This window comes from Vigna umbellata, chromosome 1 (assembly GCF_029865625.1).
Source record: "Vigna umbellata cultivar VRB3 chromosome 1, Vumbellata_1.0, whole genome shotgun sequence".
NCBI classification, from domain to species: Eukaryota; Viridiplantae; Streptophyta; class Magnoliopsida; order Fabales; family Fabaceae; genus Vigna; species Vigna umbellata.
Window position 1 is genome coordinate 58,328,192 of NC_142165.1, and position 144,179 is coordinate 58,472,370.

The 144,179-nt window shown below is 32.5% G+C and overlaps 10 protein-coding genes and 2 pseudogenes across 15 annotated transcripts in view; 3 read left to right on the plus strand and 9 right to left on the minus strand.

Moving 5' to 3' along the window:
- LOC124824925 (tubulin beta-1 chain) overlaps nt 1-1,591 on the minus strand; it is a 2,132-nt gene extending 541 nt beyond the window's left edge. The window contains exons 1-3 of the mRNA XM_047297444.2: nt 909-1,591; nt 475-744; nt 1-349 (exon numbers count right to left, since the gene is read on the minus strand). The exon at nt 1-349 is cut by the window's left edge and continues 541 nt beyond it. Coding sequence (XP_047153400.1) covers nt 1-349; nt 475-744; nt 909-1,302 — 1,013 coding nt within the window. The 5' untranslated portion in view covers nt 1,303-1,591. The remainder of the gene's footprint in view (nt 350-474; nt 745-908) is intronic.
- A 2,650-nt stretch (nt 1,592-4,241) lies between these two features.
- LOC148205881 (uncharacterized) lies at nt 4,242-5,935 on the minus strand (annotated as a pseudogene).
- Nucleotides 5,936-6,901: 966 nt separating this feature from the next.
- Nucleotides 6,902-14,307, minus strand: LOC148205882 (uncharacterized; annotated as a pseudogene).
- A 3,996-nt stretch (nt 14,308-18,303) lies between these two features.
- On the minus strand, nt 18,304-23,070 carry LOC124840388 (uncharacterized). 3 transcript variants are annotated; one of them, XM_047316436.2, is made up of 11 exons: nt 22,870-23,070; nt 22,276-22,490; nt 22,142-22,202; nt 21,925-21,995; nt 20,620-20,684; nt 20,471-20,515; nt 20,292-20,372; nt 20,125-20,192; nt 19,240-19,288; nt 18,971-19,131; nt 18,304-18,747 (listed from the first exon to the last, which is right to left on the minus strand). In XM_047316436.2, the coding sequence occupies exons 2-11, from the start codon at nt 22,388-22,390 to the stop codon at nt 18,681-18,683; spliced, it is 783 nt and encodes a 260-aa protein (XP_047172392.1). In that variant the 5' UTR covers nt 22,391-22,490; nt 22,870-23,070; the 3' UTR covers nt 18,304-18,680. The 3 variants fall into 3 exon arrangements, with proteins under 3 accessions (XP_047172392.1, XP_047172393.1, XP_047172394.1); XM_047316437.2 differs by lacking the exon at nt 22,870-23,070 and having other exon boundaries at nt 22,142-22,198; nt 22,276-22,485; XM_047316438.2 differs by lacking the exon at nt 22,276-22,490 and having other exon boundaries at nt 21,925-22,202.
- Nucleotides 23,071-28,361: 5,291 nt separating this feature from the next.
- On the plus strand, nt 28,362-38,294 carry LOC124840391 (putative protein phosphatase 2C 39). 2 transcript variants are annotated; one of them, XM_088103915.1, is made up of 7 exons: nt 28,362-29,004; nt 29,989-30,054; nt 30,313-30,360; nt 30,808-31,056; nt 31,141-31,414; nt 32,507-32,661; nt 38,028-38,294. In XM_088103915.1, exons 1-7 carry the CDS (start codon nt 28,798-28,800, stop codon nt 38,160-38,162), a joined length of 1,134 nt encoding a protein of 377 aa, XP_087960041.1. In that variant the 5' UTR covers nt 28,362-28,797; the 3' UTR covers nt 38,163-38,294. The 2 variants fall into 2 exon arrangements, with proteins under 2 accessions (XP_087960041.1, XP_087960040.1); XM_088103914.1 differs by lacking the exon at nt 30,313-30,360 and having other exon boundaries at nt 28,364-29,004.
- LOC124840390 (histidinol dehydrogenase, chloroplastic-like) lies at nt 28,818-46,583 on the minus strand. 2 transcript variants are annotated; one of them, XM_088103913.1, is made up of 14 exons: nt 46,348-46,583; nt 46,219-46,271; nt 46,048-46,120; nt 45,853-45,954; nt 44,530-44,631; nt 44,329-44,400; nt 44,196-44,258; nt 44,010-44,051; nt 42,819-42,878; nt 42,607-42,717; nt 39,655-39,825; nt 39,193-39,283; nt 38,645-38,936; nt 28,818-28,957 (listed from the first exon to the last, which is right to left on the minus strand). In XM_088103913.1, the coding sequence occupies exons 1-13, from the start codon at nt 46,438-46,440 to the stop codon at nt 38,659-38,661; spliced, it is 1,311 nt and encodes a 436-aa protein (XP_087960039.1). In that variant the 5' UTR covers nt 46,441-46,583; the 3' UTR covers nt 28,818-28,957; nt 38,645-38,658. The 2 variants fall into 2 exon arrangements, with proteins under 2 accessions (XP_087960039.1, XP_047172398.1); XM_047316442.2 differs by lacking the exon at nt 28,818-28,957 and adding an exon at nt 38,072-38,522 and having other exon boundaries at nt 46,348-46,581.
- A 468-nt stretch (nt 46,584-47,051) lies between these two features.
- On the minus strand, nt 47,052-55,100 carry LOC124840387 (small RNA 2'-O-methyltransferase). 2 transcript variants are annotated; one of them, XM_047316433.2, is made up of 10 exons: nt 54,929-55,100; nt 53,966-54,265; nt 52,811-52,900; nt 51,903-52,357; nt 51,580-51,825; nt 49,992-50,926; nt 49,750-49,901; nt 49,559-49,675; nt 48,504-48,641; nt 47,052-47,751 (listed from the first exon to the last, which is right to left on the minus strand). In XM_047316433.2, the coding sequence occupies exons 2-10, from the start codon at nt 54,236-54,238 to the stop codon at nt 47,317-47,319; spliced, it is 2,841 nt and encodes a 946-aa protein (XP_047172389.2). In that variant the 5' UTR covers nt 54,239-54,265; nt 54,929-55,100; the 3' UTR covers nt 47,052-47,316. The 2 variants fall into 2 exon arrangements, with proteins under 2 accessions (XP_047172389.2, XP_047172390.2); XM_047316434.2 differs by lacking the exon at nt 54,929-55,100 and adding an exon at nt 54,790-54,918.
- Nucleotides 55,101-78,983: 23,883 nt separating this feature from the next.
- On the minus strand, nt 78,984-81,139 carry LOC124840389 (stress up-regulated Nod 19 protein). The gene is made up of 4 exons (XM_047316440.2): nt 81,026-81,139; nt 79,885-80,730; nt 79,647-79,799; nt 78,984-79,554 (listed from the first exon to the last, which is right to left on the minus strand). Exons 2-4 carry the CDS (start codon nt 80,728-80,730, stop codon nt 79,267-79,269), a joined length of 1,287 nt encoding a protein of 428 aa, XP_047172396.1. The 5' UTR covers nt 81,026-81,139; the 3' UTR covers nt 78,984-79,266.
- A 13,629-nt stretch (nt 81,140-94,768) lies between these two features.
- LOC124840386 (S-adenosyl-L-methionine-dependent methyltransferases superfamily protein) lies at nt 94,769-97,693 on the minus strand. The gene is made up of 2 exons (XM_047316432.2): nt 96,154-97,693; nt 94,769-95,047 (listed from the first exon to the last, which is right to left on the minus strand). Exon 1 carries the CDS (start codon nt 97,301-97,303, stop codon nt 96,176-96,178), a length of 1,128 nt encoding a protein of 375 aa, XP_047172388.1. The 5' UTR covers nt 97,304-97,693; the 3' UTR covers nt 94,769-95,047; nt 96,154-96,175.
- Nucleotides 97,694-101,889: 4,196 nt separating this feature from the next.
- RPN12A (regulatory particle non-ATPase 12A) lies at nt 101,890-105,856 on the minus strand. The gene is made up of 6 exons (XM_047316431.2): nt 105,652-105,856; nt 104,956-105,034; nt 104,090-104,192; nt 103,589-103,852; nt 103,124-103,235; nt 101,890-102,367 (listed from the first exon to the last, which is right to left on the minus strand). The coding sequence occupies exons 1-6, from the start codon at nt 105,754-105,756 to the stop codon at nt 102,227-102,229; spliced, it is 804 nt and encodes a 267-aa protein (XP_047172387.1). The 5' UTR covers nt 105,757-105,856; the 3' UTR covers nt 101,890-102,226.
- Nucleotides 105,857-113,926: 8,070 nt separating this feature from the next.
- LOC124840396 (double-stranded DNA-binding family protein) lies at nt 113,927-116,595 on the plus strand. The gene is made up of 7 exons (XM_047316448.2): nt 113,927-114,080; nt 114,269-114,334; nt 114,428-114,477; nt 114,624-114,688; nt 115,383-115,474; nt 116,164-116,235; nt 116,317-116,595. The coding sequence occupies exons 1-7, from the start codon at nt 114,078-114,080 to the stop codon at nt 116,353-116,355; spliced, it is 387 nt and encodes a 128-aa protein (XP_047172404.1). The 5' UTR covers nt 113,927-114,077; the 3' UTR covers nt 116,356-116,595.
- Nucleotides 116,596-138,717: 22,122 nt separating this feature from the next.
- Nucleotides 138,718-139,720, plus strand: LOC124840384 (uncharacterized). Its single transcript, XM_047316430.2, has 2 exons — nt 138,718-139,269; nt 139,361-139,720. The coding sequence occupies exons 1-2, from the start codon at nt 138,718-138,720 to the stop codon at nt 139,718-139,720; spliced, it is 912 nt and encodes a 303-aa protein (XP_047172386.2).
- The last annotated feature ends 4,459 nt before the right edge of the window (nt 139,721-144,179 follow it).

Genomic DNA, 144,179 nt, shown 5'->3' on the forward strand with positions numbered 1-144,179 from the left:
GAGTTCTTGTTCTGAACATTTATCATCTGCTCATCCACCTCCTTCGTGCTCATCTTCCCACGGAACATTGCTGATGCGGTCAAATAACGACCGTGGCGTGGATCTGCAGCACACATCATGTTCTTAGCATCCCACATCTGCTGAGTGAGTTCTGGCACAGTCAAGTTCCGGTACTGCTGGGATCCTCTTGATGTCAAGGGTGCAAATCCAACCATGAAGAAATGTAGACGAGGGAATGGAATCAGATTCACCGCAAGCTTCCTAAGATCGGAGTTAAGCTGTCCAGGGAAACGTAGACAACAAGTAACTCCACTCATTGTAGCAGAGATGAGATGGTTAAGGTCCCCAACTGCAACAAACGAGAAAAACAAAACGAAGCATTGAATCACAACTAAAATGAGCATACCATGTTAAAAAGGGCACCAAAAACAAAATTCAGCGCACAAGTTTCACCAAAAGAAATCTGAAACTCACAAGTTGGATTAGCAAGCTTCAAGGTACGGAAAGAGATATCGTAGAGAGCCTCGTTGTCCAAAACCATGCACTCATCGGCATTTTCAACAAGCTGGTGAACAGAAAGGGTGGCATTGTACGGCTCCACAACTGTGTCTGATACCTTGGGGGAAGGAAAAACGGAAAACGTCATCATCATACGATCAGGATACTCTTCTCTGATCTTAGATATCAGAAGCGTTCCCATGCCGGAGCCAGTTCCACCCCCCAAAGAGTGGCACACTTGAAACCCTATAATTACAAACAAAAACTTGAATTCCCAAAACACAAACGAGGAATTGTGCATTCCAGATGGGTAATTACTATGGTAAAAATAGTGTATTGAAGTAAATTTTGATATTGAGAGAGTTGAAAGTGAAATTTGAAGTAAAATAAAAATAGAAATTTGTGGAGACCTTGCAAGCAATCGCAGTTCTCGGCCTCCTTCCTCACAACATCCAAGACGGAATCGATGAGTTCGGCACCCTCGGTGTAGTGACCCTTGGCCCAGTTGTTTCCGGCGCCGGACTGCCCAAAGACGAAGTTATCGGGCCGGAATATCTGACCGAAGGGGCCGGACCTGACTGAATCCATTGTGCCGGGTTCCAGATCCATGAGGACGGCACGTGGAACGTACCTTCCGCCACTGGCCTCGTTGTAGTAGACATTGATGCGCTCGAGTTGGAGTTCGGAGTCACCGCTGTAGTTTCCGGTGTAGTCGATGCCGTGCTCGCCGCAGATGACTTCCCAGAACTTGGCTCCGATCTGGTTGCCGCACTGGCCGCCTTGGATGTGGAGGATTTCTCTCATTTTGTGTGGGAAAGTGAGGGAGAAGGGAGGGGAGATTGAACAACGCTCTTTGCCTTTTATCTTTTCTTTTCTTCTTCCCTTTTTTTGTTGGTGATTGGTGGAGAGAATTTTAAGGCCTGGTTTTTCGTGGAAGTTGGGTGTGCGTGCATTCGTGGCAGTTACGTTTCTTCTTTCTATCTTCTATTTTTCGACCAATACCAAGTTGTTCCTGTCTGGGAGTCATGTACAACAACCTCGTCTCATTCAATCTTAGCATTTTTCTCTCTCTTTCACCCCCTTCTCTCCCTCTTTCTTGCGTTTCTTCTGAAAACTAGTTTCTATCAAGGGATTTTAATAAAAGAAAAATGTTTTTTTCTAAATATATTATAAAGATATATTATATTTTTCAATGAAAAATAAGGTGAAATTTATAAAGAATAAGATGTTATTTTCTATATATTCTTCAATCTAACCATATAGCTAAAATTGTAATTTATATAATTTACAAGTTAATGTGAGAAATAATCGTCACATAGGTAAATTGTTATATTATATGAGAACATTATATAAAGCAGCAACAATCTTTTAGTTCAAATACGTTTATACTTATGATGTTAATACATAATATAGCTTGAAGACAATTTGCATAAGTAAATTATAAATTTTAAGTATATTTTTAGTATCATTATTTTCTTACAAGCAAATTCTTCATGTTTTTATATTTTAAAACATAAGTAATTTTATTAAATTAACCAATATTAATAATATAGATAGTAATTTTAGAATAACAGAATTTATTTAAAATAAGTTATACTAAATCAAAAATATATATATTCAAACTTTTCCTATGATTTAATTGAGTACTAATATTTATTTAAAAAAACAATTAAATATGTTAAATATGGAAAACTAATACCTATATGCATAAGTGAAATTAGACTAAATATACATTTTTTGATGATGTTTATTAATTAAGAAAATTGGATTATCGATAGTATTCACTGTCAAAACGAGTAACCCGGTTCAACCCGGTCCGGCCTACCACGGGTTGGTCACTTAGTGAGCCAATCAAATCTGGTTCCCGGCCCGACCCACCACGGGTTGGTGAGTTAAACGGTTCACTGACTTATTTAATTATAAGTTTTTTTAAAATAAAAATAATTACAATTTTTTAATTCAAATCTAAATAAATTTCACATTAAAATGATGTTAAATTCCAAAAACAATTCAAAATAAATAAATAAAGTATCATACAATCCAAGCGTAATCCAAAAACATGTACAAAAGGCGAACAAATAGTTTTTAATATTGATAATTTTTGTATCACTTGTCCATTTATAATATTAGAGTCTTGAAAAGATAAATCTATAATAGTTTTCTCACTTGAAACATCTTATTTATCACCATCTAACACAAAATAATAAAGAATTAAATTAAATAGGTGAATTGCTGAGCCAACCCGGCCCACCACGGGTTCAATCTGGTGAGCCGGTTTCTAAATGAGCCGGATTGAAAACTAACCCGCATAAAAAAAATTACATTTTTTTCAAACTCGTAGTGAACTGGGTTGGCCTATAGACTACAACCCATTTTAATAGCACTATAGCTGATAATATAAATAGGTAAAATTGAAATTTCAACCATTCATATCTTAAATGATAATTTTTCTACATTTCAAAAAATGTTTTATTTTATAAATAGGCAATATTTTTTCATATATTCAAAGTTATTAATAAACATGAGAAATCAGAAATCAATCATCATGTTTACAGTTAAAAATAATTTTAATAATTATTAAAATATATTTTAAATATATATATTAAAAATAATATTTTATAATTAATTTTTCAATTTTTTCGCTATTTTGTCAAATATATTAAAATTTTCAATTATATATTGTATCAAGTGTAAGTAGGTAAAATTAAAATTTTAACAATTCATAAATATTAAATGACAATTTTTTTACATTTCAAAATATATGTTTTTTTATTCAAATAATAATTTTTTCGTATATTAAAAATTATTAATGTTCATGTTTACAGTTAAAAACTAATTTTAATAATTATTAACATATATATATATATATATATATATATTATGATTAACTTCTTATATTTTTTACTTAAATTTTTTTATAGACCATTTTGTCAAATGTATAATTAAAACTAAAAAATATGGAATGAAAATTATTTATTTTACTAACAAATGAACATAAATTTCTTAAAAAACAAAATCATCCATCCACAAATTAAATGTACTTCTTTTTTTTTATAAAACACTTTCCTTCATATGTTTAAAATATCTTTTACAAGTACATAAATTAAACGTACACATTTTACATATTTTCATTACAATTAATAACTCAAGTTTTTTATATTAATTAAAGTATTAATGTGATTTGAAGAGTAAGAAACACTAGAAAGTGTTGAATAATACTTCTATTAATCTTTTTTGAGCTTACCAAGATAGATGGATATTCCTCGTGATCAACTTGGTTAAAATAACATTAACCAAAATTTATATTGAATTGATCCAGTTTCCACACTTTTTTTTCACTTATATGAACTTAGCATAATGACATGATAGGTTAGAAGTCAACGTAATCCCATGGTAGAAGTAGTTTCAAAGAAAAAAAATGTTACTCAATTCATAATAAACAAGGTATAGTTTTATCCTAAAACAATATCGTAAACTCCCTAAATGTTACTTCCACCAGATGATTGTCTTGTACTCAAAGGAAACTCTGACTCATTTGCATCACCACTTTGCTAAAATAATATAAACAAAAATTAATAAAATAAACAATGATATATTATCATAACCATGAAAATTCAAAATTTCCTAAACTCAATTATATGTGCTCATAGTAATTACAGTATATCAAGCATAGTACTTATACTTATTTAGTAACTTAATTGTGGTTGAGGATCAAAGAAGGTAGCCAATTCATTATGAATCTTTCATTCCTTCATTATCATGTATGCTTTCAACGCACCCAAGTTGGTTTGAACCTGGGATTCTAAATTCATATACTTCTGTTCCCACTGATTAGAAGATGTTGATGATGTGGCAATACCAGATGAACTGATGCTTAAATCTGAAAGTCGCATTCTTGTATTTCTGAATGAGTTAGTAGGAGCTGCTCCCAACCCCATGCATCGTAGTCTCCTAGAAGGCTTTGGGCCTAACACTCTACCAACAACATCATGAGGGGAAACCTGTGATTCATCAGTAGTGCTTTGACTCAAACTCATTTCACTTTGTTCATATAGGCATATAACAAGTTGTAGTTAAAGATCTAAATATTGAAGCATAATGTTTGAAAATATCATATTATAGTAAAACTAATTGTTATAGCCTTTGCCGCCTCATTTACAAATGAGTCATCCTTTCTTTTATGAGTTTCAATATATAACTTTCAACGACTAGGCAGTTGTCCACTTTCCAAATGCTAAATAAAAGGATAAGTTACAATAAATAGTAAATTTTGAAAAATAGTAAAAATTGTCATGTGTACTAATATCACTACCATCTCACGTCTTCTTCTTGAGATAGGTTTAGAGCCATCAGTATGAGGAATTACTTGCTTCTTGCGATTTTCTGTATTTTTTTTACAAATCTCCTATGAAAAAAACAATTGTAAGTTGACAAAACAATCAAAATAATAATATACACAAACAATTCATTGCCTGAAAAATAATGAAACTTGTACCATTGTCTCTGGTTTTAGACGATAAGTAACAAAATGAGCCCATTGAGTTTTGTCTATACTAGTAGGCACATTACATATGATTTGATCTTTTGTTTTCGTTGGATCATAGAACTCATTCCACAAACTTTGTCTATGTACAACCCACTTCTTACCCAGAGTTAATTTGCAATATCGTTGGGTAGTAGCTTCAATAGTCTTAAAACAAAATCGAAACTTTTGAAAAAAAAGAAAACATAATTAGTGAGTAAAAAGTAAGTGTGCGGCATTTGAATACATGAATGATATATATACATGTAACATTTTCTTAAAGCATTCTAAAAAGTAGTTGTTAGGCATGCCTGTTTTCCTAGACCACCTTTCAAAATTAATTGGAAAAAAATTGTCATCCGTTGTCAATATCCCACAATATCGTGCAAGCACTCCTTGTCCTTCGCCTATAGGCATGCCTACGTCATCAAACTCCACAACGATGTGTTGCCTATTAGGTAAGTTAGTTACTTCTCTGACATTCACCTTTATTTTCTTGATAACTCCTTCTAGGTCTTTAACGATAAAACAACTTACTCAACCATAAGTAAAATTTAAAAAATTATGCATGTAGAAAAAACTATTGACACATATACCTATTGCATCGACATTCCAATATGATGAAGATTCACGTCCAACATGTTTTTTGGATGTTGTAGGTTGCTCTATGTTTTCCGTGGGCATCGATGGTGTTGAGTTCAATGAATCATGTGATGAGGTCTCATTTGTTGGTTTAGGACTTATTACAACATGTGGTTGTACTTCAATCGATTCAGACATTGTAGGATTTGTTGATGTTGATTGGTCTTCAATCAATGGAGAAGTCACTGCAACATTTGTTGATGGTAAAGTACCTAAAGACTCAGGTTGAGGTGATGATTTTTGTAGACTTCGGAATCGCTTGACCTTTGGCATGGCTACATATTTATGACAAATATTAAAAGAAAGAAATGCATTAGGTAAAATTTCCAAACTTTTAAGTACAACAATAAATCAATTGCATGTCATTATATGATATGGTCAGTGTGTTCATGATTAACATTGGTTAGCTTTGTCATTACCATAATGAAAACACATAGTTAAGGCAACAAAATTCACATATTAACATATTAAAGCATCAAATACCCAACAACACAACTTGGGTAAAGTAAATGTAATGGAAGATGAGTAAATTGCTTACATAGGAAAAGATAACCATTTGGTAGATTTTAAATTGCTTAGTGCATAGATTCATAGCACTAAACATGTTAATTTTTCAATTATTTTCTACATTATTCACATTGAGAAATGTGGTGTTTACATATTGTTTTGAAGTTGGGTTACATATTGTTTTGTAGGTAAAAGAAAAAATTGAAATAAATATTTACTAAAAATAAAATATAACTTAGCTCTGCCAATTGAATCCTATTTAGGACTGGTTCTCAGGTAAATGTTAGATGGGTGCAAGTGTTATGCATAGATTCATAGCAACATTTCTATCACCTATGAAAAAATCTTTCCCACCTGCCTTCATTCATCCATTGCCATTTCAATTCATTTTCTTTTGCAAAAATTAACATATTTCTCAATAGATCACACATATGAAGAAGTCCAAAAGCAAAAGAATCTATACCATCCAGCCAAATATATCACACATATAAATGAGTTAGGATCTTATTACCTTTTCGAATGAGAGAACGAGCTAATAAAGAGTCACAATTCAAAAAAGGTAACTTCTCCTTCTTAACCTAAAATCGAGAAATCAAACATGTGGTACATATCATCACCTTTAAGAAATCAAAAATGAGTGAATTATACATGCATTAAAAATAACTTAATATAACATATCATTACCTTTAAGAATAAATGACTATTAATTATATTTTCAACTCATACATTTGACTAATTGATATCATCGTCTAAATGGTTTTTAGCTAATTGAACATATTCATTGTCATAACTATAAAATTTGTCCAACTCTTGATCTTGGTATGGTTCATTTTCATATAACTCTTCTTGTACCTCTTCTCCCATTTCACACAAATCTCTTGGCTTTAAATGCACAACAACACTCCATCCTTCATTAACCACATCATCAACATAATATACCTTTTGTGCTTGAGATGCCTCAATATAAGGTTCATGTTCTTCACGGTTTCCAATATGAACAAGTCTATCAAAGTTAACACAATTAAAATTCCATTGATCCTTTCTATATCCTCTCTCTCGTGTAGTATCTACCCACTTGTGAAACCTTCTGGTTGTGCATTGTTTCGTACAAAGGTCTTTAAATGACCTAATTCCCTATAATAATGATAAATAATTACATTAAACAAAACTTGGATACATATAATATCATACCTTGAACTAAAAGTAGTTAGCAATTACCTCTCTATAAGATACATATACCGGTAATGAACTGGACCTCCAAGCTTTGCTTCCTCTACCAAATGGATAATTAAATGAACCATAACTATGAAGAATAATGGTGGGAATAATATCTCTAAGTGGCAAAGTGTAACCACAATACGATCTTGAAGCATTTCAAGGTCTTCACGATTTAAGCTTTTACTACAAAGGGCCTTAAAGAATGAGCAAAACTCCACCAAGGTTGCAGTGACATGGTTTGGTAACAAATTTATGTATTGCCAACGAAAGTAATTGCTCCATAATAATATGGCAATCGTGACTTTTTAGTCCTGATATTTTATGTTGAACATCATCAACACATCTAGAAATGTTACTTGAGTAACCATTAGGTACTACAACATTTTTCAAAGTTTTGAGAAACAACTTTTTGGTATCACGAGTTAGTGAAAACAAAGCAAGGTGATATCTTCCATTATCATCCAGCCAAAGATCCTATCTTATGCCCATTTCCTTTAAATCTTTCCTTGCATTAAGATTGTCTTTGGATTTAGGCTTTTCATTCAACAAAGTATAGATTAAATTGTCAAATACATTCTTTTCAATGTGCATGAAGTTTAAATTGTGACGTAACAAATTAGACTCCCAATATGGAAGTTCAAAGAAAGTGCTTCTTTTATTCCACTGTTTAACTTCTTGTATACATCTTTTTCCTCTACCATCCAAATGAATTCCTCTCCCAAATGTAACATTAGTATTTTCCATTTGCCTAAAAAGGTCAGATCCTGATAATTTTAGTGGTGGATTTCGTTCTTCAGTGCTTCCATCAAAGCGAACACGATTCAATCTAAATCTATGGTTTCTACTTAAGAAGCGATGATATCCCATAAAACACCACTTCCCACTATGAGGAAGACGACAAGGTTCTACATCAAAGTTACAAGTAGGGCAAGCTAAACCTGTGTGTGTTCCAACCAGATAAAATACCAAGGCCAAGAAAGTAACTAATTGTCCACATAAGAGCTGCTCGCATTCTAAAAGTTTCATTCAATGAAGAATCAAAGGTCTCCACCCCCCACTCCATAGCTCACATAACTCATCCACAAGGGGTTGTAAGTACACATCAATACTATTTCTAGGCATTTTCTTACCTAGAATGATCATGGATAGGATCAATGAAGTGTGCTTCATACAAATCCAAGGTGGAAGATTGTATGGTATTAAAAACACTGGCCAAATACTATAAGTAGAACTCGTAGTGACAAAAGGATTAAAACCATCATTGGCAAGGCCTAAGCGAACATTTCGAGGATCTAAAGCAAATTCAGGATACATTAAACTAAATGTCTTCCATGCCTCTGTTAGAATCGCTGCAGCGGAATTATTAGCGTGGTAACAAACCAAGAGGGGGGGGTGAATTGGTTATATTCTCTTATTATGCCTTTTTAATATTTTTCTCTCAATTCTTTCTTACTAAGCAGATAATTGAATGTAAATAACAGAGTAAGGGAAAGAGAAAAATTGCACAGGTGATTTTATCCTGGTTCAGATCACTAGGATCCTACGTCCAGTCGCTTATCTCAAACAAGATAAACCTTTTTCACTATCACAAAACAGTTACAAATATTAGTCACACAGAAAAACAATTTGTAACAGTTTAGAAATTACCACCTCTCTTGAAACCACAAGAGATGAACTTACACCTCCTTTGAATCTTCACAAAGGATGACCACCTCCTTCGAATGCTTCACGAAGGATGATCCTCTTCCAAACACTTCCTCAGACACACCAAGGATGAACAAGCTATTCCTCTGTCACCACAGTACCACTTCAGGACTTGCAGACAAGAGTTTCCTTAGCTTCAACAATCTCACAGAGTTCTCAAAGAGTTCAGAGATCTTTTGCACAAGGGAAGAGTTGTTTTTGAGATAAACAGAGAGCCAATTTATAGACTCAGCCAAATACTCTTCCATTCTTCAAAAACGGGCCATCTAACGCATTTAATCGATTAACACAAGTATTAATCGATTAAAATGAGTACAACGGCTAGTTTTTCAAATCTGAAATCCCCAACGGTCAGCTTTAATCGATTAAAATGTATTTTAATCGATTAGCTAATAGATTAAAACAAGTTTTAATCTATTAAAACAGAAAAGGTTGAGTTTTCAGCTTTTACTCGTTTTAATCGATTAATACTTGTTTTAATCGATTAAAACAGTGCGATTTTGACTCAGGACATTAATTATATAATATAAAATTACATGGAATCAAAACTACTAAAAAACTAAGTCCTAGACACTAAACTACAATTATTACAAAAGCTTTCCATAGCAATACAAGTCTTCATGACATCTTGAATCTTGATTTCTCTTGACTTGATTTGGACATCATCAAAACTTCATCTTCATCATTTTGCTAACATTCTCCCCCTTTTTGATGATGATCAAAAACTCCTTTGATTTAAAGCTTTTAGTAATAATCTGGATAAAACACAACTTACGGAAGAAAAAGTGCATTAGTGAATAAGCACAAATAGCACAAATAGGCAAATAAGCTTTAAACATTTTCTCCCCCTTTTTGATCATAATTAAAAAGTTGTGTTTGATGTTCTCCTCCTAAGATAATACTCCCCCTTAATAAAAGCAAGTATGCATATGAGCTAAAAATATTTTAAATTTAAAGATTCATTCAAACATGCACAAAAGGATATATAAAGCAAATATTTTTAGGATAAAGAACTTATAAAACATTGTTTAATCATATATTGAACTATATAAGATAGGAATTTTAAAAAAAAATGCAATCCTAAGATATTTCTAAAAAATTCCTAGATCTCTTCTAATGTTTACCCCTGTAGATATGCCTCCAACTTCGTAATGATAATCCTCTAGGTTGTTTCCATATTTTGTTTAGATCTTCATCTTGAGGATTGTCATCATTCTTCGCTTCATTTGTTGTCTTCTACAAATCTTCATCATTGCCTGCATCTAATTCAACTGACTCAAGAGGTTTTGCCTCAAGGTCTACAATTTCATCAAAGACAACATGCACACATTCTTCTATTTCAAATGTTTTCCGATTGAAAACTATATATGCTTTGTATATTAGAAGATATCCAAAAAAATAGTTTCATCGGCCTTGGAATAAAATTTTCTTAAATTTTGTTTTAAAGAAATTCTAAATATTAAACAATAGGTACCCAACTACTTGTATGGGTCCTTTGGGTTAGATTTAGAAAAAAGAATCATTTTACAACCCAAACATATCTACCACTTGGAACACCATAATGCTTAATTTTACATTTATTTGAAGTATGACCCTTTTTCATACAATAAAAGCATGATACAAAGTTTGTGTTCCTATAAGTTGTTCCTTTTTCTATCCATGTTCTACGGGTTCTATTATTATGTTTATTTTTAATTTTAGGAACATACTTATTTTTAACAACCTTATTTTCGTTATTTTTACTACATTCTCCTAAGGTTGTGTGTTCTAGTAGTTTCTTAAAATTTTCACAAGAAGCACATTCATCACTACTAGTAAATTTACCCTTTTCAAAAAATAAAACTTTATTTTTCAAATCTTTATTTTGTTCAAAAATATTTTCAAAATTTAATTTTAAATTTTTATTTTCTTCAAGAATATTTTCAAAGTCTGATTTCAAATTTTTATTTTCTTCAGAAATATTTTCAAAATTTAATTTTAAATTTTTGAAATCCTTTTTCAATTTCTTATGAGCTTTATCTAATTTTTCAGATTCTACTATTAAAGCAGCATAAGTTTCATGCAATTCATCTTCACTAATTTGACTATAATTATCAGAATCGCTAGATGTACTTACTTGGCTTCCAGCGTCGTCGTTCACCACTAAACAAATGTTTGCTTCTTCATCAGATTCGCTCAAATCGGAAATTGTTTCGTTGTCATCTTCCCATGCAATGTAGGCCTTCTTTTTCTTGAAGAATCTTTTCTCCTTTTTGTCTTCACTCTTCTTTTGATTTGGGCAGTCTGCCTTTAGGTGCCCCCTTTCTCCGCAACCATAACATTTATAGTGTGAGGAAGATCCTTGATTTTCTTTCTTTTCGAATTTTAATCTTCCTTTGTCTTTTGATTTCATGAACCTGTTGAGCCTTTTTATCATGAGTCTCAAATTTTCTTCTTCGTCTGAGTCTTCATCTTCCGATTTACCTTTGCTTCTTTCAACCTCCGACTTTAATGCCAAACTCTTCTTGTTGTTTTTGGCTTTTGCTTCTTCTTCATCAAGTCTTCCAAGATCTAGTTCATGTTCCCTCAACTTTCCAAAAAGTGCCGCCATAGTCATGGTGTTGAGGTTCTGTGACTCTGAGATTGCAGTCACCTTTGGTTGCCACGACCTGTCTAAAGACTTCAAGATTTTAATGTTTAATTCATCAGTATCAAATGACTTACCTAGTCCAATGAGATGATTGACAATGTTGGTGAAGCGTTTTTGAACGTCGGAAATTGTTTCTCCTTGCTTCATCCGGAACATTTCATACTCTTGAATTAGGGAGTTCTTTCTTGCCCTCTTTACATCATCTGTTCCTTCATGTGTCACTCTGAGCACGTCCCACATTTCTTGAGCAGTTTTGCAGACAGAAACCCTGTAAAACTCATCAACAGTCAATGCTGATGCAATAATATTCCGAGCTTTTACATCATTCTGAAATCTTTTCTTTTCTTCAATGGTCCATTGACCACGGGGCTTTGGTTCCTGTGTATTGTTAGTAGGAACAGAAGAGCCAGACGCAATAACATCCCAAATTTCACAATCAATAGATTCAATAAATATTTGCATTCTTACCTTCCAGAATGCATAGTTCTCACTTGTGAATAGTGGGGGTCTATTGATTGATGCACCCTCTGCAAAGGTTTGATGTGATCCTGCCATTTGAATGACTATCAAAGCAAGCTCTGATACCAATTGTTAGAATCGCTGCAGCGGAATTATTAGCGTGGTAACAAACCAAGAGGGGGGGTGAATTGGTTATATTCTCTTATTATGCCTTTTTAATATTTTTCTCTCAATTCTTTCTTACTAAGCAGATAATTGAATGTAAATAACAGAGTAAGGGAAAGAGAAAAATTGCACAGGTGATTTTATCCTGGTTCAGATCACTAGGATCCTACGTCCAGTCGCTTATCTCAAACAAGATAAACCTTTTTCACTATCACAAAACAGTTACAAATATTAGTCACACAGAAAAACAATTTGTAACAGTTTAGAAATTACCACCTCTCTTGAAACCACAAGAGATGAACTTACACCTCCTTTGAATCTTCACAAAGGATGACCACCTCCTTCGAATGCTTCACGAAGGATGATCCTCTTCCAAACACTTCCTCAGACACACCAAGGATGAACAAGCTATTCCTCTGTCACCACAGTACCACTTCAGGACTTGCAGACAAGAGTTTCCTTAGCTTCAACAATCTCACAGAGTTCTCAAAGAGTTCAGAGATCTTTTGCACAAGGGAAGAGTTGTTTTTGAGATAAACAGAGAGCCAATTTATAGACTCAGCCAAATACTCTTCCATTCTTCAAAAACGGGCCATCTAACGCATTTAATCGATTAACACAAGTATTAATCGATTAAAATGAGTACAACGGCTAGTTTTTCAAATCTGAAATCCCCAACGGTCAGCTTTAATCGATTAAAATGTATTTTAATCGATTAGCTAATAGATTAAAACAAGTTTTAATCTATTAAAACAGAAAAGGTTGAGTTTTCAGCTTTTACTCGTTTTAATCGATTAATACTTGTTTTAATCGATTAAAACAGTGCGATTTTGACTCAGGACATTAATTATATAATATAAAATTACATGGAATCAAAACTACTAAAAAACTAAGTCCTAGACACTAAACTACAATTATTACAAAAGCTTTCCATAGCAATACAAGTCTTCATAACATCTTGAATCTTGATTTCTCTTGACTTGATTTGGACATCATCAAAACTTCATCTTCATCATTTTGCTAACAGCCTCACCATCCCTTGGATGCCTTATAAATCCATCCTTGTTCTCTAAAGAATACCATCTCATATGCTCTATAGTCTTAGAGCACATAAACAATCTTTGCAATCTTGGTTTCAAAGGAAAGTAACGTAAAACTTTTGCAGGTTGCTTTTTTTTTTCTTTGGGTTCCATCTATATGTACCACAATGTTTGCATGTTTGCAAATCTTTTTCATCGTCTCTTAAATATAACATACAATGATTCGGACATGCATCTATTTTGGTCTAGTTAAGACCAAGTTTGTTGATGATTTTCTTAGCCTCATAAAAAGAAAGAGGCAACTTTGCTTCACTAAATGCATCTCTTAGCAATCTAGGATCATAGTCATTGTCTTGTCACTTAATCCACACATAACCTTGATACGATATAATTTGATTACAAACTCTAATTTTGTGTACTTGCTCCCGTCACACAATATTTGATTTCCATCATTGAGAAACTCATTAAATTCATTATGATTCTCCCTTGGCCTTTCATTACTAACATCATCTTCACCCAATGGTTGTGATTTGCCTATATTAGTACAATCTTGCCTATAATGTCCAAATGCTTCATTTATCATTGTTTCCATTGGATTTTCAAAATGAAATGCCTCTTGTGACTCATCTTCATTTTTAGAAATATCTTGTCTTTGCCTTTCACCATGAAGATTCCAAATAACATAATATATGGGAAATTGTTTTAAAATCAAGTGCTCCTCAACTATGCGTCTAGTTTCCCATTTCACAAACCCACATTTGGGGCATGGACATCGAATTGTGTCTCCAGAAGCTCCATTCTCAAAAGCAAAATCTAAGAATTTTTCTAGAAGCTTCATCCTCAAGAGCAAAATCTAAGAATTTTTCTAAACAAATTGAGTATTCAAGTGTATTTCGAGACTTAGTTATCCAAGACTTATCCATTCAAAAATATTCCTAAACAAAATTAAATACACTAACACATGAAAAAGAATACAATATTCATGAAAAATACAAACAAAAAATATATTAAAAAAATTAAACACTTGTTTCTACTAACCTTGACAACAATGAGATTACAATACTTAAAAGAGAAACCTTCAACATCAATTAAGTAGTGTTTTGTTATGGCAATTTCATTCCGAAATATAACAAAAAAATATACAATCATATAAATAAAATACAAAGGTAAAAGTTGTTAGTACCGGTCCTGTGATCCTCCTTATCATAATATAGAAAATGCTTTCTCCATCTGAGTTAAAATCATATACACAAAACAAAACGTAGTTGTGAATTGTGAAAAGTATAAGGACTATATACACTAGCGTAAATATATTCATTTATTTTATATATTTCATTTATTCATTTTAATTAACAACTTTGTAATTAAATCAGTACTGCACTAATTAAATAATTCATCTAATTTAATAACACGTTTTTTTGGTGGCTTGATGTGACTGTTTAGACTATTATACCTCTTGTTATCCACGAGTCATCAATAGTAAATTTTAATATTAATACATGTTCTTTCAATTCAATAAATTATATTTTAATATATAAATATATAGTAACATTATAATTGCAAAAAGATTATAAATTATTGTTATATAATAGTAAAACAGTATTCGAAAGTGAAATTAAAACAGTTTTAGATAAATACGTTACAGTTATCAATCAGTATACTAAGTTAAAACATTGTTGACATTTTGATTTACAGGTTAAACTTAGGGATGGCAACGGGTCGGGTCGGGTACGGATAGTACCTACCCGCAACCCGACCTGCCGGATAAAATCGTACCCGTAATCCGATCCGCTACCCGCCGGGTATCCGTTTAAAAAATATCTGCGGGTTTTAAAATACCCGTGAGTACCCGCGGATACCCGCAAAAAATTAAAAAAATATATTTAATACATTTTAAAAATAAAATTTAAATAAAAATACAAATATATATGTATATATATATATATAATATAAATTAAATTAAATGTAAATTAAAATTTAATTTTAATTAAATTTAAACTAATAAAATATAATTTTATTTTATTTTTAATAAAATTTAATTAAAAAATATATAAATTATTTATTTTTTAATTTTTTGCAGGTAACGGATACCCGCGGAGCGGGTAGTATACTACCCGTACCCGACCCGTTTAGAAGCGGGTATTAAAATACCCACTACCCGTTACCCGCGGGTAATAAATATCCGCGGATAGTTACTACCCGCCACAGATTTTACCCGCGGATACCTGTGCCCGCAGGTAAAATTGCCATCCCTGGTTAAACTTCTTATGAGATTCCATATGTGCCCCTCTTTTCTAATCAGTACTTCCTACATTTTCATCAAACGTATATCCCTCAAAGAGTTGTACTTAGTTTCGCATGCAGGAGAAATTTCCTCTCCAAGTAAATTTAAAGATTCCAACAAATTCAGAGATTCTTCTCCTGGTGGCACTCTCTGTTGTCCAACAAATTCAGAGATTGATATCAAAATCTAATTAATTTAATTAAAAGAAACCAAATTCAATCCATTTTATTATATCTAGATTAAATCTAGACTGAATTTTGAAACATTCAATTGATAACCAGGAGAAAAATATATCGTATCTGAGAAAGGAGTGGGCCGAAAACAGGGTCTATCCAATAAAATTCACGCAATTTCTTGTGAAGAACAAATATCCTAAAAATTTAATAATTTCTTACAAAGTTCCTGATTCAATTTCCATCAGAAGAGCAGGTAAACTTCTGAGTTTAAGAATACCATACTCTTTTCTATAATCCCATCGTAAACATTCAATTCGCAAAGATTCTATTCCTGAATTTTAAAATTACCGAAAATATTTACCAAGAAACAAATTGTTTGTTCATACCACCCCTTTACTCAGAAAAAGAATATATATAACAAGTACCAAAAATATATTGAATACAACCCTACCAAGAAATAGAGATCTTTATATATATACAGACTCTGATATCAATGGAATATCAGTATAGGGTAATTTTTTTATAACGATGGAAGAAGAAAATATCAAAAGAAAACATAGATATGACTACTTCGAGGGAATGATTTCTTCCAACCGAAAGATCATAATTTCCTACACAATCACTGGATACCTCTCCTTTATCCAGGCTACCATAATTCTCAAATGTTCCCACACTTCTTGCCATGTAAGCAAGGTTGTTACAGCCTAATCCTTCATCTGCTCCTTGTTTATCTTCCCCTACTATCCCCCCTTTTTATCTCTCTAAACTTCACAGTGTTGCCTAAAAATATTTAGAGAAATTATTGTTTAGATAGATTGACGGTAAGTTTATCAAAATAAAAAAGAAAAATAAGGCAGACAGAATAATCAGCATTTTCAGTATTATTAATGTTTAGATAACAAGCCTGGTAACGCTCATTTCTAAGTTCAAACATATGACAAAGGAGGTCAGACGAAATTGTTTACAATCAAAACACCCACAAAAAAAACTAGAAGTGGTTCTGCAGGAGAAAAAAAATACTTCTGTTATGATATAGCAGAAGTGCATGACTTAATAACATCTTTCTTTCATTCAAGTATTCTAATTTACTCTTAAAGGCAATATAAGTTTGACAGTTATGCAGTAAACAACTCAATTAATCATTTGAATTTAAAGAGAACTATAATGTAACAAAAATGTTACATCCTCATAGAAAATGGCTCTATATTCCCGTGTAATGTTAAATATTGCATCACCACTTATATCTTGCCCAGAAAAGTAACTTGCTCAGATACTCAAATATCACCATTTGAAAATTTAGAAGATAGATCTAGTAGATATGGTTTAGGAACAAATTCCTGTAGAGACCCAGAAATAAAAATAAGTTAGTTAATAAGTAATCAAAGACAGTCGAAAACTTTGCTGTAATGTCATCAATCATCATACCTTGAAATCATAACTGGCGCCATCATCAAAACCAAGTTCATTTGCAATGATATCAAGGTGGTATTCTCTTATTGAAATATGAAGAGTGGTTGGTACAATAGATTGTTCCACTGAACTAGGAATGCGTATGTCAGCAACCAGGATGCATTCTTGTGAATCATGTTTTTTCATCAGTGACTCTGCAGTAAGTTTGCAGTGGATATGGACTCCGCCTTCTAATACAGATACCGTTCAGAGGTAGCAAGATACTCGTATAAGTTCGCAGTGGCCCTCATTATATAAATGAAATAACCAAAAATGGTTTTGACTCCGAATGGAAGTGTCCAATCAAGTGTCTAGGACATGGCATCTTAAACCTCCGAACTAACAAAAGCAACATCTTTAAATTCATCTAGTAGTGTAAGACGTGTCTAAACGGGTGTTAGAGATATGTTCAAATCAGAAAAGTTTGAGAAAAATAAACTAAAAAGTGAGAGACAGAGAACCATGTTTTACGGAGCTTGAAAAGGTCTTCCTTGGGTGCTCACATTTATATACAGCAAATCTATGATACAGTGATAAGAAAGGAAAGAGTGAAAGAGAAGTCATCCTTATTCAGATAGGTACAACCTAAAACAGCTTTTGAATAAATCTTACTTAGCCTATCTATTCTAAACCTATTCTAACTTTCCCTGAAGCATATATATTCCATGTATCAAATTTCAAACAAATAAATAACTTAAACAAATAAATCCCGGTCGAAGGATATTTGCAAGTTGATTACTAGAACTTGAATAAAATGACCGTGAATCTTTGTGTTTGATCCTCACATGGAACACAAGATATTAGAGACAATGTAAAGAACCGCATGATTATCACATTACATCTTCATTACCCACACAAGTTCCCAATACATCTTCAATTTAAGCCCATGCATATGCAATTGCTCTCAGAGGTTATATTACAGAAGATTAGAAGTAGGATGGCCAAATATAATTACAGGACAATTACGAGTTGTAGGTTGTGGTAAATCAAGATTAATAGAAAGAAAACAATAAAAGTCAAAAAACGAATTCAATGATATTGCTAATACACCGACAATAAAGAATATTCTGCTACTTTATCATACAAAAAATTGAAAACGTAGTAAACAAAATCTGACAAACTTATACCAAACCATTGTTAATGAACATATGTACTATGCGAAATTCTAAATGTCATGGAATATTGTGAAGAAAATTAGCAGTGATTTCTTTCAATCATGGCACTGGAAGTGAAAGGCTGCTTGAGCCGCAGGGTACAGTCCGCACACTGTACTAAGCTTGAACCCAGATGAAAGGATGAAAGTTGATAGATACAGAGAAGGGCCAGGATTGCAACAAATGAAAGCTTATATCACAAGCAACACCACAACTCCTTCAGCATTCCAACTTTACCTTACCTTTCTAAGAGTGTTCATATAAGTATAACTGGACAAGACCATGAAAAGCTTGCGGAACCTGCAAAAATGAATTTAGATGTGTTATTGTGCCATGCCTCTTTGAGATCATTTCAGATGAAGTTTGTAAATATCTATCACATAGATGTCCAGCGTCATGTATTGCAATATTGACACGAGGGAAAAGAATAAAGAAGAAAATCCAAACTAAACATTTGCAAATTTCAAGCAAAGGCATTTAGTATATGTAGGTTTATAATAACAGTATGGTAAAGCATGCATACCACACCCACTGGCTTGAGTGTTGGGCCATTGCTTTAAAGCTCCTACGAGAATTTTCATTGACTATGCAATGCATTGTTCCATTTGAGTGCAACATGGCCAAAAATATGGACAACCAAATATCAACTGGACCACTATATTTGCGCAAAATATTGGTGCTAACCTATAAGCAATGAAGACATCCCAGGAAAATAAGGCAATTTGGGAGAGTTACAAAAAAAATAATTGGCCAATAAGATGAGAAAATAAAACCAAGAAAACAAACACATACAAGCTCCCAAACTTCAATATCCCTTTGTAAAGTATCATGTAGTAGCTTGCTGTCACAAAATGGAAAAAATTTCAATGTCAGAGACAGCACCATAAGAGGAAGAGAAAATAATGCAATTAGTTTACTAAATAAATCATGGAAGATGTCATCTTGCACTTAACACCCATAACCTTTCGTTTTCTTGGATACTGTACAAAATATCACATTCACGAGGACAAGTTAACGATAAATTCTAACAACAGGCAAAGACAAAATAGCAAAAGCGTCACCCGCGTGATTAGGTTAACTATAGGATCAATGACACCATTGGGGTCAATTAAAAACCAAATTCTCATGTACACAGTCTGTTGTAAGTGACCCATGTTTGAGATATCGACAAATTTGCATGGATTGTCGAAGCCAAACACAATCCTCCAACTTTACCCAGACTTGAGACGTAGGCACAATAAACATAAAAATTACTCGCACAAGTTAAAATAATCTTTATAAGAAGTGTGCATGAACAAATACCAACATATATTAATAATTTTAATAATCTAAAAACCACTGCCTACGCAGCAGCTTGCAGGAACTTTTCAAACAAAATTTAAGCATTTAAAAAAGATATTAACGGTGTATATGAATATGACTTATTTATTGTTATTTCAATTTTAAAATTATATTGTTTCAAATAAATCTCAAAATGTACAAATGTTAGAGCAATTTGGTTCAACTTATTTTGAATAAATAATCACAATCACTTTTTCTGTCAGGTTTTCGAGAGAGCATTTAAGAAACAAACCACTATTTCCCTTGAAATAAAAGACCATTCAATCATGCTACTAATATTGCCATATTTTCCAGTCATAGTTATTCAATGTTGATCAATACTAATGCTTAACTTACCATACTCCATAATGCACATCACGATGATTACAATGGCCGGAGACACCATAGCAGTCAAAGGTAATAATCTGGGGAAAAGGGTAGTTGAAGGATCATTAAGAGAGATAATTTGCACTGGTAGTACTAGTCTGTCAAAAAGATGCTTAAGGCAGGCAGAACAGTTTTACCATATCAATTGAACAACTGGTTATTTCTTCCTCGATAATCTTTGCCAATAAGCTATGGTTCCAAACTTTATCAAAACCGTCCTAAGTATGACAAGTTAAACAACAACAATATAAGGAACTAGCAATAAGCTTCAGAAGTAATAGTAAATATTATATCCAAAAACCTATTGGAATAAAACCTGCACATCAGGATGGTCGACAATCTTTACTTGCTGCATTGGAACCTGGGAACAAAATCCAATGTAATACAAAATTTAATTTGTAAGTATAGAAAAGTTATGATTTTAAATTCGAAACTACAGCTACTTTATATCATTATGTAAATCACCTTAAGGGCTACACAAGCCTGAAAAAGCTCTCGTTTTCTGATATTGCCTTTGCCTTCTGCACCACCTGCAGAAAAATAATAAAAATGTAAAACTATCCAATGGACGGAAACAATAACTTTAAAGCTTTCTAAGAGGCTAGACTTGAAGCTTTAATTTTTTTTATGTTGAAATTCTCATATCTAACCATCTAAGATAGATAGATTTCATGTCCTACATCTTTGAAATGTAAAAGTAAATCTTATATTAATTAAAGACTGTTAAGTAAAGAGATACGAATATGGTAACAACGGAAAATGGACAAATGATTGTAAGAAACTAAAGGTGATCCTCAACTTTACAAGAAAAAGGAAATACAGTGATGGACAGGAAAATAGAAAAGGAATAATGATTGGGTCCTATAAACCAGGGAACTCCCTGTAGCCAACCCTCATAATTTCTTTTAAATATCAATACCAGCCTCCCATAAAGAACTCCCGGCAAACTTTCAGATCTTCCTCCTAACTGGCTTTGCAATCATTCCCTCTTATTCTCCCATTCAGAGAATCTTCCTTCATCTCCTCTATAAGATTGAGTTTTTGTCACTAGGCAAAAAACTATAACTAATACTCATGGTGAACTCATACTACTTAAGAATGTAGCAACCCAAAAGCCACAATTCAATTGTAACTTGACTTACCTGACCTCTATCATAGAACAATTGATACAATCCGCAACATCCTTCTCACCCATCCCAAGCATCCCTCTATTCTGTTAGTTCCATTCTTTCCCTGCCCATACTTTCTTTCTTTTATATATATAGGCAAAGGGTGTGTTGAAGCCCTTTGAATAGAATTGTAAAAGAGAAAAAGGAAAATTTGTATCAAATATACAGTAAAAACTGATAACAAGAAATAACCAGAGTTGTGCGGCTTAAGCTAAAGAAAGATTGATAATGCTCCAAGAATTCATTAGTTTGATTATAATATAACATTGGAGTCTATTACCATACGGTATGAGAAATAATATTGAACTTCTTTGACATATGATCTGAGAATAATATTGAAGTGGCAATATGATTCATTAATAAAGTCATACTCCATGTACTGAAAATAGCTAAAAAATCATTCTTTATCAATACAAAATAGTAAACTTTCTCAATTTAGGAAGATGTCGCCTTCAGAAAATTCAGCTACAGAATGGGGAGAAGGAAAACTATAATTGGAATTAATAGAAATGAGTATAAAGTGACAGAAAGATCAAAATAAACAGACATATACATAACAAAACTGCCATAAGACAAAAACAGATTGTGCAAAGCTATTCACCAGTAGATAAGCATAGTACTTGAATGTTATGTCCCTTGGAAGTCAGAAAATTTATAGTTGGAGTAAAGAACCTGCAGAAATGAAACAACATTTCAACATAGTGCTAAATCATAATACAGGAAATATATCTTCAAACTTCAAAAGCCTTAGAAATATATGTTTCAAGAATTGAAGAAACTAGCATTAGACATATGAAAAACGTGGGTTTGGAACTTAAATGGATTCGTCGTCCGGATGAGCAGTAACCAACAAGACATTTCTCTTTCGAAATGATCTGCCTGAAAGAAAACATCGGAGATATTGAGGAAGAACAACAAAAATGGAGGCGGAATGGAAAAAGGGAGGCATTACCGATTTGAGTAAAATGTTTGGCGAAAGGGATGCGAGGGAGAATAAGAACTTTGCAAAGAGAAATTATCCATAGAAATAGAAAGAAGAGAGGAGCAGTGATGAAAATGAAGGCCATCTTTCAACTCAATAATATGATCCACTTTTATGGTTGGTTCAACTCAGTAGAATGTTTCATTAAAGATCCTAGTAACCAACCTTTTATACCTGTACGACAACTGCACAAAATAATACTATGAAAAGTTGTTTCAATTATTTTTTGTATAAAGGGTATTTTCTTATTTTCTTACATTGTATTAATCTAAAAAGCCAGCTCGGCATTTTCTTTCTTTCACTTTCTCAAAAACATCATGTTAAAAAGACATTCTATTTCAGGCAAAACAAATTATAAATTACTATTCAAATGGCACAGGCCTATCGAAGACAAAGATCGCAACAATATTACAAATAAAAAATACTTCATTGAAATTTAAGATTATTCAAAAGAAAACAAAAAGAAAAAGTTTAATTTGTGCCGATTATAATTAAGAAAGGCATGCGCATTGATGGAATAAGGACAAAAAAATAGGAAGAGGGGAAGGAGGAGGGAAAGAGTACCAATCGGTCGGAAACCTAAAGTTGTCGAACTGGAGCAGCCCGTTTTCTTCAGCACGAAGAGGAAGAGAAAGAAGACCTTCTATTGTTTCTTCAACGCCATTAATCTTCACTTTTTCTATTATTCATTCTACACACAGATCGGAAAACCTTTCATTACACTTTGGGATTTGCTTCAAAAACATGTTAACCTTTCGTTTTATCCTAATAACAAGAAACAACAATATATCATAAATAAATGGCCAATAATATACCTTTTATAGTATTTGTTTTCTCTTCACCAAACAATAATTTTGTATAGATTAAATTTCAAATGGTTGATAAATTAGTGTATTTTTAATTAAGCTTTTATTAATTTTTATTGTTTAATAATAAAAAAAATTATATTTTGTAATTAAAGTTTTATTATTTAATTTTTAATTATTATTTATCATTTTACTTCATTATGTTTACGAATTCAAAAAAAAATGTTATAAAATAATAAAAGTCATTTTATTTTAATTATAATATTATTTTATTAATTGAAAAACATACATAAAAACAAAAAGAATAAAATAATTCAATTAATGAAAAATATTAAACAATAATAATTTAATTAAAATATATATAAATTAAATATCTAGACAAAATATAATAATAACAATTTAATTAAAAACACTTAAATCTGAAAAAAAAAATTCTCTTACTTATTTATTCTTTAATAAATAATGAATAATAATAATTTTAATTTTAATAAATAAAAATAAAATAAAACTGACGACTTGGCTTACTACAATTGTGATTGAGAACAAAACACTACTCTGATGTTTAATTGCACAACACTGAAACACATCAGTAAATTTGCATGATCTCAAAGCTATGAAACTTACATATGTTATATGAAAAAGAATTGAAAAGTTGATATTTATCCTAGCTTGCAGTAACTAATAAAGAAGAAACAAGTCTTTGTCTATTAACCTTTGGTGGTATATATGTCTTCAATCTTTTAGTTTTTAGTTTTGTTTAACGACCAACAAAGTTTAAAGTTGATAAGTGTTTAATATAAGTTAATTTTGATATTCAATTTGGTAATTATATTGTTTTGATTTTGTTAAATATCTAGATAAGTCATTCTAATTTTACTTGTTTTGCAAACTTGATGAACATAGAGAGTCAGAAGAGAAAAATGAAGAAAGTAGAGGAATTCTAAGCAAATTCTGGCAAACTGACTTGAGCGTAGTTGAAGTGTGAAATTTAAGGCCTATGTCATATAAATAAACACACCTTAGAGAGAAACCTCAAGCACTGGACCTAAGATTAAAGTCACGAAGAATCCTTCTCCTAAAGAAAACCAAGCTTGGTAAGAAACCTTGCAGCTAAAGCCATGATGTCACCGTAGAAGTCATGCACTGAAATGTTTATAAAAACACAATTGTTCCTTTGTTTTAGGAGACTTCTAGACAACTTTTCTAAAGAAACTTTAAAGACTTTCTCATACACTTTCTTTGTACTTTAAAGAACATCATTACAAGGTTAGGAGATTATGTCTGTTGTTTGTATTAAATTATTCCCATCCATCATGAGGAGTTAAATCTACTAAGTGTTGAAGTCATATGTAACCCTTTAAAACTCTCTTGTATTTGGTATTATTTTATTTATGAATGTTTGCTTTTAATTACATGTTTGTGAATTGGTTTATGTTTTTTGTTGGATGAACTTATCATTCATCTTATTTCAATAGCTTGGGATTGGGTGGAAAATGGTTCTAAGTTGTGGTCCAATCAATTATCCTCCTACTTTTAGATGCTACGAATAGATCTAAGGCTCTAACTAGCTATAGGGTTCTGATCTTAATGCAAGTGATCCATTTAAGTAGTCACAGAGAAATAATAATGAACTTTGGTGAGGCTTTAAGTTCCAAAAATGGACCTAGAGTTACACTCAAAGAAAACTCCCAAAACATGATTTCTTGCACTTCATATTTAATAACAGGCACAAAAAAGGGATAAAGTGATGTAGTCGAGCTGCAACATGTTTTCATCATCTAGAAGTCAATCATTTTCAAATTTAAACTGTTTTACAGTGCATTTTTTGCTTTGTTTTCATAAATCAACTTTGTTTCATACTTTATGTAATTCATGTAAAACTTTATTCATGTTCAAACTAGTTAGAACATTGTGTTTTCTGTCAAGTCCATGTGGATACGACACTTGTCATACTACAAACTATCAAATATACTTACATATATATTTGGTTGTTGTGTGGGAACCCAACAAGTTTTTGGTATTGTTATCGAGGATTTGTTTGAAGAGAATCTTTATTTCAAACTAGATTGGCCACTGTATAAATTGTATTTAATTTTAGTTACTTTAACATATTTCCTTTTACTGTTACATAGATCTTTTGCATAATTTTCTACATGATTTTTCTTTGTACTATTTGGGATACTCATTATTCTTTAAGGCATTTTGTATACAAAGAAAGAAACAAAAACATGTTCTCTTATTTGATCTTGAGATTGAACGCACAACAAGGAGACTTAACAACATAAATAGGAAGCAAAAAACAACAGTTTAGCAAGCAAAGACCATAATTTCACACTTTGATATGGACACTCACTATTTGATTCAAATAGTTGCAGGAAAGAACCAACAAAGATTGTTGGGGGATTACACACAATAGTAGGAACCACGTCACTTTTCAAGTATAATCAGACCTGCTAAAGGTGTAGAGATGAAGCCTACATTGCTCTCATTGATGATAATAAATCATTTTGTTAGTTTAGATCAAGAAGACTCTTTTGATCATTTAGCCACATTCTACAAGCTGTGTGAAACTCTTTGAATAGATTATGATGATGTGGATGTTGTTTATCTTAGACTATTTCCTTTTTCACTCACTGGCAAGGCCAAAATATGGTTATAATCTCACTCAAATCAATGCTTAACAAGTTAAGACGATGTGGAGAAAAAGTTTCTAGCAAAATTTTTCTCACCTTTGAAATATATTAGCTCTAAAGCTACCATTGCAACTCTCTCCCAAGGAATTGATGAACATTTTTGTCAAACATGGGAGGGATATAAAGCCATATTAAAGAAATGTCTTAATCATGGATTTGATGATATAACACAACTCGACATGTTTTATAGTGGGCTTAGGCCACATACCAAGATGTTACTCGATGCTTCAACACCTGGAATCGTGATGACGAAAAGTGCTAAAGAAGTTATCATCATCATTGACTCACTAGCAACAAGTGATCATTAAGTCCAATATGATAGAAGTCAATCTTCCAAAAAAGGAATTCTAGATTTAGGTACACAAGATGTCATTCTAGCACAAACCAAACTCATCTCTCAAGAAATAGAAGAGTTAAAGAAGTAGATGACAAAAGTGTAGCTTAATCCACGATCTTATGGATCAACATTACAGATTCTAAAATGTGACTTTTGTGTTAAAGAACATTAAAATGATCACTCCTTTACAACTAAAACTTTAAAGGAAGAAGAAGTGAACTACATGAATAGTAGTAGGAGGCCAAATAACTACTATCATAACTAGAGATAAAATCAAACTCAAAATGAACATCAAAGTTCGAGACAAAAAAAGGATCATCAAGTAGGAAAATTGCACAATTGCCTTATCAAGGGCAACAGCCTCAACAACAATACAAAGTATCTAAAATCAAGGATGGGGGAACTCAATTTATCTAGGTATTGACCTCCAATCAAAAGAATAAAGAGACATCTCTTAGAAACATGTAAGTGCATATTGGTCTACTACCTCAACAATTGACATACCAACAAAAAGTAAAACTCTCGACCAATACAAGAATCAATCCCAAAGAACAATGCAAGGCTATCACAACCAAACAAGGTACTTTGATAGGTAAAGGGATTGGATGAAACCACAAGAAAACACTAGAAGAAGGGAGAGTTGAATATTGTTTTCAAAAATCCTTTCACAATATAGTGCCTGACAAATATTGTAAGATATGTTTGATCAAGGGGTTCACTTAAACGTTGTTATTTTATTAAACTCGTATAAATGTATGTTCAATAAAACAATGTAGTAAGCACAAGGAGTATGTTTAATGATTCAACTTCTAGAATAAGGTTTATAAAGATTGTTACAAGAGTTGCATATATGCTAGGTTATATGAAAAACTTTTCAAGAGAAGATTAGAAAGATAAAGCAATGAACAATTAGTATTTTTATATCGATTCACTTCAACTAAGCTACGTCCAGTTCTCCTTCGAACACTCTTGAGATGTTCCACTTATAAGTAACTTTTTATTATTTACTTCCATTAAGAGTGTAGTTATAGTCATTAAAGTGTAAGGTTAATGTTGTAACGTTTGAGCCTACTCCTTCACTTATTGAGCTTCACAATCATAATCTTCTACTAACCCTTCGTGGATCATGAAAAATTTTCATTATAAGTTTTCAAAAACAACTCTTGAATATAATGTATTTCTTTTATATGTTAAAAGTTTTTTTTAATGTAACATGAGAATGTTACATTCTTAAAAACATGCCTTCAAAAATTATTATCAACAACATTATCACTGATATAGAAAAAATTTTCTTTTACGTATTGTGTTTTTAGTTTTTTAGTTTTTAGTTTTATTCTAGGTTAAACGTAGATTTGAGAGATAAATTTCCTTCACCAACATTACGTAACATGTCTTCTAAATGATCATTCATATATTCTCTATTTTTCCATATGTTTAGTTGTTTCTACCATAGCAAGATTGTCTAATATTTCTAACAAGGCACCTAATAATAATTTATAATTTAATTAAATAATAAAATATTTAAAAACCTAAAATTATATAAAAATAAAATATCTAATAATAAATCAAATAAAAAGATTAATAAATGTAAAATTATAATAATCTTAACAATTCAACTAATAAGAATTTATATTTCATAAAAAATATTTAGTAAATTTAAAATTATCTAAAGTCTAAAAATTCTAAAATAATATAAACTTAAAAAATCTAATAAGTATAAAATAATTCATAACTATAAAATTATCCAAACTCTAAAATATCTAAGAAAAAACTAATATAAAAACCAAGTCAAAATCACGTTTTGTTACACGCAATAATAATGCAAAGAAAGAAAATCAGAAAAGTGATTGTTAATGCTTTATCACAATGGCAAGATAAACGGAAATAAGAAAAACCAATCTTAATATGAAAAATAATCGGGAGTAAAAAGGTTTCTCAATGCACACCACACACTACATAAGAAGAAATCGTAAGCTTCAAGAACTAATAGAGACCCTATAGTATTCATAAATCACACTACCTTCAAGAACACTGTTGCGTTTATATATACATAATAAAGAAGAAAGTAGAATGAAAAAGGCACGATGATTTCTCTTTTAAAGCCATTTACATTTGAACTCTCCCCATTAGATGCACATTTTTATTTTTAGTTATGATCCATTTAGGTCACAAATAAATTTAGTTTAACATAAATGGATCCGACATAAAAATCAAAATTTTGGTATGATAAAGAGGAATCAACGTAAATTTTAATAAATAATTAACCAAAAAAATCACTGCGCAATATAAAAAGTTAATGTCGAATAAACATTTTACTTCTATTTGTTATTTGCTTTGTTTAAATTAAAAAATCCACTTAAGTTTAACCAAACATTTTGTTTAGATATATTAAGGAAGAACATTCCTAGTTATAAGGTTGTAGAAAGCATTTTTAGTTATAACATTCATTTTAAGGAAAGTTACGATATTCTGAAGGATATAATTTCTGGAAAAGTAAAATGATAATATTGCTGGCTATGATATTTTTTTCTTTTTTTTTTGTTTAAATCTATTGGCGATAGAGTAACGAATCTGGTTCCATCTGGAGTAGAAGCTAGAATAGATTATTGTGAAGTAGGCAAAAGCAAACACAATAAGCGGTGAATGACACTACCCCATGCATTCTTTAGCCACGTGTCCTTCCTTCCCACCAAGGACACTTGCGCATGATGTTTCAGAAACATATACATATACCAGTATCATCTATTGCTTACCATGCTTCCGTTTCTTTCTCAGTCTCAAAAACAGCCATTGTTATTCCTCAACTTCTTCTGAATCTGAACTCAGCAAAGACAAAGGCATGCATCAAACGGATATGATGAAGGTACGTACGTAAGCTCATTTCATGCAAGAGGTGAATTAATATGTATGTATAACACCCCACTATATGTTCGTAATTGTACTGGTAAAGGATATATGCTGACATGGTAGTTACTTGTCATCATGGGTTAAGTGAACAGCAGATTATATGCTGTTAAAAAGTAGAAGATTATATGAAACTGACTATATTCAAAACACATATGAGAATTTAATAGGAGACTAAGAATTTTTCATAAGCAAGAAAATCGCCTCAAAGGAAAGAAAAACACAGAAGCTAAGCAGCAACTTGGATTCTGTGAAAGACATGAAAAACCACATCATTAAAGATTTTAAAGAGACTTATATTTGAAACAGAAGAAAGAATTTATTATTATTATTATTATTATTATTATTATTATTATCTATAACTATGAATTTAATTATTTGTTAGAGATAATTTACAAAAAGAATGGAAGCAACGGGCTGGGTTTTAGTTTTATCTATTCAAAATATTTGAAAGTTATTTGAAAAAGAAACTATTTCCTCCCATATATTTCCAACCAAAACTTTATGTAAAGAAAATCTAAACCTTTTTACGGGATGAACCGTAAAATAATAATTAAATACAGTAAAAAAATAAAACAAATTACAAAGGTAATTTTGCATTTATGTGATAGGGAAAATACTGTCCCGTTACCCATCTAAAATTGGAAAATTGGAGACATTGACGCATATCCCTATGTCGTAACAATGGAGGCACCAACTAATGCACTTATGATGTGATATTGGATGAAATCAAACCTCTTCCATCACGCACATGCAAAACTCCATGTGTTCTAAATTGTTATTTTATGCAATATTTATGTAACCTTTTTTTTTTTCTTAAATAAAAGCTGGAATTTTATTCAGTGTAATCCAAATAAATAGTTTCTTGACATCAAGTAATGGCTTTATGAAGCATCATGACATGTTCCGGCTTGATATTTTTTTCTTGTTTCGTCTTGACCAGGCCAAATCTAACTTGCAAAAAAGAAAGTCAACTTTGACTACCGATGAACATCCTTCTCCATTCAAGGTATATCTAGCAACTTTTATGTATATACCGTTGTTTGGACGAGTTCGAAGCAAAACATGTTTTTTAAATTTTAATTACTTAGTCCTTTGGTTTATCAAATATACACATTATTTTTAATCATTTTTAGTGCTACATATATCATTTGAAACCCCCTTATCCTTATAGTTCTTCACTGCAAGGACTCTCAGGATTTAAAACCTCACCTGAATTTAGGAAACAGTTAGTACCGATGTTCTGATAGAATTCCTTTTATATTAGAAGAGGATATCAAGAAGAGGAAGCGATTTGGATTCTTTTGAAAGAAAGGTTATCCTCTTTCATTTTCGTTCTATGCATTTTCATCTTATAATATTAATTATTAAAATTATAAATGTTTGTTAATGGGGTGGTTGAACTCAACCTCTCCTACCTTCCCTTCCAACTTTACCACTTATAACTCCTTTGTTCTTACATAATCGTTTCAATCTATTTATGTTTTGTGCTTATATTATCGTTTCAAGCACTTGTGGGGATTTTACAATTGCTCAAGTACAATCATTAAAATAGGTTACTTGATTTTTATCATATCAGTCAACAGATCATGAGAAATAGCTTTTGCATCTTGAGACTTATGGTTAACCATTTTTAGCTTCTCGTTCTCTACAAAACTTCATTCCCATGCATGCTCTCCCCAAAATCAAATGATCATTAGTAAAAGACATGGATTTTATCACACAATCTAACATAGGAAAGCCTGAACTTTACTAAACACAGGAGCTACCTCACAAGGGTATGGTCACAAGATACCCAAATGAAAAGAATAACCCTTCAACTAGACATTTCATCCATGGATATCACCTAATACAAGGACAGATGAACCATGGAATGGAAGACTATATTTTCGCTCAACGTAGGAATCTCGATGGCTATGACTTAGGATTGTATGCAATATTTGATGGTCACTCCGGTCATGAAGTTGCCAAATACTTACGAAACCATCTATTCGAAAATATACTGAGTGAGGTATATCCTTTTGTAACTGTTATATTTCAGTCCACACCATTATTATTCTCACTTATATTTGTTTTCTTAATCATGCATCAATAGCCTGGTTTCTGGGAAAATCCAGGGCAGGCTATTAAGAAAGCATGCAAAGCAACGGATGATGAGATTTTAGAAAACATAGCTGATTCACGTGGAGGATCAACAGCAGTTGCAGCAATACTAGTCAATGGAGTAAAGCTACTGGTAGCCAACGTTGGTGATTCTCGAGCAATATCATGCAACAAAGGTCGAGCAAAGCCACTTACTCTGGATCATGATCCAGAGAAGGAAAAAGCTCTTGTTGAGAGCAGAGGGGGTTTTGTGTCTAAGAGACCCGGTAATGATGACAAAAATTCATCAATATTTATACACTTAAAACTTCAACTTTCTTGCTCATCCAAGAAAAAAAGTTAGTTTTAGAGTAGCCAATAACTACTTCAGGGCAAAAATTAAAATATTAGAAGTTTAATTTTGGAACTTCATAACTGATATTTATATTTTAAAATTTAATCTTTACATATGCATCATTCTTTATGATAGTGCAAATATACAACATTTTTTCTATCCTGTACATGAGAACATTATTACTAGTATGAGAGCAGTTTTACTAGAATAATGATGATAGCTTTTAAAGGGTAAAATCTATCTCTACCAAAGGCTTGTGTATAATGCTAATTCTTGACGTCTGTGAAATTGGGGCTTCTAAGTCTGTCTTGCATGTCACTACATAGATTTAAGAGAATAAGTATCCTTTACTATTAATGCTTTATAACCCGCAATTGTGTGCCCGATATGCTTGCCTTATTTCTAGTCATGAGCTGCATCTTGTCAAATATTGCTAATATGAATTTTCAATATACCAAGCTTCCGTATGCACAGCAGTACCTACTACCAAACTACAGCTCATTGATTATCGTACAAGATAACTCTATTGCCCTAATTTGCAACACCCAATCACGTAATGTAATTACTATAACGAGAGGATCACGTAGACTAAGCATGCATGCGTGAGGCTCAACATCTTATGTCAACTGAACAACTTGTTCTAATTCAGGAATCTGACATTTGATATGTTCCATGCAATGTTCATGTAATCTAACTGAAAATCTTTGTTAACGGTAGTAGCTTACCCTGTCCTCCAAATGGACAAGCCTTCCCTCGCCCTAAACTTTCGTGTCTCAAAATTGTGACTGTGACCCCCTTTTTCCTACTTTTGCTGCATTCACCAGTGACTTTATGTTCTTAGGGTTATAATATAGATACCCAATAATTTTTTTCACCTACCTTGTAGCCTTTCTTCTCATTCATTTGATTTTATTTATATTTTCATTCGTGAACTTGTGTTGTTCCTGCCAAGTCCAGTACTGAACACTATCTGAATTACCAGTACTGAACATTATCTAAATTGCCAAAAACATGACTTCATCAGGGAATGTTCCAAGAGTGGATGGGCAATTAGCAATGACAAGGGCATTTGGAGATGGAAAACTAAAGGAGCACATTACGGCAGAACCAGATGTGACCATTCAGAAGATTGATGAAGACACTGAATTCATTATTTTGGCAAGTGATGGTCTGTGGAAGGTACATGAATATTGCATGCATCTTATAATTACAGATGAACACATATTGGCTGATGCAGAACAAGCATAACCCTAAACTCTACAATTTTAAAAACTCTACAATTTTAAAATTTTAAGGATATATACCGTAGATGCAAAACCAAAAATATAAAGGATAAGAAATTAGCCAAAAAATAGTAAGATGCTATGTATTTCATATTTCTAATCAATTGCTAACTCATTGTGGAATAACTGAGTGAGATTACTAAGAAATTAGCCAAAAAATAGTTTAGGGACAAGAAGAAACATGGAAGTAAGGTGAAATGAAATACATAGCATGTCAAGCTCATTTGCATTTTTTATTAGCGTAGATGCAAAACCAAAAATATAAAAGATGAGAAATTAGCCAAAAAATAGTAAGATGCTATGTATTTAATACTTCTAATCAATTGCTAACTAAGAAATTAGCCAAAAAATAGTTTAGGGACAAGAAGAAACATGGAAGTAAGGTGAAATGAAATACATAGCATGTCAAGCTAAGTTCATTTGCATTTTTTATGGTCAAAATCTATCCTATATTACACCGTAACATGTAATTCTGTATGTGCTCATTGGTGCCAAACCAAATTCTAGGATTTGCACATTTTCTGACTGTGCTCTTAGCTCCGGAAACATGGTCTGAACAGTTGGAAACTACCCTTGTTTTCTTTGATCCTAATAGTTCGTTTTTCTTCTCTTAATTACGCACGAGAACCATGCCATCTGTACTTTTAGATTTGTTATATGTGCAGAAAGTCATTTTCTTTATTTATACATAAATTTTATTTTACTTTATTTATCATAATTATATTGTGTTAAAAGTTATCCTATTTATTATGATTATATTGTGTTAAAGGTTATCCTATTTATCATGATTATATTGTGTTTGGGGTTACTTTTGTATCAATTTATTCTTATAAATAGAAGATTGTATAGAAGATGGTGAGTATTTTATAGTTTAATTCTTAAGTTGGTATCAGAGTAGATCGATCCCGTTCTGGTTTCTGTCTTGTAATATTTGTCTGACGTGTCTGACGTCCCAGTCGTCGTCACTCGCCATCGTCTGCTGCTGTCCGCTGTCAGCCACGTTCGTCGCCGGCCACCATCGTCCATCGTTGTCATAGTTCTGTTTATTTAAACCCTTAAGGTTTTCTTGTTCCTCGCTGGTACTATTCGTTTTCTTCAAAAATGGTGTTGCAATACTCTTTCTTTCTCCGGAAATTTCCCGTTGTTTGTCCTGTTTATGACAATCAGTGGAACCTAAACTTCTTGTTGTTTGTCCTGTTTATGACAATCAGTGGAACCTAGACTTCTTGTATCTTTGAGGGCTTTCAAAACTTGTCACTCCTTTTAAAAGAAAGTCCAAAGCATTTATGCTAACGATATTTAACGCTTCTATGACACTATGAATAAGCTTGCATCTCTTAAAATGGCAGACCATGATATGGTGTTTTCATGGCTGAAGCTTAATCTGTTGTCGAAAAACTCAGGATATTTTTGGAAATGAACCCATTAGAGGATATAAAAAAGAAATAGACAAATTTTAGATGGTGTTGATCCTTTGTGTCCTACATCCCAATTTTGATCATCTCAAAGATCAACTTCTAATTAGTCATGAAGTCTCTCTATGGAAACATTGACCATTCGTCTTTTGCGTGTTCTAGTACCTCAAACTCAAGAAGCTTATGAACTAGTGAATCATCTGTCATGGTTGTCACACGAGGAAGAAGAGGACGTGGCACTAGAAGAGGAGAACGAGGAGGTCGGGGACGTCCTCTGTAAAAAGATGGGTCATATTCAAGAGAATTGTTATTCCTTACATGGTTTCCCTTCTAAATTGCCAATACTTCGAAGACTGAAACTTCCACTTCGAAGACAGAAACTTCCACTTCTATGTTTTTTGAGGATAAATATCAAAAGTATTTAAGGTTAAAGTTTAACAGCTTGGCACAACCATCTTAATCTCTCAGTGCATGGATAACTTGTCTTTTTCAATCTATGAAAGGTCAAAATTTATGGGTAATTGACTCAGGTGATTTTGATCATATTTCTGGTAATATCTCTCTGTTCTCATCTATTTTCTTTCGAGAAAAACTTCATTTCATAACCTTGCAAATGGATCTATCTAAAACTTTCTCCAAAGGAGTCGGTCATGTTTCTTTGTCTCCTACCCTCAATCTCAACTGAGTCCTTTTCGTTTCTAATTGTCCTTTTAATTTAATTTTCCTAAGCCAGTTGACCAAAATGTTAAATTGTTCAATAACCTTTGATCATAAATCTTTGTTATACAAAAGCGTGGTTCGGGGAGACAGAATGGAGAAAATTAAGTTGGCATATTATACCATTTTGGATCTCATCCAAGGGTATCTTGTGTTGATGCTCCTAATCCGAATGTGTTACATGATCGACTTGGTCATCCTCATTTGTTCAAATTAAGAAAGATGTGTCCTGAACTTATTGGTCTCCAAACCTTAGAATGTGAGTTATGTTAATTAAGAAAACATGTTAGATCATCCTTTCTTAAAAGGTCTCAATCAATATGTAATTTTAGTTATTTTAGTTTTTCCATCATCCATTCTGATATATAGGGACCTAGTCGTGTTTCCTCCTTTGGTTTTAGATATTTTGTTACCTTTATTGATGAATATTCAAGATGTACTTGTGTTTATTTTATAAAAAATCGTTATGAATTGTTAGCTATCTTTATATTTTTTTGAATGAAATTAAGAATCAATATGGTCAAATAATTAAAATATTAAGAAGTGATAATGCAAAAAGTGTATTTCTCATCATACACCGCAGCAAAATGGTATAGCAGAATGCAAAAGTAAACACTTGGTTGAAATTGCTTGTACCTTTTGCTTGGTGCCTATATTCCTGTCCATCACTGGGAGATGTCATCTTAATTGCATGTTATCTTATTAATAGGATGCTCTCCTCCTCTCTTGATAATAAAATCCCTTTCTCCATTTTGTTTCCTAATGTTTCTCTCTTTCATACATCTTCCTGAGTGTTTCACTGTACGCTCTCAAATGTGTCTTCTTAGGCTATTCCCGAATTTAAAAAGGATACCGGTGTTATTTTTTTGAAACTAAGAAGTATTACATGTCAGTCAATGTCACATTCTTTGAACAGACTCCTTACTTCTCTCCATTGTTCAGGATGTTTCTATCCTCCAGCAGGTTCTTCCAATTCCAATGACTAAATCAAATAGCTCCATTGTTTCTGTCATTCCAAGTCTTGATCACGATCCTTCTAAACCCGTTTCTCCACGTACTGAGATCACCCAACACAGGGTCCCAATGGATAGTCCACCTCTCCAAGACAATGGTGAATCTTCTACTTCAGATTCTTCTTCCTCGTCACCTCCTCCCACGCCTCTTAATGAAAATGATTCAACATGGCCTATTATTCTCAGAAAAGGTATTCGTTCCACTCGAAACTTTCATCCCATTTATAATTTTTTAAGCTATCATCGATTATCGCCTTCCTATTTTTCTCTTTTATCCTTAGTGTCCTCTGTTGTTATACTCAAGAATGTGAAAGAAGCACTTGATCATCTTGGATGGCAACAAGCTATAATTGCAGAAATGCAGGCTCTTGCACAGTAATACTTGGGAGCTAGTGTCCCTTTCCCCAGGCAAAAAGGCGGTTGGTTGTTGATGGGTGTATGCAGTTAAAGTCGGTCCTGATAGTGAAATTGATCGGCTCAAAGCTCGGCTTGTTGCAAAAGGTTACACTCAGGTTTATGGTCTTGATTATTGTGACACCTTCTCTCCTGTAGCCAAGATGACTACTATTCGCCTCTTCTCAGCCATTCGTCATTGGACACTTCATCAATTGGATATCAAGAATGTCTTTTTACATGGTGATCTTGAGGAAAAAGTTTATATGGAGCAACCTCCTGGGTTTATTGCTCAAGGGAGTCCGGTATGGTATGCAAATTGCATCGATCTCTATATGGCCTCAAGCAATCCTCACGTGCTTGGTTTGGAAAGTTTAGCTCCATTGTTCAAAAATTTGAGCTAAAACGTAGTGAAGTAGTCCATTCAGTTTTTTACTGTCATATTCTTCTATCGGGAAATGTGTTTACTTAATAGTATATGTTTATTGTCATTACAAGAAATGATGTCGTTAAAATATCTCAACTAAAAGAGTACTTGTGTAGACATTTTCAAACCAAGGATCTTGAAAGTTTCAAATACCTTTTAACATTGAAGTAGCGCAATCAAAAGATGGAGTTGTAATCTACGAAAGGAAGTATGCTCTTGATATATTACAAGAAACAGGCATGATTGATTGTAGACCGGTAGACAGTCCCATGGACCCAAACCAGAAATTAAGGATAGAAGAAGGTGAATTATTTTCCGATCTAGAGAGGTATAGGAGGCTGGTTGGAAAACTGATTTATCTCACTATTACAAGGCCAGATCTATCCTTTGCAGTTGGAGTGGTTAGTCAGTTAAGCTCCATGTGTTGACCATTGGAATGCTCTCATTCGCATTCTAAGATATCTAAAGAAGGCTCCCAGGCAAGGATTGTTATATGAAGATAAAGGAAGCATTCAGGTCTCTGGGTATTGTGATACAGATTGGGTAGGTTCACCTATTGATAGACAGTCTACTATAGAAGTGTTTTTCTGGGAGGAAACGTTTCATGGAAAAGTAAGAAACAAAATGTAGTAGCTCGATCAACCGCGGAATGACATCACCAACATGTGAACTTATATGGGTGAAACAATTCCTTCAAGAGGTTAAATTTTGTGACATCCATACTATGAAGATGTGTTGCGACAATCAAGCTGTTCTCCACATTGCATCAAATCTAATGTTTCACGAGAGGACTAAACATATAGAAATTGATTGTCATTTTGTTCGTGAAAAGTTGTTGACTAAAGAAATATGTACTGAGTTTATTGGGTCAAACAATCAACTCGTAGATGTATTGACCAAGTCATTAAGGGGTCTTCGGATTGAGTTTATTTGTTCCAAGCTTGGTACATACAATTCGTATGCTTCAGCTTGAGAGGGAGTGTTAAGATATTTATCCTATTTTATCATCATTATATTGTGTTAAGGGTTACCTTATTTATCATAATTATATTGCGTTAAAGGTTATCCTATTTATCATGATTATGTGTGTCTAAGATTACTCTATTTATCATGATTATATTGTGTCTAGAGTTACCTTATTTATCATATACTTTTGTATCAATTTATTTTTATAAATAGAAGATTATGAGAAGGATCAATCAAGCCCTTTAGAATTATTTTACAGATTAATTCTAAGCACTTACATGGAATAACGAAATGACATGTAAGAACCTTGATCTTGAGAAACATATAGCAGGTGATGACAAATCAAGAGGCTTGTGACTGTATCAAGAATGTAGATGGTGCGGAGAAAGCAGCTAAGAAATTAGTTAAAGAAGCAATATCTCTAGGAAGCTGTGATGATATTTCAAGCATAGTTATAATGTTCTAGCTTACGTGCTCCACAGTGCTCCTGCGTTTCATGAACTTTTGCCTTTGTCTCACTGTATATTATTTTAAATTTCTATAACTCAAGGAAATGTCTTTAAAATTTGTGAGGAATCATGAACGGCTGTTTAACTTTTGCCTTTGATGTTTCTTTATTTGCTCAATCATTCCCTTCACATTAGGCTAACCTGCTAAACTTATCAAAACTTTTACCCATCATCCTTCACAGAAAACCATGGTCCAACGATTTTTCACTTCTGTTTCTCTGAATTCTAGCTTTCAAATATGGTATCAAAGCTCTTGTGCACAGGTCACTTTCTCCCATACGATCCCTCCAGAAACTCAACGATGAAAAACGTCGACTCTATCAAAAACCAATTTTCACCAAAATTTAAAATTTCAATACCCACATGACTTAAAAATGGCAATTGCTTTGGTACTAATTTTATGTAAGACAAATAATAAAGCAAATGATAGTAGGCTTACCGTAAATTATCTTGTCATTTTGAAATCTGTCTGCCTTCTATGTCCTCTAGTCTGAGGGTAACTGCCAGCTTGTGGGCATCGAGACCTTCAACTTCTGCCATCGTTGCTACGTATGGCCCAAGTTTTCTGAGGCCTTCTTCTGTGAGAGATTGCACTGTTATGTATTTCAAGAAAGAATCCAATGAAACACCGCCATACATCCTTGCATAACCATAAGTGGGAAGGACATGATTTGTCCCACTTGCATAATCACCAACGCTCTCGGGTGTCCACGGCCCTAAAAATACAGACCCTGCAGAGGCAACAAACGGGCATGTAAATCTAGATCAGGAATCTAAAGATCAAGGAAAAAATATCAAAGTGCCTAATACATTATCAAAGTTACATCTACGTTGGCAGTGTTTTTAACAAAGAGGAAGATGTTTACAATTGGCACCAAGTTCAATTCTGAGCCATATGAGAGTGCAGATATAATATGTACGCTAGCAACAAAAGTCATCTCCGAAACCCCAATCATAAGAGCAACTAACGATATGACAAAGCCATACCTGCATTCTGAATAAAACTCTCCCACTTCTCTGCATCCTTCACATTGACAATTAGATGCTCAGGTGCATATAAGTTTGAGAAATTGATTGACTGCAACATGAAAAAGAAACACCAGGTTCTGAAACACCAGTAAAGACGTAATAAAGATGTTGATAAATTGTAACCAAACTAACGAGGATAGCATTTAAGTGAACATTATAAATTCAAGGACAACGAAGTTATGAATTATGGCATGTCAAGAGATAATGCTACAGCATTATATAGCACTGTGGTTCCCCTGTTATGAAAACAGGATTAAGCTTACAAAGTTGTGTCAACTACTGCAGCACATATATATATAAACATAGGCATAGATAAGCCTAACATCTCTGTTAATGCCTCCGAACAAATTGTTTTCTCTCTTGCTCTTCACTTTTAGTGGGACTGAGAATACATGGATGAACTTGGGCAACACTACTGACCTCAAGCATATCATATGCATGAACAATAAAACTGTGGGTCAGGGCTTTAGCAGCGAACTCTCCTCTTGGTAGACTCTTGCACTGCTTGCTGAGTTCCTCCTCTATAGCATTCAAATTCACGCCTTCACCAGCAATCACAAGCACAACCTGACTATCAGGGCCATGCTCAGCCTGAACATCGTACAGTAATTGCAGACGCATCAGCATTATATAGAAGGGACAAAAAGTTCTTAGGCCGCTTAATAATTACGAAATATATCTTGTTTAAGAGTAAACACTTGCCATAATTGATAAGTATAGAGTGTGCTTGTCTTTGTACCTAACCAAAAAAACATGTTTGTCTTTCCATATTTTTCACATTGTAAACCACGCGGTAATTAAGGAAGAAGACATGCAAATAAACAACATTTCAGATCATTTCAATTAAATAAACTCAAGTTCATATGGAGTAATTATCAATGAATGTAATAAAATATATAAACCTAAAAGATATAATGCCGATTTAGACCCCAAATGTCAAAATGATGGTGGAAAAAGCTATATTACAGTAGCGGTACGTATTTTAAAATAAATATCTATTTTTTCGTTTGGCGATATCACCTTGTAGTCTATTTTTTTCTTTTTGCGATATCATCTTGTAATCTATTTTTTCTTTGGCGATATCACTTTGTAGTCTATTTTTTCTTTTGGTGATATCACTCGGGACAAGTACGTTGATACAAAACACTATGAGATTGATACAAAACATATTTCTTATGAAAAGAAATCTTAACATATCTTCGTAATTGATATGACTTATGCTACAAGACTTGATGTTTGTTAAATCCAAGATCATGCATGCGAGATTTTGGGTAAAGAAGGCACTGCGGAAGAGCAAGATAACATTGTCCTCTGGATTCATGTTATATATGTAAATCAACCGACCTGTACCATGCTTGTACTACAGAAGAATTGCACCAGATTGGACCAGTTGTAGGCGAGAAGCTCTTTGTTCGAGTTGACTGTGTGATTGTGGTTTTATTTATGGCAACCGGAAACCTTTTCCTGAATTGAGAATGAGTAGAAGCTTGACAGGGGTTTATGGGATGGATGCGGGAAAGAACTCCCCTTTTGCAAAGCAAGGTTTCACCCTCTGATTACACTTTTTTTTTAGGGATGGGATCTTCTGCCTAGATTAGATCTATCTCGCATGCATGATAATGAGTCATCCACACTTATCAAAATCGAAGAAAGTCGATCTTGGATTTAACAAACATCAAGTCTTGTAGCATAAGTCATATCAATTAGGGTAAAGAAGGCACTGCGGAAGAGCAAGATAACATTGTCCTCTGGATTCATGTTATATATGTAAATCAGCCGACCTGTACCATGCTTGTACTACAGAAGAATTGCACCAGATGTTAAAGAGCAATTTAACGACTTAGTTAATCAATTAAAAGAGATTAGACTAAATCAATTAAAAGAGATTAGACTAAAAGGACGGTTTAAACAAGTACAGATTATGTTAGAGAGTGGAAAGTGTATGAAAGGAGGAGAAAACATTAATTACCTAACTGTTTAGCAGTTAGGCAGGGCGGGAAGTGTAACTGTGTATATAAGGTAGAGTTTGGTGTTGTAGAGGAGTGTTGAGAGTTTTCATTTGTTAGTTGCAGGACACATTGTCCTGGGAGGGGGATTAGGCTCCCTAGTTACGGGCTCTACATGATTGTTGGAGACATTTCAATACAGATACTATTCTTTTTCCTATACTCATACTTGTGATTACTGTGTGTGAGTGTGTCTTGAGTAGGTTTCTTTTCCAAGAAACCTAACAGATTATAAGTTCAAGGAGGGAGAAAGAGAGATTTGTCCAACTCCATGAGAAGCAATTTTGGAATCAATGGTTGCGATAAAGTGAGGAAATTTAGATGAGGAATTAGAAGAGAACAAGGAATTATTTCCAAAGATATGGTTAATGTTAGAAATACCTGAATCAATTATCTATAGACTGACTTTCACAGATTAAGAAATGCAAGTTGGTAGAAAATTAGGTATAGGATTAATCTCCCTTGTGTCTAAAATACACATAGGAAAATATATTTATAATGAAGAATGATAAAAGTATATATGGCAACCAAACATAAATATGATAAATAGTACCAATATAAAAAGTCTACTTTCCCTTAATTAATATAAACCGCAATATATCTAACTGTCTATTTAGGAGATGCTAATTTATTGGAAAAATAAGAGGTGTTGAATATCATTTGCATAGACACTATAAGTCTTCTTCCAAAAGGAGTTACATGTTTTAAAGGTTCAAAGGGTCCCCAATAGTGGAAGACTGTCGGGCTGGGAGAAGGCAACAGGAGATGCGGCTCTGTTGCGGTCACTCGAGGGCAGCATGAAACCACATGCCACACATCACACGCCGGTGACTAGGCCACGTAAAAAAGCTGTGCATGACCGTGGGTGTAGTGGATTCTGCCTTCACGACCACCACAATTTTGTATTGAGGAGGTGATCCAAATCTGGTAGTAGCTGGAGAAAGTGGCATTGGCCTCCAGCTGCTGGAGACATGCTTTGATACCAACTTTAGTGGAAGTGTCTTAGAGAAAAATGCTTCATCCATATGTTAAATCTAAAGATAAGTACCATATGGCTGACAGAAAACACCTAGTACCCTACATGATTGACAGCCACAGCCAAAACAGCTTTTACAGAATAATCTAGAAGACAAAAGCAAGTCTTTTTTCTAACAGACATCACGATTCATACTGAATTGTGTTTTGGAATAATTAACATCATAATACAGAGAAAAAACTTCTAGAAATTAGAATTAGTTATACCTAAATAAGTTACGATAGAGCATGAGATACCTTGCTAAAAGAGTAAAAAAGAAAAATAATCAATTCTTACTGAGTGTAGATAGCCTTTCATATATCATATAGAAAATTTTAGAACTAACTAAACCTGAGAAAGCAAATCGGCAGCTACATGACGAGGAATCGCATGCTTGTCAGCAATAACTAAAACTTCGGATGGACCGGCTGGCATGTCAATTGAAACCATGGCTTCACTGTTCTGCAGAAGATTTTGAGCAGTAATGCAAAGCAGGAAGAACTATAAGATCTGAAGAGTAAAGCACAAAATATAATAGAGAGAAACAACGCTTCACAGCTCACTTGCAGAATCATTTTTGCAGCTGTGACATATTGGTTTCCTGGGCCAAAAATCTTCTCAACCTACAAAAGCATTATCACAAAAACACAAAATAAGAAATCATGAAAAAAAAAATAGAATTATGAAGTATTTAAATTTTTCGGTCACAACATAAATGGAGAAATTTCAAATAATGTTCTGGACCTTTTACAAACTACAAAGTACATTTTATAGATCCTATAAATCTTGAATATGAGCAAATTCTAACATAATACCACAGTTGGTTATAGCGTTTTCAAACAAACCAACTTTTTTTCTCTTTCAGAAACTACTTGAAAATACTACTATGATTCTGTTGATTTTCTTATATCCTTTTGCTATTCAACAATCTAAAAGTTCCTTTTTTGTTTCATGTTACGTTTTCTTCTGTTTAAAATAAAGAATGTAAAATGCTTTCTGGTATGCAAAAAAAAAATAATGGTTTGCGGCACTAAGATTAAACTAGGTTCTTTATAGGTCTGATAAAATTGTAAATACCCTCTCTCTCATACTACTCATTCTATATACAATTCAATAATTAAAGAATACATTAAGACGCTCAACCTACCAGAGGTAGTGGGGGAAAATATACAAACTGGATCAGAAAATGAAAGAAATATTTTTTATTACTTGCACGGAAACTGAATTATAGGTTTTCGAGACATCTGAGTCAATTACGATACCCCCTTCCTAACCCAGCCCCCATTTTATAATACCCACCTGATCAACAACCAACTTACTGTATTAGCTATTAGTTATTTCTGTTACAATTATAAATGGTCTCATCACTTGTGTCCCTCCTATTTTGCTTACTGTAGACACTCCTAACAGGAGACATCTGAGTCAATTACGATACCCCCTTCCTAACCCAGCCCCCATTTTATAATACCCACCTGATCAACAACCAACTTACTGTATTAGCTATTAGTTATTTCTGTTACAATTATAAATGGTCTCATCACTTGTGTCCCTCCTATTTTGCTTACTGTAGACACTCCTAACAGGAGGTCTCAGCTCCTTATCAGATATAAAAAAAGTTAAGTAAATCAAGTCCACATACTATAACATGCAATAGTAAGAAAAGAAATGAGCTCAATCTAATAGCTATAAACTATAAATGAACGTAAATTTCAACAATAAAACAAATGAAATTATAATGAGTAAAACGGATCTACCTTGGGACAAGTTTCAGTTCCCCAAGCCATGGCAGATATGGCCTATAGTGTCAAACAATGTCAAATTAATGATTGTTTAATCATTAATACAAACACACAAACATAAAATTAAATTAAACATAAGGATATCAACTTCAAACTATTGAAACAGATAAGACAAGGATGAAATTTTATCATGCTTCAAACCTGAGCTCCGCCAGCTTTGAGGATGTGAGTAACCCCTGCCTTCTTTGCACAATACACTACCTCCTGCAGAGAAAAACATTAGTCCGAAAAGATACTACCCTCAAATATGTTTTTATACAATAAAGATGAGTACCTTGCATATAGTGCCATCCTGAGCTGGAGGAGTAGCAAGGACGACAGTTTTACATCCAGCAATCTGAGCAGGCTGCACATAAATAAAACAGTCAAAGATTAATAAAATCTGATAAGAAGTTGATGATGATTATCAACAATCCCGATGCCACTATAGGATGGAGAGCAATACACAAACTAATAAGAAATAAATTCAACTTACAACTGAAAGCATCAGGGCTGTTGAAGGTAGCACAGCAGTTCCCCCTGGAACATAAAGGCCCACAGTATTAATACTTCTTGAAACTCGCTTGCATTGGACTCCCTGACATTTTCAGAAATCTCAAAAGACTAACATAAGACAGACACGAAGGGAAGATAATGAAAAGAAAATAACTTGTCATCAGCAGAGAATAGATAGTAAAAACCAATCCAGAGAAGGGATGCATATACAATACAACCAAAAGGAATAGTAAAAATGCTTAATTGCAATTTTAGCTTCTCAGTCGTGCAATTTTGGTCCCCCTATGTCCTATTGCACCAATTGAGTCCTTCAAATATTGCACTTGTGTCATATTTTAATCTGGTCCCTTCGTCGGTTTTCTATTTAAAATTTAAAAGATTTTGCTGAGATAACATTGAATGTGACGTGCAGCTAATATGATGTCTAAAACATTTAGTGATATGACTTAATTTCACTTCTAGGCCTTCATGATTGTGGTCTAAGAAGGGATAAAAGTTGCAATTGAATCACGATAGCATATGTTCATGAAACATGTTAACTGTCATGTTAACGACAAACTAACATAGAGACTAAAATCGTATAATTATGATACCCCAAAGATTTAATTTGCACGATTGGAACTAGGTGGACTAGAACCTATAAAGCTCGGAGGCTATCACTGGAAACCGTTTTCCTGCTTCCAACACACGCCTTTGACCCAGAAACACAATAGATGCGTGCAGAACAGAGTGAAGGACACCTTAGGCGGGGCATGGCCCACTCCTTGGATGTGTTGGAAGTGAGGAGGTGTAAAACGCGCTGGAAGTGATGCCACGCATCCTCGAAAATGTGGTAGTGGTGGGTCAGTGTCAGCACATTTCTCAAGGTATCAGTCTCTAGAGGTCCCAACTTCTGTTGTGGACCTAGCCTGAGACAAGACTGTGCAGCGGCAGGAAGCAGGTGGTGACGGTGGCTAAGAACAAAAACAGAGGAAACTTATTCTATTTCTAACCGTGGAATATATTAGAGCCGTGTTTTATATTACTTTAGTTGTATCGTGTGTCCGCGCTTCTTATGGACTAGAACAGTCGAGTCGAATTATAATACTTGAAAAACCAAAATTATAATTAACTCTATATAATTATAACTAGTTCAATTAAGTGTAGTAAAGTAAGTAAAAGGTATTTTATTTTATTAGAGCTCGAATTATCTACTGGCAAGATAATCCTACAAGAACCAACTCAAAAAGAAGTTTCAGAAAAGAAGCCACACCCAGGTCCACTAATGAAACGTGAATACGTTAAGAATAAGATTTTATCGTACTTTGATGTTCTCAACATTTGTTTCAGGAGTCCTCTGAGCAGCATGAAAGGCATATATATTGCTGTAGGCGATATCGAAAGCTTCCTTAACATGCGCATCAAGCTACAATGCAATGCAGAAAGTCAAAATTGAATAACTTGAATACTTCAAACAAATAACGGAACGGTAATACGAATAATCAAAAAAAAAAAATACCAGTGGATCTGGAAGGTCGGCGACAAGTTGAACAATGTCATCCAATTGAACATTGTCGAATTTCAAAGTATATCTACACAAATACGGAAAAAATTGTGAGGTTGAAAATGATCGTAACGAGAGTGACAAAGGGGAATGAAAAGAGCAAAGAAGAAAGAAGCACGAACTCACTCTTTGACAGCAGCATCGCCTCTTTGTCGAACATCGTCAAGAATGGGGTTGACCTGCAAAGAGAAGTGTGAGAGATTGAAAACGACGGTGATAAAGAGGGAAAGAGTGAACGGACGGAGAGGGGCAGACCAGAGAGAAAACGGAAGAGAAATCGATACGAGGACGAGCAATTAGGCTGCGAAGCTCAGCATCGCCTAGTTCCGACAATCTATACGACTTCATAATAACCCACTCAAGTAAGATCAGTGACCAACCAACACAACGCAAACCAAACCCTTCTTCTCTTATATTTACTCGCTCTTGCCTAGTTTATTTTCAAACTTCTCTCTTCCCTTCTCGTGCGCTCATTCCACGTGATAAAGTGACATATTCGAACATAAACCAACACTAACGCGCTACTTTTTGTCGTTTTTATCTCCCGTTGAATTGTTTGAGTAAGTAATTGTCTCGCCCTAAACTAAGAATAATTTATGTTTGTTTCAATTTTATTTTTACAATTCTATTAATTAAAATATTTTTATATATTACACTTTATATATAATTTACGAATATTTACAATTTTTTTTCTTTTCATTATTCTCCTTTAATTCAAATAATTACATTTCACTTTTTTTTTCTTCTCTTTCGTTATTTTTCACTCTCTTAAATTCATCTTTCTTTTATTTGAAAAATTATCTTTTCACATTGTGTTATTTTATTCTAATAGTCATATTTCATTCCCAAAATATTAAAGAATTAAAATATAGATGAAAATATGGACAATTTAAAAAAAAAAGAAATGATTAAAGTATGAAAAGTAAAATATTAAAATCTATCACAACTAGAGCTCCACATGGTATTCTAATTCGAAGTTCTTTATTCTTCATGGAACATAGGTAATCGATGCAATATACACTAAAACGAAATGCAATGGATGAAAATATATCAACTATCCTTTTTTTCCTAGTCAGTACCCAACTACATAAACCTTTCAATTCACCTAGTCTTTTCCAAGCATCATTTCTACCTTGCTACTCTGCTTTCAAAATCACCAGCAATCTGATTACCTGAATAAAATAACTCTACTTATCTCACTATAGTTTTCAAACACCAAATAGTTTATTCCTTTCTACTATTCCATTCCCATATAACATTATAATGGTGCTCGTCAGCATGCTTCAGTACATCATCTTCAAGTTCCCAATCCCTTTTAAACACGGCAATCTGCGAAGCATAGCCGGGCTCAACATCAGCAGAACCACCAACACCACTAAACTCCACCTTGTAATTGTGCCGTGTAGATAAGTCAGATGCCCATTGTCTGAACTGTGCTCTGGTCCACTCAAATTTGTGGTCGTGATTACGAAACTTGCATGATTGTAAGAGGGTTTTATCGTCTAATTCCTCTTGTTCTTGGGCTGGAGGATTCGATTTCTGGAGTACTACATTGTATTCAAAATTTGGAGTGGAAACAATGAGAATCCTTGGCCGAAAAAAACTTAATGCCACGTCCCCAAATAGACAAGCTTGATCTTCTTCCATATGTTCAATTACCTGCATTGTATCATCGATTCATATAAGTTGATTCATAGGTCATAGTAGTGCTGCATAAAAGAAAACTATGTAACCACAGGACATAGGAACATGAAAGTGATAGCATAATACAAGACCAATTCAACTAATGAATATAAACTACGAAGTATATTTGCCGTGAACTGGTGCAGGAAGTAAAAAATAGCTATACAAGTAAAATTATTACTAGTTATGACAATGCAGTAGTTTAAGAATGAACTTGAAAAAAAATACAAAGAAATTATAATGAAATTGAGAGAGTATATTCTGCTCCTTAGGTTTTCATATTTATAGTAGTTTGAGATACATTAGATACAATGGATGAGAAGAGAACTCTAGAAGATGTTCCTAGGAACTAGGTCTAGCACAAAGCATGCTCCTAGGGACTAGGTTCAGCACAAAGTACAATAAATCCTATTTAAGACTGTACATTCTAACAAATGATAAAGATCACTGGCAGCATTACACCAGGCTAAGGTGCTTGAAGACAAAATGTGAACATTGACAAGTCATAAAGAAAGCATACGGCACAATGCAATTTCACAAATTAAACCCTAAGTTATTGATGGCAAACTCGTTTATCAGAGAGCCAACATATTCTAAACTCAAGAATAATAAAATCATATATTATTGACTTGAAGAAAGAATAGAAATGACGTCTAACATGACGACAGCCATGTCAAAACGAAGTTAACAAGGGCAGAACAAAATAAACAACGGATAATGAAATTTACCTCTAAACAAGTGCCGATATCAAATCCTTGCAACTGAGAGCCAAAATTCGTAATTGAACCTTCATAAAGAATTACTGATTGTACGCCTGTCCATAGCCCACCAGCATCTGAATTTGTAGATAATTTTGAATTAAGCACCTGCAAAATATGTGCACACAAAACAAAGCAGCTTTACTACCAAAGTAATATTTTTACAACAAAGTATTTTTTTCACTAAGCGGGCTGGTTCGAACGGACAAAACAATTTCATTATGAAAATTTCCGTATTGTATAGAATACTAGTCAGCTGTCAATTTAATCAAAGATATCATCCTCCAATATTAAAAAATTCCCTCAACTGAAAAAAACACACCTTCAACAAAAGAAATAATGAAAGTGTTTACCTAGATATTTTCTATGATAACGGACACTATTATGTACATAGCAAGAATTTCCTAACATCAACTAATGAACAAACAAAAGACTGGCACACATAATGGACAAAATAAAAGCCTTTTCCATATTATGCATAAGCTCGGTACACATCCCTTCGGCATACTTCTAAGATCTATCTTCTTCTTATGCATAAGCTCGGTACACAAGGAAGAGGAGGAGGCAGAAGCAACCGAGGAGGACGTGGTGGTCGTAGTATGCATCCTCAATGCACATATTGTAAGATTTTAAGCCTAACTCAACCTCCCAAAACCGGCTTTTAGGGTGAGGTTTGCACCTACTTATATACACTGAATTGGCTTATTTCTAATCGATGTGGGACTTCCAACACACCCCCTCATGCCGAGGTATATACATCTCGACATGGGTGGTCTGATAGCGGCGCGGGTGGAACAATATGCCCAGCAAACAACAAATTATCGCTAGGATAGGTTGTAACTATGGCTCTGATACCATGTTAGAAATAGACTTTAAGCTTAACTCAATTCCATAAAACCGGCTTTTAGGGTGAGGTTTGCACCCACTTATATATACTGAATTGGTCTTATCTCTAGTCGATGTGAGACTTCCAACAAATTCTAACAAATAAAAACTTTGTTAAATGAAAGTGAATATAATGTGACCTTGGCAGCACGGGTAAGACCCTTCTGTGAAATATCAACACCCGCCATTTTCTCCAAACACGTTGGATAATTTAACAAAGCTTCCAACAAGCTTCCAGATCCACATCCAAAATCAATCTGACATGAAGGAGAGTGTCAAATTAATAATTTAGGTTAACCAAAGAAGATCAAAGATGAAACAGTTTGTATACCAACGTAGTAGCATGAGATTCTAGAATTTGTTGCACTCCAAATTCGACCCTTTGCTTCGAAAGAGGAGGGCTGAAAAGAGCCTGCTCCATTCTTTCTTCTGGAGGTTCAGCAACCTTGATCAAACTTATTTCATATTCTACACAACAGTCTTCTGAAAAATAAAATATAAAGCCATGACAGTCAGCAATTTAACCCCAAACTGAACCAGGGAAGGGGTGAGAATTGAGAGAAAACAACTCACTAGATGATAACAACGACAACATTTTGATTGATTCACCAGCTGAAGCAAAAATCAAATCAGAAGAGAGGAAGTTTGTAGAGAAGTAAGCGTACTGGCCAACAGACATCTGCATCACAACCTCCTCAATGTATGAAACTGTAGCACCGACTCCCACTTCAAATTCAAACTCATCACATACTTCAATAACTTCTTTGACATTCTGACTCTCCACAGCCAAAGACACTGAATACCTTATACAAGGTAAAGATCCATTGCATGGACAGACACCAGAATATGGTCCTTCTATCTTTAAAGACTGCACCATATTCCCCAGCATGTCAAATGATGAATTCATATAGGTTGATTCAACTATATTATTGCATTGAATTGCATTAAGCTGACCATTGTGTGTTGATTGACCTGCTAAAATCTCACTGATAATGTTGTTGGAATAAATCTGGATATTGAAGTCGTCTGCAGTCTCACAAAGCCGCTCAAAAGTAACAATCCTACTCTTAAACCACATATTCAGCCATGATAAAACTTTCAATGAAGCGTTCTGAATAGCGTCATTCTGCTTTTTATAACCATCCTTTGGAGAACACAAAATTATTAAATCTCCACACCTAGAAAGTAATTTTATTTCACATTTAAACAACTCTGAATCTGAATGCATTGAACTTGTTACACAGACCCCATTGATATGCTCAATCACGTTGTCACCAGATTCTGCAACCTTCAAACATGATCCTGATAATAATGACGATGTTTTGAAAGGATGAAATGAAAAGAGAGGTTCGGACAAACGGTGCTGGCGGCAAAACATACAAAGTATATCCCTGGGAAGAGAACCCCTCCAGTTTGCTCTTGTTGTGAATTTTGATGGCAACTCAGATGCAAGTATTGCCTCCCTGGATAATTTGTAAATGCCACCTGGTGTCTTCCCTAGAAGCATCCTGTGATGGAAATCTAACCATCCGTAAATGATGCAAACTAAAACAATTCTACAGACATAGAGGTCGAAAATTTTCATTGGCTATTGCCGAAAAAAGACAAAATTACAAGTTGATGTTCATCAAAATAAATATTTGACAAATGAATTCATGGGACAAATGACTCAGACTCAAAATGAGTAACACATGACATACGAAACTGAAGATGTTAGGCATCCATACACCATTCTTAGTTGCGTAGCTAGTTTATTGAGCTGGAGTAATTTAAATATGTTATGTTGCTTATAAATAAGAGGCGCTAGAGAGAAATATCAGTCATCTGAGAAAAGAGTGGGGAGAAAACAGGGTCTATCCAATATCCTAAATATTCAATAAAATTCTTTTACAACCCCTGGTTCAGTTCTATCAGAAGAGCAGGAAGACTTGAGTTTAAGAATAATAGACTCTTTCATATAGTCCAATTGCAAACATTCAATTTGCAGAGACATAGATTCATGAGCAAAAGAATACTTTGGTAGGCCACTATGAAACAGCAAAAGTGCATGAGATAATAACATCTTTTTTTTAATCATAACTTGTAATTTACTCTGAAAGGCAATTTAAGTTTGACAACTATGCAATAAACAATTCAATAAATCACTTGAATTTAAAGAGACCTGTAATATAACCGAACCGATACATCCTCATAGAAAATATCTCTAGATTTTCGTGTATATCCAATCGATGCTAATATTGCATCTCCAGCTATATCTTGCCCAGCAAAGTAACTTGCCCTTACATTCAGAGATCCCATTAAATAAAGGGTTTCTTTTCCGATTGCAAATTTAGAAGACAGATCTAGTAGATATGGTTTTGGAGCAGTAAAGAACAGTCTTGTCTCAGAAGAAGCTTTACCTAAATTCCTGTAGAGAACAAGAAGTCAAGAATAAGTTATCAATGAAACTCAGAAACTTTGCTGTAATGTCATCAATCACCATACCTTGAAATCATAACATTGGCAGCATCTTCTAAACCAAGTTCATTTGCAATGACATCAAGGTAGTATTCTCTTAAAGAAATACGAAGAGTAACTTGTTCAATAGATTGTTCCACTGAACTAGGAATGCGTATCGCAGCAACCTGAATGCATTCTAGTGAATCATGTTCCTTCATCAATGACTCTACAATATCTTGTGGATACGGAGTCAGCCTTCTAATACAGAGATGTTGTTCAGAAGTAGCAAGATACTGATACAAGTTTGCAGTGGCACTCTTTATGTATGAAATAACCAAAAATGGGTTGGTTTCCACATCAGGATTAATACATTTACACAAGCTGAGAAGCTTTGCATCATACACAGCAAGGACAGAAATAGGAATTGAACCGCAAAGATCACCTTTACTCCGCAAAGTTGCTCGAATGTGACCACTAAGAGGATGATCACATAAAAGAAACTGTAGATGTACCAAATGGAAAAGAAAATTGCGTATCAGACTGATTTAAAATTCACTAATAGATAATGTCAGAGCAGCATGCCATAAAAAAATTAAATTTCGTTTTGAGTAATTTGTAACCATGATATAGCTGCCAAAGATAATTGTAAACTCTTTACTAAAATTAAATTATAGAAGAACAAGACAAAAAAGTGAGACATCATTTTTTCATACAATATATTATACTTTGCTGGCTTTTCAACTCAATTGTCTAAGACATACAAACATGTCATCTTACATCTCTGAACTAACAAAATAAATTTTTAATAGCAAACCTAATTGGGAGGGTAAGACACATATCTAATGGGTGTTAGGGATGTGTTCATATCAGAAATGTGTTTAACACTACAACACTTCAAAGAGGAGTGTCCTTGCTTCATGACCTAATCTACAAAGTTAAAATGCCTTACCTACCTTTTCGGAAAATATGAAGTCGATTCGAGCTACTAAACTTTCTTGTGCTCCTTGTGGAGTGGGATCAATGGTCTCTATACATATGCCAAGCTGCGTAGTATTATGGAAGTTAAAATGACATAATCCTTATGACAATAAACACTTGAATAAAAGATATAATAACAGTATAAATCCAGTTCCAATGTAGCAGAAATAAATATAAGAAAATATCACAATAATACCATACCACAATGTACACATGCAAAACATACTGTAGTAATACATTCGTTGTTGGGCAAAAAGATACATGCATATCCATAACATTTTTGAGAAATTATATTTAGTTTGAAACGTTTAGTGTATACTTACTCAGATGTATTAGCACCTCACATACTTGTGTCTATACTGTATGTTTTTCTTTCTCTTTCTGTTTGCGTAAGTATAAGTAATCAGTGGATAGCTGGATCTTGATATGTTAACATCTTTTAGTGACAGCTGCATCTTAATCAGTCTGTTATGAAGCTTAGTTAGCCGGTCTTTACCATAGCTTTGATTTTATATATACATGAGCTGCACGTTGTACCACTAACTTGTTCACTTTTCAGAATCAAACAAATTCGATAGTTTTTCTCTAAAGCATCAAATCTATTGGAAACAATGAGACAATGAATCAGGAAAATGGAATCAAGGCCACATTAAAAGTGCACCCCAGTCTCCAAAACAGGGCATCAATCAAAAAACAAGAAATATTAATGGAAAATTCCAGTGAATTGAATGATACATTACACAAACATCATTATATTACTTAAAAGACTCACTCAATTACACTGGAAGAGACAAAAGACTACGATTCACACAATGGCAAACTCACTGACTTTCTCAATTTCAAGAAAACAAAACCATCCTACAAACTTGACCACAATCATCTTCAGAGCATGACTAAAAATATCAGTTATAGCCAAATGTAACAGCATGAGCAATTAGTCATTTACTGGTTCTACCTCTTCTTGTTGACTTACAGAATGCTTGTTCGAATAAATAAATAAATTCCAAAAGGCATGTGAGATAAGGCAGTAGCTCGATTCAAAATAACTGTAACTGAATACAAGTAAATGCTGTTTATATCATAAGCTGTATCTTATGCTTGTTTTTAAGACTGATCAGAATGAGTGATACCTTCTCTATAGCAATCTCGGCAGCAGATTGCTCTGCATCCTTCTTCTTTTTAAAGGTCCCTGAAATGACAGAAAGTTCTGGAAGCTGTAATGTGCAACGATAAAGGCAGGGACCCATTTGTGGAATACTCAATCCAGGACATTCAATTTGATGAACCTCCTTCACTTCCTCTACCACATAGGAAGCCTTATTGCCAAAATTTTGGTGTATTATGGCCTTAGGTGTAAGGGTTGCTTTTTTGTGTGAAACAACAATATGTTCCCTAGTCTCCATGACAAAAAGCTCAGACCATCCACTAACCTAGAAAATCCAAAAAAAATAAATAAATCAACAAGAACTTGTTTTATTGCAACACACTTCAAACTGGGCATCATATTAACAATAGATTACTTTTGAAGTGGTTATTAGCATATACAGAATAAATACAAACCACAGACATTACCTTCGCATTTTCTTTAAAGGGATAGTAAAATATTTAACTGAAGGATGTTTGAAAAGCATTAAACTAAAACCTAACTTTTTCTGTAATCGGTATTTGGAAGGCGAGGGGGAATCTAACCCCTAAGCATCAATCCTTGTTAATCCAAATTAACATTTGCAGTAAACTCCCAAATATATATTCACCAACAAAAACACATCAGAATTCGTAGTTTTACACACTCTCCAATATTAACTATAAAAGGAAACTAAAAATCGATCATTACGTACTCGATTACCAGCATAAAGAAGCCCAAGCAAAGAAGCATGCATTTATGATGAAAGTAATAAAAGCAAACAAGAAAGCAGAAAAGCAAATGACACGAAGGAAACTAAACGCGGAATACCTAAGCGAATGCGAGGGAAATAAGAACAGAGGAGCAAGTTGAGGACGTAAGAGTGGTTGAAAGCATATACATTTCAACATTGAAAAAGAGAAAGAGAACAATGAACGAAAGAAAGAAAGAAAAAGAAAGAAATGAGAACCTTGGTTGAGTGAGCAATGGGGTTTGTTTGTAATGGGAAGGAAAATGAAGGATTGTTGGAAAGTATGAGTGAAGCGATGGAGAAGAAAAGAGAAGAGAAGAGGAAAAGGTTTTGTTTTCCTTTCAAATGGAGTCAGTGGCAATTGCGAACCGAATCATGCCTCTACGCGTGGTCGCGTGCTAACTACTTGCTTCATAAGTTTTTTATTGACTGTGAATATATACAGACAGGTCAAAACACCTAAACCATGTGGTGTCTGCAAACATTTTCTAAAATAAAATTAATTAAAAAGTATTATTTAAATTAGTTAAAACATATTTATATTCAATTTTTTTATCATAACAATGTAATAAAATTATTATTATTATTATTATAGTTATACAAATAAATTTAAATAACTTTTATAATTTTACTATGGTAATTTTTTAGATGAATATTTTATTATAAATAGATATTTTAGTTTAAAAGAATAGTGAAATATAATAATAGAAAAACCAAAAAACAGTTACATTTTAAAAGTAAATAAAATTAATAAAATAATTATTTATATTTAAAATAATATTAAAAGAGTAAAATTAGAAATAAAATGTATATATTAAAAGAGAGAATTTAATTTATATAGTAGTATAGATAGTATAGATAATTATATAAAAAAAACTTTAATTTTTATTAGTCGTTTTTTTTGTAATGAAAATTAAAAAAAAATAACTGTAGAATATATAAATACTAATAAATAAGAAGGATTAAACTAGTGCAAATAATAAATGTTGTGTCTTTTGGACGAAGAAGAGAGTAAAACAAATGAAAGAAAAGAATAAAAAGAGTGAAAAGTTAAATTATTTAAAGTAAGAAAGAAATTGTTAGTACATATTTAAAAAATAACTTGTAAAATAAATTTTCAAAATTCTTTTAATATAAAAATAGTTTTAAAATAAATTATAAATTAAAATAAAAGCTATGCAGAGTGAAAACTTATTGAGATCAATGTTGATTAGTTACCTGTAGCTCATTTTTTATTGATAAATTAAAATAAAAGTGATTATAAAATTTAATAAATAAAAACAATATTTTTAAAATAATAGCATATCAAAATAAATTATTATATAAGTTATTAAAATTCAAATTTATTTAGCTTATTTATTATTTTAATATTTCTATTTTAATTATAACTATTAATAAATTATTAACTTACATAATTGATTGTAATTTTATTCATAATCCATTATATTAGTACGTTTCTTCTCTTTTATCATATTTATCATTAACTTTTCTCGATTTCTGTGTATATTACATTTTGGTTTTTATACATTCTTTTACTTTTGGAGTAAATGGCGAATCGGTCTTCAAATTCAAACAAATAGTAAATGAGTTCATTTTCCCCATTTGCTAGACATGGAGAATGAGCTAGAGGGAAACTAATCAACATTGATCTTAAGTAAATTATTTCTTAAAACCATTAAAACTAAGATTAATGTTCATTTTGAGATATTATTCATGAAATTTTGAATATTAAGGTGCAATTTAATTTGCTTGATACCATGAGATATGTTTCATTTAAATGTCATTTATTAATTGATGTGTATGAGAATTTGTTTGATGATTTTCCTAAAATGTAGGCACTAAAGGTGAATTTCAGAGTTCAAATTGAGATGAAAGTCCAATGTTCAAATAAAGATGGAATTGATTATCTATGTGTTGAAATTTACTAAGTTTTTAATTTTTTTTTTCTCTATAACTTCTTATTTTCATTGATATTGTTATTGATTGGACATATTTTGACGTAGTTTATTATTCTAATTCAATTTTAATAAATGTTGGTGTTATAACTTTTAATTTTAACTTTATAATCTCTTAAATTTATGAGTTTTGTTGGATATATGGGTCATGATAACATGTTCTTATGCAAGACCCTTTGGTGCTCGTGATAAAATAAAACTAGCACATGACTTTTCGCACTTTTTCTTGAACAATCAAGAATTGCAACCTTGATTTGAGGCAAGTTGATCAATAAGAAGCTCTAACTTCAAAAGTTCGAAGAGTTAGTAATTGTTGGTCTTTTGTTAGAGATTCATTATCGAAAACATTCAATATCAATAAAATAGAAATTCAACTCATTAGTAAAAAGACACCGTATCAATAAAACAAATTCAACTCACATAATTGAAATAATCTCAAATCAAAACCTTAAAAACAATAAATTTATGAATTTTTAATTTTATATGGTGTTTAACTTTCTCATTTTTACTCAATGTGAAACTTACACTTACTTAGATTTCCAACATAGAAGGAAGCTTATACGAAGAAAAAAGCAAATTCATCCATGATAAGGTTTTTGTTTTGGAAGGAGATACTTATTGGATAGTGTATTGTATGTTTGTCCAGTCAAGCTTAGATGGTCAATCATCAATTAAACTATCTAACTCCAAAGATTGGTGACTTTCTGGACTAATCACTCTAGGTGGAGCTTCTTTGGGTCGAACTCTTATGGACTAACCACTCTAAGTCGAGCTCCTCAAGATCGACCACTCTAGGTCTAGCTCTTCTAGGTAGAGCTCCTCTTGGTTGAGCTCCTCTAGGTAGAGTTCCTCTTGGTCAAGCTCCTCTAGGCTGACTACTCTTGGACAACAACTTGGGGACGAGCTCTTGTGAGTCGTTGCTCTGGCAGGCCACTCAACGCCATCCTCTTGGACATCACCTTGTAGCCAATGAAGAATCAATCTATTAATGTCTATATGGTTGGGTTGTGATTAGATCGATAAAACCATAAAAGCCCATAACAACTACTATAAATAAAGTTCTAAGGTATAACTTTCATATACATGCACATAACATGCATCACTATATTAATTGTTAACTGATCAGTCATCTACTAACTCTAGAATTGGAGTACCTTCTACGGGTACCATCCAAGCAAACTTTGGACAACATGAAAACCGAGCAGTTACCGACCCAGCACCCGTGCAACCACAAAACGCAACAAGGGCACCAAAACGGTAAGGACAAACATGTCAAAACTCAACAATATTCAATGATGGAGACTGTCAACAAGTTTGTACCCTACCATTTTGAAACATTTTGGTGCCCATTGTGGGATCGAACGAGCGTCTCTCATTACTCGCATTGCAATCACAAGAAACCAGATGAGCGGTATACTAAAAGAAGTCTATAAGACCCTTGAAAATAGTTGTAATTAAGATTTTAGATTTTTTTGAAATAAAATAATAATTTTATGTATAATGCTACAGTAAATGCTACAATAAAATACGTATAGTGCTACAGTGAAATATGTACAGTGCTACAGTAAGAATACCTTGTGAATCATGTGTTGCTACAGTACTTCTACAGGAAAAATGTAGTACAATGAATTGTAGTATACCTACAATACTGCTACAGTAAAATGTAGTACAACTACAGTACTGCTACTGTAACCCGAACTTCAACTATAAATAGGGGTGAGAAATGAAGTTTTGGGGGAGGGGGAGGGAGAATGAAATTGAGAAAGGCTTTCGTCAAAAATAAGGAGATATTAGGACTAGAATCTGAGTTGTAGATAAGGTAGCAAGAGCTTCTAAAGAGGTGTTCTTCATCCAAGAAGGAGCAAGAATCAGGTAAGAGGAGCTAACCTTGAGTCTTTTATTTTTTTTTGTATGATCTGAAATCTTTAAGAAGTTGTCTAACCGGCTATGTCATATTCAACTTCTTGTTTTCCCAGGACTTTTATTGTGTTTTTTTATTGCATTTCTTTTGGAAGGATAAGAAGTTGTCTAACCAGCTATGCCAAATTCAACTTCTTAGTTTCTCATAATATTTATATTATGATATTTTATTATTGTTAATTTATTTTGTAATATATTCATTTTGTATAAAATCTGTTATGAATACATTTTATTATGTTGAATAAGCAAACTATAAAATTGTGGGAGTAAATACTCAATCAAATTGTGAAATTTAAAATTTTGATTATGTCTTTTTTTCCAAACCTATCTTACAACTCTAATTGTTACTTAGTCTATCGTTACATCAATATGGAAATTTAATACATAGTTTATAAAACATAGAAATTAACTTTGAGCATCAGAATCTTTAATTTGAGAATTGTACTTAGAGGAAATAATATTAAAATTTTAGGTAGAATGACCATCACTTTATTTCTATCTCTAATTTATATTGGAAAAATCTAAATTCCCCTTCTTTTGTCGATAGATTAAGTTGGAAATTTTGATAAATAATTCCAGAAATATATTACTATATTTTGACCACTCGAATTTGTAACTAGATGTCTGTACTTGGAGAAATTAACTCCGCAATTTTTATAGAGGCGACAACCCAATTGAATAATGTTTTCAAGTTCTATGAATCTCAATTTCTACCTAGTTAACCGTTAAATTAACCTAAAATTTAGATATGTAATTCCTAAGACATGTTGATGTATTTTGACTGTTCCATTTTTTTAAAAACTAAGTGGTGTTTATTAAGGATCTAAATTTTATGTTCCTGAAATTATGGATGCAAAATTTCAAATTTTCACTTTATTAATGATCGAACTGAAATTTTTACCCAAGATTATAGGTAAATTATGATTCAATTTACTAGTTTAGATCCTAAATGTGGAACTTGTATTAAGAATAAATTTTTTTTGTAACGTCATAAAAAAATTTGGTTGATCTATAACCTTTGATTGGTGAAATTATGTTGAGTTTGTACTCGTTATGGGAAAGATAAGATTATAACAAGAGTATGATATATGACAATAGGTTTATTTTATTTTGGATATTGACACAAAAATGGATTATTATCAATTTATGATTAGAGAACGAACATGATTGAGTTAGGTGGATGAGAAGATATGATTTGTTGAAATATTCGGGTGAATATAAGAAATCATTAATTATGAAAAGATGTTTACTACCGGGAATAGTATATTTGGTTTATACCATGAGACCTTAATATGAGTAGAGTAATACATGAGGTTTATGAAAGCAGGCATAGAGTGGTCTGACCATAAGGCTTTAATATAAAAACAAGTCTTCATGAAGATCTTCCTACAAAAAGAGCACTTGAGACTTGACTTTGAGACTTCATCAAAAAATTTTCTCTTTAGCTTTATGCTAACAATCTTCCCCTTTTTTATGATGATCAAAAATATTTTAATTTAAAGCTTTTTTTAACATGTACTGATCTGTAACTCATACATAACTTAAAGGAGAGAGATTAGTAGATAAGAGATAAATATAATCAAGCCTTTAAACATATTTCTCTCCCTTTTTTATCATTATTAAAAAGACGCTATGTATAATTAAATAATTTCTCCCCCTTAATATAAAACTCCTTCTTGAATATAAGTAAAAAAAATAAGGCAAAACAAATAAATAATAGTTATCATAATTTTTATTAAAGGGAAACATGAGGCATAATTCAAACATAGTAAATATAATAAATTTAGAAGTCATAACAAATAAATAAAAGAAGTGTAAAGAAGTATTCCTCCTTATTGAATAACTTAAACAAAATTGAGAAAGAGCTTTAAAAAAAAAAAAATTTCATTCTAAAACCTTCCCCTTAATTTGACAAACCATACTTTGTGCACACCCAAAAGCTTCTTCCTTAATTTTGAAATAACCTACAAAATAGAGAAATAATATTTTGGTACCCAAAAATACTTATTTGGGTCTTTTGGGTTACTTACACAAATATTTAAATTATTTTATAACCCAAGTAAACTCTCCACTTGAAACACCATAATGTTTTATTCTACATTTATTTGATGTATGACCTTTTTCATGCAATAAAAACAAGTAACAACATTTGAGTTCTTATAAGTAGTCCCTTCTTTTACTCAAACTCTATGGGTTGTTTTATATTCATTTTTATTTCTATTTTCATAATTATAATCATGATTTGATTTTAATTCTTTAAATTTTTTCTTCAATTTCTTATGAGCATTATCTAATTTCTCTGATTCAATTAATAATTCTTTATATGTGTTAAGTAATTCACTTTCACTATAATTTGAATCTTCATAATCGCTAGAGGAACTTACTTGATTTTTAGAGAGGTCATCAGCCATTCAACATAGCTTGCTCATCAGAGTCGCTTGAGCTTGTTGTAGATTCATTGTCTTCCTCCCATGCAATACATGCCTTCTTTTTCTTAAAGAATTTCTTTTGGCCTCTTTCTTCACCATTCTTTGGATTTGGACAATCTGCCTTCATGTGTCATTTCTTATTGCAATCATAGCAACGATAATTTGACAAAGATTCCTTGTTTTCCTTCATTTTGCCTTTGAATCTTCTTCTTCCTTTGAACTTCATGAACTTATTAAATTTCTCAATGAAGAGACCCATTTCTTCATCTTCCTCAGAGTCGTCGTCTTCCTTAAGACTTTTATCAAGATTTGCTTTGAATGCCAAAGTCTTTTTCTTTCCTTTTTCGTTATCCTCGTTCAATCTTCCGAGATCTAGTTCATGTTCTCTTAACTTACCAAACAATGCAGCCATTGACATGGTGTTGAGATTTTGTGACTCACTGATTGTCGTCACCTTTGGTTACCAAGACCTGTCCAAAGATTTAAGAACTTTTATATTTAATTCCTCATTTTCAAGGACTTACCTAACCCAATGAGATGATTCACAATATGCGTGAAGCTTTTATGGACATCTATAATTGTTTCCCTTTGCTTCATGTGGAACATCTCATACTCTTGGATTAGAGTATTTCTTCTAGCTCTTCTAACATCATAGCTCCTTCATGGGTGACTCTCAGCGTCTTCCACATTTCTTGAGCCTTTTTACATGTTGAGATCCTATAAAACTCATCAACAGTTAGAGTAGATGATATAATATTACGAGCTTTAACATCAAGTTGGAATCTTCTTCTATCTTCAGCATTCCATTGTTATCACGGTTTGGGTTCTTGCAAATTTTTAATAAGCATAGTAGGAACAAAAGGACAATTAGTGACAATTTCCCAAATTTCACTATCAATAGATTCCATGAAAATTTGCATTTTCACTTTCCAAAAAGAATAGTTTTCTCCAATAAACAACGAAGGTTTATTGATATAGGCACCCTCATTTTGAATTACTATCAAATCAAGCTCTGATACCAATTGTTAGAGCGGTGCAACGGAATGGTTAACACTTTCAACAAACCAAGGAGGGTTAATTGTTTTCTTATCTTAAATCATTCTTTTTATAATTTTCTCGTAAAAAAATTCCTTTATACAATTTAAACAAATTTAAAGAGTAAGGAAAAGAGAAAATTGCATAGGTAATTTTTATCCTGGTTCGGATCAAGCAGATCCTACATCTAGTTGTTAATCTCAACCAAGAATTAAAGCTTTACTAGCACAAACCAACAAAATGTTACAATCACAAAGAAAATAAACAAGTTGAAGCTTAGAACACCTCTCTTGTTACCCCAAGAGATGAAAGTCACTTTTCCTGTAACCCACAAGGGATGAACACCTTCTCTGAATCTTCACAAAGGATGAACACCTCCTCCGAATGTTTCACGAAGGATGATAGGCTTTTAACTCAGAAATAGCAACAACACTCAATCACATTTCCTGTGAAAGTTCTGGATCTATGCCAACAACAACAACACTCAATCACACTCACTATGAAAGATCTAACTCTATGCCAATAGCAACAACTTTCAATCACACTCCCTGTAAAAGTTCTCGCTATACGCCAACACGCTAAGTTCTCAAAGCCACGACATAAGGGTTCAAAAAACCCTAGAACACTTATCACTACACACTGCATATAAGATTTTCCAAAATAAACTTATTTCGTATTTTAGAATGAGAGTCCCAATCTAATTTATAGAGATCTCACTTAAGGATACCTCCAAAAATTCGTTGTCAACTAATTAATGTGTGATAGTCAATTATCTAATTATGGTAATTGATTATGCATTTAATGAATGCACAATAGTAAAAAACTTGCTTAGAAATTCACATAATTGCTCGTGATAATCAATTATGGCAAGTCATAATTGATTATTGATAATCGATTATTGTAATTTGATAATCAATTATGTTGAGTATAAAATGACGTTTTCTAATTCAAAATAAATTTTAACGCAACCTAAAGCAAACAATACATAGAATCAGAGATAAACTACATCTTATATATAAATCTACTAAATTACAAAAGCTTTTATATAAAAACAAGTCTTCATGAAGATCTTCCTACAAAAAGAGCACTTGAGACTTGACTTTGAAACATCATCAAAATTTCTACTCTTCAGCTTTATACTAACACGAATGAAGGGAGAGTTCTTTAAAGAACGCCTACTACTCGACCTTAACGAAAGTAGATAAAGGGAAAGTTCTGAAGATAACCTTTATCGTCTAACAAACATTCAATCAAAGTCATTTTGCCTTTACCAAATGGTCTCAATTAACCTCAACTTCTCAGCATACTTAGTCAATCAACAAGTCAGTCAAGGGAGCATTCTCAAATGAACCTCAATCACACCTTCAATAGGTCAATTGTGGGAACATTCTTAAAAGAACCCCACCGCTTGGTTTGAATGAAGACGAAAAAGTTCTAAAAAAAACCCATTACAAGCACAACCCGAACGATTTAATAAAAACTTATATGACTTATTATTTTAGGGACTCATCACAACACAGTCAAACATTTTTATGAAAATGCATTGATCAAATAAAGTAAAGATGTGAAAGGCACCAAGTAAAAAGAACAATGAATTGGCGTAAAGTGTATTCATTAGACAAATTGTAGTCTATACAAAAAGTCAGCATGACAACCACCAACTTAGACTAATCAAAAACCAAAATATCTCGTTCAAGCAAAAGAACACAATCCTAAGAGTTGGGCGTATCCCGCTCGGTCCTAGTTGTGGAATCTCCAGGAGAAATGTTCGACCCTATATTCCCCTCACGCGCTACTCATGAAGGAACATCAACTTTTAAAAGATATGATCTAAATGAACCCTTGTTGAAACGATCCCTTAAAAATTGTTGAAGTTCACCTAATCAACATACAACAAAGTGCACAATCAATGGTTAAGGATGAGTTTCAACTATGGAACCCCTCTTGATCGGGTTACAACTGTCAACATATGGGAGTGTCGGTTACCGAATGACCAAATCCAAACCCCTTCACAAATTATTTTATGCTTGAACTTGGGGGCATGTGTATCGTATATTCGTCCGATAAAACTTGAATGACCAATTATCAACTAAATTATCTAACTCCAAAGACCAATGACCCTTTACACCGACCGCCCTGGGTCGAGCTCCTATGAATTGACCACTTCAAGGCAAGCTCCTCTAGTCCGAGCACATTGGAACTGATCACTCTAGGCCGATCTCCTCTAGGCCAACCACTCTTGGGAGACCACTTAGAACCGAGCTCTTGTAAGCTGACTGCTCTTCGCCGACCACTGAGGGTTAACCTCTTGAACATAACCCCGTGGCCAACCAACAATTACAGAATGATCAAATTAACAATGATAATGAAGAATCAATTTGTTAATGTTGATTAAGGTATGATTGGGTCGTAATTAGGTTGACAAAAAGGTAAAAACTCATAGCAACCACTATTAATAAAGGTCTTAGGGGTGACTTTCATATACATGCACATAACATGCATCATTGCATTAATTGCAACCCAACCAGTCATCTATTGACTTTAATATCGGAGTACCTTTTGCATATACTATCCAAACGAACTTTAGACGGCGTGGAAACCAAGTAACTAACGACCCATCACCCGTCCGACCACAAAACGCAACAAAGGCACCTGAACGGTAAGGACAAACACATCATAAATCAACAATATTCAGTGTTGAAGACTATTTACAAGCCTGGTCCCTACTATCCCAAAATAAATAAAAAGTATTTATCCACAATTCATGCCTAAAATTATTTTCTTATAAGCTTCATTATAAACATTATATTATAACAAAAAAAATATCCTAATAAAGCAATGCAATTGTAGAGCTAGGATAGATAAACCCTTCATTGAGAATGCCACAACTTGAAGTTCTTTTCATGACGACATGGAATTCAATATCATAAATGAGGTTTGGTTATGAATGATTCAACATAGTTGATAATTGCTTATGAATGAATGACACAATATAGTTGACAAGGGAGTTTTTTCAAAAATTTCATCTCTTACATAAAAATTAAATTTATTTTTATTGTCTTAAATTTTCTTATTATGTTACATTAAGGATAACATAATTTACCTGTCAAAAGAGGAGATGTTGAATTTTTAAAATTGAATTCTATTGTATTAGAAGACTTTACTTGACAAAATACCTAACAAATGTTAACAAGAATGGAAAGGATAAATATGAAAAGCTCCATATATACTTTAACATAAAAAGAAAATATCTCTTTTCTTTCTAAAATAAAAGCTTTTGAGAAAACAAATTGACGAAAGACAACCACTCTTAAATAATAAAGGATTACTCTTTGGGAATGAAACTCATAGAAAAGTCATAATTGAGTGGGTAAGAAATAACATATTAATCTATTAATAAAATATTCCCAAAAACCTTTTGAGAAATGAAGTGTAGGTTTTGAGGAGAAAAATGCTAAATCTCATACATCACATAATCATGTTGCACAACATATGTCTAAGCATTTCAAAACTAATAAAAAGGGGCCATAGTCCATTTGTCTACCTAAGAAAGATATAATCTTATTTGAATATATGCTTAAACGAGGAAGAAAAACCTTATCATGATACTTGAATAATGGATTCGAATGTCATATGAAGAGTGAAAGTTTTATGTTATTTTACCTAAAGAAAAGGAAAAGAGAAAAATTCATCTTTGGAGGAAAAAAAAGAGGAAAAATACTAGCAATTGAAAATATGTATGGATCTTTGTGAAGTACCTGAAAAACACTATAAGGGAAGTTGAATAATTTTATAGGAAAATTTTCACAAAAAGAGATAGTTTAACAGTCTTGTTAAGGATTAAAAGATTTATATAAGTTATTAAACGCTTGACTTGAAATATATGTTCAAACTATAAATTCTCAAGCAAATATTTTTCAATTATTTAATCAAATTTGATGCAGTGTTTTAATAAAGCTAACTCTAAATAAAAGTAGTGTTTGGTGACAAGAGCTTTTATAGTGGTTAAGATAATACACAACTACAGGATTAGTGAGAAAAGTGTTTAGCAGAATTGAAATAATAAACACACAAGTATTTTTATATTGGTGCACTCCATCGAGCTACGTCTACTTCTCCTCAAAGACCTCTTAGAGGATTCCACTAAAATCTTCAACAAGATTACAATCGAGTATTCTCATCACTCCTGGTATCACCTAGTCCCTCAAAGTAACCTCGTTACTCTGACTAGAACTGAGTTTCATCCATTCCTGGTTGTGCAATATTATTCACCACTCTTAGTATCCCTAAACACTCTCGGTATCTTCCTGACACACTGTCTAGTTGAGTTTTCACTCTTTCCTGGTTTCCACTAGAAAAACCGTCTAACTACCATTTAACCCCACCAAGTTAAGCGTTAAGTGTTTGAATTCTCTTCATAATTTACAATCAAACAGATCGCTTACAAGTCCTTAAACGATTACTCTCGCAGAGAGGATGTGTATACAATACAATTCAATCTAACAGACTCTTAGAGTTTTCTCTCTTTTTACAACAGTAAGCTTATGATTCTATGGAGCTTGAGAGTGTTTTTCTTTTTCTTTTAAGCTTTTCTTTTCTTCTCAAATATTTTCTTTCGTGTTCGTGTGTTTATTCTCTTACTCTTTTCTTCGACATTTTTACATATATAGGCTTTAAGAAAATGTCTGTTAAATAATACTTTGCCTTGATATTCGAATCTTCTTAGCCTTGTCGTAGGTAACAACCATTGGTTAAAGTCAACTTGTCATAACAAACATGTCTTTTTTTTTTATCAAAATTAGGTTGTACGAACTTTCTAACACAACTTCTGATAGAAAGAACATTCCGTGAATGTCTTCTTTGTCTCCAACGTTCACTTTTGATTTGTATATGATGAAGTAGGTGGATACTTGACATAGTTATTCTGCACATAATAAAGTAGATATGCATACAGGTAAATATGTCATTTCTCTTAACACTTTTGTTATTTTGAGACGTTATGCATTTAATGGCATTTAATACGCGTTTAGAACAACTATAAGCATTTCAATTTTTTATTACTCAATCAACATTTGATCGTTTAAGTATTCTTAAAAATGGATACCTAGGAAATCATGAGAGTTTCATTGTTGGATGAAAACTTTGTTTAGCACATGGTATCATTTAGCCTATGAAAGGCTTTTCCTAACAACGCCTTGTTTAGTAAGTACTCATTTTATTGAAGCGCGCGTTTAGTGAGATACCTTTCAACATGTGTTTTTGGAAAATGTTTGTACCTTTTAGCACGTTTACCAAAAATATCATTTTATAAATCACAGTGAAAGCTCGTTTAGCTTTGTTTTTAGAAAAGTATAGCAAGAGTACGTTTAGCAAAACTCTCAATGATGCTTTTAATAAGAAAACTGTTTAGTAATGCGTATGTTCGTGTATTGACGCTTTTACTAAAGTTTTTCTCAAGATATTTAGATTTCACAAAGCTTTTTCATAAGCCTCTTATATCTTAGTTATAGTACTTTTCCAAAGATGACACTCTGTCGTATGCTCGTTTCTTTTATTCCTATTTGTTAAACTTCAAAACATATGAGGACGTTTAGACAACTCAATCTTATAGACGATCTTGTCTTAACACTTTGTTCTCTAATAATATTTTATTTGTTGAAGTTCTTAAACATAATTTGTTCTGAACGGGCCAAATGCGTGACAACATTTATAATGTTTCCTTTTAGTAAGGATTTATGTACCCAGAAAAATGACAAATCTACCATATATTTTCTACAAAGGGACAATGAAACTTGTATGAGATAAATTTGTGTGATCAACTAAACTAAGAAGTATTTTGTCTAGCATGTTTTGAAGCATATCATTGAGTCTAACACAAGAACAAGAAATATACCCATGCAAATTTGAGATTAATGTCTATCATAGATATAAAAGTTAGAGCTTGTAAGGATTGCCCAATATCTTGTTCAAAGGCGATTTTATCTATGAAGCAAACATTACAGGAAAACAAGTGAAAATGTCTTTTCCTAACAAGAACATTATATTTTTTTCTAAATGACCTTTTATGTTAATGCATATTCATGTATTTGGTCCATAAGGAATTTACTTTGATGGTGACAAAAGATATAATATAATCATCATTGACAACTATATTGGATGAGTTTAAGTGCTGCAACCAAAATCGTGATGGAACGATGAACAAAAAGTAATTATTTAAAAAAAAAGGTTTTGGAGTCGTTTCTAGAAAAACTATAAAAAGTCATAATATAAGACATGATATACAAAAATCGAATTTTGGGTTTGGTAGTCTATTATGGGTAAGGAAAGTGTTAGCACCTTATAGCGCCCGCCTGAAGTGAGTACCTCTAATCAAATGTGAAAAATTGATGTACTTTTTAAAATGTTTATTTTTTTCCGAGAAATAAAAAAAAAATAAACAAAAATATTTTTTGGTTTTTTGGACTGACAAAAATTAATCCTCGAACATCCAAACCTAGAAACAAGCACGCTCATCAAACCGAAAGAATTACAAATAGTGGCAGGAAGCCTGAATAGCTTCCTCAAAAGCATGATGTAGTGACTTACTATTAAGCAATAATGTGAGCTAGCCTTTGGAGTAAATGTATGTAGATGTGATACCTCTTGGTCAAAGACGGAGAATCCTTGTTATTGAATTTGGTAATAAACGTACGCTTAGCAGGGAAGGGCTCCCCCAGACGCTTTACGAGACCGAAAGCTTCTTTTGGTTAATCGCCTACATATTGTTATTTAAAATGAGAAATCAGGGTTACATAGTTCTTTGAAAAAAACTATTTAAAACTTATTTGGATTTTTTTTAAAGTGAATGTGACAATAACTAACCTCGTTCCTATGTATCTCCATTCACAATGGAGAGAAAAGAATCACACAATCCTTACAAAATAAACTATGAAATGTTGATATTTTTAATTTTTGAAAATGTGTGTTTGTTGGCGTTTTTGGAAAAAGAAAGGTATCAAGCACTAACACGACACAAGCAGTCACACAAATACTCATACCCTTGAAAAACACATTTTAATTATTGATAATCCAAAAATCACACTTGAATTCCAAATTGAACAATCCATAATGCATTCTTAGATCTAAAAATGCATTTTGGGTTAACCAATCCAAAAATCATATCAGAGCTTCGAATTGAACAATATGGAATGCATTTTCAGATCAGAAAATACATTCCAAATTGATAATCAAAAATCACACGTGAATTCCAAATTGAACAATCCGAAAAGCACTCCAATTCGGAACCTATTCTATAATATGGAACATGAAATTGGAGACGTGAAATAGTTTTTATAGTCTTGCATATTGGGTTTATCCTCTCTCGATAAACATGCTTAATTGTGATTTTACAAGTGCACACACTCTTAGATTCTGTCGCTGAGTGTCACTTCTTTCACATTATAAAGCCACACCACATTGTGGCGGTGCCATGCAATTCAACGGTGGCGATGACAGTTTGTGTCCTCCATGCATCCTAGAGGTGACATCAGTAAAGCAACGTGAATAAAATCTTAGGGCAAAACTCCATCCCAATCACACAAGGGTATTAACATGTATGGGCTCTTCCAACTCATTGCGGTTTCAACTTGAACATGTAGATAAGTCATTTAGGTGTTTATCACTAAGTCATGTTCATTAGTCAACACGAGGAAAATGAAAGTAAACTTTTTTCCAGTATTCCTACGATGGAATCACTAATGATAATAAGGCATTAGAAGAGTACAACTAATGTTCGATACAATTGGTGATGTCAAAGACTTTTGGAGCGAAAGGATCATGAGTTAGACTAATATATTGGCCAATATGGTGTTGCATAAGGTGTTATAGATAAACCACTTCTTTTCATTACTAAAACACATGTGAAAAGAACGTGAGTGGCTTCCTTTACATGTAAGCACCTTCAGTTTCACGAAGAACCGAGACCAAAAGTGTGAACCAAATTTCAAAAATACCTCTAAAATTTTTATTTTTTTAATTTTTTTAATAGGCTTTAGGTAGCGGTTCTTAGAAGAATCAATGTCATAGAATAATTATTGCTTATTTTTTTAAATAATCGAGACAATATGTGTTCATAAGGTTAACAATTCGCGAAAATTCAAAGACCTATGTACAATTTTCTTCTTTGTTGATCGCGAACCAATGTTGATTTGTGCTTTGTCACTCCGAACACCCTGCTTGTCTCCAACACCGTCGTCAGTGGTATGAACCTGTCCTCATTGGTCTAAAGTCGTCCCACACCTCTTCTTTCATTCGTGAGCGCGATTCTCCGTCATTTGTGGTAAGTTTTTGTTGCTTCGTTCATAACCTCTTTTAGGCATTTTTTAGTTTGTTTTGGTTCTCAAGACTAATATGTTGTTTGTATTTGTGTCCAAGTATTTTTTTTTGTGAGATTTTGTATCATTCCAAAACGCAAGTTGTTGCACCATTCTCCATTGTTGTGCGCCTTTGACGTTCCCATGTTCCTGTTATTATGTTTAAAATTTAGTTTTTAATATAAACATATAAGTTTATATAATTTTGTAGTAGGTTGTTCATTTTTTATATGTTGAATATGTGATTAGTTGTATGCTTAAAAGTATAGTTGTATTAGCCTGAGTTTTCCATTTAAGATTAAATACAAAATTTATATATTGTCTCCAAGTTTTTTGAAGAAATGTATTTTTTAAAAATGAATATAAGAGAGGAGACGGTAATAATAATTTGTAGTATTGAATCTTGAATTATCTAGTTGGACAATTTAAGAAGAGTAATCACTTTTTCATAATTTATTATTGCATATAAATTTTAACATACATGTCTTAAAATTCGTGAATATTTATAATTTTGTTTTATAATCACTTTCATTTCATGTAACCTAAAGACCAATGCGTAATGTTGAAAAAATTTGTGAAATTTTATATATGTTGTTTAAAATTTATATGTTCAATAAACTAAAGAAAGTGAATCTTCTTGAATAGAATATGGTCAAATCTTGAATACAAAAGTGATCATCAAAGATTACTAAAATTTTGTAAACAAATTCAATATACATACGTATGTATCGAGGATTAATTCACCATGCATCAATGTTGAGTATGAAAGAGGGGTAGCATAATTTATACAATATGCGCAACGTAATGAGGGTAGAAATGCTGATGACGTGAAGTTTATATGTTCTTATGTCAACTGTTTAAATGAGAGAAAGTTATACAACATGGACATGACATGATGAATTAATAGACTTTCCAATTGTCTCCCAAACTGAATACGTATTAGATTGTACCATAGAAGATTGACTAGAAGAAGACAAATTATAGGACATAATCCACGATGTTGGCGCATAAGCTATTGTCCAAGCATATGTGTATGAGACGATGTCCACTGATGCAAAAACTCATTTGTATGTCGGTTCAATTAAGTTCACACGATTGTCAGTGGTGTTAAGGCTCATGAATTTGAAGGTGACCAATGGATGGATCGATAAGAGTTTCACAAAATTGTTGTTGTTGAATGAAATGCTACGAGATGGAAATACACTACCCACTCATAATTATGAGCAAAGAAATTTTTTTGTCCAATGGGTATATGGAGTATAAAATGATACATACATGCCCAAATGATTGCATATTATACATGAAAGAATTTTAAGGTTTATAAAATTGTCTCAAATGTAGGTTATCCTGACACAAGCCAAAAAAAAAAACAATAGAGATAGTGGTCAGATAGAAAATGATGGTTCCGCTTTGAAAGTAGTTTGATATCTTTTATCGTGACCAAACTTAAACGTTTGTTTGAGAATACCAAAGATGTTAAAAATCTTATATGACATGCAGATAAGATAACAACTAATAGACTATTTCGTAATCCAATTGATTCAATGTAATAAAAAGATATTAATAATGAAGTTTCCACTTTGATAAAAATGTTAAAATCTTCAACTTGATTTAACTAGTGATGAAATGGATAATTTAGATAAAAAATAAGAAAAATTAAATTTTTAAGTAGACCAATATCGTTATATCGACTTAAACAATCTCTTAAATTGTCTTTTGACAAAAGTCTTATAACTCGATATTATTTATTTTCTAAAAGGAAGTTGATTTAAAATGTGTTTAGAAAATAAAATAAGTTGTGATTTAAAAGTGTATACATATTTTGGAGAAGGAATACGTGTCTAGTGCCCTAGAATTTACAAATATAAAAATATAATTACTCCTTTTCTAATATATTCTAAAACTACGGACGTTAATAACTATTTGGAGAAATATTTTCGTATAAGATAAAAATTAAATATTTCTGAACTCTTCTGAAAAAAAAAAACTATCTTTTATTGGCTTCTTCAAATATAGTTTTTACTCATAAATAAATTAATTTAGCGTATAAGAAAATTAATTTAATAATTTGTTCTTAAATGTTTACGACAAAGTTCTTTTAAATAAGTCCTTGATGTTTGAAATGTGAATTTAAACTAAAATTTACTCTTTAAAATAGCATATGAGAACGGTTGCCCACTAAATTAAAGTAAGACTTAAGTTATTTTCCATTGGCTTAACCAAAGAGGATGGAATGTCCAATGGGAATAATATGGTGATTAATTTACGTTCTCAAGGAATTTATGAGACTACGATATTATATTAATACATTAATTTAGACCTACTTAAAAACTATAAATCCGAATTATAATATGAGAACAGTTTCTTATTCATACGTTGTTTTCAAATTCTATCTCTACAATAGGAGATTTTTTTCTCAAATAATAGCAAAACTCTTCAAAATTCGTACTGATTCGATCATGCAAAGAACGACGTGTGGAACTCTCTACCAGAGTTTCCATTTTTGGTTTTCCTATTTTAAAAGTGTTCCCATTTCCATAATGGAACCATTTGTTTGTTTTTGTTGTAGCCCGTAAGCGTGAACGCTCAACACAGTTAGAGTTGTTAATTTGATCATGGTTCATGGGTAAACTTTAGCTTATATGGGAATATGCTTCTTTTTGGTAATTCTTCTAAAAAAAAGTCTCAAACCTAAAACATCTATCCTGTAGTTAGGGTTTGAATTAAGGAAGAATTGTCCATTACAAAAGACTTTCATTACTTTTTAGAAATATATTCAATATGAGTTAAAAGTGGAGCAAGTTAATTTAAACTGAAATTTGAGATAAATTAATCTAGGTTGAAAGTCAAAATGGATTGACTCAAATTGAAAATCCAGAAAAAGCGACGTAAGGCAAAAGATGGGATGAGTTGAACTATATTGAAGGTGAAAACTAACTAGTCCGGATCAAAGGTTGAGATGGATCAGTCAAGGCCATAGGTCGAGACAGAGAAATCTAAGTAGAAGGTCGAGACGAGCCAACCTAGACTAAAGCTCAAGACAGGTCATCCTAGGTTGAAGGTCAAGATGGACCGACCTGAGACAAAGGTTGAGACAAGATGACTCGGGTTAAAGGTCAAGACGAGTCAACTTGGGCCAAATGTCGAGACGGGTCATCATGAGCTGAAGGACAAGAGGGATAGCCCACACAAAAGGTCGAGAGGGGCCTGTCTGAATCAAATGTCGAGAAAGGCCAATCTAGGCCAAAATTCAAGAAGAGCTGATGTGAGCCAAATATCAAGATGGGTAGACCCCGATCGAAGACCAACCTAAGCCAAAGTCAAGACAAGCCGACTTGGACCAAAATTTGAGAAAGGTCATCTTGAGTCGAAGGTTGTACTAAGTCATCTTTGGCTAAAGGTCACGAGGGGTCACCTCGCGCTAATAGTCAAGACAAGTTGTTCTTGGTCGAATGTTGAGATAGGTGATGGAGGTAAACATGGGTTCTAATTTTTATGTTCATTAGGCTTAAGCCCCAAAATCCGTAACATCACAAAATATCAAGTTTTAAAAGATTTATCCAGTTGTGTGACTTATGGCAAGTGAACCAAGTTTGAATCAGGGTTATCGTACCACAAGGATTTAGCAAGCATATTGGTTGTTTATTTTTTAGTTTTTGTATTTGAAAAAGATTGATAGTAGCATATATTATATAGATTGAGTGAAGTACAAGATATGAGTGGATTTCATCTCATCCTCTCCCACTACACCATTATTGATCTTGCCTATGTACTTAAAAAAATCATTCATTTTCTCGGGAGTGCTCTTTAAATGTAACTCTACATTCATTTCTAGCACCTAGATACTAAGGTAATCAAACTTCAATAGGATTCTTAGTGATTGCTAAAATGAATCATTTGTATTAAGATCAGGACTTTATAACCAGCTAGAGCTTTAGATCTATTCCTAGCATCTAAAAGCATAAAGAGAACTAGTTGAACTACAACTCAGAACCAATTCCCACTTGATCCTAAACCAGTGAAATAAAACAAGTGACCAGTTCATCCAACAACAAAAACATACTAATTTACAAATAGATTAAATGAAAGCATAAATACATATTCAAGAAATAAAAGTATAAAGAATTAGAATTGATTACATCCAACTTAGACACGACAAAGTTTAGCTACTCGTATCATATTGTAACATAACTCCAACAACATCTAGACATAAGATCTACAATGAAAGCATCTCTCTGAGCCTCACAAACTCATTCCTACTCTACTACTACAAACTTGATCTTCCATGTAATGCCTGAAATGAGGACACGAGGTCTATTTTTATAAATTATTTAGGATACTGCTCAGCTACAATTGTGCTTAAGCCGTAGAGGTTTTATTCAGGTCTTTCTAAACCGCCTTTCTTAGGGCTTAAGTTCCACATTATGAGCTAAAGTTGTAAAAGTTACATTCCAAATATTTTCAATAGTGGGTGCTTAAGGTTTCCTTCCCATGAGGGTTTGCTCTTGTGGCTTTAGCCTCATGCTCTCGTGCTCCAGCCTCTAAGTAACTTCTTTGAGAAGAAGTCTTCATGGCTTAGCCGTAGGTTTAGTTCTTGAAGTTTCCCATTATGGTTTGCTTGTCTAGCTCAAGCTAACTCTTCTACTCAACTGCACTGGTGTTAGTCTTGTCTAAAATTGCTTGAATTTTATCTATTTTCTTTAGTTTTTCACTTTGACTCCCTATTAATATCAAGAATTGTAAAACGACCTAAATAGGGGTGAATTAAGCATAATATAAACGAAATCAAAACAAGATAAGTGTCAAAATTATTTTAAAATTCATTTAAATTGGACATTTATGAATGAGCTAGTTTAGACGAAGATCATGATGAGTCAGTCCAAGCAAAAAATGAAACAAACTGACTTAAAATGAAGTTTGAAACAAACGAGACCGATTCAAAAATCGATTTGAATTAAAGTTTTGATTTTTTATACTTGTTATTGGTTACAAGTCCAATAATATATTTTAAAATAATTAACATTTTGTTTATGTAAAAAAGAAAGTTTATGAGCTAACCATGATTCAGAGTTTATTTTGGACATTTTAATATTGTGGAATTTTCTAATAAAAACTTTTTTATCTTATAAACTTTTTTAGTCATAAACCATATAGATTAGCATAAACCATATAGATTAGAGTTAACTCCTGTAAAATAAGGCAACACATACCCAACACTTTATTTGAGAAGAGAAGCTTTTTGAATGCAACGATTTATTCTTCAAAATACCAATAAAACCACAATTTATAATTAAGATTCTTTTAATCAAGACACTACGAATAATCAATATATAAAACTAATTGTTGAAATATGATAAAAGTGAGTTTAATTACTTAAGCGAAATTATAGGAATTCTCATCTCATAGTCCGGACAAATGGGAATGATAAAAGAAAAATAAATACAATAAGCTTAATTTTTATTATTAGTTCGAAATTTATTAAAGATAAATACATATGTATATATTTTTTCAGACTATTTTTTTGTGATAATTATTGTAAGTTATGGCCTGTATATGGATACAATGTAGAGATATAACCAGAGGTTGATTCTAATAGTATTAAAATGAAAATTTTAATTAAAATACAATCATTAACGTTTCTCTTTGATAATTGTCAACAAATGTATTGGAATTGAAAAAACAAAGGTTAATGTTTTAAAAATAATAATTGATTTAAAGATTTGAACAAATGCACATTGCTTTCTTGATAATGCTACTATGATCTAGAAAGTAGAAATGATGTTGGCATGAGCAACTTTGAGACACTCAATCTGATAAGTGGCCTTTTCAATATGGTAAGTACCTTTCATCATAAATGAAGCTTATTTTTCACCAAATTTATCAGCTATTCTATTTGTCCCATAACAGCACAATGCTCAAGATAAGATATTTTATTTTTCTCTATTTCCCAAGCCAATGAGAAACAGATTTTATTGTTTTGTATAAAAGTTTTTAATCCACCAGTTATTTTAGAAATCCAGAAACTTTTTTTAGGTGATAGTTTTTGGTTTATATTTTATTTTATTTTATTGCATGAAATGTGAATGTATTTATTAATATAGGTTGTGGAGCTAACCTAACTAAAGATGATAGTTTGTGATTCAATAGCATTCTTATATTTATTTAAAAATATATTTGATAGAATTATTTGTGAACCATGTGCAAAGAATTTTGTTCCTGCACAACCTTTGCTTATATGTATAAATAAATTGATTTTCACTTTCTTTATACATATTTTTTATTTTTTTATACATAAAATATTAATAATTAATTAATTATTATAATAAAGTAATATAATTATAATAATTTATATTTCATTTTAATTAATTAGCACTAATTTTATTTTATTTTATTTTATTTCATTTTAAATTATTTTTATGATAAGAATATAATGGTAATTTTCATTTTTATTGTCACGTTATTAATAATTAAATTTTATCCTAAATCATTCATTTTTTACTATCTTCCTCTTAATCCAAACAATATCATTTTTCACATTATTTTTTTCAAATCCACCTTAGCAAATTCATATTCAATTTAAATACAGCTAAAATTTAGTTTCTCAGCATTTAAAAATAATAAAAATATAAATTTTTACTTTATCCTTTCACTTTATGTTTAATTAAGTTTTATATGTTTTTATTAATTTAGGTATTTTTAACTAATTTGTTATTAAATTATTTATTTAATTGAGCGGATGACATTTATTTTTTACTTTAAGTTATGTTAATTAATTTTATTGTTATTTATGTGATGTATTGATATTATTTTATATTAGTGAAAATACATAGATTACGATAATAAAAAATAAAAAATAAATTATTGTAAATTTTAATATTTTAATTACGTTTATATATATATATATATATATATATATATATATATATATATATATATATAATTAGTTTGGAAAAAGATTACAAAACTTTTGCTTTTTAGTTGGCGGATTACTTGACTCAAAAGAGAAAATATATGATATTAAAATCGATTATGGCAGACAAAGTGAATTGATTCCTTCATTTTTCTTATATATAAATTGATTTTTGATTTCTTTATACATGTATTTTTAATTTTTATATATAAAATATTAATAATTAATTAATTAATATAATATAATATAATAAACTAATATATAATTATAATTATAATAATTATTACAATAATTGTATTTCATTTTAATACAATTAGTACTACTTTAATTTAATTTTATTGTAAATTATTTTTATGATAGAAGTAAAATGTTAATATAATTTTATTAATCTATGTCGCTTTACTTATTAACTTTTATAATTTTTTATCTCAAATCCTTATTTTTTTTTTATCATCTTTCTCTTAATTCAATCAATATCACTTTTCACATCCATTTCTCTTCAAATTATTTTTTCCAAATTCATATTCAAATCCAAATAGGGATGAATTTTAGCATTTTAAAATAATAAAAATATAAACTTTTACTTTATCCTTTCCTTTTATGTTTAATTAAGTTTTATATGTTTTTATTAATTTAACTATTAATTTACTAAAATATTTATTTAATTGAGTGGATGACAATTTTACTTGAATTCATGTTAATTAATTTTATTGTTATTTATGTTTTCAAATAATTTTATTGTTATTTATCTAATATATTGATATTATTTTATATTAGTAAAAATACGTGCATTACGTTTGTTATGATAATAGAAAATAATAAAATTATTATTATTGTTGTTATTATTATAATTATAAAATTGAAATAATTTTTATATTTTCATTGTAAATTATTTTTATTTATTTTACGGTAAAATAATTAAGTTTAAAAAATAATCAAATTAAAAAAAAGGGTTAAATTTTCTTAAAAAAATAAACACTTAAAAAAAGTGAAATTGATAAAGCAATTATTTTAATTTAAAAAATATATTTATTGAAGGGTAAAATTGGAAAATATATATTTATTGGAAAATTGAGAAATTCAGATAAAAATGTTTTTGTTTAAGTTTTATTATAAATTTTAATACTTTTAATTAAGTTTTTATAAACAAAGTTTTAATTTATTAAATATTAAAAAAATTATGTTTTTTCATTTATATAATTATATCAATTGACATCGTATCATATGATTACTTGATTTCAATCTCCTGGAAAAAGTAAAAACATAAAATAGCATTACGAAGCAAGTAAATCAAGTTGTAAAATAGAAATGGTTCTCATTCATATTTTATAAATCAATCTTAATCTTTATCTAAAATGTCAAGTTTAAACCAAATTATTCATACTTTTTAGCTAATCAAATTATAAGCATTCTTTAAAAAAAATAAAGAAAGAAAAAAAAAACTCTTTTACTCATCTTCGTTGTCTCTTGTGTTACCAAATAACTGCTTAGAATTCTTAACTTATTTTGCTAATATTCATGCCAAACAGTGTCTATGACGGATAATGATTTATGTAAAAATATTGGGCATCACATAATTACTATAATACGCGAATAAAATAGGATAATACACTTATTTTAAAAATAATACGTGACATGGATATTTAAAAGCATATTAAAAATCTTAAAACATAATAATACATAAACAGATTTAAATTACAACAACATACCTTAAACATTCTGAAAATAACAAATTATAAAGTATTATTATCTCAAAAGTGTAATTTGGGTACTTCACAATACATATCACAGAAATATCAAAGAGTATTGATATATTGAATACAAATACATAAAATAAAACAAGTCGAAGTATCATAAGGAATACTGACTTAATAATACAAAGGACACATAAACACAAATTATTGATAATCCCATTTCTACATTCCTTAATCTAAAACTATCTTTCACTATTTATGTATCAAGCAAATAAAGTATTTATATTGGTAAAGAATGAAGAACGAGTAGAGTGTCTGAAGTGTTGGTGTGGAAGTTGTTCTGCCACCAACAGGTAGAAAAGCCCCATTACTCCAGTGTGACCACGACTGCTGCTATAGTTAGACTCTAGAGTCACAGTTTCACCATCCTTTATTTTTAAAGAACCTGGTTTTGGATAACATGTAGTCATTCCTACAATGTAGTTTTCCTCATTTCCTGCATCTTTTCCATTTCCATACGTAGGTATTGAAGAACATATTACCCTTCCATCCTGAAAATGTCATGTAGCATAATATTCATGTAAATTAAACTTCTGATCCACATCAATTGGAAATTAACAACGACTGCAACATTGAATATTACCTTTCCATATAAACTTGATCCAATACCACCTGAATGCTGGTGAGCAACACCATAGATGAGATAACCACCCTTTTGCATGGGGAAACTTGTTCTCTTAACATGAACACAGTCCTTTTCTTCACCAGGGCTGCAAGATTCAACATTGTACTCGGTCTGTAACAAAGTTTTGCATGTCAATTCTACGATCTAGTTTATGTTTTATAAAATTCAAGTTGATACAATCTACAAATTCACTTACCAAACAATTATGCTGAGGAATGGCTCCTGAAGAATCATCTGGTATTTTGAAAGTATCAGTGACATCGAATATGTAAATCTTAACAGGCACTATAAACTTGTCCCAATCAACCCACTTGACAGTGTATCTGAGATAGAGAGTCCTCTTTGGGCCATCAAAACCTTCCCTCAACATGCACTGGGTTTGATCGTAGCAACAAAACAAACCTCCTTTGTAGTCTGACCTGATAGGCTTCCCATATTCATCCTCTGTAACATTGTAAAGGTCACACCTGCATTCAGTACACCCCAATTTATCCACCACACCGCGTGTATCAATGGCATGGATATTCAGCATCCATTTCTCCTCATACCCATCTGGAATTTCTGCTGGATCACCCACAACTATCCCAAAGGGATCAGGAACATCCGTAGCTGTTCCACGTGTTTCGGATCCAAGACCGTAGTATTGTCCCAGCGTATTTCTCTGGCATACTCCGCTGTTCCTCACCAATACATGGCCAGATGGGCGAAGCAACCTATGACCATCGTACCTTGTTTGTGTTGTCACATGTTTTGGTTCGTAGTATCTTTCGACAACCCAGTGATGCAGATAGGTTTCATGGAGAGGCACTTGGTTCCCTGATTCATCAACTACTTCCGCGTTGAAACTCTTAAGAGCTATATGACCTCTGGGAAAATCAATATCGTAATCATATTTATTAGCAACCGATCCCGGTCCAAGCTCAAACTTGGGGGAAAGAAGAACTGCTGTTTTCACGTTACTTTCCAACTCCCCAAAAGCACCACAAGTTGTGCCCAATATCACCACAAGTATCGTCAACGGCATAACCAATTCCATTTTCATCTGTTAACAAAAACTTAATCAGTATCTAATTATCCATCGATTAAAGAAATTGAACAGATGCAGATTCCAAAGAAATGCACTTATAATATAATTATTCAATCAGAAATCAGAGAAACTTAGATTTAGACACACAGGGATGGTATAGTCCTCTGAATTTGAGTCACTAAATTAAGCCAAAAAAGTTTGCACAACAAAATTCAAAAGAAGAAAGCTAATAAACGCACTTATTATGAAAAAGTGAACATCATTATGACAAAAAACCACAGAAAAGTAATTAGGAAAAATATTTGCGTACCCTACGTAAGAGAGAGCTTAGAAAACCCCACTGTCGAAGGCTTTGTTTAAATAGCTTAAGGTAGCAGGATCACAGTGTGGATCCATTTATTAGAGCACACTTGTACAAATTGTTCACTCAACTTCATTTATATAAAAACAAAATAATACATATATACACACACACGAAATTGAATTGAATTTCAGTAATTTCTTTGTAAAATGAACTCTCAGATCCAAAATACTTTTAATAGGATTAATTGTAATTTAAAAAATAAATGTTTATTAAAATGTGTAATTTTAAATACTTTCTGGATTAGATTTTAAAATTAAGTGATAAGATTAAAATAAATAATTAAATTTTAGTGAAATTGAAATCAATTTTTCACCAAAAGAAATAAATAAATTTCAGGTTGAATGTAATTAACATGTGTAGCAAGTTGAGAAGTTGAATTGCATACCTCTAGCGTTTATAGATAAAATCACCTTGAATAGAATATTGGAGGCTTTCACACTTTGGGAAACTGAAAATTTGACTTTCTTTAACTACGGATTCATTCATGTATCTTCGTCTTTGTTGGTATGGGACCCAGTAATATATATGGGACAAATTATTAAATAAACTCTTTAAAAGAAAATAAATTACATAATATGAAACTTTTGTGTTTTATATTTTAGATGGCAAAATAAACTCCGTGGTAGTCTCCGACTTGGACACCGACTTGTCAATGATGGTATTAATTTGCAAGCTTTTCTAAATTAAAATAAAAATAAAAATAATTCAAAAAATATTTTTATATTATTGTTTAAAATATACCAATATATTATTATTTATAAAATAATTTTTAATTATTAATAATAATACTTTTAAATTATTTAATAAAAAATATTAATTAACTAAATATTTACGTAATTTATTAATAAGCTACTAGGCGACCATGTATTCTTTTTACCTAATTAAAAAGTATCATATGGGTCCGTATCATACGAATTATTTTCCAAAATATATTTATTTTGAAAATTATTTACTCAAATAAATCTACTGTCATTTTAATTTTTAAACTAAATCATATAAATTTAATTTATTTTATTTTTATTAATTAAATACAATATTTTATTATTAAAAAGGATTGTAAAGTGAAAAAAAATGAAACTTTCAAAATATAATTTTCATATTTTATATGTAAGGACACATCATGTCAAAACTCTTGTTTGGCACCAATGTAAGGATACATAATTGCAAGATCTGAATGCTGAAACCGAATGTGAAGTTTCGATTTTATATAGTGATGGTTTTATGTTTATTTTTCTGTCACTTACACTGCAGTCATGCATGACGTATTATAGCTATACGTCCAAACAAGATTTTAAATTTTATCGTTTTATTTACTTTTCACAGGTCATTTGGTAGAGATTTTCAAAGGTAAAAAGATTGATATCTTCCACGGTGTGGTGTTGAAATATATTAGTCCTTTCAAGAAGGACATGCACTAGATTATGATTTTAAAATATTTTTAATGGAAGGTTTTGTCCTATTTAATTAAGATTTGACATGACCTTTCACTAAACCGCTTTATGCCACTTAATTATGATTTTATAATAATATATATAACTAAAGTTTTGTATTGATTTTATCAAAATTTTAAGAAAACAAGTACAACGACATGTGACAGTATTAAATTAAGACTTTTGCAACAATTTTTTTGGTTTTTCAAAAACATACAAATTCCAACGGCTACTTTCATATGATTTCTGTTAAGTTCAAGCATCAAATAGTTGTATTCAAACTCTTACACTTTTTTTCTTTCTCTTTCTTCATCTTCTTTTGGTAGACACTTTATTCTTCCATTAAATATAGTAAATACATTTATGCTATGGATTTTGATTGTTTAAATATTACTATGTAACAAAAACTGTAATTTTAATTTTTTAAATCCAATCATAATAAGAAAAAAAATGACAAAGGATTTAATTATGTTTTAGTCCAAAAATTTAAAATAATTTTTCTTTTGATCTCCAATTTTTTTTCAATTTTTTTATCACAATTGAAAAAATATAATTTAATTTCTAAGTGTTAAATTTGAAAAATTAAAATCATTTTTAGACAAGACCATAAATCTTATATCCTAAACCACAAAACCTTAGTCTCTGAATCTTAAAGTTTGAATCCTAAACCCCATACAACTAATTTCAGTCACTCGAATTTAGATTCTAATCATATATTTATAATTTGAGAGATTAAAAACTAAATTTTGGACCAAAACAAAAATTACTCCAAGGGAATCAACATATACTTAAACCAACTCTAAGTTTGAAAATATTATCCAAACAAAAAAGTGCAACAATTTATGATTGCATAATATTTTAAAATTAGAACAAAGATGATGAAATGGGTTTATAAATCTTGATCAATACGTCTTAGAAATAATAAATAATTTAAAGATTGAACGAACGTTTGTTGTCAAAATAATAAAATAGAACAAGTATATTGGCATTAGTTTTGTTTGATAAGGATTGACACCAAATATTATATTGAGAAAGTCAAATAACATTAAGTTGAATCTGATAAGTAACTTCCTTTCTGTTTTTGGGTGAATTGATACATAACCTCGTCATATCTACCTATTGTTTTCCCTAAAATCTATTAAGAACGTGCATCACGTATATGAGTTTGCACCACCACATCATAACATAGTAGTCTAAAATTGGAACTCGTAATTGGATCATAATTCAGCATGTATTAATGATAACAATATATATAAAATAACATAAAAGCATACAATATAATTTAATAATATAAATATGGAAAAACCGGTTATTTAAGTTTTTTTTTACTTTTTAAATGTAAAATAATATGTTAGGGTGAATTGAGAATTTAAAACAAAGACTAACTTAAAACCTAGTTTAATCTAAAAGAAAAATTTACTGACTTTTGTTTTAGTCAAAAAGTAAAATTTAATTAGTTAGAGTGTCAAGACCTTTAAATTCAGTAGATAGTGGAATCCAGGTGTAGGTGTAAGGATTTAGAAATTCAGAAAGTGGAAGACATGTGTGCAGAGCTAAGTGGCTGATCGGTTTATTGACGATAGTATATAAGCAAATTTTTCAAATGTCGTGCCACTTTCTGCATGCACTCATTCTCTTCAACCTTATGAGTTTCAGTTTTCTCCTCCTTCTCTCTAAATTTTTTCTCCTTCTCTCTACAAATTCTTATCTTTTCCTTCTTCCGGTCATCATTCAAGCAACACTTAAGTATTTTGGGTGTCAAGCTCTCTCTTTTAAGCCGATCAAGTTTCTGTTTTGGAGTTGGTAAGTTAAACCCCTTCGTCCTTTTAGGATTTATGCATTTTTTGTTATATGCAAGCATTGTTCAGCTTGCATGTGTTCATCAAACTCTCCCTTTGAATCTATCTTCTGTCTTTGGATCTATGATTGGTTCATTTTCACCAATCAGCAGTTGTTGGAGGTTACAGAAGTTACTGGCAGTGTAGGCAATACGGTGGAAGCATAGAAGTTTTCTGGTTTCGAGATAAAGGAAGCTAATAATTTAATTACATTTTCTATGTTTGTGTTTGGAATCTATGTTTGAGCGGTTGCATATATGAACAATTGTATGTTTGATTAAATTGTATGAAATATTCTATATTTGAACGAAACATGTGAGGTGGTTGATGGGTTCTGCACATTTTGTAGAAAATCTAGCGATCGGTATAGAACGATCGGTTTGGTATCATGTTTAAACAATATTCAGTTTCGTAGTGATAATCTGGTTAAGTGTGGTATTGACGTTCGGTTTTAAAGGTATTCGTTTTGATCTCGATAGTTGTAGGGTAGGTATTATCTTTTAATAATAGTCATAATAGGTTAGCTCTCGTTCTTAGTAGTATTCGATTTGTATTGGTGATTGGTCTCTTAAGAGTTTACTTTGAGGATCCTTAGTTGATAATTGATCTGTCTTGTATTGAAATTTAGGGAGTATACTAGTTGGTCTAGACATAACAATTGAATGTAAACAGTGTTCGGTCACATACTGATCTCGGTAGTGCTCGGTCTTATACTAAGCGCTCGACCTCAGTAGTGCTCAGTCTTATACTAAGCGCTCGGTCTTAGTAGTGCTCAGTCTTATACTAAGCGCTCGATCTCAGTAGTGCTCAGTCTTATACTAAGCGCTCGGTCTCAGTAGTGCTCAATCTTATACTAAGCGTTCGGTCTCAGTAGTGCTCAGTATTATACTAAGCCCTCGGTCTCAGTAGTGCTCGTTCTTGTACTAGCACTCGGTATGTATTGGGTTAGGTCTAAATTCTAAGTGTTAGGCCTAAGTTGATAGTGTTCAGCCAAAGCAAATAGTGATCGATCTAAGGCAATAATATTTGGTTGTTTTAGTGTTCAACCCTAAAATCGTGTTCAGCTTATGCTTGAGTCTTATTCTTTAAATGACCACTCGATCATGATCTTATGGGTAGTGATTTTCCGTCCGATCTTGTTCATTAAGACTTGTAGATCGTTAGTTCGGTCGTTCTCAAGGGTGTTGTTGTTTTACTGTTGTTTGGAATTATATAAGTGAAGAAGTATGATGACATTATGGTATGTTGTGAATTGTATTATATGGATATGAAAGAGTGTTCCAAGGAGGAATATCTCAGAAATGGTATTGGGATTTGTAGAGTATGAATGTGGGTATTGTTAAGCTGACGTTTATCCTGATATTATGTGATTACTCATTCTCACATAGAGAGGAGTAACTCATGTGTGAGAATGGCAGGAGGTCCTAGTCCATAAGTGTAACTTAGGCGAGGTATAACGGGCTAACTCTGGTGACAACTGTTGAGGGCATCCCAGCTACTACACCATCCGGGCGCAAAAAATGTCGTAGCTACACAATTCATACAGTCCGGACAGTCAGAGTAAAATTGATCGATCAATGCATATATCATATGTTCAGTCATTGTTGAGAATGTATGTTTGGTTGTTGCATGATTTATGTAATTGGCTTTACTTACTCTTGTATGTGTTTGAATTATATGTTGTATCAGATTAATTAAATTACTCTAGCTTACCCTACTTTCCTGTCTTGTCTTATGCTTTCCGATTCGGTCGTTTTCTCTATTGCAATGATCATCCTGTGGATGTGAGCAGAAGGTGATGATTGTTCGGTGGAGCAGGCTCTGGAAGATGTTAAACCTGTAGTCTAGTAGGACCGATCGGTCAGCAGCTTGTTTATATTTTGTAAATCGTTCAGTTTATACCGTGGATTGTATAACCGGTTGGTTTGTTCATATGTTTTGTATCTACTTTCTTAAAGTTTTAATTTTATAGTTATTTTGGATAACTGTATTGTTAAAATAATTTAACAGCTCATGGATAACTGATCTAATATATTATTAATTGTGATAGATCTATAATATAGTTATGCTATATTTTGGGGATGTTACATAGAGCATTTCAATATATGATTTGTCTAACATTTGTTTCAAAGTTCTTCTTTTTATTTTTTTTCTTTTAACTCCATTTTTTTTCTTCTATAACGTTTTATTTACTCCTTTTTTAAGTTTTTAATGTTTCATCTTTACTATATGACTTTTAACTCTTTTAGTAACTATCAGGTCAATAATAAATAAAATCTTCATGTTTTAAAACATCATCACTTTGGGTTTATCATCACACAACCCCCGCCCTTTAGCTCTTCAAAGCAAAAGGCTAAAAAAATATATGACCAAATTATCTTGATTTATTTTTGGCTACCATTTTGGACCTATCATCACACAACTCCCTCAGCCTTAGCATCGCAGAACGTAAGGCTATACAGTTTTAATTTTGGACTAATTATATATCTCTTATTATAAGCCCAAACAGTGTTGGGCTTCCAAAAAGAACTACTAGGGTGCATGACAACTTAATATTACATTTTCTAGTTTGTAATGTTCGGGAATATAATGTAAACATGTTCCCTCTCATGGCTCAATGTTCTTTCACTCATTAGGCACCATTTAGAGAAATCGACCAAACTTTCTGACCATGTTGTATTTGATAAAAGTACATGAATTTATTTGCAATAGGTGTTATTTGCAAATATTTACAAAAGATTTCAAAATCCTTAAGACAGGTCCAACTATTAAGGTGTAACTGACTCGATACCACTAGCATCATGTACAACATATGATACTCAAAAGTAGACAAAGGAAACACAACATTTAAGTCTTTAAACATAAATTCATATATAAAGTAAAGTTAACAATATCATATAAAGGTTTTCGGAAGACCTTATCACTCTCGTTACAAGCATCAACCTCTACAAACTCAACCCTTTCTTGATGGCAAATGTTAAAAGACGAAATAAAATCTTCTACCGACTTGATATTAAGAAAATCAGAAGTAAAGGTTGTAACCTCCCCTTTAACCCAAAAGTAATCGGGATCAATAATGGGAGGAAATCTATTTCATCTACCCCTTTTAAGAGGTTCTTTAGGGACCTCTAAAAAATTCATAGCCTTACACTTCCCTTTACACCCTTACAGATAGGACAGAGGGGAGGAAGAGAGTTAGGTTCCTCTAAACAACCTTTTTGAAGGATATAATTAGTACAACTCGAAAAATCATCATCTCCAGTGGTAATACTCTATTGGCTAACCAAGGGATGTATTTCAATAGAGGAATTAGAAATAGAAGAGGAAGACATAGGGACATACCTAGAACAAGGAAGAAAACAAGCTTTGAAGCTTGGACGAGGAAGAGTGTGAAATGAAACTAGGGTAATAACTTAGAGTAGGAAAGAAATATAAGAGGAGATGAAGGGATTGAACATTTGAAATGGGGTTTGAGAGAAAGCAAAACACTCTACACAATGGTGGCAAAGTAATTCCAAACGATTATTTTTGTAATTAAAATTAAAATTTCAAATTAGAAGACGCCACGTGCTAATAAAGGTATCGGAAAGGATGCTTGCCAAAAGTTCTAGAGGCAATAATCACAACTATAACACCCGTTAACGAGTCATAGTAATTAAATGTACCAAAAAGGTTGATCTTGTGCCTAATTAAATAATTGTAATAGTTAACAATCAAATATGTTTTGAACACGTTATAATCATTTCACGATTTTATCAACAATCAAATTAGTTAAAATATTGTGTTTTCTGCCAAATCCTTGTGGATAAGACGATTGTTATTGATAACAGTTGAAAAACTGTTATTTTCATGATTAAAATTGACACTAAAAGCAACCTTTACACTTAGAAACTAGCTTGAAATCATGTTTTTCTTCATGTTTTTAGAAATAAGAGAGCTGGACAGGTTTATGCTTGATTTTAGTGTTTTTGTGCAGGTTTTAAGGTGAATTTGGTGAAAGAAGTGAAGAAGGAGAGAGATGAAATCAGAAAAGACAACAAAAAGTGCAAAAAGGAGAAGCCGAAGTCACCGTTCAGCGGCAGTTTACCGCTGAGCAGCACTCAGGAGCTTGCGGGAGGTTCGCTGAGGGGCAAAATGGCCGCTGAGGGGAGAAAACAAGTCACGCACTCACCGCTGAGCGGTAGTTTACCGCTGAGCGGCACTCTGGAAGTCACGTGAGGTCCGCTGAGGGGCAAAATGGTCGCTGAGGGGAGAAAACAAGTCACGTACTCACCGCTGAGCGGTATTTTACCGCTGAGCGGCACTTTAATGGGCTTGGACTTGACTTTTTGTAATTTACGAATGATATATAAGCTTTAGGGTTTCCTAGGGTTAGGCATCGCTGGCTGGAACGAAGCAAACACTCTCTCTTCCACCCCTTTGAAGGAGGATCTTGGATGCTGAGGCTTCCTCTTCACCTTTTTAGGGTTTATTCTTTCATTCTTTCATTGTAATTCATCTAGGTTCACCATGAATATGGTGAACTAAACTCTGTATGTTTGTTGGGGAATCAATGTAATCTTGTGAAACTCTCATATATGGAATCTGTTTTTACATCTTTTAATTAAGACTTATGCTTTCTTTCATCATTAGTTAGGGTTTTTCCTCTTTGCTTAATGCTTGCATTGTTTAACTCATTCGATGCATGATTATTGGTTTTGTCGATACGGGCACGTACGGGGAAGTCTAGATCCGGGGAATTTCTCCCAATTTTATATTGGTTGTCGTTAAGCTCCTGCACTTATGAACTGATCATTAAGAATGCTAGGAATTGTATGAACTCGTGATTAGGGAGAAGCCTTCTGGAAAGGTACATTAGAGAGTGGCATTAACAATGATGATTTGACTGTTGAATTCCTAAAAATATATGAGAGTGGATAAGATGAAATTGAACCCCAACAACATATTCATATCTATATTTCATTGAAAGTGTTTATCTTTTGCTTTTTGCCAGTGATCAAAATTCATGCATACATGTTTATTTTCTGTCTTGCATATTAAACTCCAAATATTTCGTTTGTAAGTCTTAGTTAATCAAGAAACCACATAACTAAACTAGGCCGTGAGTCCTTTGGGAAGAACGATACTTGGTCTTACCAAGTTTATTACTTGAACGATTCGGTCATACTTGCCGATTGAAAACAAGTTTGTGACATCATAATTTGGTGTTCATAAATTTGTCCATCAGTTATACTACTAACTACCCAGTATACTTGTTAGTATATTTCGTTATTACTTGGCTATCAACAATTAGTTACTTGGGGCTTTGATAGAAAAGTTGTGTGGCCGCTAGCGAAACATTCGGTGGTGACCAGTGTCATAGTGGTGACCCTGGCTGAGTGGGTTACACGTAGTGGAGTTGGGTGTTCCTCCCTTTGTGTCTCTCACGAGGAAAGAGAATTGAAGAGTTTACCTTTGTGAAGGAAGAACATCATTTGAGAGTTTGGATTTTTTTTTTTTGAAGAATAGGGACTTAGGGTTTGGGTCTGACTCATTCCTACTATCGCATCACTTTCTATACCGATTTTATTGACTAACCAATATAGAAAATCTTTTCCAATTTTACAAAAAGTTCTACTGCATCCTTTTCTATATTGTTTAAAATCTAACTAGTATAGAAATGTATTTTTCTATACTAGTTCTAGCTCCAAACGATTAGAAAATGTTGCATTATTTATAAAATTATCACCACATCTTTTTTTTATACCTGGTAGATTATAACTGATATAACACTAAGCTATAAAATGCGTTTTTTGCACTAAAGTTTGGCCCACATGGATGAGGCATCTCCTCTGAAGCTTGGAGAGTAAAGGTTTACCTTTCTAGAAGGTAAAGGGCGCTTCAGAGCCTTGGGGAGCAAGGATGATCATGCCTTCCATACCTAGGTGTCTTCTTTAGATGACTTAGTTTCTAAAAGCCTTCTTATTGTTTTTGTCCTTTGTTTTTGCTAAAAGGTCCATTTCATCACCTATAAAAGAAGACATCTTTCTCATGTAAAAGAGTTGAATATTTTGAGTTTATACACTTATATTTGACTACCCTATGTGAGTTGGCCTCTTTTTGTAGTGTCTCTTTCTCTTAGCCTTGTTTTGAGCTTGGTCTCAAGTGGCAGCATCCCCACCTGGTTTGGGTTGGTGAGACTTTGTTCCCCAAGTGGAATGATTCCACCTCTACCACCTTCCCCTTTTAGTCTTTCATCTTTTGTTTAATTTTCTTTCATGTTCATGTTTATTTGTGCATCTTTATGGTTCGACTATTATCATTTCTACATGCTTATATTTTCATTTTTGTTTAATTGAACATTTTTCTTTTCTTGTGAATTCTTGGAAGTGAACCTTCACATCTAGATAGCCATTTGGTTATCTTAATATCCAATGGAGATCTTCTTTAAGTTTTCTTCACCTTAAACACTGTAATTCTTAGAAATAAAATGGGTCTTCATAATAACTAACAATTAGTTATTAAACTTCCAAGCTCGTGGAACTTATGCACCTATTTAATCCATTATTATAATTAATTATGTATGTTAGTATAGTCAAATAAGCCTAATAGCTAAGATCCAAATATGTGATCCAATTGATATATTAACCATCATGAAATGAAATAAGGAAAAGATATAATGTTTATGTGATATATGATTATGATAGAAACAAAACTCGTTGAAAATATTTATCTATCAATATACATTTGATATTCATAGGTCTTAAAAGGCTACAAAGATGCAACTACTTAATAGAAATACAATTCATTTTATTATCATTTTTATTCAAAAATATTTATTAAAATTCTCTTATTAACTTAAATGTGGATGATTTTTTATAGGTGCATTTTTTGTCTTTGTAATTGACGATCACATGTCAACAATTCGATCAGTCCAGCTCAAAAACTACTCAACCAAATTTGATAAAATATATATATATATATATATTTCAATAAATCTTACTAGATCTTCGTAACTAGTATTTTGTTTATATTATATATTCGGAATAAGAAATTTCTTTTCTAACTCTATCATTTTCTTCTGCATTCTCGTAAATACTAAAGTTTCCACTTGACCTTTGAGTTTAATTTTTTTTTTTAAATATTGCAATTCATAATCTTTCAAATTATGTCACACAGGACATAGAAAAATTTATACCAGACTACCCTATCTAGTTTAGAAGTCAATTTTGACTTTTATATTATATAATTTATAAGTTAATTTTGTATTTTAAATTGCAGAATTTAAAAATTATTTTTTAGTGAAACAATTTATAAATTACATAGTTCAAAAGTCGTCTTTTACAAATAACTTCTAGATTTTGAATTGCTCAATTTAAAAATATTTTTTCCATAAAAAACTTCCAGATTATATAATTTATAAGATATTTTTGAATTACACAATTTAAAAACCATTTTTTACATTAAAAAAGTAACACTTTTAAACTATGCAATCCAAAAATATTTTTTGAATTCTAGGAAAAGGTAAAACGAAAGTTTTAAAACTCTGTTTTAAATATTTATTTATAAATGTATATGTAAAAAGAAAGAAATTAAAAGAAGTGGCAGATTCTATGGTGAGATGAATTACAATTTTTAGTTCGCTTTTTGTAACATAACCTGTTTCGTTTTTAATAAATCAAAACTACATTGAACTAAAGGATGTCAGCTTGACTTGTTTCTCATCCTAATTGGGAATACATTGCTAAAATAAAATTTGGATATTCTTCCATGAGTCTACAACATAACATATGAAGAGAATGACAATAACAGCAAGATAGTTTCTTCATCATTTCCATAAATTTCTTCTTGTACTCTATTATAAGGAAGAAATCCCATATTTCCCTTGTAATTTGAAAATAAAAAATAATTTGAAATTATACATTCCAGAAACTTTTTAGATTGTATATTTGAAAAAGTAAAAGATAACTTATAAACTATACATCTTAAAATTTATTTTTTATCTTCTAAATGCACATTGGAAGTCAAGATGGTAAACCCAGAGAAAATAACAAAAAACAAAACGAATTGTTCAGTTTAAAAATGGCAAAATAGAAAAAGATTTGAGGGTGCGGGGAAAACTTACGGAGGTGCAGGAAGAAATTTCCTAACAGCAAAGGGATGGCATGCAAGAAGGAGTGACACTTAGGATGAGAAAAAGTTGAACTGGATAAAGATTCTGTTTGGAGTGTTACTCCCTCCACACCACACATTGTTCCCTATATCCCTTATTCCCCTTTTGCCCCTTTAAATGATGGTGGTTAAAAAATAGTTACTTTTCACCAACTTCATTTAATTAATTATGAACTGAATTAATTATAATTACGTAAATAATTATAAAACAATTAATTTAAAAATTATCTATAAATTAATTTACAAAACAAAAAATTAATAAACTAAAAAGTAAAAAATAAAAAAAGTCATTGAATGGCTTCAACAGATATAGAAAATCCATTTAGACTTCAAAATATATACCCAGCACAACACATCATGTTCACATAATACATACCAGCGCAACAAAGACAATATACATTCAAATCAATTTATATATCATGCTATCTATTATGCAACAAAACCACCAACCTGGCACAAGAAAGAAAACATCAAACTCTACGGATGGAGAACAAATAGTAACACAAACCAAGCACCACACGAACTCAATAAGAAAATGAAGAACAAACAATAATAAAATGGAGCAAAACAAAAATGGGGAATGAGGGATGGAGCTTGACGAGAATGGGGAATGGGAGAACGAGGAAGAGAAAAATAAGAGAAGAAGAGAGAAAATAAGAGTGTGGGGTGGGGGTAAGATGTGAGAGAACGAGGAAGAGAAGAATAAGAGAGATAGAGAGAAAGTAAGAGTATGAGGGTGGAGGTGGGGCGTGGGAGAAAGAGGAAGAGAAGAATAAAAGAGGAAGAAAGAAAGTAAGAGTGTGGGGGTGGGGTGGGGGTTGGTTGTGCGACCTTAAATTTAAAAAAACGAGAAGGTGTAGGAAAATAAGGATCTTAAGAAAAAGTTAAAAAGGATTAATGATAAAAGTAATAAAAAGAATTTTTGAAATTAAAAAAATGGAGAAATGTAAAGAGTCGTGTGGTGATAGAGGGAGTCACACTCTCATTTCATTCATTGCCTGTAAAAAAGTCCAATTTATTATCTATTAGATATATGTATAAAAAACACCCATAAATTTTTAAAATGAAATATAAACAAAATCTAAATAAAATTATAAAAAATATAAAATATAATATAAATTAAAATTTGATTTTAATTAAATTTAACTTAATAAAATATAAATTTATTTTGATTTTAAATAAAATACTGGTTGTGGATATGAGTAATATAATACGGACACCAAACTTATTTATAAAAAAAGATTATTATATGTAGGTAATAGATATTTATAAATACTAACTATTCGCTACATATATCCATGGATAGGAAAATGTTTGCCATCTCTTAATAGGGCAGTTTGATCTTATACACACCCACAGGGAGCTTGTGGAAAAGAGGGTGGTGCAAAATGAAATAGTTTTCTCTTAAATAACCATATGATAATTTTATAACCTCGTGGTCCTTCTAAGTAGCCCACCCTAGTGGTCTTTTTTCTATGCTAGACGTTTAGAAGGGCAGCTTCTTCCTGCACCACTATATATTTTTTCCTGCATTCCTATATAAAAGAAATTTCTCTTTTTGTTCTTTTACATTGTACAATTTAGAAGCCAAAAAATAATTTATAAAAGCCATTTCTTTACTTTAAAAAAGACTTCAGATTACATGTTTCGCTTCCAGATTTCATAATTTGAAAACTTCCAAATTGAACAAATTAAAAGCAAATGACTTCATAAGTATACAATCTGTAAACTCTTTTTTACTTACCCTTTCCAACAACTTCTGGAAGTCATTTTTGGTTTCAAATTGTGTAATTCAAAGAAAAAATATAATTCAAAAATAAAAAATAACTTCTATAGTGTATATAATTCAGAAAACTTTCGGATCATATGATTCAAAAGTCATTTTTAATTTCCAATCAATATAATCTGGAAAACGCAAAAATGAGAAAATTTGTTTATAAATACGGAAGTACATGAAGAAATATATAGAGATACATGAAGCAACTGCTGTTTAGGTGAATTAAATATTGAAAGCTGACTTGAAGGTCTAGCCTGGCCAAGCTGAGTTCCCAAAACTCAATTCACCTAAATTTTTAGTCAAATAAGATCAGGGGCTTCATATTAATAAGTTACAGAAGGGGAAATGACATGAAACTTATTTATTTTTCATGTTGAATTCATATTCACACAAGTTTTCCAACAATGATAAATGAATTATCAAATGAATGCGGACGATCGATAATGATAAATGGCAAGCGCCGCAAAAAAAAATGTATATGAAATCCAAGAAGAAAGAAAATGGCGTTTCTTATATTTATTTCAAAACAATTAATTAGGCATAATAATTTAATAAAATATAAGTAAAAAAACGATCACAAAAACTATTTCCTCAACCAGGTTCCCCAAGTCCCCACGGATATACACCTGTCATCGACTTCTTCTATCTTTGTTTCAACGGGTTATGATCCATCACTGGGCATGAAAATTGCTTCATTACGTGCCCCGTAAACACCTATCAACAAGGAAATCCGGATAAACCGACCTGTTTATCATCCTTACAGCATATCAAACTGCAATGTGCAAAACAGAGCCAGAATAATCAGATCAGAGACAGAAATATGAAGTTGCAAAGTAATTATATATCGTCAAAGTAACATATTAACCAAGAGAATTTAGAAGCATTTATAAAAGAAAAAGAGATAAATGGTGTCCTAAATTTACAGGATTCATTTAGATCAAGCACTGGCACACCCTACTAACTAACATTTAAATCACGTTATGTTTGTTTTACAGAAGAACACTATCCGGCAATGTTTCAGGCAATCGTTAAGATGTCCAAGAACAACCAGAAATGTAGCCGAAGTACTCTTTGTAATTTATAAACTTGAGCAATCATCTTCTCTTGAGCAAGCTTTTAAGGTCTAATTCTAATCCACAAACAATAGTTGGCATCGAAAGCGCCCCCCCTCTTTTTGACACCCAGTACATCAAATTTAAACTCACATTAATAATCACACAATGAACTTCAGATTAAATTAGGAGCCAAAATACACTCACTCTTACGTTATTTAAACAGAGACTTAACCAATAGAAAAATGCACTCATCTAGGTGTAAACTGAAACATCAAACCTTTTTTTTAAGGAATAACTCCAAAACACCGCCATTATTTTATTGGTTAATTCATTGATTTAATTTTCATAGGTCAATTTAAAGAAGTTTACATTATCAATCAACAACAACCGATCCTATACATAACTTCTGAAGTAATTACTATAAAAATCAATAATTGCACTATATATGGAAACTTATACATGACATTAAAAAAAACATCATATTTACATCATTATAAATAAATACAAGAGAATTTACAGAGTTATCCCATAAAAAAATTATTGCAATGTGTGATTAAATACTTACCATAACTTTTTATTGGTTATTGACTTTTAAAATTAATGTCTTCAAATAAAAGCTGGTTTCATAATTAAATTACTACGAAGCAACTTGTAAAATTGGCTTCTACCTAGAGGTAAAGGGCAAGTTTCAATAAAATAGATAGAGCAAGAACAACAATGATATTAACTTGTACAGTATCTATCTTGGGTTTATGATCAATTAGCACCGTTCTAGTTAGATTCTTAACTAAATGATTATAGAGTTAATTTGCAAATTCTCTACCTTTATTTGGGTCTAACGAGCGTCATCTGGACACAGGCTTCTGCAGCAATGCTGTCAAGAAAACTTCACCATTCTTGACGCCACTGGCATCGGTCTTATTCCCCGTCGCCCACTTCACCTTCTTGTAGCCCAATTTCCCAATCAATGGCGCATACAACTTCTCAAGATCCACCCGTTTGCTGAAAAAGTGATCCACCCAAAGGTATCCTCCACCCCTCAGCACTCTATCAGCATCAAACAGCAGAAACTCCAACACCGTCACCGGGATCCACCGGTTCACGGCGCGCCCGCACCGCACCAGATCCACCACTCCATCGAACAGCGGCAGCCGCTGCTGAAGCGGCACGTGCAGCGGCACCAGTCCCCGCAGCGCCACGGCCTCGCTGTTCGGGGCCGCCACGTTCATCGTCGTGGTCACCACCGTCACGTTTCGCAGTTTCATTGCGGCGGCAAATGATCCGGTGCCGCCGCCGACATCGAGGCCGAGCCGAAGAACCGACTTCGCCGCCTTGGCGATCTGGAACAGTTGGTTAATCGGGAGATCCAAGTCGCTCTTGTAAGAATTGAACTTGGAAACGTCGCGTGAGGGTTCGAAGCCGAGGTTAGGGTTTTGCCTGTTGAGGCAATCAAAGGATTTGCAGGAGTAGTGATCCCAAACGACAGCGTTGTCGGGGAGGGAGGAGGGGAAGGGGTTTTGCGGGAGGGAATTGGGGGGAATGGGTTTCTGTGGCGTTTGGGAGAAGCAGCGGCGGCGGGGGAGTGGGTGGCATCCGCGGAGGATTAGGGATTCGGCGAGGTCGGAATCGGAAGGGCAGAGAGAGAAGGGAGTGTAAGTCATGTATTTATGGAGGAGTTCAGGGTGGTTGTGGCATGATGAAGCAATTGGGGAGAGGTGTGAGTAGAGGAGTAGATCTGAGGGGATGGTTGATTTTTTGGATGGGTTAGAATTCTGGAGGCGCGTGAGGTGGTTGATGGTGGCGCGTATGGTGTGAAGCTGGTGTAGGAGTTGGTCTGGGACAGGTGGTGGTGGTTTGGGGGATTTGGGGGATTGGAGGGTGGAGGAGAGGTGGTAGAGGGAGATAATGTTGGTGGCCACCATGGCTATAAGGAGGAGCAAGTTCAGGGTCATGGTGGTGAAGGTGAACCCCATTTTCCTCACTCACACTCACTCTCTTACTCTCACTCTCACTCTCACTCTCACTCACAGAGTTTGTGATTATCTCTCTCTTTGCCTTTTTGTTTTGGTTTGGAGTAAATTAGTGTTGGAGAGCTATAATTGCTGTTTTTGAGATTCAACAGTGGGGTTTGGAGGTTGACTATTTTGGACTTGATTTACCTAGGAGTGTAGTGTGTAGGAGAATCGATGCATACCAAATTCAAACCTTTGGGTAGGGTGGTAGGGCACTGATTGGGATCTGTACTCTTTGTAGGACCAGGAATCTATATTTACTGTTTATGTAAATCTAGGATGCAGAATCTATTATATTTCTGCTTCTGTTATGCAAAATGAACCAAAATTTGGTTTATGCTAAGTAAGTGGTTTTCTCTTATTTCAATATTGGTAGAGTTAAATGTGAAGTGGATGCGATGTTAAGTTTATGCGAGGGGTTTCAATGACTTGAATAGAAAGGACTTTGGATCTGGATCTGATCTAATGTGTGGTCTTGTTATATTTCAAGAATTGCATATCTGCTAACAATTTCAGCACATTTATGCATAACATGTGTTACCCACATTTTTTAATTGTTTCTGTTAGGGTTGAGAAAAAGACCGACCCGTCCGAAACCATTGCACCGTCTGGCTTCGGTATACGAATTCGAGTTATTTGAATAAAAATATTTGGATTAAAGCGGGCTTTTACAGTTTAATACAGAGTTTAAATTATAGACCCCTAGATATCTTACCTGTGAGTTGACTATAAAATTAAAAGTTTTAATGCCAGTTCTAATTCTGAAATATTCAAGAAAAACACTGGGTGAATGGTGTTTTTTAATTATTTTTTTTTTGTAAAGCAGCTTGTAAGGATAATATATATAAACTGGAAAATGTTTTATGCTAGTTTCTAACTAGATTGGTGAATCAAAAGCGTTATTAGATAGGAAAATAATAAATCACATATTTTTATACTAGTTTGTTTAATCTGAATCATTCCTCATTTTCTCTTAATATTTATTAAGGAGTTCTACTAATTTTTTTCAAGATTACATGAGTTTTGTCTCTCTAAGATCTCACCGAGTATTCTCACCACTATTAGTTACAACGAGTATTAGCATCACTCATGGTTTCTAGTTAATACGACTTGATCGAGTTTAGCCACTCCTGGATCTAATCCTAGACAACTATTTAGACATTCAATTCAATTGAGCTGAACAACCAAGTATTTGAGTTCTTTTCAGAACTAATAACAAAACCACAAATGAATTTTCTACAAGGTACAAAGATGATTAACTCTCAACGAGAGGATATGTATTCTAATACAATATAATTTGTGACACTTGAAAGTGTTTCTCTTTTTCACTTGGATTTTCCTCTCAAAGAATATTGAGCTTCAGGATGTATGAGCACTGCGAGCTTTTCTTTTTATTCTCTTCACGTTGCTATTCTTATGTTCTTTTTCTTGCATTTACAACAATCTTCTCTTTAACCATTCTTCTACATATAGATAACCATTAGACAAAAAATTGACTTCTCAAGAGCTGGTAGCCTTTAGATGTGAAGTCTAACTTTAGTCTACTTTGTAGGGTCCAAAGTCTTTTCTTATAGGCTTAAGTGAAACTTGAACTTGTACGATGTGACAAAGCAAATGGCTTCAAGGAAATATTCCCAAAATGTTCTTAATTTTTCACAATGTCTTTTTCTTGGGTGTCGTGACCTTGTTCATATCTTTCTGCTTTATTAATCTATACGGATAATACCAAGAACAAAGTATACAAGCATCGAAGTACTTTTTCGTACATGCATTAAATATTTTGAACATTGATAACTGTTAAAGCATGTTCAAGAAATTTTATCATTTGTCATTTTTATTCATACATGCATTGTTTGGTAAGACAAATGTATATTCATCAGATAGTATAAACTTAAGATGTTTTCTCAAAGGCTATAGCATTTAGCGGTCACTTATCAGATGATGTTTCCTCTAGAAAAATTTTCTTGATATAACATTGTATTTGAATGAAAATTTCTTTTAATCCTAGTGTTATATAAGAGATAGACTTTTGTTTTCATAAGAAGTTAGTTTGTTTTTCTCATATAGTCTATGAAATGATTCAATAAGAGACATTATTTATGATTTTCTGAATCATTTAATCAATTTTGTCTAAAAAACATTATTTTGGGTGTACCTTCGTCTAAGGCCTCGTCGACAATCAATAGTTATTGGTTCAACCACTAGGAAACTTATGAAATGTTTTTATGGTCCCTTCCAAGTTACCAAGAAGATTGGTGAAGCTGCATATGAAGTAGACCTGCCACCTTCTACCAAAATTCACAATGCTTTCCATGTGAGTCTCATCCATTCTCACAAGGGGCCATTACCATCATCTCCTCTGTCCCTCTCACCTAATATTGAGGATCACCAACCAATTTTGGAACCAGCTGCAATTGTGGATTAGGAGAGAGATATTGATTTCCCACATCTGGCATTCAAGTATTGATCCAATGGAAGGGCTTGTCACTGAAAGCAACAAATTGGGAATCTTGGTCTCAGGTTCAACAATAATTTCACCTTGAGAACAATGTGCTTCTTGATCAGGGAAGGGGTGTAAGGACTACAAAACCCATATTACTTGATTCACCTACAGGTCCAATGACCACTTCATATACAAGTCCCATTATAAGTCAGAACCAAGCAGGTGCATCAGATAAAGACTATAACGAGTACACCAAAGGATTACATGCCAGCCACGTTACCTTAGGAATATGTGGTCATGTATTCCCATAAAAAAAGGAAAAACCATTAGGAAGGATTGATTGATAATACTCCTCGTATTTCTTTTTATTATTTGCACATGATTACTTAATGCAAGGTTATTACCAAGTGCATATAGCATTGTATAAAAAAGAGAGAGACAATAAAAAAAACATTTTGCCTCTGTACTCATTCTTTCCTTTTTGATGTTCTTCTTCTGTTGTTCTATTATGTGTTACGATCAGTTTCTTTCATTATCCATCCACATATACCCCATATTTGATATTATTCAAAATTGACTAACTCAGTGCTTGAAATAATCAGATATAATTTAAAATAATAAATTCAGATTGTGCTGAATTAATTGTGTTGAACCCAAATTCAATCTAAATCAATTGTTGCTAAGGCTAATTTCTATAGATAATTTGTATCTTTCTCGTTGTTACTAATCACTAAAAAAAGTGTTAATTTGAATTTGGTGACCGAGTAGTGGGGCTCACAGATAGTTTGTATCTTTATTTCCTTTTTATATCTTTTATAAAGCTAACTTTTGACGGAAAAGGAAGAAACTAATCTTCATACATGAAAACGAGTGAATGTTTCTTTTTGTCAAGGGTAAATAGTTGTGGAGCTATCAAAAAAAGTCATCACATACTTATTTCAACAACCATGCTGCTTTTAACACTATTTTTCAATCAAAATTAAACAGTTATCTTCCTATTGTACACATTAAACGTTAACACCAATTATTGAGATGAATGATTTTAATTAAAATATAATACCTTTAAAATGTTTTTGGCAGAACAAAAGCAAGAAACTTATAACACTTAAATTCTATGCATATTTTAGGGGAAAAAACAAACGTTGGCTCGATTTGCTAAAACTTCTTTTAAGAAATTGAATTCAAACTTTACACTTCAGAGTTATAAAACACAGGGTATGAACCCAAATAGAAAATTGATTCCATAAGTAAAAAGACATGAAACTTTGGTACCAGTTTTCAGAGTGTAAGAATATGGTGAGAAACACTTATGAAAAAAAGTTCTTCGATGATTGAAAGTAGGATTAGGATTTATTTATGATTGACTAGAAAAGAAAATGGTAGTAGTTGAAATTAGACGTAAAAGTTGTGATATAAAATTATAAAATAATATATAGCAACAAAATACACAGCAAAGAAAATAACAATCACGTCATAATCCAGGTTCATAAAAAAAATAAAATAATAATTACTCAGTTAAAAAATATAAAATTTGTTAATACTCAATAAACTACAAAAATTTTATAGGAAATTTTAAATTTGTCAAAACATCAAAATTTAACTTTAATCTTAATGTAAAACAATTTAATCTGTATTTATGATGAAATATTACTTTATAATGACAATATGTAAGAAAATGTTTAAAACAAATATAAAGAAAACACATCCCAGTTTTGAAGACTTCTAGAAAAAATTACACACTTCAAATACTAAAAACTTTCATTCGGACATAAATTAAAAAATATACAATCTCTTAAAGAATAAATAAATCATTCAGAAAAAGATTAAAAAAACATACACTTTCAAAGAAAAAAAAACTATTTGGGCACAAATCAAACTTGAATAATGCAAAAGTACCTGCTGAAAGCAAATATTTTTATCGTCGTGACTGAACACAAAAATAACACTCCATAAGGGTTCACAAATTACGATAGAAATAAATAAGTCAGATCTCAATATTTTCTCCTAACTACTATCACATACAATTTGCTGATTTGATTTGTTTAGAAAAAGAAAAACCCAACAGCCGAGCACATAATTCTAAAAAGAAAAGCCAACACCCAAGTGACCAAATGCATGACTTGGAAATTTTATATCCCCATATTCTGGGTATGAACCTTTCTATGGCTTTAAAATTTAGACTACAGAATCATGAATCATATAATCATCAAAATAAAAAAATAAAAAGTACGTATGAAACATTTTTTTCTGTTTCCAGAGCACGATGTAAAAAAAATAAAAGTAACCATACAGCCACCTAAATGATCAAAATACAGTGGTGAACAATTTTTTAGTTCCGCATTGAATGAGAATTAAACAATTTCAGAAGACAATATTAGCAGGCAGCTATTATCCAGGCACCTAGAAATTTTGAAACACAAAAGCCGCCTTCGCATATCTTTTCAGACAATCCTCTCCAACTCCCTAGCATAACTAAGTGTCTGGTTGATGAGCTGCAGAGAGGGAATTTCTTTGCACGGAGCAGATTCTTTTGCCTTTTGGAAAAAGACACTACCATTCTTTATATCCCACTCAGGATGTTCCTTCAATAAATAGATAATAACTTCAGAACATGAGAGAAAACAAATGTAATTATTGAAAGAGATATCAATATTTTCCATGTCCGTTTGAAACATGAAAATAGAATTTATAATTATAATTCCAATTCCTATTCTAACAACTGGAATACTTGAGATCATGATTTATAGATTTGGTCTGTACAAATAATTAGAGTGTAGAATTATAAGTTTTAACTTCAATTTCCTTTTGTTAGAGGATGAGTTATGTCATGTTTGAATAAAAAATATTAATTTGAAAGTGAAAATGGAGAAAATAGTCACCGGTCATGGTAACAGAGGGACAATAAGTGGTGGCACTGGTCACAGCGGTGGGGAAAGGGTGATGACAACAATAGTGATGGTGGTCTTGGTGATGACAAAAATAATGGTGGTGGTCTTGGTGGTTGAATATAGGTGGTGACAATAGGAACACTGACAGTGGATAGTAGTAATCGTGGAAGCTAAAGCGGAAATAAATAACAGGTATGTTAAAGGGGAGTGAAGTGTGGAAATTGTGATTCAGAGGTAGAGGTTAGGAATTGTTAAAGTGTGAATGTTATTAATATTACAATTCCATGGAATTGTCTTTTCAATTCTGAAAGGACTTCGAAACATAACCATCATTAAAGATCAAAGGTTGAATTCCGAATGTCAAGTCCAATCTCATGCCCAATTCCAATATCAACACCTCCCTCCCCCGGCAAAGAAACACAAAAATTAAGGGGACATAAGATGGTTCACCTCTTTTATATATTCCAGGAGTTCCTGATCTAATGAGAACAATAACATTTGCTTTGCATCCTTAATTGAAAGATAGTCATATGCCTTCTCGCTACAGCCTGCTATTTCATCTCTGAATGTTTGAAGATAGGTAAAAACTAATTAGAAAATCAATATAGATGCACCATCGGAAAAGAATAGAACCACTAGAGAGGCAGGTGTTTGAGCTTTAAGTTTACAGTAAAGGTCGTGCTTCCATCAAATTGCCATTGCAGGAAGCAAATAAAATATTATATAGAATTACAAGAATAAAAATTACTCAAGTTAATGATAATTCTAGAGATCAGTTTGGAAGAGAAAATTCCAAAACAGTGTAAACTATAAGCCCAAAATAAATCAAGTAGGGGTTCCAGTTTCCTCTTGTTTATCACTTGAGTTCAACCATCCCCTATGCAATCAAAATAAAACAATAATAGCAAATATTACCTGACAGTCTTTGCCAAGAGATCCATGAAGTAAACGTATGTATCATGCGGTACAGTCTGTCTAGCACTCAAGACACGATTATATGCTCCTTCCATAAAAGATTGTTCCAACTCCACGGCATGCTTAATGCAAGGATTCTCTAGTGCAGCAGAAGAAAGTAATTCCAACTCAGTATGGAATTCAGCAATCCTATTCTGCACAAGTAGTCTCAACAGGTTGAGACCGAGTATTGGGTACTCCTGAGGTGATGGTGGAAGCCGATTGCTGCCACACAAGAAAAGCCCCCATGAAATACAAGAATCCAACAAGGAAGAGTGAAAGAAGAATTGCAAATAACATCATATTTTAATATTGATACTACTTTAATACTTCTTGGCATACACTATACAAGTTTATAAGTGAACAATCAGAAGATGTCCATTCTTTGCTTTCGTTGCAGATTTATCTGTTCCAGAGTAGAAATGGATATTTTGTGTAAAGAGAGGGACAAGCAAAAGTTACCAGGCATCTGTATAATAAGGTTTCAACTGGAAGAAATCCCTCTCAAAGGCATCTTGATCCTCGGTTTTCACACTAAGGACAACAGCATGCTCGTATATATCCCCTAGAAGTTCAAAAAACCAACAGAAAAAGGAAATCTTAGATATAGAACTTTTAACTTTTTTCCTTTTCATTTTTGAAATATTTATTGTCTTATTCATGTTGATATGATTCAGTCATTGAGATATAGTTTATTAATTTCCTTGATTATCAATATGGTTCTAGAAGTGCAAAATCCAACAGAAAAAAGAAATATTAAATATAGAACTTCTAACATTTTTTTCTTTTACATTTTTGAAATATTTATTATCTTAACCATGCTGATGATTCAGTCATTCAGCTATTGTTTTAGTAATTTGTTTCATTCAATCAATAAGGCTCTAGCTCATTATTCTGCTGCCTCCAAGCATCTAACATTTTCTAAATTTAGATGAAGAAAAATTTATTATACTCTTTTCATTCTCTTCTAGTGCAGAGTAAACCACATTAACCATTCCTCATATGGTAAAACAAAGGTTAACTTCTCTCAACAACCAGATAGCAATATTATCTTCTAACAACAAACACTATTGTTAAGTTTCAGCTTTACTTACTGCCTACAAGATAGAGGGTAAAGAAGAGAAATTCCATTTTCAATCACAAATAGCTTACAGGAAAGCCAGTGCATATTGATATCCTTTATGAATCAGCAAATTTAAGATTTGCGAACAGGTTTCGCTTTACTACTTAAATAATTAGTCTAAGCCTAAGCAATGGCTATAGGCCTATGAACACAAAAAAGATGGGGGTAGGGGAACGCTGTAACAGATTGGAGCGAAGAGTGTTACTTGCTATTGTTAACTCATGAACAGCATTAGGTGTATCTGCAAACAATGGTGGAAGGCTTCTGAACCCTGTCAGTAACACCTACAAATAAACAGCGAGGCAACAATTAAATAAATAACAACAGCTGCAAATAAGCACCAAAAAGAAGGAAGCTAAGACCTTTCAAACCTCCATCTTGTATAGATTATAAATAGACATGAGCTATGAATTCAAGCTGTTTGTAGCATTAATCATAAAAGTCTTTGCCCGATAAATACTAAGAGATCATATTTCCAAGCAAAACCACCCCTTTGAGCTTGAGTGGGGAACTAGTAAATCAATCAACACACTTTATCCTCCACAGTACACTCCCTCTCTCTGATGAGTCAAATCCAAAGGTGAAAACCCAATTTATCTGCCCGGTGCATATTGTTTCCAAGAGATAACTAAGAAAACTTCTTAAATCTACAATAGCGTTGGTTTCAGTGTAATCTATCTTACCCAGAATACTTATTTCTATAATGATCTCAACAGAAGCAACATACCCCATCCGACAACTTTCTCACTTCCACAAGGCCAAGTTCAAAATAAAAATAAATTGAAGAAAAGCAAACAATGCAACAGAATCGATCTTCAAAGAGAAGAAAGAAAGTAAATGATGAGCGAATTTTGGAACTCAGAGCAATAAGTAAACTAGGGTTAGGTTGGGTGGGAAATACCTTTAGTTGAGAAAGGAGATTGGAACAGTTGTCGTAGTCGTTCCTGAGAAACGAAGCCTTAAAGCGATCGAAGAGCTGAGAAACCTCGGTTAGCTTGGGATCCATGTCTTCTCAATTTGGATGTGCAGTGCTTTCACAACTTCGAAAAAGAATAGCTTGAGTGCTCCCAACGAAAACCTTAGTAGACAAGAATCAGAGGGATACTGAACGCTTCGCGACTTTCATATTTCTATGAAATTGGCCTCGGGCTTTAAAATATAGGCCCAACCCATGTTTTATCAGTGTTGACGCCCTTTATTTATCATGTGAAAAAAAAGGGTCAAGAAATACATTAAACATCCAGCATGCAATCAGATCGGCTATTGCTTCCTACATGCCCACAATTACTAACTGCACCTCCTTTCACAGTATTAAGAAAACACTCCAATAACTTTCACCATTGTATCACAATTACTACCACGAGGGATGATAAACAAATTCGTTGAAGGTTATTCCATGACAGATAGTTGTAAATATTTATTACCTGTGGTAACAAGTAACGAATATTTTAATATCTTTCTAAACGGGTTGAGTATAGATAATATATTATTCTGTTACTCGAATAAAATAATAATAATAAATTAATTTATATATTTTTTAATTAAATTTAATTAAAAATAAAATAAAATTATATTTTATTATACTATATTTAATTAAAATTAAATTATAATTTATATTTAATTTATATTATATTTTTTTGTATTTTTATTTAAATTTTATTTTTAAAAGTATAAAATATTTTTTTTGAATATATGCGGATATTCAGATTTAAAATATTCACATATATTTTCTAAGAGAATACTCACACAAATAGTGAGTGAGCTGTGGGTCAAATTTTTATTTTACGAATCAGATTGCGAATAGACGTACCCGACGTGTTGTCCTCCTTAATTACCACTCTCACACTTTTAGTGCTTCCACAAAAAGAAAACAAGAAGAAGAATTTTGTTGAAAAAAAAAGAGAAGAAAAAGCTTGATTGGGAAAGTTTTTTTTAAATGTAATTTATATATTCCTCTTTCCAAAAGTATTCTATGTAAGAATATTTCAGAAAATTCATTTTGGAAGATATTTTATGAGTTTCGAAAAGTTTTTATTCCAAAAATCTCCTTCTGAAAAATTTATTCTGAAATTCATTTCACACATTCTAAAAATGCTCTTCTGATTCTGAAAATTTTAGTCCTCTAATTTCATTTCAAAAATGAAATTTTTGTTTGAAAAATTAAAAAAAACTTACTCGAAAAGTTTTCAATATATGTAATCTGGAAGTCATTTTTCTTGAAGATAAAATGTTCATATCGATGTTGGGAGTGTGCGAAGAAATTCGGAAAGAACAGGAAGTAAAAGTAGATTCACTTCGATCATAAGAACATATTAAATTTTATTTTTAATTAATTGTATTTATAATATAGTTCTTCAAGAAATATAAAATTTGGAATTTTTTTGTAATGTATAAATGTTGAATATATTTCGTGAAGATTTTTTCCAACTTTTCATGTATGATCCAAGTTACAACTTCATACTTTCACAACTCCACACTAAGATGTTTCAAGTATTCGTTTCTCCGAGACCAAAAAATGTTGGGTTGGTTAAAGTACTCTCTGACGTAAGTTAGTAGTACATCATATAATAAATGTAATAATGACGAATTAATTAATTATTTTATAAATAGTATTATTTATAATAAATAGGTTAAACTCCTATTTATGTAGATTTTGTTTACTTATATCTCCGTTTTTTTAAATCTCCAATTGAGTTCTAAATAGTGCTAATTTGAATCAATTGGGCTTCTGCCATTAAATTGGTTTAACAGATGAGGTAAAAGATTGACGTGTCAATTTGTTAAACATGACATTCTTTACGTTGTGTACATGGAATATATAATTAAAAAAAATTTCAAATTAGGGTTCATCATCTTCAACCTTACCTTTGATCATCTTCAACCTTAGGCGTTAACGACATCTCCCGAAAACAGTTCACCTCCTGTTCTGTTGTTTTCTCCTTCTTCACCACCAGCTTCACTTCCTCTACCTCCTCCTCCTGGCGTCGCCGCGTCCTTTCGCCTTCGGCCTTGACTGTGGCATCCACCGCGCCTGCTTCGAGCGGGAAGTTGAGGGCGGCCTTTGAGCCACAGAGCCTGAAGGCAGCACGGTTGTTGGCCTTGGCGGCCTCGATGGCGGTGCCGAAGGTTCCAAGCCACACTCTCGACCCGCGCTTGTTCGAGTCGCGGATCTCGGCGACGAACTTTCCCCAAGGTCGCTGGCGGACTCCTCTGTAGTGCTTCTTCTCCAACTGGTTCTCCGGTTTCCCAAATTGGATCCACTCGGCCTTTTTGGGGAGAGAGATTTGTAAAGAAGGTTTCCGATTTAATTGAGGTTTCTTGTGAAGCGATGTGGGGCTCTAGGAGCATACCCAGAAAAATGGTTGCCAGAAATCCACTGTTTGACAAAACAGGCACTCTAACTCAGGGGAAATCCACTGTTACTGCTGCGAGGGTATTCACAAGAATGGACCGCCAAGAATTTATTACATTAGTGGCTTTTGCTGAGGTGACTTTCAATTTCTGGATGATGGTTATTACTTCGACCGTTGATTGTTTTTCTATATGTTTCTGCTAAGTTAACTTCCATGGACTGTATTTGGAGGGTTCAAGTTTTATTATTAACAAGACATTATTGTTGTGTAATGTACAGGAATTACATATGCTGGAAAGGAAGCTATTGTTGAATTTAGGGTCTGGGTGATGGACAGGGAAAAGTAATTCTGGGTGGTGCTTGATTGTAATGGAAGATGACTTTTTTTAAAAATTTTTTAATTAAAATGTTAAAATGTTTTTAAATTCCACGTATAGCTCTTTGAATGTCAGTTAAAAAAAATTGACACGTCAACCTTCCATCTCAGCAAAAACTTAACCCCCTTTAAGCTAAATTAACGGCAGAGACTCAATTGATTTAAATTATCACTATTTAGAACTCAATTGGAGATTTTTAAAAAATGGGGATTGAACTGAAAAAAACCTAATAAATAGGACAATTAAAAAGGTTTAACCTAATAAATATTAGGCTTATAAGCCCTTACTTAATTGGATATGATATGTAAAGATAAATTATAAAGAATAATTTGTCTAATGTTTGTAAAATGATTTAACTTTTAATATTATCCACACTTGAAAGATAACAAGATTAACAAAATCTCAATTGTAACTAAATCGATATGATATCGACTACAATGAGGCTGACACGATATTATTCCTTACCTTGTATAGTGTGATGATTAAGAATACATTCCACCTCTTATGCTTATTAATCCCAAAACACTTGGGTATCATGGCCTAATATATCACTAGATGATTATACTGTTATTATGTGAATTTCGATATGATATAAATGTATATAATAGAAATGTTATTCAAGTAAAACTGTTGATTCAATTATTAAGAAAAACATATTCATAATAACTATTTTTTATAATAACTTATTTTAAAAAGATTGCCTTACATTATATATTAAAAATTTATTTTTTGATATTTTAATCTTCAAGTCTAGAATCCCTCGTATCTTATAACATGATTGATAACTTAATTTTTTTTAAGAAATTTAAGGAATGTGTTTTTCATTTTCAATTAATTCACGTGTGTAACATTATTAATTTATTAATTATTTTATTTTTTTATGAATTACTTAAAATTAATTACTTATAATATATAATATTTATTATTGTTTCGGTTGTGGAGGCGAGGTTAACAATCTTTCAAATTTCATCTGTCTAACTTCTTACACTGGGTACCATTCGTTCTTCGCTTCATTCGATCGTATTGGGAGTTTACCTGCAAAAGATATTCTGATGTCGAAGTCAACAAAGATTCAGTAATCTTAGCAATAAATTCGTATTAAATGTAACTAACATACCGCAATACTTGAAACTTATATTTATAGATTTTGAAATGAGTTTTGGATAGCACCGGCCTAATTACGACCCAACGTGCTTTGGCTTAAATTAACCATCATCAATCCTAATCATTGTTTAATGGTGACCACTCGGTTCATGTTGCCTGACCGACTGGTTCACTAAATGTTCATGACTGATTGGATCGTCCGATCCTAAGCTAACCGGATGGTCATATAGTACAACTACTATTTAGTAGAGAATCATATTATGATAAATAAAATAGAATAAACTTGAATTTATTTTGTAATGGATGTATTTTATCAAAATTTAGAACCTAAAATGATGACGAGGGAGTTTAGATAAAGCCTAGCATAGGACCTTAGATAAACCTTTTGTGAAACTTATCACAAAATCAACTTAGATAGACCTAAGTAATTTTAAACACACCAAAACATAGTAATACTTATAACTTTCAGTTTCAATTGATTAAGGTGTGTTTCCTTACAAGCCCAATAAATCTAAAAACATGCTAACACGTTTTAATCCATTAAAAGGCAACCCAAAAGTACACATAGCTCCAAACTATATTAAATGGTTTTCTAACTTGTCTAGTGATTAAATTGAGGTAAAGAACTTTCAAGAAGATGGAAAATAGCCTAAAAGCCATCACATAAACAGGATAAACACTTACTTGAAATAAAGTCTCCATGATCTTTTAATCTTCAAGTGACTTTGACTCAAATAAGGTGTTTGTATTGTATGATCATCCGACCAACCCAGATCAGACGATCCATACAGTCATATGTTTTCTTGGTGATCGAATGGCTATACCATATGGACCGAATGGTCACCCTTAAACAACAATTAGACTTGATAAAGATTAGTTTACTACAAAACATGATTAACATCAATTGGGCCACAATTAGGTTGTTAGTAATCCAAAATCCACTTCGAAATCTATAAATACATATTTAAGCTATAAAGGTAGACAACTGTTAATTTTCTTTGAATGCCTAGGTTTCTACAATTTTTTTTAAACTCCTTGGAAGTAAACTCTCTTACTCTATTTATGTGTAAGAAAAGAATGTTTTCTCCAACTCCCTTTTGTCTACATGAGTTTTGAAACTTTTAAATAAGGAAAAAGTTTCCGAGTTCTCACTTAAAAGAGTATAGCTAAGTCTTATGGGATAGATTATTAATAAAACTTAGGATATACCTCTTATTACTCCTTGAAGTTGGTTGAATAAGCCCATATATGTCTCCTGAACCAGCTACAACTTCTTTGATGCTCTCCAAAGGCTTTCTTTGATATTGCATTTCAGTGTTATTTCCCTGCCATGCATTGTGTACACAAATCCTTGGGAGTTGTGATAAGAGGTAACCGTTTCACCATTTGTTTAGTGGCCAATGTTTTTAAGCCACCATAACTTAAATGTCCTAACCTATTATGTCATAGTTGAGCATCATGCTTCAAATCCACTTGACAACAAATTGGTGCTCCTCTAGTGGCTGTGAGTATAAACATCTTGTTTCCATTCATTTTTACTTCCACCATAATCTGGCCTTTTTTAGGATGAATAACATTGCACTTATTTTTCTAAATGGTTATAGTCAACCCTTTCTCTTGAAGTTGTCCTATGCTCAACAAATTAGTTTTAAGCTCAGGAACATAAAATACATTATAATAACATGTGTGATACCACTCACTAACATCCAAACACTCCATTTTCCCATCACATCTATGCGGGTATCATTGCTAAGCTTTACTTTATGATGAAAGTTCTCATCTAATTTTGAGAACCAATCCTTATTCCCACTCATGTGGTTACTGCATCTAGAATCTAGAAACCACTTATCTGTCTTTCCTTCTTTGAGTTCCAAAAAGGTCATTAACAAGAGCTCATCCTCTTGTTCCACCATATCTCTATTTCAACATAAATTCACGTTCTTCTCCCACATAGGACATCATATTGAAAATGTCTATTTTATGACATTTGAAGCATTCAATTTCAGCCTTATTGAATGATTGTCTTCCCCTCCCTCTGCCTTAGGGAGATCCTACTCTACTTCTCCTTCTTCCTCTACCTATTCCGCTTCTTTCATCTGTCACAATCTACATCAATTACTCATCTTCTACAAAAAAAGCATCATCTAGTGTTCATGAACCAATAAGCTACTTTATAGTTCATCCATTGTCATGGTATCCATTGGATTCTTCAACAGAACGCACCATATAGTTGATTTTTGTTATCATAGACCGCAAGATTTATGTAGTTATGACACTCTCTTGCATGTTTTCCCCACATGCTTTCATACTTTTTCTATCTTCAGAGTTTGACCAAAATAAGAATTCACTAACTCTCCTTTCTTCATCTACAGTGTTTTAAAATCCTTGTGTAAGGCTTGTAGCTGTGCTCTTTTCATCCGTGTTAAGCCTTGGAAATTTTGCTCCATGCAATCCCATATATTTTTGGACATCTAATAATTTATAATTATATCCAGAATTTCAATATCAATTGCTTGATAGAGATAATTTTTTATCTTTAAATCTTTCAGCTTCTACTCCTCCAATAGTTTGAGTTTTGCCTTGGTTGCTTTTGTTTTATATGGAGTGACTATAATTCCATGCTACATTAGATGCCAATATTTCTTTGAATGAAGGAAATTCTCCATTAATTTTGCCCGATTGCTCGTAATGTCCATCAAATTTTAGGATCATAGGTTGTATGCATTTGATGGATTTTGCCATTACTATCAATTTCTCCTTAAACACTTACTTAAAGATGTTTCACTCAATCTCACCTGATTCCCTTGACTCTCACTTGTTGATATCAAATTATGAACACAAATAAGGTATTTTTTTTTTAAATTATGTACAAGTTTGTATTAATAAAAAACTAAAACATTATTACATTTTATAATCACGTATAAAGTAGAAATGGTAAACTGTCTGTAATGTAGAGACCGACTAGTACATGTCTGTCGGTTGGTCAACCGTATGGAAAGTAAACTTCAGAAAAAACCACATTTAGATAGACTGAACGACGACTAATACTTGACTCTGTGACCGTTCGACCTAAATATCTTATTTATAGATTAACAAAGTAAAAACATGTTCAAGCGATATTAAGCCGCAATTGGGTTAACCCTATTCAAAGGTCCATTACGAAACTTATAAATACAAGACAAGATAAGAAGGTAGGTGATTGCATTTATTGGGCATTTGAGACTTAACTGTAATAACCGATCGATAATCGATAACTAACTTGAGCATCATAGTGCCTTTAACATGTACTCACCGCTCGGATTTGGATCGTACAGCAAAAATACAGACATATTTTAAGGAGAGGAAACACTAAATTGACGTGATAGACAATGTTAAATTGTGAAAGTATGATTCTCAACTCTATATACTAAAACACTATCCAATCTGACTATTTGAGTACTACCTAACTAAATCATAAACTAAAACTTAGCTTTCAGTTCTTAAAAAAAAAACTAATTTATTTAAATAAAAAACTATAAAATATAAACCACAAATACCTAATAAACTAATAAACGAAGTATATAACGTGAGGGTATTATTGGACAATGTATCTTGAACAACAATGACTTAAATGTGTATATTGTAAAAGAGAAATATTTTAAAGATATATCTTTTAAAAGATAGATATATCTTTTGTAAAGATGTATATTGTAGAAGTTAGATATTTCACTCAATGAAAATCCATGACAATGAGTAAATTACATTATAAGAAAATCCATAATAAAACTTTCAGATGTTGAAATCATATATATATATATATATATATATATAATTTAACATGAAAAGAAAATGATAATAACTATATTCAATATCTTGAAACATTCTCGCTGTTCTCTAACTTTATTTTCATTTAGATATGTAACCATTCCTTATCTCTACATTCTTAACACAAACGATCTCAAACTATTTTAAACTACTATTTTTTTTCTTTTATCATAATAATTAGTTTAATTTCTATAATTATCATTTTATAATATCTATAATATTATTATATAAAGAATTTTTTCCACATTTTTAATGTTATTCTCGAAATATTCATTTTTCTTAACTTTAATAATCTTTCTATTTAACTCTTTTTTAAAATTAAATAAATAAAATCATCTACAAAATAAATAAAAACTATCTATTATTAAATTATAAAAATTATTTATATTTATTTTTATTATTATAATAATAATATTATTGTCTGTTATTATAAAAATAGTGAATATACTGAGCATGTGTTCCCACTAACGTCTTTAAATCAAATTTTTATTGTTTACAAATAACTATAAATAAAATTATATTATAATTTAAATGTTTTATTGTGAAAGTTTATAGCGTAGAGCTTTGTTGGAATAAGAGAACAAACTGATTTGATCGGCCACACACAACCGCTTATTGCTAACGCGACCTCCTCTTCCTCCTACTGCATCATCAGAGACTCACTAGGGTTTCTTCTGCACACCCAACCAAATGGTACTCCCAATTCTCATTCCATTGTTAACCTCTTATCTACTTTCTTATGCCTCTGCGCTTTTTTGCTCTTCCAACGAAAACACTCAATGGAATCGCTCCTAAAACTGCCTGTTACCAACACTTTTTGGTTCTGCAAATTTTAATTATTATTACTTACTAGTTAATTAATTAATTGTTTTCTGCTTCAGGCTGATCCTGAGTTGGAGGCAATCAGACAGAGAAGGATGCAGGAGCTTATGGGTCGCCGAGGCGTGGTTAGAGATAATTGCTTTTTACTCTATTATTTATTTTTTCATCCTAAAGGTTGATAATTTTCTTGCAATTATTTTATTTTTGCTGATTTGTAGGGAAATCAACAGAACCCTGAACAGGAGAAGGCTCAGGATGATGCAAAGAGGTGTTAGTTTATGAATGTAGATTTTTTGTGTTGTAATAAGCTGATTATTTTGCCTCACAAACTTGGTCATCTTTTATTTATGTTTATTATTCTTGCCCTTGGAGTAAAATCACTTATTGATATGTATGGATAAACAATTAATTTAGGGAGGCTGAGGAACGAAGACAGATGATGCTTAGTCAGATATTGTCTGCTGAAGCGCGAGAAAGGCGTAAGCAATTTTTTCTGTCTTAGTGAACATATGCATACGAATGATTCTCTTTATTTCCTTTACTACTTTGTTGAATGGTTGTGTTAAAAAAAAATACATGGATGTGTTTTGTGCTGTACTGTTGGTAGAAAATAAAAGTGAATATTTTGTGGTTTGTGATGGTATATGTCAAAATTTAAATTCTTCTATTAGTCGTGCATGCATCTATGAATGTAGAGACCCATTTTGGGGAGGTTTTATTGATGTTATATATTGTAGTTGTGTTGCTTTCCTAAATTCTACCTGCAAATTATTTATCAAAACGCTCACTTTTGAAAGAAGATATTAGTATATTTGGGTAACTCGTAGATTTTTGTGCCTAAATAAGTTTCAATCCGAGATACGTACGAAGTGTTGGAAATCTTATGAAGTATTTTAATACTGGCTTTTGGAATGTGCCGTATCATTTTGTGGATATTGAAGTTTAGTAGGTACTTTTGCTTTGTAAAATAAATAGTGAATAATGTAGTGTGGAATTGGAGAAATTGTGTTGTATAGGTGTAATAGGGATTATTTGTTTAATTGGCCTTTTGATTTTTGTTTGGACTTCATTAGTCATCATCTTGGTATTATCTTAAGGTTTTTAGTCAATTAATTGGGCAGACATGAATAGATTTCATGCATTATTTCAAATTTCTTCTGTCTTTGTATGCAGTCGCTCGAATTGCTTTGGTGAAACCTGAGAAAGCAAGGGGTGTCGAAGATGTTATACTTAGAGCTGCTCAAATGGGTCAGATAACTGAAAAAGTATGTTGGATCTTGTTTTCTGCTAAGTCTTTTGCTTATCACCAATTGTAGGCCATATTCTTATTTTAAACTTTATGTACTTTATGGTATGATGTATTTTTGTTTGATCAGTGAAGTTGTAGTTGCATCATTTATTTCTTTGGCCAACTGATAATAGGTCCTCAGTCTATAATTGCATTTTATGCAATTAAGTGACAACTGCTAATTATGTTTAGCGTTCTTATCTTCCATGTGTTACTTAGATGGAATATTAGTGTTGCTTCTTGGGGTAATCACTTCTCTAGGTATAAGTGTATAAAGAGATTCCCGATGCATGAGGCTCCCATTTAGTGGCTTTTGGTGAGGATGGATGCGTGCCCCTGCACATGAAAAAGTTGTTTCCAAGATTTGAACACCGTGACCTCCAGGTCACTAGGCAACAACTTTATCGTTGTGCCAAGGCTTATATTAAGAAGTGGATTTAAGCCTAAACCCCAAAAACCGAGGCTTATATTAAGAAGTGGATTTAAGCCTAAATCCCATAAAACCGGTTTGTGATGTGAGGTTTGCACCCACTTATATATTATAATTTGGTCGTATATCTAGTCGATGTGAGACTTCCTACGGCTTACCCTGCTAGATATAACATAACAACTTTATGAAGTATCTGTTTATCTACCATGCCTCTAACACACTCATGGCATATTTAGGTCTCTGAGGAAAGGCTCATATCACTGCTGGAGCAAATAAACACTCAAACTGCAAGGCAGACTAAAGTTACAGTAAGTTTTGTAGAATATTTGTTACATTTTCTATTATCATTTTCTGAAGTATATACCATGCTAATTTTTTTGTCATTTCAGATACAGAGGCGTCGAAGTGTTCTCGAGGATGATGATTAACTGTCACTGTTTGTTCGAACGGTGTGGCTCGAGTATCGATTTCATGCTTTATTATGTATTTTAGCCACAATGTATTGTAAAAGAGGATTGCTAAATTTATCCGTTTCAGTTTGAAATTTTGGTTGCCTTATCAGGCCTCCTAATTAAACTATTAATACATTGGCTCATTCATTTGTAAAACAATTTCTGGCATGTGGATGGCATCTCACAAATTACATGTTGTTCCACGTTTTTTTTTTCTGTTTAGTTTTTATTTTCCTTTCACAAATGGCAGAGGATCAATGTGATTGTTTTAAGGCTCTAACTGCGTTAAACTGGTCTTTATAATTCCAGCTTTGGTGATTTGGTAGTTTTTATATAGCTAGTTTAAAGATTTGTAAGATTTGACTCTTATGAAGTGAGGGAAGTGCTAAGGTAATAATAATCATGGATTAGAAAATTAACAATTAAGATTGTAATTAACTATAGAAGTTATCATATGTGGTTTTATCATAATCTCAATTTTGACATTTTAGTTTATAACTACTAGTGTATGGCACTTAGTTAAACATTTTTCTGTCTTTAGGACAGCCAGTATGATCCCAAAACATGATAGTTTATGCATGAAATGGAGAGTATAAATTTACCTGTAGACTCCTAGGACTTATGGCGGGAACAGTGTGTTCGAGCTTCTATTACTAATGTCACCCAAGCAATAGCTTAATATAATTACGAACTTTTATTAGATAACTTAATGACTTCAATGTTACTTTCGTCTTTTATTTTCTTTCAATTTTTTCAATATTCTCTTTTTCTTTACGCTTTGAATCAAGTTTTAATGGTCTTTTTTACTAATATTGTTAAAATTATGAACAATATAGTAGACAGGGTGACTCGTTAATTTTCTTTTTCTTCAGAGTTTTCCTTCCTTCACCAAATGTCACCGTTCTCCTCTCTCTACCACCTCTCACTTCTTATAATCCACCCACCACCTTCATTTCCAAACATGCCCAATTCACTCAACCCACTGCATCGCCATGAACTCAGAAGCCTTTCTGCATCACCAAGAGTTACCCAGACATGAATTAATATTGGTACAAATGTCCAGATTAATGGTACAAATGTCCATATCCCTTGATGCTGTTGTTGAGTAAATAAGTTTGATCTGTGAGTCACTAATGGGTGAATGAAGGAGGAAGGTAGAAAGGTGGAGTTCAGGATGATTCTCGGTCACCAAGGCTCTCAATCGATGAAGCTATACACTATCATAGGCATCTTTCTTGGCATGGTGGCGCTGCCACGACTCTTTGATGCCTTTTACTCTTTTTTTTTTTCCCTCAACCCAACCTCCCTCTAAATACCAAAAACGCACAAAATATACTCATCTCCATTTCAACTAATGAAAATTTTCAAACGTAATAATTTCATTAAAGTAATCATAATTCTGTTTTAATTTTTAAAATAATAAGTGGGAGGAACATCACACATTAGATCATGGGATTTTGTCATTAAGAAAAGGGAAAGATAGCCTATTTATTAGATCTACAATATGATTGACTCAATAAACATTAAGAACATTGGATTGAAAAGAAGGCTACGTGTTATGTTAAGTACATGATGATGTTTGTGTTCCACAACAAAATTACGTTGAGGAGTTTCAACATAGCTCTTTTGATGATCAATGTTATGAGAATCATACAGATTAGCACAATTAAATTTAGGTCCATTATCATATATAATAATTTTAACAATCTTATTAAACTGATTTTTAATCGTGACAATAAAATTATGCAACAAATCCCTAGTTTGGCCTTTATTGTACATTAAAAAGGCCTAGGTATGTCTACTGTAATAATCAACTAGAGTAAGAAAGTATTTATGACGATGAAGAGAAGGAGTGGAAATAGGACCCCACATATCACAAAAAGTTATTTCAAAACATTCGGTGGACATAGAAGTACTTATAGGAAATGACAATTTATGTTGAGGAGTTTCAACATAGCTCTTTTGATGATCAATGTTATGAGAATCATACAGATTAGCACAATTAAACTTAGGTCCATTATCATATCTAATAATTTTAACAATCTTATTAAACTGATTTTTAATCGTGACAATAAAATTATGCAGCAAATCCCTAGTTTGGCCTTTATTGTACATTAAAAAGGCCTAGGTATGTCTACTGTAATAATCAACTAAAGTAAGAAAGTATTTATGACGATGAAGAGAAGGAGTGGAAATAGGACCCCATATATCACAATAAATTATTTCAAAACATTCGGTGGACATAGAAGTACTTATAGGAAATGACAATTTATGTTGAGGAGTTTCAACATAGCTCTTTTGATGATCAATGTTATGAGAATCATACAGATTAGCACAATTAAATTTAGGTCCATTATCATATCTAATAATTTTAACAATCTTATTAAACTGATTTTTAATCGTGACAATAAAATTATGCAGCAAATCCCTAGTTTGGCCTTTATTGTACATTAAAAAGGCCTAGGTATGTCTACTGTAATAATCAACTAGAGTAAGAAAGTATTTATGACGATGAAGAGAAGGAGTGGAAATAGGACCCCACATATCACAATAAATTATTTCAAAACATTCGGTGGACATAGAAGTACTTATAGGAAATGACAATTTATGTTGAGGAGTTTCAACATAGCTCTTTTGATGATCAATGTTATGAGAATCATACAGATTAGCACAATTAAACTTAGGTCCATTATCATATCTAATAATTTTAACAATCTTATTAAACTGATTTTTAATCGTGACAATAAAATTATGCAGCAAATCCCTAGTTTGGCCTTTATTGTACATTAAAAAGGCCTAGGTATGTCTACTGTAATAATCAACTAGAGTAAGAAAGTATTTATGACGATGAAGAGAAGGAGTGGAAATAGGACCCCATATATCACAATGAATTATTTCAAAACATTCGGTGGACATAGAAGTACTTATAGGAAATGACAATTTATGTTGTTTAGCATAGTGGCATGTATCACAAACAGTATCAGAAGTCATTTGTACATAAGGAAAATTTTTACATATTTGTTCTATAGTTTTGTGTCTTGGATGACCTAATTTATAGTGTCACAAATTTATATCAACACGTTCATAAGAAAATATAGACTTATGAATGAAATCTTGAAAAAAAATGAGAAAAATCTGTAAGTAATAGAGACACTTGCAAACACTAACACACCCAATCGTCTTCAATGTAGAGTTCTCCCTTATCAAACACATCTTAGAAGAAAATGTTAGAATGCAGTTTAAGTCTTTAGCCAGACTTTGGACACAAATTAGGTTAAAGGAAAAATGAAGAATATTTAAGACATTAAAGATAATGAATTCCTTTGAAAATTGAATAGTTCCTACATGTTCAACACTGATAGTAGAATTATTTGGAAATTTGACAGATATGGGTTTGATTTTATAAAAAGTGGCAAAGTGTTTTTTCACCCGCTACTCGCACAGATACCCGTTTAAAAAATACCCGCGGGTACTCGTGCTGCCATTCCTTTTGTACTATGGTGGGTAACCATGCTTAGAATAACATTCATCCACAGTGTGATTCATTTTGTGGTAGTAGGAGCATTGTTTTCCATAGTTGGGATTTCTCTTCCTTGCCCAAGTGACCTAGCACCACGTCCCTAGTTCCTCCAGGTCTGGTCTGGTTTCTGGTGGTTGTTCTTATCAGGTATTCACCAGAATTTTGGTTTCAGCACTCTAGTTGGTGGTCCCATTGTCTTGTCTTGTCTTTCGTGTCTCTCTTGTTGCATGTTGAGAAGACACAATTGATGTTGGAAGGGGCTCCATTAAGAGGATTTGTGTTTCACAGGTTTGTAGGTATCATTCAGCCCCTTTAGAAAACAAATAACATGCTCCATCTCTCTGTATTTGAGAAAGGTCTTTGACAGATCACAATTACAAGGGATGTTACAAGTACAACATGGTATAGGTCTAAGAGATTCTAATTCTTCCTAAAGAATCTTCAAATATGTAAAGAACTGATTTACATTTCTTTCTCCTTGTTTGATTGAGTGAATATCTTGAAGTAAGTCAGAAATCTTGAAGTAAGTCAGAAATCTTGAAATAATCACCTTTTGAGAATCTTTCCTTCAATTCATCCTATAATTCTTTGACATCTTCAACATATATTATACTTTGTGAAGAAAATGTCTTTATAATCCAATAAAGGAACATCATATTGCATCTTTCCCAAGCATTAAATAGAGCATCACCGCTTTGAGGTTTCTTGATTGATCCATCGATAAACTTGATTTTGTTTTTGGAAAGGATGACTCTTCTCATGTTTATGCTCTAAGAAAAGTAATTTGTCTCATTTAGGACTTGAGACATAAGGGTGAGGCCTGGACTCTTTCCAGGATGTAGATAAAAATGGCTGGCAGGATTGGTTGACTGATCCATGTGATCCATCATACCAAGAATGAAACAAGAATTATGATTGAAGGAACTTTGACACAATGGAAGAAAGCATAGCAGACATTAAACCTGATACCATTTTAGAAATGGTGTGCAAAGGAAAGAGAAAGGCTCGAGTGTCGCATAAGAAGAGAGCTTAGCCATGGAGGAATCAAGCATCAAGAAGAAACTACCAAAACCGGGTAAGAAGAACTTAGAAATCTACTATACTGTGTATTAATTCTGCATATTGTCTTTGGAGAACAAAAAACCCTATACATATATATAAGGTTCTTGAGAGAAAAAACTGAAAATTGAGAACTCTAACTAACCCTAACTAACAAGATTAATTAATTGATTATTGAATTTAAACATTAATCTAATCGATTCTAACATTTTCAATATATGTTAAAAGGAAAAAAAATTATCATTAGTCAATTACATGTTTTTTCCCCTCGAGTGCTATTATAATTTGTTACAATTAAATTATTGTTTTTTCATGAATCACATAAATTATATTATTCATTTCATGTTGACATTACGTCGGATGTAAAATAAGTAACGAAAAGCTTCTATAAGAAATTGATGATATATATATATATATATATATATATATATATATATATATATATATATATATATATATATATATATATATATATATATATATATATATATATATATATATAGGGTTTAGGGTTTTAGCAATGTGTACCGGATTTTAGTAGACAAAAATACCCTTATATATCATGGATTCTAAGTTTTAAGGTTAAGGATATTTTAATACTTTTCATTCTCAAAACTTAAAAAAAAAAAAAAAAGAAACCCCCCAAACCCTTACTCACCTCTCTCATTCCTCTCAACCATTTCTCTTTCATCTTTCTCACTCCAATCTTTTCTTTGTCATCCCTATTGTAGTCCCAATTGAAAAAATCAGAAACACCCTACTATAGCCCCAATTGAAAAAATCAGAAACACTTGCCGTTAAACAATCTTATAAAAAAATGATTTTATAATGAGTTTTGATCTTATAATTTTTGTCTTATCTAACTTTATCCAATTTTCATAAGCATAAAGGAATTGGTAATTGACCTGGAAAAAAATCAGAAATACTTGTTGTTAAACAATTTCTTACAAAAAATGATTTTATAATAAGTTTTTATTTTATAATTTTTGTCTTATCTAATTTTATCTAATTTTCACAAGCATAATGACATCCGAAAGAATTGGTAATTGGCCTGGAGGGTTTTTTTAGAGATGATGATTCAACATATGCAGATGATGAAATTAGAGAAATTAGTGAAGATGGTGAAATTGAAGAGATGTTGAATGAACCTTTGCCTCAAGGTGAATATGTCAATGACTCAACTCTTTAGAAAGACAAATTGTTTAAAGACAAGTGTTTCTGATTTTTTCAATTGGGGCTACAGTAGAGATGACAGAGAAATTGAGAGAGGTGAGTAAGGGTTTGGGGGGTTTCTTTTTTTTTTTTTTTAAGTTTTGAGAATGAAAATTATTAAAATACCCTTAACCTTAAAACATAGAATCCATGATATATAAGGATATTTTTGTCTACTAAAATCCGGTACACATTGCTAAAATGTACCAACTGAAAAACAGGCGTACGCGCGTTAGCAAACCCCATATATATATATATATATATATATATATATATATATATATATATATATATATATATATATATATATATATAGTTTTTTAATAACTATGAAAATCATTAATTCAATCTGTTAAGTCTTCTAGATATTTTATTTTACTGAAAAGTGTTTATTTGCATAACTATTTGTAAGATTGATTTTGAACGTAATCTATATATATTTTTATTTTGAGTATTTTTTTTAAATCAATGCAAAACTAATTTTTATAACTTTTAATGCAACTAAAACATTGTGATAAAATTAATTTTAACTAACTATAGCTAAACATCTATATTTTTGAAAGTCACCTTAGAGTTATTAAATGAATTATTAGATTTAATTATTTGATCAATCCTATATTGATGAGTTTAACGGATATGGCTATTATTTTTTTAAAATTGTAGTGTTTTAATTTGTTTCTTCTTCCATCTGTTTTTCTTTTAACACGAAAACTAAGCCCTGTTTGTTTATAGATGTTTACTGTAACAGGAGATGGAAATGCGAGTAAGTTTTACGTTTGTATGAAACGATTTGAGAGAAATTGAGACGACGGATTTACATGGTGACTGATGGTAGTGGTTTTGTGGTTCGTTGTCATCGTATCGATGTTGTCGTTCTTGGTGTAGTGTGTTTTTGGCGAGTTGCGTTATGCTCATGAGTTCAATATTTGCTATAGGATATTATGTAATTTCTTAAGCAAATCAATAATATGTTTTAATATTTTGAATACATAAACATTCTCACATTAAACCAACTTAATTTCATTTCATGCAATAATTTTATCATTATCTACTTTATATTTATTGTAATATTTTTTTTTATTTTGAGCATCACATAAAAAAATGTTATCAATTTTCATGGTAGATGTTCATTTAAATTATTTTCATCAATACATTTGTTTAATAAAATATAACTATAAATGACAGTTCTAAATATCATATTAAAAATAAACACTAAATAATAATTTTAAATACATCTAAATAAAATATAAATAATGGTAATAGTCTATCCAATTATTCATTTTAAAACTTTTAAAATAGACAAATTTAATTTAAAATCATTATAAATTTAAAATACAATAATTAAAATTAAAGTTTTGAATGAAAAAAATCTAAACATATTTATGTATATCCCAGTATCTTCTTTATTTTCATTTATAATAAAAAATGTTAACTACTATTGGGAATGTAAGTGTGAGTCTAAGTTTTACATTGAATAGAAATGAGAAGGTAGAACACCTTATAAAGATGAAAGACCCATTAACTCATTGTCTTAAGATTTTTGATAAAAAATGGTGTCAATCCCTCATATGGTTTGACTCATATCTTATCTGGTATTGTGTTTCCTAGATCAATCTCATTCTCAATAAACTCAACAACTATGTTATTTGTTAACTAATAAATAATTAAATTAATTTTATATAGTAATACTAATGCCATTTGTTAGTTCAAAATCATACCATTAATTTTGAGTTGAGTTAAAATGAGTGCTTTAAATTTCTTGAAAAGAATAAAAATATTTGATTAACATAATAAGACTAAGATTATATTGATATAGGCAAAATCAATTTTCATGATTCTCAATTACCATATACATATTCTAGAATTATTTAAATTATTTTTACCCAACAAGTATGGTCAATAATTGACCTAAATAGGTGTTAATTTTTATTTAATTTTTTAAGCATAGGTTTTTGTGTTGAGGTTGAGCTCTCTGCAAACTGATTTTTCGTACTCAATATTTAAATGAGATGTATACGTATAACAAACAGTTAGCGTCATATCATAACAGACAACTTCACTTGCATCATTAAATTATGTATATGTTTTGTAGTTTCACAACTTTTCTATAATACAAAAAATATTCTTTATTATTTTAGTATCGCAATCATGCATTAATTATATTCTATAATTTATTAGCTTTGTATTACACTGTTTCCGGTGTAGGGTCTAACTTTAAATACTTTTATAATTTTTTTTTAAAGTCAGTTTGGATAACTGTATATTGGTTCTGTTTTTATTTTCACTCCAATTGATCGAGTAACTGTGAAAGGTATTTCGATGCAAGTCAATAAATAATTCGTACTGGTCAGAATAATAATTTTAAATACACAGTAAATGTGATTACCTACCTCTTATCTTTGATATTTATTTATAGTTTTTGAGATGAGCTTGAGATTAGTGCAACCTTAATTTCGATCCAACCTCAGCCCATTACACCTAATCAATACTTACCTTTAACTTTGTTCTAGGAAGAACTGGTTACCAGGTTAGGTCGTCCGACCTTGCTCATGTCCGTTCAGGCTGGTCTATTGAGATTTTGTTATGCTCCTAGTGTCTTATGTCTTTAGGTCGTTCAACCACTCCCTATCTTCCAGGACCGTCAGGACATACGATACACACGCCCCCAAGCCCTAGAAACTATAGTTGGGGTTGGGATTTGTCATGAGTGCCTCCAACTATGTCGTCCGATGTAATCTGGCAGGGCCGTCCTGCACGTTTTGAATGGGGAATTTGGCGGGAGGACACGTGTCGCGCATTCGTGATGCATTGTTCTCGGGTAGTGGTAAGGTCGCATAATCAAGACTGTTGATCGTGGCTAACTTCAACGGCTGCAATGGGTTGGCGGGTTTTCAAAATTTTCTATAAATAGGATGGTGGGTGTCTCGTCATTTTCACTATTCTTCTTCTTCTTGCTCTACCTACCGTCCAACTTTTTTTTCGCATTCTTTTTTCTAAGGTAATAATAATGAGCATTGTGCATCTTTTTTTGTCTGAGGAGTCATCGAGTAGAGGCGGCAAGGACTCGGCGAGTAGGGGCGGTCGGCCTTCATCTCCAACCTCAGTGTCATCTTCTTACCTCGAGACAACTGAGCGGGAGGGTAGCTCAGAGCCTCAGTCCCTCCTAATTTATGGCGAGAGGGCTATCAATGGGATAGCCATCGACCTTCATGTTGAGGGGGGGTTGATATTGATGACGATGGGGAGATTGTTGTTGGTGGTTATCCAACCATTGGTGGCTATGGATGGGCTGCTCACAAGGTCGGCCTTTATACATCATGTTTTATCCTAAACAAGGATATGAATGGTGGGTCGACCGGTCGTGCGTTGTGTAGTGTGTAGAGGATGCACGTTTAGGTTTACCATGTGTAAAAAGAATGAACGAGTCTACCATGGGAAGAGATCAAGTAACGAAGATTTCTTCTTTGTATGTACTTACCTTTTTTCCCAAATGTTTGCTTAAGTACCTTACATCACTTTCCAATCAGTCGTCCTACGCGAACTCAACATCGCCCCCACCTAGCTTCACCCGAACGGGTGGGCTTGCATGCATGCCTTCGTTGTGGTTTGTTCCGCCTTGAGGATAACTCTCATTGTTCCCGTTTTTCTTCATTACTACAGCATCCAGCCGCTCGCCAAACGAGGATGGGTGTTCCTTACTTCCGTGGGAATAAGTGATTATTTAAACTTTATTTGGATTCTTTTAAAGGGTTTAAGACAACATATTTTAAGGTTATGATAAGAGAATATGGCCGATTGGATTTTCATGACGAGGTCGACCTCCCCTTGTTTCCCTTTTATTGGACAAGGGAACCTCGTAAAATAACGACATGACTGCTTGACATCATAAGCCCAGCTAAAGCGGATGCAGTTCAGATTATAAATGATCTCCCCTGTTGGTTATCTGCCCGTGGGCTGGTTGAATGCCTCACCCATGAGGATTTTGACCAATTAGCATTTAGTATGATAGTTTCCCTTTTATCGTTTAACTTTGTGATTTGACGTTAACTTAGCTAAGTTTGTGTCTTCTTTTTAGGAATTATGTTTGTCCCTCCTGGGAAGACCAAATTCTTCGCCTCAAAGAAGAAGACTATGGGTGGCGCTTCCTTCAAAGGTCGTGACCCTCGATCGGCCTCTTCCATCCAAGCGACCCAAACCCTAAAGAGTCGTCCGAATGTTCTCCAAGTAACGCCACAGGTTGAAGCTCCACAACTTACTCTGGTGAGGAACCTTGAGCAGTCTGTTGAGGCGGTCACCACCGTGGATGTTCGTCCTTCTGAGAAGAAGAAGATGTCCCACAAGGAAGGGAAGGGATCTTCTTCCAAAAGGAGCAGGCGCGAAGGGAGTGCCCCTCGACCTTTGTTGGGAGGCATATTCGGGCCTGAGTTTCATGTTAGCCATAAGACTAATTTTCACATGAACTCGGCTGAGCGTTTGATCGTTGAACAATCGTCCAAAAAGGAAATTACGAACACTGCTCTAGAGCTGTCGTTTGGGACGGGTATGCTCAATTGGTACTTGCACGAATTTCCCGATAGGAGGAGCACGAAGGAGGTGCAGGCGTAACTAAGGAGAGGAATTTTTTTGCGGAGCTTTGCGTTCAGTTGGAACCGTTGACTGCCACCCACAAAGGGTGTGAAAAATAACAGTTTGACCTCTAACAAAGGTTGGACGAGGCGAGGTGGGAGTGGAAGGAAGCCTTAGAGAAGGCCCAACTTACCCAAATAAAGGGTGACCGGGCGGTTGAAGAGTACAAGAAGTTGAAGGGCAGGATGGATGAGCAAGCCGAGAAGGAACATGAGTTGCTCACCTAACGAGCCGAACTGGCCATTTAGAACAAGGCCCTCATCGCCAAGTTGTTGAAGGCGGACGAGGAAATCAAGGCTTTGAATGCCTCCTTCGTGACTGAGCACGAGAAGGGTTTCAACAAGGCTCTCCGCTAGGCGATGTTCCTTCTGGGAGTTGACCCATTGGCGGAGGGCTTTGACATTATGAAAGAAGTCCATGAGGGGAACTTGATTCCCCTCAGCGAAATGCCTAACAACTTTGGGTTGGACGAGCTAGACGGTGAGGGGGCAGACACTCCAAAGGAAGTGTCGGTAGATGTTGAAGGCGACCAAGGGGCCGAGCAGCAAACTTTGGTTTTGTAAAGTGTTTGCTTCACCGGCCCGTCAACACCATTGATGTATACCCCGAGCTCACATTAATACAACAATTTTCTTTTATTTTTCCCAAATTTGCTTTCACTGTGTTTTATATTTCGCCAAGTTACAAGCGAGCGTTTCGATCATCCGACACTTTATCGTTTAAAAGTAATTTTTCGTAAGCCCTTTTTGAATTTATTAGCTGGCGGCACATCGTTCGCCACCTTTCTTCTCCCCTAACCTTCGCTTTAGCTCTGTCATGATTGTCTTGTTCACGGCCTCCGCCTAACCGTTCGTTTGGGGGTGTTCCACCGAGCTGGTGACATGCTTGATTCCAAGGCTCTTGTAGAACCCGGCTAGCTTCTTATTGATGAACTGTCTTCTGTTATCAGTGATGATCGTCTGGGGAAGTCCGAAACGACATATTAGCTTCCACATAAACTTTTGTACCTGTTGAGCCATGATCGTTGCTAGGGCTTCAACTTCTACCCATTTTGTGAAGTAATCTATGACAACTAACAGGAACCTCTTCTATGTCCGCCTATCGGGAAAGGTCCGACAATATCCATCCTCCACTGGACGAATGGCCAAGGTGACACTATACTGTGCAAGACGGCTAGTGAAGCCACTTGTGCAAGTTTTTAACCCTCCATACTTTATAACATACTTTATAATATCATGTGGTAATTGATCCCTCAAACATGTGCAAGTTTATATTATTTCAAACTCATACTTGAACATTTAAAAGCACTCGTACCTAGGGTTGGCAAAAAACTTGTACCCGCGGGTATTCGCGAGTAAAATACGCTGTGGGTAGTTGATACCGGGTAATTTAATATCCGCTTATTAACGGACGGGTCAAGTTCGGGTATCATAATATCCATACTCGTGGGTACCTGTTACCCGTAAATAAATTAAAATTACCGTATTATCCTTAGGTTTATTATTAGGTTTAAGTTTGTGAACTTTATATTTTATCTTCTTGTGCGGCTGCGTGAACAAGAGGAAGGCAGATCTACAAAATCCCACACGCACACGATAATCTAACTTATTTTCTAACTATCTCTTTTCTAATTCCATAATTTCTTTTTGTTCTCTAGTTTTCCTGTGTGGTGTTTGAGTGGGTAGATGTGATTTTTTCACGAGTAGTGTTTGAATCCAAGAAGTGATTAAACCCTTTTCTCTGTTTTTTTCATCTTCTAAATTATACTTTCATGGGTGATGGCCTTCAATAGCAGGAATTAAAGAACCCATGGCAAGAATTAAAAAACACCTTGTAAAGGATTATTTGGAAAGAATTAAGAAAGATGAGTGAGGTAACCTCATTTAACCACAAAACATTTACACGCCTCTTACAGCAATAATTTTTTTTTTTGTTTTTGCCTACCTTCAGTATTCATTAATTACTAGTTTCCCTACATAAAATATATTATGCATATTTGTTAAAACCAGTAAAGCAAAAAACATGAATTTTTTGCGTTTGCTATACATTTTACATCAAAATTGGGGAATATTCTGTCTTTTAAAACATAAGTTCTTGCTGCAATAGTTTTATTTTATCATAGATCATTCTCTTAAAAGTTTGATAAAAAAAATAACTCACAGAAGAGAAGAAAACAAACAATTTAGGCAATAATTATATGCAATAATTATTTTACTACATATGATTCTCTATTAATTTTCTTTGATTCCACAACAACTGAAAGCTGTTAGCACTGCCTCACATGATCTCAATTAACTTTCTTTGATTCCAAGATGGTTCACGAACCTATATATGGTTTATGCGCATGTGGGAGGGATTTAAATTGATGGGTGAGAATTTTTTCAAGTTTAACTTGAATTTTTTCTGTTTTATTATTAGGATGTCTAACATTTTATTTGTGTTTTATTTGTTTCAGGAATTAAAGTGTTCAAAACGGAGATATTGGAAAGAAAACATAGATATTAGAGTGTTATTTTTATAACAATTTTGTTTTTAAATTATTTGTACTTGGTTATATATTTTAGATACTATTAATTTGAGTTTATATTTAAAATTTTATTTATTTATTTATCCATTAAATTCTACTTGGATGTCTATGTTAAATATTATTTATTTTTTTACAATTTAATTTAAATCTTATTTAAAAACTTATGAAATGTATTTTTAAATTATTGGTGATTGAAAATAGGTATCTACAGGTACCCGTAGGTTGAAAAAAATCTACGAGTTTTTTTATGTGGGTATCCAACGGGTGCAGGGCAGGTAACGAGTACAGTTTTATCCGACAGGTCGGGTTGCAGGTAAGCACTATTTGTGTCTGACCCGACCCATTGTTAACCCTACCCATACCCATATCACACAACTTACATGATATAATTAAGAGCCACTTGAAACATGATAAATGGTTTTCTTGTATTCTAAAAAGAATTATCAATAATAGAGTTGGATTACAATGCAGCGGGTATACTTCTTAGAAGTGATTTCCAATTTACTAAATTTCTTAGAGCCAAAAATCAATAATTCAAAATGAAAGTAAACTTTAATATTTTCCAAAACTACTTAAAAATTGACTTGGAAAATATTTGCCATGATTAATTTCACAAACGGCATTTAAAAATACTAATGACAGAAGGACTACTTAAGCTAGGAAAAAGGAAGTATGTCCATGATTAACAACCTAAAACAAACAATGAGTATAATAGAACCAATTAATGGAGAATTTCTGGCTACTCCTACCTAACTAAATTTGATCTCAATAAAACTTTCCAAAAGGAAAGGGCAGAGCACTGATCGATAATAGAAGCATATCTCGACTTTTGTTGTTTACACAACCAAACAATTAGAAGAACTTGAAGAGAAAAGATTGAGTTTGGCTTCAAATTACGAAGACCCAATTTTACCTTTTATCATCCTCGGACCAACTCCATTTCTTCAAGACGTCGACTTTGGCATCCAAAGGAGTTTCGAAACAACCTTTTAGCTTGAAGCGGCAGAGCAAAACTCAGCTTTCAAAGGGTTAAACCCTATCAACTTCACTTCCTCGATAGTGGGTTTCATGTTGGAGCACACAACCGAAGGCCGAAAACAGAGCAAGTAGTTAATTCCGGTGTGCGTTACTCCGGTGTCGAACAACTTTTAACGTTGTCACGCCAATTGGGTTGATATTGTTACATAATGAATAAGTGTAAATCTTCATTTTTTGCCAGGAGGACAATTACGTCGTTAGCGTTTTTAACGCCGTAAGTAAAAAGGACTAATATGAACCGTTTTTGCAAAATATAGGAAGTTTGTGAACTTTTGGAAAAAAATGAGGACAACTTTAAATACATCCTACAAACCAAGGGACAAAAATAGGTATTAAACCTTGAAATATCTTAAATTTAAATTTCTTTCTTTGGATAAAGTAATTCAATTTTTCTTTTGAAGACAAAATTCTATTTAATTTTTTTATAACTCATCTCTACCCTTTAATCTGAGTTGACATAGTTTGACCTTTAGTCTGAATCAATAGGGTTCGACCTTTGACTTACGTTGATTCATCTCAACCATCAATTCAACTGACTCGTCATGACCTTCAACCCGGTTCCACTCATTTCGACCTCACCTGAACTCACTTAGCTCGACCTTTGACATGGGTCCACTCGGCTTGACTTGGCCACTAAACATGACCTTTAGCCTGGGTCTAGTCGACATGATCTTTATCTTGACCTTCCACACAATTTTCAACTCGAGCTAACTCGGCTCGATATTTAGTTTACATTTGACTCAGCTCGATCTTTGGTCTAAAAGAACTTAGCACGACCTTCAACTTATAGGCTGACTTGCCACAAACAAACTCAACACGAGCTAACGGCACGTCCTTTGGCTCAAACTGACTTAACTTAAACTGAAGGTTGATATAAGCCAGCTTTTTTTTATTTATGGACCTTTTTCATCTTGACCAATGAGAAAACGTGTGAAGTTTCAATTTCTTTCTTTTTTTAGTGAATTTCAAATACTATTATTTTAGTTGTTTGATATATCTTCTTACAATTCCTCAAGTTCATTTTTCTTTTTAATTTTTTCGTCTAAACAAATTATTTTACTTTAAAAACTTTTAAATTATTCAAATAAATAAATTACTCTCTTAAATTACATGTTTCAAACACTAACACACACATATATATATATATATATATATATATATATATATATATAATATTTAAAAGTATATAGTTTTCTAATTCGAGATGGGGTATTATAAGACACAAGCAGATAACATGTAAGCACGATGAAGGTGCATCAAACCCAATTTTGAAGAAAAAAAAAGCTAGACCAAATCTATACCAACATCCCTAGGAGTTGACGGACAATACCTCAATCTAAGTCTTCTTTATCCAATGCAACTCATAAATGTGAAATGCAAAGGTGATTTTTTTTTTCTGCATCAAATTGTTTTCTTAACTGTATTTTGATTGTGTAAAAACATGTTTTTACAAGTTTTAGACAAGAAGGTTTTAAAATTAGTGAACGTGTTTTAATTTAAATTTTTGGTTTATAATATAGACAAACAATTTCATTCTTCGTTTCTATAACACTAAATTTCTCTGACTTTTCTTTACCTTTTTAGTAGGAGTTTTCCTTTTCTTTTCGAACTCTGCAAGATAAAAGCTAGCTTTGATTGATCAAACAAACTTCAATTGGGTAAGTTTTATTTTACTTTGTTTTTCTCTTTTCTCTCCTCTTTTTGAGTTGCACGTGAAGTTCAGGAACAGATATTCAAACTCCTTACTTGCATGTGGGGTATGAGTTGATAATATGTGTTTCTGTGAGTCTGAGGTTATTTGTTTGTTATATTCATGTGAATTGTAGTTGGCTATTTGGCTTTGATTGAATGGTAGATGTCTACAGTTGAAAAAAATGTTATATTTTAATGTCTATCCATTTTAAAATGTTATATTTGACTGAAATTTTGAACTTGTTTTATAAAGTCTTAATAATATTGGAGTTAAATTTCCATTTTCTATATAATGTTTAAAGCTGGAAACAAATGGGTGAAAACCTATTCGATTTTAAATAAAATGGATAAGAAAATGGGTTGAAATGTGAGACATTGAATTTTGGAACATTTGAAAATTGTTTTTAGTGTGTTGATATATGTATATATCACTCAAACTATACTAAATTGGTGAAAATTTTAATTTTGTATCAAAGTCTATTTGCTCAAGCATCCAAATATTATACAATCAATGATATTTAAATAAAGTGACATTTGGTAGTTTGAGGGAGGAAAATACATAATTAATTATCTCTTTTATGGGAATATAATAATTCGAGCAATGAAATCACTATATTAAGTTTTTCTTCTTGGAGTCTAATGCTTAAGCCTTGGAGATAATTGCTTAAGCAATTTCTCTTCATTTGAATGAGGAAGAGACAATGTAAATTTTCTCTTAAAAAATATAACTCTAGTAAGGGAACCTTACTCAAGCGATGTTTTCTTATGTTTAAAACTTAATTAAACTTGTTTTAAATTCCTTTTAATGGTGTGATCATTATGTGATTTCATTTTACAAAAGTGTATGGTTAGAAATATATGTATTTATTGTTTTTAAATTATGATTGAGATGAAATTAATTGATATGGTTGTGTGAAGGTAATTGACATAGGTAGTAATTTAGCCTCGTTTGAGTATGGTGTTATTAAGATATGGAAGCATTACGAGAATGAAATACTAAGGATTAACTATTACTTTTTTAGTGCTTTTCTTCTTGTGATCCTTTAAAACACACTCATGTAAGTATATTAATAAAGCTTTTAATATGTTTTAAAAACATAAAAGTTTTTTAAAACATTACCGAACTCACTAGAAAATTCAAATTCTTATGTACATATATTTATATTTAATTAATAGTTTATATATGCTGGTGTATTGGTGATTTACTTACTAAATTTATTTCAATTGTAAGTTAAATTATAGTTGTATTTTTAAAATTTATTTTGATTGTAATTTGAATTATGATGTCATATTTCAATAGAAGATTCGAACAAAATTTGGCGTTGAATACATTTTATAATAATTCAAATTTTATTATAATCGAAACTTTCAACGTATGATTTTTAATTTATGCTCCAATTTTAAACTGATATACTTTATCAAAGCTTTTACATTAAACATAAATGAATCTACTTGGTTAAAATCACACATCTATTACATATTAAGTAATGGAGTTTACAAAATTAACACTAAGAGGCTCTCTCAACAACAATGCAATATACAAATTTAGACAATAATTATTTTTAAGCTTAAATATTATTTTTGTTCTAATTTTTGTTGATTTTATTTAATGTAAAATTCATTTTTTTTACATGTTCAAATTTTTTTACATGTTCAATGTAGTTTTTGTTTTGATAAATTTTTGTAACATCGTCTAATTTGTTTACAAAATATAAACAATACGTGTCAGTGTCATGTGTGAGTTCATGTATTTTTAATTTATTTTAAATTTTTATAATTTAAAAAAATTATATATATATATATATATATATATATATATATATATATATTAAATCAATACTGTTACATAACAATATCAGTGTTACGTAACATAAAAATAACATGATAAAAGTAATTTGGACGTCGAAAAATAATAAAGACAAAAAAAACTAGAATCAAGAAACACTTAAACAAGACAGGTCAGGTCGAAAGAACTAAGAAAAAGAAAGAACTTAATTTCAGTGCTTTTTAACTATAACGCTAGTATTTTTTATAATCAAATATCAAGATTTAACTTTTCTAATAAAACATCCATAAAATATTGTAATAAAATAAATGCATTAAAAATTTTATAACTACAGTTAAAAATGACATGATTAAGCAAATTTGAGACATTCATTCATCACTCCTAAATCCGCTCCGGTTTTAATGCGGATAATCGCGTTAGAAAAAAGAAAAGAAGATAAACTCTTAAAAAACAAAAATAATCTAAAGCCGCGTTTAAGTACGTTGACAATGTCGCATTCGTTCACTTTGTGTTGTTAATCATACATGAAAGCATGGCCATTGGGCCCTCGGAAGCTAATAGATTAAGTGTAATCCAAAATGAAGATAAGAAAATGATTCAAAAGTAGCTTTTTTTTCACGTGAATCCAAACACGCAATCACTCTTTTCCGCTTTTGTTGTAATCAGACAGAAATGTTTCCATTTCATTTTCACACCACTTCATTCAATTCAATTCCCAACGACACCTTTTAACATCGTAATAGCTGACTTTATCAGATAAACAGCTATTTACCTCTCAGTCCTATATTATTATTTCCTTATACTAAAAATAATAATTATTAAATAACAACCAATTTTAAAAATAAAAAATAAATAATTATTATAATAAATTTATAAATTAAAAATTATTAGTATCTAAAATAGTCTATCCATAATTTAATTTGAAACTATTTTCTTTGTAACTAAATTCTTAGGAGTTAATGCTATAAATCAATTTATACTTTATTTCAAAAATCAATTATAATTTTTTATTTATAATAAAAATTGTTTTATATATCAATAATTTTTAGTTTATAAATTAATATTTAAATTAATCACTAATGATTCATTATTTTTAATATCTATTGTTATTTAATGATTTTCTTATAATATTTATATATTTCTATGCACACTTTTATATTCATAGATAAATATCTATTTATTTATAAAGTTAGATTAAATACTTGTAAATGATCTCTCTTTTATAAATGAGATTTGTTAACTTATGTACGCTCTTTTTTTTAGTTGGTATATTTTAGTAATGTGTACCGGTTTTAATAGACAAAAATATCTTTGTATATTATGGATTCTAAGTTTTAAAGTTAAGGATATTTGAATAATTTTCATCCTCAAAACTAAAAATAAACAAGAAACCCCGAAACTCTTACTCACTTCCCTCATTCCTCTCAACCCTTTATCTTTCATATCTCTCACTTCAACATTTTCTCTATCATCTTTACGGTAGCCCCAACTGAAAAAAATATCAGAAACACTTGTTGTTAAACAATTTCTTACAAAAAATGATTTTATAACGTGTTTTCATTTTATAATTTTTGTCTTATCTAATTTTATCTAATTTTCACAAGCATAATGACATTCAAATGAATTGGTAATTGGCCTGGAAAAAATCAGAAACACTCATTGTTAAACAATTTATTACAAAAAATGATTCTGTAATGAGTTTTCATTTTATAACTTTTGTCTTATCTGATTTTATCTAATTTTCACAAGCATAATGACATTCGAAGAATTGATAATTGGCTTGGAGGGTTTTTGTAGAGATGATGATTCAACATTTGTAGATGATGAAATTAGAGAGTTTAGTGAAGATAATGAAATTGAAGAGACTTGAATGAATCTTTGCTTGAAGGCGAATATGCCAATGACTCAACTCTCTACAAAGGCAAATTGTTTAACAACAAGTGTTTTTGATTTTTTCAGTTAGGGTTATAGTAGGGATGATGGAGAAAATGTTAGAGGGAGAGAGATGAAAGAGAAAGGGTTGAGAGGAATGAGGGAGGTGAGTAAGGGGTTGAGGGTTTCTTGTATTTTTTTTTTAGTTTTGAGACTGAAAATTATTCAAATACCCCTTGACCTTAAAACTTCGAATCCATAATATATGAGGATATTTTTGTCTACTAAAACCTGGTACACATTGCTAAAATGTACCAACTGAAAAAAGAGCGTACACAAGTTAGCAAACCCCTTTATAAATAATTCAATAAAGATTGATAAAATAACATAATCATTCTATTAAATCTCATTAAAATATAATAAGAAAATTTAATATTTAACTGAGCCTATATAAAATTCATACAATTTATTTGTTTTAACTTTGAAATTTATTTGTTTTAAATTTGAATTTTAGATATTATTATTTTACAACCAATTTGTTAAAATTATAATCCAAATAACTTTATAGTTTTTATAAAGATGGATTAAATTTATGTGGATACGATACTTTGTATTACAATTGAACTAGTGTATTTGCTAGTGTGATTGCTCTATTTAGAGATGATGAGATAAAGGGATCCTACACAGTTGGGCACCTCAAATGAAGAAGAATAGCATAAACCATGACGAGGCAAGACTTTGAGTTGATTCTTTTATCTTGAAAGAAGGAGTTCAAGTGGCAACTCTACACTTATCTTATAAGAGTCCAAGTGGCATGGATCAAATGCACTTCTTGTACTTTGGTGAAGAAAATTCAAGTTTTCCTTTTGAGTTCTTTTAAGAGACTTCAACCACAAAAGTGTCTTTTACCTTTAATTGTAGTCACAATTCATTTCCACAAATTATAATCCTACATATCACTAGTACAAAAACAGCGTATAACGTCACGCGTTTATCGTCTAACCATTGAATAGCCAATGTTAAAAATGATCGGTGACCTTTTTGTAAATAAATGCAATTATTAAACGTCGTTTAGAATTGTAATTCGACGTAAAAAGGATATAAAACGTCGAATGCCCCAGTGTTAGACGTCAAAAGGTTAGTGAATTCAATAAAAATTTGAGCGGGAGATTGAAAATTCATTCACTTTATCTTAGCGCGCGATACCCTCTTCTCTTCTCAAACTTTTCTCGAACGAAGTTTGACGACCATCACATGTAATCTTTCTTTCATTTTATACAAATGCATTTTATTTATGATTTTCGTTTGTTTTCACCGATTATTTTTGTGCTTTTGTTCTTCATAGGCACATTCTGCTTTCTCTATCACCGGCGACGATACTTTATTCCGACAAACCCACATTTTGAAGGTTAGTTTTCGTTTTCGTTTTGAAGAACTTATTTGTTGAACTTGTTTGTTGTTGGTTATTGTTTTTTGTTGTTGATACTACATTCATAGTTCTTGCTTTATAAAATACCAAAAACTGAAATTTATTGTTTTTCTGCTTTTCAGGTTGTAAAAAAGGACCACAATTAATTAAAAAAAAGAAAAAAAAATTGATTAACGTCGTATATTAATAAAATTCGACGTTAAGTTAACGTCATATATTTACAAAATTCGACATTAATTGAACGTCGAATTTCAAAAATTCGACGTCAATTTAACGTCTCTTAATATGAGGTCGTTCGCGAATTAGCCATTAAAAGCCCAAAATATTCGATGTTGTACGCGATTTTTGTACTAGTGTATGTTTATTACTTGTTATATCAACTTGTATCAAGAGATCATCATCAACCCTTAGATAATCCAATTCATCACCCTTATCCCTTAGATTTTCAAAGATCATCTCTACACTTTATACCTGAATCTATCTCTGGTTCACACATTTTTAAGTAAATAATTTGATTACTTTAAATTCTCACAATAAAAACTATTGTGTATAATCCAAAAACTCTATTATGTTAGTTGTTTCTGTTATACTTCTGTACAAGCCTATATAAGGCAACACTGCTTCTAATGAGAATTGCTTAGTTCTCTTATTTTGCACTCTCACTACTATTCTTAATTCTACATATCTCATTCCCTTTCTGCCACTCAAAAACTCTCATATCATCATCCTGCTCTTTGTCATCCTTTCTCACGCTATCAGTGGTATCAAAGCAAGGTTCGATCACCTGGTGTATCATCGAAAAATCAATAACTCATTAACTGAAGAAGGGTTCATGTTGAGAAGTGATGGCGGGGATAATCCAGAACAGCTTGCCGGTGTTCGATGGTAAGAATTATGATGATTGGTGTGTGAAGATGGATGCCATCCTTGGATTCCAAGAAGTTGACGAAGTTCTAAATAAAGGTTTTAAAGAACCCACAAAGGGGGACTTGGAAGAAGCAAAGAAAACCTATAAAGAAAACAAGAAACTGGATTGCAAGGCACGCATGCTGCTGCACCGGTGTGTTTTTTCGACAATTTTTCAGAAAGTGTCAAAAGCAGTAACAACCAAGGAAGCTTGGGACATATTACAAGATGGATATGGGAATTCAGGAAAGGTTTAGAAGGTTAGACTACAGTCGCTGCAGAGGCAATATGAGCTCTTGAGTATGGGAGAGCAAGAAACCATTGAAGAATATGTTGACAGAATTCAAGTCATTGTTAACACAATGCAGGCGTGTGATAAGGTGGTAAAAGATAAGAATATCGTTGAGAAAATCTTGAAAACGCTGACACCCAAGTACGATCACATTGTTGTGGCGATAGAAGAAAGCAAAGATTTGGAAATGATGAGAGTGGAAGAGTTACATAACTCTCTTGAAGCACATGAACAACGCCTGATCGAGAGAAGAACGGTAGAAAAGAATGCAATACAAAGTACGAATCAAGCACTGCAAGCTAAGAGCAGTCAAAATTTCAAGAATCGTGGTACTGAGAGAGGTATAGGATGATCGCGTGGTGATAGAACTAGAGGTAGAATGATTAATTCTACTAAGCAACTCAAAGACGAAAGCGACAACGAACAAAGAGAAGGAAATAGTAGAGGTGGAAGAAAGTCCAGAGGAAGAGGTAGAAAGAATTACGATAAGAGAAATATACAGTGTTTTACATGCAATAAATACGGACACTACTCATCTGAATGTTGGCACAATGAGACTGCTAAGAAAGGTAAGAATGATGAGGCAAATCTAGCGAAGGAAGATTGCAAATCGGATTCAGACCATGTGTTACTGATGAGCGTTGTAAGGCATGATAAAAACATAGAAAGCTGGAGACCCCCACAGGTGATGTGTGTTCAAAAGACAAAGGAGGTGACAGACAGATGTCAGAGAAAGACAAGGCAGACAGATTACGTGTCGCTTGCTGGAAAAACATGCCATGCAGATGATGAAATCTCGTGGTACCTGGACATGGGCTGCTCCAACCACATGACAAGCAAAAGGGATTGGTTACTCGACTTGGATACGAGCATAAAAAGCACAATACCTTTCACGGATAACAACATTATCAAGGCTGAAGGTTCTAGAAAGGTGGTGATTACGCGTAAGGATGGAAGAGTTGCGTACATACAATGTGTTGTACGTCCCAACTATGAAAAGCACCCTCTTGAGTCTTTGACAGCTTCTGGAGAAGGGGTACACTATGACGATGCAACAAAAGCATATTGAAGTGTTTGATGAAAAACAACGGTTGGTGCTCAAGGCCCCCCTTTCTCGAAAACGAACTTTCAAGGTAAATTTAAATGCAACAGAGGTTCAGTGTTTGGTTGCAACAGGTGCTGGAGAAGAAGAGTGGCTATGGCATTATCGCTATGGACATTTAAATTTCAGGAGTTTAAGTCAATTGAAGGATAAAGATTTGGTGAAAGACGTTCCCACGATTGTTACACCGAACAAGATCTGCGAAGGATGTGCTGCAGGGAAACAACCCAGAAAAGAATTCAGGAAAGCTGTGAATAAAAGGGCCAAGCAGCCTCTATAAGTGGTCTGTTTTGATGTGTGTGGGCCGATTGATGTGCAAACACTTGGAGGTAACAAATATTTCCTTCTCTTTGTTGATGAATACACTAGAAAAATGTGGGTTTACTTGCTTAAAGAAAAGAAGGAAGTTTACGCATATTTCCTTAAATTTTGTGCCATGGTGGAGAGACAAATGACACTGAAGATCAAGACATTCAGAACAGACGGTGGTGGAGAATTCCACTTGAGGGAGATGAATGAATTCTGTCAGGACAAGGGAATTGTGCACAAAGTGATAACTCCATATACACCTCATCACAATGATCTTGGTGAGAGGAGAAATAGAACTTTGTTGGATATGACGAGATGCATGATCAAAGGGAAGAATCTGCCACGTTTCCTATGGGGAGAAGCTGTCTCCACTGCAGCTTATCTACTCAACAGGAGTCCAACAAGAGCTCTGGAAGGCACAACACCAGAAGAAGCTTGGACAAGATTCAAACCATCGATAAGTCACCTGAGGGTCTTCAGATCAGTTTGCTACAAGCACGTGCCAAATGAAAAGAGGAAGAAATTGGACGATAAAGTGAAGTTTTGATTCTAGTTGGCTACCATTCAACTGGTGGGTACAAAATATTGTATGATCCTGAGAAGAATCACATAGTTATTAGCAAAGATGTGCTGGTTGATGAAACTGCCACGTTCGACTGGAATAAAACAGAAGTTGTGGCGAAGCCAAGTTTTGTGGTGTCTAGCTATGTGGATGAGAAGAAGTCTGATGAAGTCGAACAAGCTGATGCAAGTTTAGAGAACAACAGTAGAAGATCACAACGAGTAAAGTTTCCCTCCTTAAGGCTTGTAGATCATGAGATCTTCGCTGACAATGAAGTTGTAGACTCAGGTGACCTTATTCACTTCGCCTATCTTGTTGATGCTGAGTCTCTCTCTTGGGAACAAGCTGTCAACGTGAAAGAGTGGAAGGAGGCCATGATGGAGGAATTGAAAGCTATAGAAAGAAACCGGACTTGGAAAATGGTAGAACTTCCATAGAATAAACGAGCCATTGAAGTCAAGTGGGTGTTCAAGACTAAGTACAAACCCGATGGAAGCATTGCAAAGTTGAAGGCTAGGTTGGTGGCAAAGGGTTTCTTGGAGAAACCGGGAATAGACTTTACTGATGTCTTTGCACCGGTTGCTCGACTAGAAACTGTAAGACTGGTTGTTGCAGTGGCAAACTTGAGAAGTTGGAAGATCCACCAAATGGATGTCAAGTCAGCTTTCTTGAATGGATCATTGGAGGAAGAAGTTTTTGTCAGACAACCACATGATTTTGTGAAGAAAGGTGAAGAACGGAAGATGTATAGGCTATACAAGGCCTTGTATGGACTCAGGCAGGCACCATGGGCATGGAACAATCACATAAATGCATTGCTTCTCAGAATGGGATTTCAGAAGTGTGCAGTAGAATTTGGGGTATATGTAAAATCACCCAAACAACAAGGCACCTTACTAATATGCTTATATGTTGACGACCTCCTTGTAACTGGATATTTTGAGGAGGAAATCGCAGAATTCTAGAAACGAATGAAAGAGGAATACGATATTGACAGATCTTGGCTATTTGACTTATTTCCTCGATCTGGAATTTGTTCAGAATGAAGCCGGAATCCTGATTCATCAAAAGAGATATATTAATGAGATTTTGAAGATATTTAACATGCTAAACTGCAACGGAACCTCAGTTCCTATTATGGCAAACTTGAAGTTGTCCAAGTTCGAAGAAGAAGAGAAGGTAGATGCAACTCTATTCAAACAAATTGTAGGATCACTCAGATTCTTATGTAATACAAGACTAGACATAAACTTTGTAGTTGAGTTGGTGAATAGATTCATGAGTGATCCTAGACACACACACCTCACCACTGCCAAGCACATCCTATGATACTTGAAAACAACAGTAGATTTTGGATTATTTTTCCTAAAGGATCCGGTAGCATGGAGAAAGTCTTGGAGGCCTGGAGTGACTCGGACTGGTGTGGTGATCAAGTGGAGAGAAAAAGCACACATGGCTATCTATTTAAGTATGGAGGAGCATCAATATCCTGGTGTTCAAGAAAGCAGAGTGTTGTAGCCCTCTCCTCGTGTGAAGCGGAGTATGTTGCCTCGGCTGAAACTGCGTGCCAAAGTGCTTGGCTGGAGGCTGTCCTTGATGAGTTGCAGATTGAATACAAGAAACCAGTACAACTTCTTGTGGACAACAAGTCGGCTATCAATCTCTCAAAGAATCCAGTCTCTCATGGCAAAAGCAAGCACATAGAAACCAAATTTCATTACTTAAGAGATCATGTTAGCAAAGGTAAATTGGAATTGAAGTATTGCCCCACTGAAGAGCAAATTGCAGATATCTTCACTAAGGCTTTGAGACAAAGCAGATTCGAAAGTTTGAGAAGCCTTGTTGGTGTTAGAAGTTTGAAAAGTTTGGATTAAGGAGGAATATTGTGTATAATCCAAAAACTCTGTTATGTTAGTTGTTTCTGTTATACTTCTGTACAAGCCTATATAAGGCAACACTATAAGGCAACACTGCTTTTAATGAGAATTGCTCAGTTATCTTATTTTGCACTCTCACTGCTATTCTTAATTCTGCATATCTCATTCCCTTTCTGTCACTCTAAAACTCTCACATCACCATCTTGTTGTTTGTCATCCTTTCTCACGCTATCAAAAACTAACTATTTCTAAGTAGCTCACTTTTTTATAAAAGGAACTTTATTTCACTACTTTAATGTCATTAAAATAATTCTCACCACAAACTTCTTCTACAAAAGAGCTTATGTAATCACATATATCAAGTTATGCATATAAACCAAATGTAAACAAATAAAGTTACGTAGCTCAAAAAATTTGACAACATAACAACTATAACACAAGCATCCTAAAAATTGAAACAAAATAAAAATAACAATTATAACATCCATACCATCAATTAAAATCAAATCAAATTCAATACAAACAATTGTTGGGAGTCAAGCTCTCCAAACTTAGCTAAAGTTGTATTCCAATGATAAATAAGTTAATAATCATTAGTCTTTTATATAAAGTTTATCATACAACCAATTTCCATAAATATTACCATAACCTAAATTATAATTGAAGTTATAATGTATAACAATATGATGCAAAATAAGCACAACTCCAAAAATGAATGACTCTTAATCTTTCAATAAAACTATAATCAAATACAAAAGTTTGTTTATTTCATAAATATAACTCTATTTTAGGTTAATTTTGAATCTAATTTTATGTTTTCATATTTAAGTAATCCATTTCTATCCTCTAAACTATCTAATTATAATTCTACGTTATTGTAAAAGTGTAAGAAAATTTCAACACTCATGATGGAATAGGTTTTAAGTAATAAGTTTAAACGGTGAAAATAAGCCCCCTTATCTCAAAGAGGTTTTAAATAAAGCATATAAAACGATTACAAAGCAATCAGAAATGGTGCATATTTCGTTCTTCTTTTTTTATTAATGACATTTTCCTTGAACTAACAAGACCAACAACACTTAACTCATCTAAAATATTTTATGACTCATTTTACTTATAATTAAATTAGTGAGAACTTCCCTGAGACTTATATTTTTATTTTCACTTCTTAACTCAATTATGCTTTAATATTTATTGGACTATACTTTTCATATTTAAATTAATATGTTTCATTTAATTTTATCTTACTATTTCAAGAGTCTTAAATTACACTAAAAGAGAAACTTAGAAATTTCAATAGGTACATACACAAAAACACACTACATTCTTAAAACAAGGTGTTACCTATATTTACTTTTCTTGGCTTTGGCTGACCTTTATACATTCATACCTAAAGTGTTTAAACTTCTTAAACTCGTGGCAAACGACTTATGCTTTCTTAGCTTTCTTATCTTTGATCTCCTATTTTTGTTGAACCTTTCTTCCTCTAAAATCTCCTTCTTCGTTTTTCATATGTGGTGGATTTTGCATGAGATGAAGGAAATTTCATCATTTACTTCAAAATTAACATCATTTAAAGATTTTTCTTTAGGTTCTTCTACTTTGAGTTCCTAAGCTGAGGTGAACATGGAATGATAGGCTCTAACAACAATAATCTTTTAATTCTTGATCACACTATCTTATTCTTACACACCTTTAAGATCCCAATGAGCTTTTCGTGAAACATGTTTTTGGGCTTTGGATTGTTCTAATGGTTATGACCCGTGGTTTCCATAAGAACTTACCCTAAGAGATATGTTGTGATACCAATACTAGTATAGATGAGGCTTTTAACAATGGTTAAAAAGGACTTTCAAGGACAGTTATAGAACTATCGTTAATCCAACTGTCATCATCAGTCTTCCTTTTTAACGATAGTTAAATGACAATCATCATCATTTGGTATCAAACTAGCAATATTGGCGACTAATGATGACGTTGTTTAATAATTC

Excerpts from the sequence above, each read along its gene's own strand:
- LOC124840388 (XM_047316436.2), bottom strand. The coding sequence starts at position 22,390 with ATGGCCTTCATTTTCATCACTGCTCCTCTCTTCTTTCTATTTCTATGG. Across the intron at positions 20,516-20,619 it reads AGGCTTGTGTAGCCCTTAAG|GTTCCAATGCAGCAAGTAAA; the intron begins GTGATTTACATA and ends TTTTGTTCCCAG. Across the intron at positions 19,289-20,124 it reads GATGTGCATTATGGAGTATG|CAAGCTACTACATGATACTT; the intron begins GTAAGTTAAGCA and ends ATTTTGTGACAG.
- LOC124840391 (XM_088103915.1), top strand. The coding sequence starts at position 28,798 with ATGCATTCTTTAGCCACGTGTCCTTCCTTCCCACCAAGGACACTTGCG. Across the intron at positions 29,005-29,988 it reads ATCAAACGGATATGATGAAG|GCCAAATCTAACTTGCAAAA; the intron begins GTACGTACGTAA and ends CGTCTTGACCAG. Across the intron at positions 31,057-31,140 it reads TCGAAAATATACTGAGTGAG|CCTGGTTTCTGGGAAAATCC; the intron begins GTATATCCTTTT and ends ATGCATCAATAG.
- LOC124840390 (XM_088103913.1), bottom strand. The coding sequence starts at position 46,440 with ATGAAGTCGTATAGATTGTCGGAACTAGGCGATGCTGAGCTTCGCAGC. Across the intron at positions 46,121-46,218 it reads GGCGATGCTGCTGTCAAAGA|ATATACTTTGAAATTCGACA; the intron begins GTGAGTTCGTGC and ends GTATTTGTGTAG. Across the intron at positions 39,284-39,654 it reads ATGCATATGATATGCTTGAG|TCAATCAATTTCTCAAACTT; the intron begins GTCAGTAGTGTT and ends TTCATGTTGCAG.
- LOC124840387 (XM_047316433.2), bottom strand. The coding sequence starts at position 54,238 with ATGGAGACTAGGGAACATATTGTTGTTTCACACAAAAAAGCAACCCTT. Across the intron at positions 49,902-49,991 it reads GTTGTCGTTGTTATCATCTA|AAGACTGTTGTGTAGAATAT; the intron begins GTGAGTTGTTTT and ends TTTATTTTTCAG. Across the intron at positions 47,752-48,503 it reads ATATCGGCACTTGTTTAGAG|GTAATTGAACATATGGAAGA; the intron begins GTAAATTTCATT and ends GATACAATGCAG.
- LOC124840389 (XM_047316440.2), bottom strand. The coding sequence starts at position 80,730 with ATGAAAATGGAATTGGTTATGCCGTTGACGATACTTGTGGTGATATTG. Across the intron at positions 79,800-79,884 it reads TTCCTCAGCATAATTGTTTG|ACCGAGTACAATGTTGAATC; the intron begins GTAAGTGAATTT and ends ACTTTGTTACAG. Across the intron at positions 79,555-79,646 it reads GATCAAGTTTATATGGAAAG|GATGGAAGGGTAATATGTTC; the intron begins GTAATATTCAAT and ends TGACATTTTCAG.
- LOC124840386 (XM_047316432.2), bottom strand. The coding sequence starts at position 97,303 with ATGGGGTTCACCTTCACCACCATGACCCTGAACTTGCTCCTCCTTATA.
- RPN12A (XM_047316431.2), bottom strand. The coding sequence starts at position 105,756 with ATGGATCCCAAGCTAACCGAGGTTTCTCAGCTCTTCGATCGCTTTAAG. Across the intron at positions 104,193-104,955 it reads TCATGAGTTAACAATAGCAA|GGGATATATACGAGCATGCT; the intron begins GTAACACTCTTC and ends TTGAACTTCTAG. Across the intron at positions 103,853-104,089 it reads CCTTATTATACAGATGCCTG|CAATCGGCTTCCACCATCAC; the intron begins GTAACTTTTGCT and ends CTTGTGTGGCAG.
- LOC124840396 (XM_047316448.2), top strand. Across the intron at positions 114,335-114,427 it reads TTATGGGTCGCCGAGGCGTG|GGAAATCAACAGAACCCTGA; the intron begins GTTAGAGATAAT and ends GCTGATTTGTAG. Across the intron at positions 116,236-116,316 it reads CAAGGCAGACTAAAGTTACA|ATACAGAGGCGTCGAAGTGT; the intron begins GTAAGTTTTGTA and ends TTGTCATTTCAG.
- LOC124840384 (XM_047316430.2), top strand. The coding sequence starts at position 138,718 with ATGATTAATTCTACTAAGCAACTCAAAGACGAAAGCGACAACGAACAA. Across the intron at positions 139,270-139,360 it reads AGGCTGAAGGTTCTAGAAAG|CTTCTGGAGAAGGGGTACAC; the intron begins GTGGTGATTACG and ends AGTCTTTGACAG.